This window comes from Vipera berus (genome assembly GCF_964194415.1).
Source record: "Vipera berus genome assembly, chromosome: 4".
Classification (NCBI taxonomy): Eukaryota; Metazoa; Chordata; class Lepidosauria; order Squamata; family Viperidae; genus Vipera; species Vipera berus.
The window spans coordinates 37,300,618-37,422,513 of NC_138206.1; the positions used below are offsets into that span (position 1 = coordinate 37,300,618).

Genomic DNA, 121,896 nt, shown 5'->3' on the forward strand with positions numbered 1-121,896 from the left:
GATGTGTAGATTCCAATATCCTTTCAGCTAAATTGGTTAGTAAAACCTTTTGCACTGAAAAATCCATTTTATGCCGCAATTACCCTCTTTTCTTTAATCCTCTGAAAGACAAGCACATCGTAATTGGCAGAAAGTTTTGTAACATCCTCTGATGCTAGGTTTCTCTCCACCCCCCATAAGGTATGCAAAAAGATACAAGTTACTTATACACTTATTTATCATAAAGGTATACTTTTATTGAGCTGTTTATTTTGATAGACGTACACATAGTTCATAGGTTTATTTTTAGGTTCTAATTATTTATTCACGCTGGAGTAAAATGTTATGAAGATCAAAGGAAAATAAATATAAGCCTTTGCCCAAAATGCATCAGCATGCTTCTGTCCAATGCTAATTATGACTCAAGATTTCAAAACTAGATAGCATCATCCAGAATAGTAAAGTCCTTTCAGATGAACTCATTTCTGATAACATCATGCATATACTCAGTTAGTTCCTCATAGAATAGAGACGTTTGTTTGCCAGTGACTAAAAAAAGGTAATTTTGCATTTAGCCTTTAAGAAAATAAGCCTATTCTCTTAAAATATTCTATGAATTCTCATCCAAATATAACTCAAATCTGTTTCAACTCAAGCAAGAGAGATCAGTTGGTTCCAACTGGTGAAATGCTTCTTAGCAACACTGGAATTATTTCTATATTATGTTACCAATATTTCACTCATTCTCTATTATGTGCTGGCATCCCCTTCCAATATTCCTGTTTGCTTTACACATTTTTGTGCTGAAAGCTTTCTGGTGAATTCCATTACCTTTTAAATCAATAGGGTGTGCTCTGTTGGCAAGAATATGGAAGTGGTTTGCCATTGATTTCTACAGGAATGTTTCTCTCAAGTGCCTCAATTGTTAAGTCCTGTGGCCTAGAATCTGCATTGCTATCATAGTTACCTTTGCCCCATTAATATGGAATGGAACAACTCAAATGCCTGGCAGGATTTTCTAGACAATAAGGACTTATGAAGATTGGAAGTGTTAACAAAGATGCCAAGTCTCCAAATATAATGTGATTAGGAATTTTGTACAAAGAGACTGAACTACTGGTGTATAATTTTTCATGGACATGTTTATGGAGATTCCCAGTCATCCAGGTCATGATTGTCCCAAAATTATTTTTTCAAAAGGCAACTGGACTTTGTTTTTCTTTGAGAATGTTTTGCTTTTCATCCAAAAAGCTTCTTCACTTCAGTTTTCTTGGATAGTTCCAACCATTCAACTGCCTCTGGGAACTAGACTGTAAAAATGTTAGAGCCACACGAAAATATTTTTGAAATGCTTGAGGACGTAAAAATCATAATAAATATTAATATCATTATTATTTTAACTATTTCACTTTAACTGGAAATGAACGAAGATCACTGCTCAAAGAGGAGATTCTTGTACTTTCGAGAGTGCAGCACAGAGATTGATTTTCAAAAAGGTAGACTACAAAGTTCTAATCCTGGGGTCCCAGATTTTTATAGGAAAGAGTGTGTGCATACCTGCAGAGAAGGAGTGTACTTTGTAGAAGAGGTGTGTGTGTGTTGTCTTAATCTGATAGCCATATGTTTTCACTGGAAATCCATTTTAACAGTTGTCTGAGTATGTGTGAAGCATTTGTTTGAATATGCTAGTTCTTTCCATATACATGTCTGGATATGCGCTATCAAACATTAGATTTTGTATACTTATGGGATTAAGTTTCTTTGGGGATTTCTTTTGTTAATCTGTTTCCAATTTGATTGAATTGCTTCTAGCCAGTTCTTTTAGCTATAGTGATAGTATTTGTTTTGGCTGGTTTTCACAACATTTCCCACTATTACTGGCAGGTCAAATTTGGGTTTCTAAATGAGCTTTCAATAGAGCATAATAAAAATTTAATCTGACAACTGTATTTTTTTTACAAAGACACTTACAATGAACCCTATCCTTTTATATCCAATGAATTATCAGTATATTGATATATTATGAATATGTGAGCAAATCTATTCCATTGTCTCATGCACATAATTTCTCATATATATCTAAACTCTTACGTTTCTAACTCATATTTTGAAATGTGATTGGACAATTGTTTGACCACATTGTATAAAGTCCGACAATTATTTCATTGGCTGTGTGCTTATGTAATGTGAAAAAGATCAAACACTCCACTCAAGTTCTCATGACTTGATTTAACTTTTTCAGCCATTGCTCACATCTGCAAAGTACAATTTCCATCCTGACATCTCTGGGACTATGGAAGTTGAGGCCTGCAGCTTTGGCAGGCAATAATGAAGGTTGTTTAAAAATCTTGGCCATCATTCTAGTTTTCGATAGAAAGGTTAAAATTATCTATGAATTTTTGGGTGGGTACCACTGGCATTCTTAGAGCCTGAGGATGTTTGCCAGACTTCCTCTATCAAACTCAATATGCCCACACATTGAGATGCTGTGAGACAATGCCTGACTTCAGATCTGGAATGTTGATACATACCATACAACCCACTTCTACTCTGTTTGTTTGGAGAACACTCATGTAGATTAAAGAGCCATTCCTTCTCTCTGGTAAGCATGCAGGCTAATAGTTTCTATCTAAAATATTTATGGGATGGAATTTTACCTTTCCTTTCAAATCTGACCTACGATGAGAGAAACAAAAGAGTGAATTGTTGGGAAGTGGAATACTACTGCATGCCTGTGCATATCCCAAAGGATATTACAGAGGACCAGTTTAGTGTTCCTTTATAATAACAGTGAAGAGACTTTGAAATATTTATTAACTAAATACTGGATCTGGTGTGCAAAAGACCTGACATGAATACCTTTATTTACCTCTCTCTGATATCTTGCTGAGTGGAGATTCAACACTTTTAGACTGCAGTTCTTTATTTAGAGGAGTCAGAAAGCAAAAGTCTTATGTCTTTTTTTCCCTTTGTTAAAAGAGTGATAATTTTAGACCTGTTTAGTGGAGGTTATAACTGATATCTTAGTGTTAGTCAAGGGATGGTAGTAGCAGGCAAAGATTTGACCTTATTTGACAGGCTTTCCACTGAAAATCCAGGAACTAAAACACATGTGTGGTAAAAACAATATAGTAAATAACTGGCATAATGGCCAATTTCATTTTCTATTTGAATATTGTGAAGAAATGTCCACGAACCAATTTAAAATGATCGTGGAGCCATCACTGAGTGACAGACCACAAGCCCTACATGCCCAATGACTTCGATTACAGATAATCCTCAATTTATGACCACAATTGAACTCAAAATTTATGTTGCTATGTGAGAAATTTGTTAAGTGAGCTTTGCCCCACTTTACAACTTTTCTTGCCACATTTTTAACTGAATCATTGCAGTTGTTAAACTAGTAACATGACTGTTAAGTAAATCTGGTTTTCCCATTGACTTTGCTTGTCAGAAGGGCTGCAAAAGGCTATCACATGACCCCAGAACACTGCAACCGTCATAAATGTAAGTCAGTTGTCAAGCATCTGAATATAAACCATGTGACCATGGGGATTCTGCAGTGGTCATATGTGTGAAAAATGCTCATAAGTCACTTTTTTCGGTGCCGTTGTAACTTTGAATGGTCACTAAATTCACTGTTGTAAGTTGAGGACTATCTGAACTGGCATCTCAATCTGAGGCTAAGAAAAACAAACCCTTGCATACATGCAAAAGGGCATAAATGTGTAATCTAATTAAAAGCTTCTGTGCCTAAATTACTTATAACGAACGCTGCCTATGCATCTGTTGAAGGAAAAATCTTCACCAGAGTCCAGTCCAAGCTGGGAATAATTAAAATGGAGACTGCTTTAGAAAGAAGGATGGAGTTTATTGAAGAGGAGAGCCAGACAGAAATATGGCTCTGGGAAAAGCTGACCACATAGAGCAGAAAGGTGGGCTTTTATACCTTCTGGGGCTCTTGAGGTTGTTTCCTGTTCCTGTTTGAGGCTTTGTATTTCCTGTGTCATGTACTTTGACCTGAGTCTGAGTGTGCCTTTTTGGTATTGGTGGGTTAATCCTATTATGTCTCCTGTTATGTCAGTAGCTTTTGTGCAAAGAAGGTTCCTTTGAAGCGGGAAGCCGGGGTGCAATCATTGGCTAACGTTGTAACGGCGGATAGCCCGGGGTTTGGATTGGATACAGTTCAAACGGCTCGAGTATATAAGCCGGAGTTATTTTGACAGTAGTCAGTTGACCTTTGTGTATTATTAAACCCTTTTTGCTGTTAAACCTCACTGAGTCATTCGTCTGTCTGAACCTAACAAGTGGCGACGAAGGTGGGATAGACGGCAGACTAGTGAAGGATCGGCGACAACCAGCTGAGCGTAAGGCGGTAAATTTAAAATACACAGTCAATCGCAAGCGGCCGCGGCGGAATCAACAAACCTCCGAATGGCGCAACTCGGCTCTTTAAAAGAATTTGATCCAAACTACCCTGAGGATTGGGAAGAATATGTTGGTCAGGTCGAAGGTTTTTTGCTCGTGAACGGCATAACTGACGACCGTAAGAAGGCGGCTGCCTTATTAACTATCAGTGGCACACCTGTGTACCGGGTTGCCATTGGACTCTGTCAACCGTTGCCGGTATCAAGCGTTCCGTACGCTGACTTACTGGCCAAATTAAAAGTACATTTTACGCCGAAAAGATCAGAACTCTTCTGGCGGCGCATTTTTGAAAAACGCAATCAGAGACCGGGTGAGTCAATCACAAAATTCGTTGCTGCGGTCAGAGAAGCAGCGTTACGATGTAAATATGACAATCTAGAAATAAGGATTCGTGATAGAGTGGTGCTGGGCTTGCGAGACGAACAGCTACAAAATCGTATCATCGCTAAGCCCACCGGCGATTTGCAAGAAGTCCTTGACGAACTTTTGACGTATGAATCCACTGGAAACCGCGAACCCCCCCCCGCAATAGCATGGCTACTTCATCTGAAATAAATTTAGAAAGCCGTGTGGACAGTGGGGAGGTGGATCAACAATGGGAAGCCGACATAGCCGAAGTCACCAGAAGGTTTGGAAAAATGGCGGCAAAACCATTCCGCAGCGAAGGACCAGAACCGAGTCGCCGATTCCAAACAACAGCACCGCAACGTCAACCGAGAGACAATCCAACAAGACCGCGCGACAGCGACATCAGATGTGGAAGCTGCGGGGGCAACCACCCCAGAGCAACATGCAGATTCCGCTCTGCTAAGTGCAGATTGTGCGGAAAGACCGGCCACATTCAAGCCATTTGCCGGGGTCGTCCACGCAACAATCTTCTACACGAAATCGACGTTTGGGCAGAAGGTAAGGTAACCCCTTACTATAGTGGCAATGAGACCCCTAAACCTTTGGCACAGGACCCCAACCGCGGGGAGGTGGCGCGAGTCAACCACATAGGAAAGCCTAAAATAAATCACATTCTAAGACCAAAATTAAAAATCTTAGTCCAATTGCAAGGAATTCCTTGCAAAATGGAAGTTGATTCCGGGGCCTCGGTATCAATAATTTCCAACGAGACCCTTAAAATTATCGAACGTAAGAGTGGCCAAAGAATTCCACTCAGTCCAACAAAAATTCAATTAGCTGACTTCCAAAAAACCCCAATAAATATTAAAGGGAAGGTCAGTTTAAAAGTTAAGTATAAAGGGTTTAATGGCTTCTTAGACTTATTAGTCACTGAAGGCCATAGAACCAGTTTAATTGGACTTAATTGGTTCCCAGCTCTGGGAATTTGGGTTGGGGGAATAAATACTATTAATAATAAAAAGACCCTCAAATCTGTCTGCGATGAATTCGCAGACGTATTTGATGGATCTTTAGGGAAATATAAGGGGCCCCCAATTAACTTTAACCTAGACCCGTCAGTTAAGCCCATCAGGCTTAAGGCCCGTCGGGTGCCTTTTGCCCTGAAGCAAAAAATCGAGGCCGAGCTCGATAAGCTTGTAGGCCAAGGCGTATTAGAACCGGTCGAGGGTGGCTTGTGGGAAACACCAATCGTCACACCCCTTAAACCTAATGGGGATGTGAGGATTTGTGCTGATTACAAAGCCACCCTGAACCTCGGAATGAAAAAGCATGCTTACCCGGTCCCGACGGTGAAACAGGTCCTCGCCACGATCCAGGACGGCGCCATATTTGCCAAGCTCGACTTGGCGCAGGCGTATTTGCAACTTACTGTTTCCAGGGAAGCTGCTGATGCTCAAACTATTGTCACCCACAAGGGGGCGTTCCGAGTCCACAGACTGCAATTTGGTATTGCAGCAGCTCCAGGCATCTTCCAGGAGGTGATGGAGAGGACTTTAAAGGGCATACCTGGTGTATGCCCTTACTTTGATGATGTCCTAATAGCTGGAAGAAATGAAGAAATTTTAGCTGAGCGTCTGTAACAGGTACTGGGAAGATTCAGGGAGGCTGGACTTAAATTAAAAAGGGAAAAATGCTGTATTGGAGTTAAATCCACTGAATTTTTAGGATTTAGAATAGATGAAAAAGGAATCCACCCTACAGCTGAAAAAATTAAAGCAATTAAATTGGCTCCTGAACCAAAAAATAAGGCTGAATTACAAGCCTTTTTAGGACTAGTCAATTTCTATCACACATTCTTGCCACATAAAGCTGCCATCGCGGAACCATTACACAGACTATTAGATAGAAAAACCCCATGGCAGTGGCAAGAAAAACATAGAGTCAGCTTTCAAACCCTAAAGGATATTCTATCTAGCCAGTCCACAGTTACTCATTTTATTGAGAACAAACCGATCTATTTAGCTTGTGATGCTTCGCCTTATGGTGTGGGGGCTGTCATCAGCCACATGGATTGTCAGGGCATTCAAAAGCCAATTGCATACTATTCCAGGACGCTTACCAAAGCTGAACGGAATTATGCACAAATTGATAGAGAAGCATTAGCTATTGTGGCAGGAGTAAAAAAGTTCCATGATTACCTTTATGGTAGGAACTTTACCATACTCACTGACCACAAACCGTTACTGGGACTGTTTACCACAGATAAACAAACACCCCAAATAATGTCTCCCAGGATGCTGAGGTGGTCAATTTTCCTCTCAGCATATTCATTTTCGTTGCAACATAGACCTGGTAAGGAAATGGGCCATGCGGATGCCCTTAGCAGACTGCCACTAACTAACACCGAGGAAGACCCTGCCCCGGTAGGACAAATTATGTCACTACATGAAATTCCTGAATGCCCCTTAACAGCTAGAGAAATAGCTGTGGCCACTAAAAAAGACCATATTCTCAATAGGATTATGACCTGAGTACTAGGGGGTTGGCCAAGTAGTAACACTGACTCCAAGTATACTCCATATTTTAGGAGAAAAGATGAACTATCAGCCCATTTGGGGTGTATATTGTGGGGTAACCGTGTTGTTATTCCTGAACTTCACAGGAATACAATTCTAACGGAACTACATGAAGGTCACCCAGGGATTGTCCGAATGAAGGCATTAGCCAGAAGTCATTTGTGGTGGCCGGGGTTAGACAAGTCTATAGAAGAATGTGTTTCAGGGTGTTATCTGTGTCAGCGATCTAGGCCTGAACAGGCACACGCACACATGCATAAGTGGGAATTGGCCAGGAATCCTTGGTCTAGGATTCACATTGATTTTGCAGGGCCATTTCAAGGCCTAACTTTCCTAGTTGTGGTGGACAGCTTCTCTCGGTGGCTGGAGGTTGTGCCTGTTACTTCAATGTCATCTGGTAGAACAATACAGGTTTTAAGGGGCCTCTTTGCCACTCACGGGTTACCTGATGTGATAGTATCTGATAATGGGCCCCAATTCACCTCTGCTGAATTTCAGGGTTTCCTCAAGGCCAACTCGATTAGACATGCAACATCAGCACCCTTCCACCCGTCCACCAATGGCTTGGCTGAACGCAACGTGAGAACCACCAAAGACGCCTTGAAGCGAATCATCCGTGGCGACTGGCACCAAAGACTTGCAGACTTTTTGCTGACTCAACACACAACCCCTTGCACGGCTACCGGGAAAAGCCCTGCTGAAATGAGGTGGGGCAGACGGCTAACCACTAAACTGGACCGGTTACACCCTGACAGACTACCCTCCAATGCTGAACCGGACATTCCTAACAGGTCCTTCAAGATTGGAGACTTAGTTTGGGCCAGGAACTATGGACCGGGGGACAAATGGGTTCCTGCGGTAGTCACTGACATAATGGGGCCGTTGTCTTACACCATTGAGGGGGAAGGGAATAGAGTAAGTAAAAGACATATTGATCAACTAAGGAAGAGGGTTCCCGAAAGTGCGTCAGTCAATGGGGGTCAAATTGAACACAGGGGTAATACTGCATCTTGGCATAATCAGAATGACCTTCCAGATAGTGGTAGAGAAGTGGAAACTCAACCCTATAAAACTGTTGCAACCCCACAGCATTGTCAAATTGATTGGGAGCTGTTTCCTTTGGACAGGTCAGCCGTACCTGAACAACAACAACAACAACAGCCACAACAGCAATTACAATCAGTTAGTAGGGAAGCTTCAGAGCCAGTAACCCAAAATTCCAGACCCATAACAATCAGCCAGTCAGTTAACAATGACGTAAGTGGCAAGTCCAATAGATACCCATCTAGGGTCCATAAGCCACCCAAATACTTGAGAGATTACGTCGACAAATAACATCAACTGGGGGGGAAGGGGTGTTATGTCAGTAGCTTTTGTGCAAAGAAGGTTCCTTTGAAGCGGGAAGCCGGGGTGCAATCATTGGCTAACGTTGTAACGGCGGGATAGCCCGGGGTTTGGATTGGATACAGTTCAAACGGCTCGAGTATATAAGCCGGAGTTATTTTGACAGTAGTCAGTTGACCTTTGTGTATTAATAAACCCTTTTTGCTGTTAAACCTCACTGAGTCATTCGTCTGTCTGAACCTAACATCTCCTGTCTTTATAATTTGAGTGGGGTATGTAGATTTTTCTTCCTAATCTCTTCAACTTCTAACTGGAAGGCTCCAACCTTCCTGAATGGATTATTACATCTGCATTTCTAAAAGCTGGTTTCTGCTGAGTTGTCTGGCTGGGGGAGAGGGAGAAGTTTCTGTTTTTTAAAAGATCTTCTCCATTATTCCTTTGGGGAAATATATTCTGCTTTTTTAATATTCCCCAAAATATTTCTTTCTCTGGATTCTTCCCACACATCTTGTTTAATGGATCATTCTTACTTACTATTCCAAATCTCTATTTTCTTTGGCCCTGCGCACAACTGAAAAATTTTGAAGTGTTTTTGACCTTGCACAAAGAAGCACAGTTCTTTTATTAACATGGTCTCTTGTGCTGAGACTTCTTCATGACCATGAGAATGTGGGGCAGCTACTTTAAGAGTTGTATTAATTTAAAACAGTTGGATTCTTTTTTTAAAAGAAAAATCTCATCTATCTATCTATCTATCTATCTATCTATCTATCTATCTATCTATCTATCTATCTATATTGCAGGCCATAAAATGCTTTTACTCAAAAACAATTTTCAATCTATTCTCACTCTGGCTTACTATTTTTAAATCCATTTATTTTATCTACTGTAAATAAATCAAAATATTTTTTGAAAAAAAGTTAAACCATTAAAATAGCAGTTTAAAAATACAAATTTCCTTGTCACAAGAGCCTTCTGAAGCCAAGTTAAACAATTCAGAAGAAACAGTGTTAAAATCACTCTCAATATAGTTTAGACTTTTAACACACAATGAGGCCTCCAGCCAGAAGCCGTTCTCAGCTCCTTGAATAAATCATTATGCAATTTAAACATCATCTATATCTTTCACTTAAAAACAGGTAAAACAAAGAAGTTTTCAAGACAGTTGTAAAAAACAAACCGGCCAAGCCACTTATACTGTGAAAGAATTCTGCATGAAAAATGGAGTCAATCCCTATTGATACAAAGAAATTTATAATCTAATTTATCTACATATTTGGGTCTTGGACTAGGGAATCCAAGGTTTGAATCTTTCAGCCATGAAAAAACTAACTGGTACTCCAGTTCCCATTTCTCAGTACAATGTATTTCATAGAGCTGTTGTGGATAAAAGAGTAAATGTGAAACACATGAATTTTACTTTAACATCCTGGAGAAGGGTTGGGATAAAAATCTAATGAACACATAAGCAGGCAAGTTTAACACTATATATTTAACACTGCAAACCTAAACAAGACAGAAGAGAAAAAATTCCAATACCTTTTGTTAAAATGTACAATATAAAAAACACAGGGAGAAGATAAAAATCCTAACATAGACTGAACATTAATCAGTACATTTGAACACATTCAGTACACTGCTAGTAATAAACCCCAGAATGGAAGGTTACCTTTGTGCCTGAAATGTTGCAAGCTTTAGGATTCTTCCGATGTACTGATTATTTGGACCCATTGTCTGTTCAATCACTTCAAATTTTTTTTCAGCTTTCCTAAGGTTGAGGTTTCCAATAGCAAAACTAACCAAACTTGGAAGTTGTGGTAAAAACAGAATAGAAAATTCTGCATTCCAGAGTCATAGATGTGCAATGATCTATCAAATATCTACTGTATCAATCTAATCAATATCTGATTCTTATTTTTTAAAAACTGCCTACTTTCTTGCAAAAAGATAGACCGCTTGATATTGCGGTTAACCCACACTTTTCTTTAATTTAGTTTTTTTTAAAAAAAATAGCAAATTTTGAATGTTTTTTTCTACAATTAATAGTTATGATAATTAATTTAGCTGTAGCCTTGAAATCAGAAATGTAATGTTAAGTACAGTATATCATTTGAAATTTATGTTGGTCTTTGCGTTCTTTTAAGTTCCAAACTCACATATGCATGACTGGAACTAAATGCTTTGGCCTTTAAGATGGAAAAAAACGACAACCATGCTTAGCAATTTAATACTGAAGAACTTGTTGCCTTAAAAAGCACCAGGGAAAACATTTGAATAGCACAGTGTCTATAATTCCCATCCATTCCTAAACATGGAATACAAACAGCAAGTATTGGGGATTGGGGATTTCTCCACTGAGCCAAAGGATTAGGTTGCTGCAGTTATTTCTTGGTAGATGCTGTAGTCTACAGAAATCCTGGAACCATAATAACTGTTTTGGAACAGACTGATAGACTGAATTAAACTTCTCAGACTTGAGAAAAGGCATATTGTTCAGGAGAGCCGTGTGTAATCTCAATTTGCGTACCAAATGTTAATTTCAGTGCCATTCTTCAGTTATCTAAATGCCTTGCATGGTTCACATGCATAATTTTTTTTCCTCAAGGGAAAGATGCACTGTGAACTCTGATATGAATAGAAACATTTCTGGAGACAGAATTTTTTATTCCTTTTGAAAAGATATAACAGGAAGACCTTTTTTCAAGAAGCCAAAAAAAATTGATAACTTCTCAGTTATATTCCTTTGTTGGTAAGGCTAAAAAAAGATAACTTTGAGTTGGTATACATGTAAAACACATAAGAATGCACCATATTCAATTGTTAATATATTTCATTTCCTAAGCAAAACATCAAGGGATTTAAACCTCACATCTAGCTTCTATTCATGTTTTCTTTTTCTTTTTTTTTCTTCCAGACCTGGGCTCTGATTCAAGAAAAGCATACCATTCATATCTCCTTTTCTTTTCTTTTTTTTATAAGCAGAAAATAATAATAATAAAGCTCTACAGACATAGCCTGCATACTGCTTTTGAAACTGCACTAAGTACTTTCAACAGCAGCAAGCAAAGCAAGGTATTTCCAATCTGGTAATCCTCAATCCTTCAAAAGTAGTTTGAAGATAATGTGCAATATTTTTACTACTTACTATTTTAGAATACTAATGAAATGAAATGAAATGAAATGAAAAGCAGCAAAGAATACCATTCAGTAAGTGAGTGCCTCATGAATCTAGATCAGGGGTGTAAAACTCAATTTCATTGAGGGCCGCATCAGCATTGTGGTTGTCCTCAAGGGGCCAGGTGGGTATGGCCAGGGTGGGCGTGGCCTACTGCATGGGCGGGGCTAGAGTGCAAATGGCCTACTGGGTGGGCATGGCCAGCTCTACATCGTTCGCATCAAGGGTGCCTATGGGGGCCTGGGCAGGAGTGGGACAGATCTGAGGGTCTCTGGCAGAAGGAGGGTCTCTGGGCCAGGGCCAAGGCAGTGGGGGCCGTTCCCTCACTGATTCCAGGATGGCTTCGCGAGCCACATGAAACCACTTTGCGGGCCGGATCCGGCCCCCGGGTCTTGTGTTTGACATGTCTGATCTAGATTTATAAAAATCCCATGTCCCAGGCCTTTCCTTTGTTGTTGTTTTTTGTTTTCCTTATATGGCACATACCCTAAGCATGCAACTTTATCCCATTTTGGAACACTGGGTTAAACAGGATTCATAGGCTTTCATAACTGCTATTGGTAATTAACTTCTGAGTAATGCCATGTGAGATAATGAATACAATTTCTCCCCATTCATCCCCCCCAATCTATTCAATCTATTTTATATATTGGCATAATTAGTCAAAACTAGTCACTACTTTTATTATTCAACTATAGGGCATGAAAACTGTGAGAACCAGCTGGGCGAACAGAATTTCAATTGGTGTCAGAAGAGACAGACCAGTCCAGATGTAGAAGCTGTGGGAAGGAAATGTTTCAAAGAGATTCCACCTTAATTGGTTGCTCCAAGCCTGTCTGGAAATTTACCCTTACCGATTTTGTTTTTTCTTTGACTAGGATTAAAGATGCTTTTCTGAAACTTTTGTGGTTCCTGCTTTTGAGGTTTTGCCAATTATATGGGCTTGACACATGGTGTTAAGAAACTGGACTCAGACATTAGATAGTTTTCTGATCTGTTGACATCAGAGACGGAACATTTTGCCTTAGTAGGAAAAGCAATGGTTAGTCTCAAAACAACAACAACAACAACCCTGGCTTTCCTTATAATTCCATATTCTATCAACTGAAAATAATGTACAGAGAAGGATAAAGAAAAAAAATGTTCCAAACAGGTGCTCTCTGTCTAACTTTCCACTTGCCCAATAAGCACTATAAATTTTGAAGCCCAAGGTCTGGTTCAAAACAGGAAATACAGAATTAAGTTAGGACAAGTTCATTAATTTCAGCTGAAATTCTGGGTGATTTCTTTCTTTGCCTTGTGTTTCCAATCTCCTAATAAATTATTTTGTGTATCTAGGAATTTAGTTTCATTGGTTTTTAAAAGGGAATTTTCCATAATTTGGAAAAATAGATTTGAAATGGAGACACTTTCCCATGAGAAAGATGGCATACTTCACATTTACTATTTGTGATTTCAGAATAGTCACAATATTTTTTAAAAAGAAGTTCTTCGGTTTTTTTATCTTGAGCAGGAAGATTTAAAACATTGTTCTACTTCGTTTTAAGCAGAACTGAAGAAAGATATCTTTGGAAAAGCTAGGACTACTGAGAGGAGAATGTATGTGAAACTCTTTGGGCTCCAAGACAAACCTCCTAAATAGGGCAAAAAAATTAGAGATCTGTGTATCTCTTGGTTCCCATCTAAGAATTATCCAGATTTTTTTCACCCCAGCTATGAAATGTCTCTTCTCATTCCTCCAATTTCTTCACATGCAGAAAAGAGGAAAAGAGTAAGAAAAGAGCATCCAGCAACCATTATAGAGAAAGCTGTTAGGAGCAACAAGGGCTTTATTTCCACTGTATGTGGTTGCTAGTGAGAAATAGCTGACCCAGGAGAAGCAAGACACAAGACAGACTAGGAACAGCCATGCCAGGTCTTCTTCCCTACTATAGCACTCTTCCATTAGGTCTCCTAATGGAGCTCTGTGCTTGGGCTAAAAAAAAACCCAGATGACTACAGACCCAACAGTCCACATATGGTAGCCCTACCATGTCTGACCAGATTTGTGGGAACCTCGGGGCAAGGAGAAGCCAGCCAGGGAGGGTTCTAATAACAGTTGTCCTACTGCCTTTACTATATTTCTCTACCATTGAGCATTTTCTGGTCATATGCAAAGCCAAACGAAACCAAACCAGTAGTTCCTCTGTAGAGGCAGAGGGTGCAAAGGTGTCAAGAAACCTTTCCTTCTGAAAGACCTTGTGGGATAGCCAACATCCAGGAGCTCAAAGCAGGGTAAGACAAAAGTCCCTGCAGATAGGGCAATATGGAGAAAATGCGTTCTCCACAAAGCCACGGTGCTGATTTTAAATTATAGTTGCCTCAGTAATATTCTTACCCCTTGAGATGACATCTGCTCCCACCTTTTGACTTTCTAAAGGCCTTGAAAACATGGTTATGCCCAGTGCTTTTTTTGTAAAAGAAAAAGGTGCCGGAACTCACACATGTCATACAACCCGCCTTGCCTACCCTACAAGGTTCCATCCAAAAAAGGTGCCGGAACTCCGTTCTGAGCATTCTATGAGAAAAAAAGCCCTGGTTATGCCAAACTAGCCTTGGGCCTCAATGGTAGTGTGGCACTTTGGAGGTGGCTAATAAAGTACATAGCACCCCACCTTTCTCTGTGCGTACTTTGCTCTGTCCCTCTCCAACTTGCTTAGTTTTATTTTAATCAAGTTTTTTAATTTAAGATCCTTATTGTTTTAATGTTTTATAGTGCATTTTATTCAATGTCTGTAAGCTGCCTTTGGTTGGATGGGCAGCATGCAAATATAATAAATAAATAAAATATATTATCTCAATTGACAAATATAGAAGATAACAAATTTCACAAATGTAAAACAGATTCCGGAGCAATAGAAAGATTTTCTGTTAAATATTGGTCTACGTTAGAGTTAGAAGAACCACTTTCAAGAGGAACACATCAAAAGTTGCACTGTATGAACTTAAAACTTTCTGTGCACATTCCAGAGAAAATCGTATAAACACAAGTTAAGCTGGAAGTGGGCTGCCCAGGGTTTTAGCAACCTATAATTTCTTTTCTTTCTTTCTTTCTTTTTTTCTTTTTCTTTTTTTTTTTGCATCTACCTCAAAAATTACTTCAACCATACCACATTATTTTGGTGACACAGCTGCCAGAAATCAAAAACATAGTTCTCAGCCATTTGTAGGAATGCATGAAAACAACAGTGTTTGAGCCCTTGAAATAGGATTAACAGATTTCACTTAAAAGTGACCTCCAATTGTCCTTGCCTCAATGCTGCTGCTTAGCATCTTTGCCTGACCTTAATGCATTTTCACCTGACAAAACTATTATACAGCTTTTGGCCAGTGTACGTTTTTCCATCTTCTGAACAGTCTCATGTGTGATTTTATACAAAGACATAGATAATTCTTTTGTTCTTTAAGTGAACATTTTTGTAATGTATTTCAGGATATCTTTTTCAGGAGGTGGGAAAGGAAAGACACATGGTAAATAATTTCCCATGCTCCATTTCTCCTTTAGGTGCTTCCTTTTCACCTTTATGGGCCCCATATTTCAGGATCACATGAGTCAGCTCTTTCAAAAAGAAACTCTGAGAAGATATAGCAGATATGCTCTGATGAAGTACGGTGCCTTCAACAACAAAGATACTCCAATGGCAATGGAACAGCAAGATATGTCATATATCTTTTGCTTTTGAAGTGGGTTCATGTGGCCCGTGAAGCCATCCTGGAAACAGTGAGGGAATGGCCCCCACTGCCTTGGCCCAGAGACCCTCCTTCTGCCAGAGACCCTCAGATCTGTCCCACTCCTGTCCAGGCCCCTATAGGCACCCTTGATGCGAACGATGTAGAGCTGGCCATGCCCACCCAGTAGGCCATACGCACTCTAGCCACGCCCACCCAATAGGCCACGCCCACCCTGGCCATACCCACCCGGCCCCTTGAGGGCAACCGCAATGCTGATGCGGCCCTCAATGAAATTGAGTTTGACACCCCTGCTCTAGATCATTGTTTCTCAACTTAGCAACTGAAAGATGTTCAACTTCAACTTTGAGAATTCCCCAGCCAGTGTGCTAAATTTGCTAAAGTTGAAAAAACATGGGTCTAGAAGCTCAGGATGCAGGTATTTGAAAGCAGGCTAAAAAACCTGGCATTTAGGTAAGAGGTCTAGAACCTTATTCACCAGCAGCTCTGAAAAATCTTGGGTCCTAGAAGCTACAAGAAACAGGTGTGAGAATGCAAAGCCAAGTTCAAATGATATTAAAAGCAAGAATTTTCAGTACTGATTGTGGCTGCCTGAAGATGCTACAGCATTTCCTAGGCACTTAAGTGACTCTACAGCTCCTCTTTCTAAGCAGATTAGGAATTAATGTAAAAAAAACTATAGGTATAGACTGTAGCCTAAATTATTAACAGTAGAAATGAAAGAATAGTGTAGGGCTAAGAATAAGAAATAATATAATACATAGACCAAGTGGCATATGTCACATGATCAAATAGGTTTAAGATATGAGTACTCCTTCATTACAACCATAACTGACCCCAGAATTACGGTTGTAAGTCACTGTGTTTGTTTTGGGCCATCATGTGACTGAACCCAATTTTTAGAGTGGTGGTTAGGTGAATACCATGATGGTTAAGCAAATGTGGCGGTGTTTTAAGCAAATCCATTTTTCCTGGGACTTTTTCATCTTTTTAATGGTATCTGATATTTCAAAAGTAGTTATAGGTCACAGGGGTAGGCAACCTTGGCTCTTTTATGACTCTTGGACTTCAACTCCTAGAATTCCTGAGCCAGCATAGCTGACACAGGAATTCTGGGAGTTGAAATCCACGAGTCATAAAAGAGCCAAGGTTGCCTACCTTGTTATAGGATATAGCTGCTGTAACTTCTAAATCCCCCTTCATGGATTACTGCTTTGTCGTGGCGAAGGGGCTTGCATAATTCAATGAAGCTATGAGCTATGCTGTGCAGGGCCACCCAAGACAGACAGGTCATAGCAGAGAGTTCAGCTGTGGATGTATCTGGTGGTGAAAGGAAAGTCCAATACTGTAAAGATTTTTTCTTCATAGGAACCTGGAATGTAAGATCTATGAATCAAGGAAAGCTGGACATGGTCAAACAAGAGATGACAAGACTGAACATCGACATCTTAGGAATCAGCGAACTAAAATGGACAGGAATGGGTGAATTTAATTCATATGACCATCAGGTATACCACTGTGGGCAAGAATCCCTCAGAAGAAATGGAGTAGCCTTCATAGTCAATAAAAGAGTAGGTAAAGCAATACTGGGATACAATCCCCAAAATGACAGAATGATCTCAATTCGAATCGAAGGCAAACCATTCAATATCACAGTAGTCCAAGTCTATGGCCCAACCACCGGTGCTAAAGAGGATGAAATTGACTGGTTCTATGAAGCCCTACAGCACCTGATAGAACTAACACCAAAAAATGATGTCCTTATCATCATGGGGGATTGGAATGTTAAAGTAGGAAGCCAAAAGATAACCGGAATAACAGGCAAGTTTGGCCTTGGAGTACAAAATGAAGCAGGGCACAGGCTGACAGAATTTTGTGTAGACAATACGATGGTCATCGCAAGCACTCTTTTTCAACAACCCAAGAGACGGCTCTACACATGGACATCACCAGATGGACAACACAGAAATCAGATTGACTATGTACTCTGCAGCCAAAGATGGAGAAGCTCTACACAGTCAGTAAAAACAAGAGCAGGAACTGACTGTGGCTCAGATCATGAGCTTCTTGTTGCAAAATGTAGGCTTAAATTGAAGAAAGTAGGGAAAAGCACTAGGCCACTCAGATATGAACTAAATTATATCCCTGATAAATACACAGTAGAGGTGACAAATAGATTTAAGGAATTAGATCTGATAGACAGAGTGCCTGAAGAACTGTGGATGGAGGTTCACAACATTGTACAAGAGGTAGCAACTAAAGCCATCCCAAAGAAAAAGAAATGCAAGAAAGCAAAATGGCTGTCTGGGGAAGCTTTGCAAATAGCTAAGGAAATGAGGGAAGCAAAAGGCAAGAGAAAAAAAGAAAGATACACCCAACTGAATGCAGAATTCCAGAGAATAGCTAGAAGAGATAAGAATGCCTTCTTAAATGAACAGTGCAAAGAAATAGAAGAAAACAATAGAATAGGGAGGACCAGAGATCTCTTCAAGAAAATTGGAGAGATGAAGGGAACATTTCATGCAAAAATGGGCATGATAAAAAACCAAAATGGCAGGGACCTAACAGAGGCAGAAGAGATTAAGAAGGGGTGGCAAAATTACACAAAACTATACAAGAATGAACTTAATGTCCCTGATAACCACGATAAGGTGGTCACTGACCTCGAGCCAGACATCCTAGAATGTGAAGTGAAGTAGGCCTTAGGAAAGCTGAGCAAGAACAAAGCTAGTGGGGGTGACAGTATTCCAGCTGAGCTATTCAAAATCTTAAAAGACGATGCAATAAAAGTGCTACACTCAATTTGCCAGCAAATTTGGAAAACTCAACAGTGGCCACAGGATTGGAAAAGATCAGTTTACATTCCAATTCGGAGGCTCCAGCTGGTGCAGAATGCAGCCGCGCAAGTGGTGGTGGGGGCTTCCCGATACTCCCATGTAACACCTCTACTCCGTGAGCTGCATTGGCTTCCGGTTGTCCTCCGGGTAAGATTCAAGGTGCTGGTTACGACCTATAAAGCCCTAAATGGCATGGGTCCGGGTTACTTACGGTAGCATCTGCTGCCGGCATCAACTTCCCTTCGTCCAGTGCGCTCCCACAGAGAGGGCCTCCTTAGGGTGCCGTCGGTCAAAGAGTGTCGACTGGCGGCCCCCAGGGGGAGGGCATTCTCTGTGGGCACGCCAGACCTTTGGAACCGTTTACCGGTGGAGCTCCGGATGGCTCCCGACCTTCGCTCCTTCCGACGTGACCTAAAAACATATTTATTTGAACACGCCGGCCTGGTCTGATGGGTTTAGGGGTATTTTAACATTTTGTATTAATCTATTTAATTGGGCTACTGTGTTTAGTATTTCTTTTAATTTTTATATATTGTATTTTATTGTATTGCCCTGTACACCGCCCTGAGTCCTTCGGGAGAAGGGCGGTATAAAAATTAAATTATTATTATTATTATTAATTCCAAAGAAAGACAGTGCCAAAGTATGTTCAAACTATCACAACATTACACTCATTTCACGTGCTAGTAGTTATGCTTAAAATCCTACAAGCTAAATGCCAGCAGTATGTGGATCGAGAACTACCAGAAGTATAGGCAGGATTTCGAAGAGGCAGAGGAACTAGAGATCAAATTGCCAACATATGCTGGATCATGGAGAAAGCTAGGGAGTTCCAGAAAAACATCTACTTCTGCTTCATTGACTATGCTAAAGCATTTGATTGTATGGATCACAACAAACTGTGGCAAGTTCTTAAAGAGATGGGAGTACCAGACCATCTTATTTGTCTTTTGAGAAACCTATATGCAGGTCAAGAAGCAACAGTAAGAACTGGACACGGAACCACTGATTGGTTCAAAATTGGGAAAGGAGTCCGGCAAGGCTGTATACTGTCGCCCTGCCTGTTTAACTTATATGCAGAGCATATCATGAGAAAGGCAGGGTTAGATGAATCAAAAGTTGGAATTAAGATTGCCAGGAGAAATATCAACAACCTAAGATATGCACATGATACCACTCTAATGGCAGAAAGTGAAGAGGAACTAAAGAGCCTCTTGTTGCGGGTGAAGAAGGAGAGTGCAAAAGTTGGCTTGAAACTTAACATTAAGAAAACCAATATCATGGCATCTGGCCCTCTCAATTCCTGGCAAATAGATGGGGAAGAAATGGAGGTAGTGACAAATTTTATTTTTCTGGGCTCCAAGATCACTGCAGATGGGGACTGAGCCAAGAAATTAAAAGACGCTTGCTCCTGGGGAGGAAAGCCATGGCAAATCTAGACAGCACACTAAAAAGCAGAGACATCACCCTGCCAACAAAAGTGCATATAGTCAAGGCTATGGTCTTCCCAGTTGCAATGTATGGCTGTGAAAGTTGGACCATAAGAAAGGCTGAGCATCAAAGAATTGAGGCCTTTGAACTATGGTGCTGGAGAAGACTCCTGCAAGTCCCTTGGACTGCAAGGTGATCAAATCTGTCAGTTCTAGAGGAGATCAACCCTGAGTGCTCTTTAGAAGGCCAGATCCTGAAGTTGAAACTCAAATACTTTGGCCACCTAATGAGAAGGACGCACTGGAGAAGAGCCTCATGCTGGGAAAGATTGAGGGCAAGAGAAGAAGGGGAGGACAGAGAATGAGGTGGCTGGATGGAGTCACTGAAACAGTAGGCGTGAGCTTAAATGGACTCCAGAAGATGGTAGAGGACAGGAAGGCCTGGAGGAACGTTGTCCATAGGGTCGCGATGGGTCGGACACGACTTCGCAACTAAAAACAACAACAACAAACTTCTAAATCAGTTTGTAACTTTGGGGGGGGGGGAGGTCCAGTGTAATTAGACTGGTCGCTAAGTGGCTGCTCATAAGCCCAGGACTACTTGTACAATCTTTGTATGTAGGAGATAGCTTGTTCTATCCTTGGTATTTCAGGTGGGGCTGGAATTCAGATTTGAACTCTTTAAAGAACTGCTTTTAGTCAGTGTCAACAATGTATGGGATTAAACATCAGAGTCATATATTCACAGACAGCTTCCTGTATTCTTACAGTATATCAAACAAACCTGGAAGCCTACATATCTCTGATTTTGTGTCAATAAATATTTCATGGCAAAAACATTTTGACTCTTATCATTTGCAATGCAACATTTCAGTGCAGCAGAACTGATCCAGGCAATGAGCAGTTTTATGTCAGCTGTATCAGGTGAATTGGTTTTTTACAGAGAAGAAAATCCAAAGACCTTTCATGTCATCATGCTGGTTAATTCTGAAATAGAATTTCCATGTGATAAGTGAACAAGTATTTCACCGAAATGTTGGCCAGTCATATTTCCCTTGGCTAACATTCCCACTCAGAATATCACACCTGTCATCCAAGGAATCAACTGTTGAACCAGAGATGGGCATGCCCATGTCATCATTTGAAATGTCCCTGACTGCTGGGAGAAAATCACAGTGATGAAAAAAGAAATAATGTCTGCCAGTAAAGACTTAATAAATTACTTTTTAAGTTCCATTCCAAATTCAGCTCTTGACTAAGATGGCGAAAATAATATCTACCTCTGTTACTTTCCCTAGTAGTCAGAAGCCTACTAGATGTAGAGATACAATCTCCAATACCACATTCTCATTCATTCTTATATTATATCTACATACGGTCAACTTAATTTTTCTATACAACAATATGTGATATTAGTTCATATTTTGATATGTTTTTAGCATTTTCATCATAATTAATTATTAATTAATTATATATTTGTATTCATCCTCTCCATTCATCTTAAGTCATTCCACTCATCTTTTACTTAAGACAGAAAAACCCACTCACTTAATAAAGTATATGTCAGAAAACAAGAATTGCACTGAAATAGCAGGCTTTGGTGGCATATGCAGCAAGATGTGATGATTTAAATAGCAATACATATGCAGCAAGCATCACAGAAATCTTGCCTTGATATACTTGCATGCTGAGATGTGAAACTGGTACATATTGTGACACATATTTCTTCATGCTTCATAGAACCATATGGTAGGCATGGTGATGCTTCAGTATTTTCTATTTAATTTCTAGGAAAGGTGATTGTAGAATTGTGATAAATGTATTAGGCTAGGCTATCATCGGACACTGTGTTCTAATGTGTTCACAGTTTGTGTGACAACATGCCCTTTTGAGAAATGAAGACAGACTTTTTTGTTCCTTTTATAATGCTAAATAGTATAGTTCATGAATTCACCTATGCTAATCTTCTGTCTCCAATAGCAACTAATGCTTTGTATGAAACAGGAAGGCCCATCCCACTGTATTGTTCATACAGAGTAAGCAAATCAATTTTTGTTCCAGAATTTCGGTGATCTACTTATACCATGAAGCAGAAAATACAATTACTCTTATTCAAGACTAGAACTAAAGGGGATGGGTCATTAGGATCATAATTTAGACTAGAATATAAGTGAAATCCTAGGAAAGAAGAGACAGGAAACAGATGTCATAATTTCAATGAGCCATCACAAAACCTCCCTAGTATTCTTACATTCCTACTGGCCTTTCCCAGAACCTAATGATTCTCATTTTTATTTTGCTTACTGCTTGCTGTTTCCACAGTTGCTTACTCTGCTTTTCTTCCTCCTTGTAGATGGAGATCTGCCCCAATTAAATAGTTCACATTAAGTAGTGAGTTCACATTAATTTCACAACATTCCATATTATCATGAAACACTTAGCTACATCTTTCCTTTCTGATGCCTTGGGGAAACAGTGGAAGTGGAAGTTCAGGACAAGCCATTCAAGAGTTCAGCTGTAGAGTCCTTGGTGCTCTCTGAGCTTGGCTCTTTACCAAGATTATCCAGCTTGGTACAATGATTAGAGCAAGAGCTTACAATCTTCTTGAAGCTATTTTGCAGATTTCTGACTATAGTTTCTAAAACTTTTAATTTTGAAATTAGATAAGAAAATTGCTTTAGCCCAGTTTTTGACTACATTTGCTAATTAGCTCTTTCTATTATTCCTCTCTTTGAATATCTACGACACTCATAGATTTGGAGACATTCAGACTAAACCGTGAAAATAGCATGTCTTTCTGAAGAATAAGAAGACAGAACCAAATGCAATGCAATTAATTTTATAAATTGGCAAAAGCTAACTTGACACTTAATACTGGATTTATTATTCACAGTAAACATTAGTAATCAATTGCCCAAAGAACTGAACAAAGCAAACAGAAATAGCTGAATAGAAAATATAATATAAAAATTACAAACACTTAATATAATTTAATATAATGATTATATGCAATGAAAGACTGCAACTGCAATTGCTTTGACCACTCAAATACCACAGATTTAAGTAATAAAGAAAAGGCTGTAATACATGAATTGCATACAAATAATTCCAGATTTAATTCCTGGTCCCTGCAATTAATAAGATGAGACAGCAGGTGATGGAAACAGACTGGAAAAAAAACCACTGCTGGTCAAAATAGACAAAACAAAAAGCCCTGCTCTTTTAAGACAGATGGCAGGCTGAAAGTTTCATTCTTAATACAATTTTAACATCTGTGCCAATCTTTCTCATACTATGGGTTCAGTACCTCTTTTGAGTCTGTGAGACAGAGACAAAGAGAAAGAAAGCAATGTAAATGGGTTAGTCACATTTGAAAAAAAAGAGTTGATCAAGTTTGTACAGGAAATTAGAGCATTATCGAAATTAGTTCAAAAGATTAGGGTTTTTTTCTACATAAGCTTGAAAGGGCAGTTGCTGTATTGCAGTTAGGGAACTTCTGCAATTTATAAATTAATATTTAATTACTGAATGTGCTATATTTAGTTCTTGCCCAACCCTAACATTAATGAAATAACTTGTTTGATTCATGGGGAATCGACCACTTACTTGCCATTTTAGGAAGTTGAAGTACTGCTAAGTTTAAAAATCACTGATTTATGCTTCATTTAAATATGTCATGAGAAAATACCACCCAATATTTCTGTAGATACAAAAGTGGATTTCTTTGGCTATTTCCTTGAATATATGAAAGGACATTTCTCCTTTCAAATTAGAGGTTTACTTAATAAATCTACCTGTGATAGATTGTAGATTATCTACTTTTGGAGACATAACATCACTATCTGTTTAGGTCTCTTCGTACAACATATGACTAAAATATATATGTAATAGGCCAGGGGCCCTAGACTACTAGCCACATGCTCAACAAATCATCTGCATGGCAAACCAATTTACAGAGCTGAACAGAATCAAGTTTATTTGGATAACTGATGTCATGTATCAGGTTTGGTGAGTTCCAAACTAAAATGTTACAATATAATTTGTTGGCTTTATTTAAAAAAAACACAACCCTGAAGCTTCAGAACTTTTATCAAAGTCCACAAAATTCCTTTGCAGTGAGACAAAACATGGTTTTAAGCACATATTGTTGGCCCTAAAACCTAGATACCATACCATGCATTTTTAGCACTAAGCCCACTGAACTAATGAAAATGTAACTATATGCAGTGGTGGGATTCAAATACATGAACAACTGTTTGATTCTCTGTGTGGATGCTGCTTTGGGAAGTCCATTCTGGGCCTGGGCAACAAAAAATTAGCTACCGGTTCTGCCGAATTGGTGTGAACTGGCTGAATCCCACCACTCAGTATAGGCAACACTTTTGGATATTACTTTGGAACAAGAATTACAAAGATTGAGTAACTGAATCAGAAAGTTTCTGTTGTAGTTACAAACTGACAGATTAGTGATCTAGGGCAGAGGTCCTCAACCTTTTGGGCACCAGGGACTGGTTCCATGGAAAGAAATTTTTCCACAGACCAGAGAGTACATGGTTTTGTGTGCTGCCTGCATCCTGTGGATGGGGCTTTGCTTGTTTGTGCGGACCGGTTGCTGGCATGCTGCAGCCCAGTACTGGGGGTTGGGGACCCCTGATCAGCCACAGTAGTGGCAAGAACACATTAACAATATTATATTTAGTCAAATAAATCTTTTGGGGTTTAATGTTTGTAAGGACTGTATGTGTATGTCCTTCCAATACCTTCAGTGAAAAATCTCTCATTTAGGCATTATACTAGTTTTACTGGTAACAACAAGCCTGTTTATCTTTTAGTTGCAAATCTGTTTCTGTATGACTTCAGATAATAGATTTGTTTGAACGGGAAGAGGGGGAAAAAGTTCCTTTAGACCAACTGATTATTAACTTCAACCATCCTAGAAGGTTTAATCATACACTGTGTACAAAAGGACAGCTGTGGTTTGAACAGGAACAGCTAACAGGGAAAATAGCTTTCTGTGTTTGCATATTAACCAAAATCTCCTAAACAGCATTTGTGGACTTTTGAGTCACTAGATTTCAGTCAATAAATTTTGTCATGAAACAAGCTGCTTTTAAAGAGATAATATTCAATACTGATATTACTTGATATACATATCCCATGTGCTTTGTAATATTATATATATATATATATATATATGTTTTCGTAGATTCTCGCGGGTGTCTGTATGTGTAGATCTAGAGTCTCGGGTTTCTTCCCGCGTTCCTTTCATCTTCAGAAAGTTGTGGCGACGTTTCGACGAAATCCCATCCGTCATCATCAGGCCGGAGTGTTCCTCCTGCTGCTTCCAGGAGCAATGCGTGGTCTGGCTGTTCCTTTCCTTCCAACTGCCGGTGGGGCTGTGTTCTGACTGGGTGGAGGCGTGGCTGCTTTCTGATTGGGTGGGGGTGTCCTCCGATTGGGTGGAGGCGTGGTTGTCTTCTGATTGAGTGGAGGCGTGGCTGTCTTCTGATTGGGTGGATGCGTGGTTGTGGAAGACTATCAAATTACTGAGCGCACTAATATAGCAAACAAGGTGCTCATTAAGTCTACTGTAATTTATGGCACCAGTTATCACACAATGAATTTTGAGCGGAACTGCAGAACCTGACAATGTTATATGTTGTAGAAGAGTTGGTATCTGAAATAAGCATCCCTGATAGAATTGTCCTGGTTCTTCTGGGCATCTATGCCAGGGGTAGGCAACCTTGGCTCTTTTATGACTCGTGGACCTTCCATCCTTCCGAGGTAGGTAAAATGAGGACCCAGATTGTTGGGGGCAATTAAGCTGACTTCCCAGAATTCCTGAGCCAGCTGTCATAAAAGAGCCAAGGTTGCCTACCCCTGATCTATGCAGTAATGGTGAGATGAAGGTAATATGAGAAGCAAAAATAAACTGCCACATATGAATCAGAAAATATTGTTACATGTTTAATTAAATTGGAAGTTAGTTTCTAAAAGAAAGTGGGTTTAAATTGTCTGTGAACTTCATTGCAAAAAACTTCCACAAACATAGGGCTGCAGAAGAGGACTAAAAGTCTGGAAACACAGATTACAGTAATCAGTGTTAAATATCTAAGTCTTCTTGAATTCTTTTATCTTGGATTAGCCCATTCCACATTCCAAAAGATCCATTTGTTTGCTTTAAACCTTCTCTCCTCTTCTGTTATATAAACATATATATTTACTAGGAAATAATTAAATGGTTTCCATTCTTTGTGGCAGATGACTCATCCTCTCCAGCTGAGTTTGGGGGAAGTATCACTTCCAATGATAGTATGTGGGTTCAGTTTTGAATTCTTAAATTTCTCCTCTTATAAGCGTATCAACAAGGCATTGTCTGTATATATCGTGATCCACAATGTCTTAAGGCTACAAATCAGAAATTATGTTCATGCCATAGTTTTAATACTTCCTGAGAAGATAAATCTGTGTATTGTGTGTACTGTTTCTGATTATGGGGATTTGTATGAATTATAAGGAGAACTAAGGAATCCTCAGTCCATGCATTTTAAGATAAAAAGGAAACCTGGCTGATATTGTTATATTTAAAGCTTCTTTGCTTTTGATGGAAGCAATCAACTGATGAAACGTATTTTCTTTTAGGACAGAAATACCTTCCCATTGGGGAAAAACATCCTCTCTTGTAGCAAAAGAGAGCAATAACCCTTTTATTTTCTTCTTTATGGGTAGACTGTATAACTGTTGAGGCATGCCATATATTCCTTCCTTAAACTGTTTAGTACAGTCTAAGCAGGATTTTGCACCCAACACCAAGGCTTTAAAGGTGGTTGCAGAGGCATAGGCGCTGGCACAGTGGAATCAAATGATGAAATGTGCATGTATTAGTTGTAAGACATAATAACAAACAGGTTTGTTTTAGATCACACGACACACATTTTATCACTTGAGTATTATTGTTAGAAAGAAACGCTTATAAGTTGAAGCCTACTACCCTGTGTGTTGCCACACACCACAATCTGCTGTGCTAACAAAGCTATCCCTTGCTAAGGGACAGGAAGCTTTCTTTCCTCCCATCTCACACTGCAGGTAACTTTCTGCAGGTTAACTCACTGTCCCCAACAGAGACTGTCAGTTTGCCATATTCAGCCATGAACTTTGCAGTTTTGATTGGCATTTTTTTAAGAAATTCTTGTATTTTATTCAAAGCAGCATTGGCACACAACTATTCAAAACAGAGTGATGTTTCTATGTAGCAACTGCATTTAATATGCATTTTGGGCAGGAACAATGCTGCTGCATTTGTGGGAGCAGTGGGTGGAATCAGCAAAGAGAAGCTTGTTTAATAAAGAAGCAATTCTTCATTGCAACATTTATAATGTCACATTCAGCTTCAGGCTGAGGAATTAAACAAGGCTTTATTCTGATCAAGTTAGCAAACCAGAATTTTCCAAGTAATTTTTTTTCTGGTAAAATTGTCAGCTGCATCAATTAGTGAACAAACCAGAATCCAAATGGATCTCTCTAATGTAACTACTTTGAACATCTAAACATCCACCTTCTCCTATCTCTGTAACCAGATGCATTGGAATTATAACTCAGATAATTCCCAGATGGCAAGAAATAGTGGGAGTTATAATCCCAACAAACTTGAAAAGTGAAGTTAAGTGAAGGTAAGTCAATCTGTAGAATTTCACACAGAGGTCATGCATTCTTCTTTCCAGACATACCAGAAAGGTGTCTGTGACTTTCATGAAACTGCCTTCAAAGCTTATTGAGGAGTGAGTTTATTATCTCTGCCCACATGTAGTTTCTGTTGTTCCTTAAACAGATGCCTAGCTATCCAAGTAAAAAGGATAACGGAACTGCTAAAACCAATAACCATGCAGTTGCATAAGAGCTATACTGTTATAGAGCAGGGCTTTTCAACTGCGAGCACCTGGCTGGTGGTACACGGTGTCACCTTCCTTCCCCCCACCCACTCTGCTCCTTCCCAGGTCACTTGCTTGCGGGGAAGTCGGCGACAATGTTTGTGTTGAGCCCCATGGGCCCGACACACAAAGGAGGCGGGAACCCCAGCGCTGGGCTGCCACCTCCCTCCCAGTCTCCTCACTGGCTGGGGCCACCATTGGGAAGCTGTTGACCTGCCGGGAGGTCTCTGTGGACTGGAGCCCATCGGCAGAGGTTGGGGCCAGCTGTACGGAGTCACGAGCTGATCAGCAACCCTAGATGCAGCCTCCTGGGTGCATGGGGTCGATGCAGCAAGGACGGTGCATGGATACAACTTTATTTCCTCCCAGAGGACACTCCCCAGGGCCAAAGGAGCGACCAGGGTGAGGTGGGACCGCTGCATCTTCCCAGAGGGAGGGGAGGGGAGGGGGGATGTGGGGGAAGTATGTATGCCGCCGGACGGCAGGGCCCCAGCGAGAGTGGGCTTCGCCCGGGACGGTGTGCATACCCACCCCTGGTGTGCCACATTCAGGAAAGCAGGGGCGTGAGACACAGGTCCATGTGGCTGGGGTCCTGGGAAGGCTGCAGCAGGTTGGACCACCCAACCAGCCCACCTGTCAGCCAGGAAGGCGAGATGCTGGTGGTGGCTCTCGGTGCAAGCCAGTTTCGGCTCTGCCTGCCTCAAGCTGATCTTTACATCAACCTTCTTCCCACCCCTGCCCCACTTCGGTCTCCTTGTCACAGGCATGCCGCTTCCCTTCATCTCGGGGGGGAGAGCATCAGGGGCCTACCCCCCTTTCCATCAGTGGAGTTCCGTGTTCACCTGGGATGCCTGGAATGTGTGGAGAGGCTTTGGCACCGACCTTGCTGCATCAACCCCATGTGCCCGGGAGGCTACATCCAGTAGAGCACAGGCATCTTTGCCTCTCTGCTTTGTTCTGCTGGAGAAATCCCTGTCTTTCAAGGGAGGCAGAAGTGATTGCCTTTTTGCAAGCGGGGCAAACCAGGGAGAGTGTGTGTGTGGGGGGGGGGGAGAAATCCCTGGCTGCAATTCCTGTGCAAGATTTCCTGCTTGCAAAAGGGCAATCACTTCTGCCTCTCTTGTAAAGATGGATTTCTCCGTCGGAAGATGCCAGCAATTCTCTCTGCTTTGTTCCACTGGAAAAATTCCTGTATTTCAAGAGAGGTAGAAGTGATTGCCCTTTTGCAAGCAGGAAATCTTGCGGGTCTCCACACAAAGAAGGAAAACCCAGATGCGGAGGCAAGCCAGGGAGAGTGTGTCTGTGGTGGGGTGAGGAGAAATCCCCAGCTGCAATTCCCATGCAAGATTTCCTGCTTGCCAAAGGAAGGGACAAAGAGGGAGGGAAGGAAGGAAGGAAGGAAGGAAGGAAGGAAGGAAGGAAGGAAGGAAGGAAGGAAGAAAGGTAGGGACAATGGGAGGGAAGGAGAGAAGGGAGAAAGAGGGAAGGAAGGAAGGAAAGGGAGGGAGGGACGAAGGAAGGGACAAAGAGGGAAGGAAGGAAGAAAGGAAGGAAAGAAGAAATGTAGGGACAATGGGAGAGAGGGAGGGAAGGAAGGCACCCACCCCAGTCCCACCACCCTCCACCAGAGACCCATGGATTTCCCCCACATACACAGGCACCCTGCAACCTGAGTGATGAGCTGGCCACGTCCACCCCCCCTCCAGCCATTGACTTTGCTTGTCAAAAAGATGCAAAAGATGATCACATGACCCTGGGACACAGAACATCATAAGTATGAATCAGTTGCCAAGCATCCAAATGTAAATCACATGACCTTGGGGATGCTGCAACAGTCATAAGTGTGAAAAATGATCATAAGTCACTTTTTTCAGTGCAGTATATAAGAATTATGGTTCTCTTTATTCCCAATCATCCTGATTCCTAAACACATCAGCCAAGAGACACTGAGTCTTTTATGATCTTCATTCAAACACCTATAAACACTTTTGTTTGGTGAAAGACTGCATTAAAATTTTATCAGATTTTTGTAAAAACGAATCTAGTATAGAAAAAAAGAGAAGAAAGAAAGAAGATAAAGTGCACAAAAAGGAGAGTAACAACTAAAGATGACATTTTGGCCTTCTTTTCAACAGATATTAACAAACCCATCATCTTACCTTACTCTCAATTATTCCACAAATACCCTCCGACCCTTATTTTATTCTTGTTTTTCAATCATTAAATTTTAGTCATGTTTCATCACTCTTTGGAATAAAAATTTTTAATGGACTGAAAATGGGATAGTTATCCCTAACTAGCTAATTATAGATATTTTAACATTTCAAAACTTTTAAAGATTTCAAGAAAAATAAAGTTTGCTGCAAACAACTGAATTGCAATACAATCAGAAAATGTATTTGAGATATATTTGGCCAATTGTTTTATTGACATTTTAAAAATTTGAAGAAAATATAGAATATGAAACAGAAAATTAGAATTTGTGTTGCTTAAAAGTCAATTCTCTCAAGTTTAAAGAACAGTTAAGTATGTTCCTTTTATTTTAGTTTATCAAAACATGCTTTTTGGTCTATTGGATACCTCAGGAAATATTTTAAAGGATTAGTTGTTGATTTTATGTTGTGGATGCGATAAATGAAAATACATAAATGTACATTGTTGTCCCTTAGTTACTTATTGGTTGAACATTGTTACTATGGTACACTAGGTTCTTTGAAAGAAATGTTTGTATGTGTGTGTATTGTTAGGTTTGTTGTTGTTGTTGTTAGTTGCGAAGTTGTGTCCGACCCATCGCGACCCTATGGACAACGTTCCTCCAGGCCTTCCTGTCCTCTACCATCTTCTGGAGTCCATTTAAGCTATAATCCCCTAAAAATGTAATACTTTCTTCATGAAAAGCTTTATATTTGTCATGCTAAAATGGTTGCCAAAAGGGGAATTATATATTCCTGGAAATACACTTGATGTCAAATACCAATGATTGATTTGATGAGATGTATCAACTCTAGCCTTTGAATTAAATCTTCATTTCTATAAAATAAATACTGAACAGTATGATTCTATGTAGTTAAGGGTAAATTTATAATTTAAAAATGATTCTTTTATAGATGTAATTGTTATTCTGTTTGTATTTTTGTATTTTATTTATATTTCTCTTGTTTTATCAATTTTGCATGTCTTGTTTTTATTTATTGTATATTCACACACTTTAACTAAACTATAAGAGGGGGGGAAATAAGCTAAAGGAACACATAAATAAAATGTATGGAATTCATTTCAAAGATAATTTATTTATTTCCCCTAAACACCATAAAATCATGTTCTGATGCTTGCTTTCCATTTCAGGACCAGAAGGGTCTTTTTTCATTCTATATCAAAGATTGATATCTTGATAAAGCACTTTCTGAATCAAAGATTAATATTATAAAATATATGGCTCAGTCTTTTTTCTGAATGTCCACAGAAGTTTGCAATGTTGTTACTTGTGATTTTGATGGTCAAGCAGGGAACCTAGGATTTGTAGATTAGTAGTATTTAATCTCTTCAGTCAACTGTAATTATCTATTCACCCTTATTTCTATTTTTAAATGAAAATGTGGTAGATGAAAATTTCTAAATAAAGTTTTTTTAACCTTTCCATTTATGCTTCAGTACTAATATCTTTGGAAAATGTCTTGGTTCCTTCTGGATGAAACAACACTGGATCGTGTCTAATAGAAGCTTCAGGTATTTTTAAACTTCTTTAAATTTGAATCTAAAAATAAAGACTATAGAGGGCTTTGTGTGTTTGTAGATATATAGAGAGAATAGAGAGGCAGTCATTAACAATCAGAAGAGAAGCTTTTTGCATATTTTAGGGTGTTTTTTTTAAAGTGTTAAAATAAAAGCACTTTTGCTCTGTTTATTTTCTTACTTTTCTGAGTCCTTCATTTTTATAACACTCCAGCTTCCCTTGATCCTCACAGCAGCCCCATCAGGAAAACCTGACATAAAAGCTATGGTATGGTTCAAAATGTCAACCTTTTACCTGAGAGATGAGTTATCAGTACTTTGCAGTACACAGTACCACAATGTTGTGAAATTAAGGGCATTTTTTAAAAGTTTATAAAGCACCAGGGCTATCATGATACTTAATGGAGAGAAACACATTTACATGCAGGAATTACTATGGAAACCAGCCAAACAGTGTTAGTTCATTTTAACTAATAGCTGAGTGTGGATGATTGCCAGCTGGTCAATGCTCAGTTGCTGGTCAACAACAGTCTCCGATATCAAGAGAAGAGGCTGTTAAATTAACAAGTTAATGATCATGACGTAGGCCAAAGAAAGACATCTGTAATCCAATCTAATTGCTTCAATTGTTTTGTCTGGTTTTGCTATGTGACTATCCCTCAGTTAAATTATTTCCTTTCTTTTTGTAACATTTCTCTTTTATTTGCTTTAACCCCTCAATTTCATATAAAATGGATTACAGCCAGGAATGCGTTCAACCTCTTCAATAAACTTAAAAGTTCATGGTTAAAAAACTCAGTTATGATTAAATAGGCCTAGCATGAAATAACTTTAAAAGAAGAAGAAACAAAAGAGGGGAAAGTTCATTATGAACAATGAAAAACAAAAAAGCTTATAATATTGCGTGAATATATTTTCCAGTGAATATATGGTTCTTGGGTCAAAACCCCTCTCTCTTTTAAAATCATTCTCACACATTATAGCATTTTATAGGATCTTTGTTCTGCTTTATATCTCTTCATTTGGGTCTAATAGTTTCAAATATGTTAGAAATGCTTATTTTATGTGCTTAAGGAAGGGGATATGTCCATAGATAATTTATTATTTGAAGTGATTCTGTCCTGCCCTGCAGTAAGAAAAAAAGTCAGGAAAATGCTCTTGAACTAATAGTACAATAAGAGATATTTTGTAGCCTGTTGTGCTTTTGTAGTTCTTGTCCTGGTTATTTAAAACTGCAAGACATCTGAACAGTTTATTGCTGTGTTTTGGCCTTTTCTAACAAATGCTGATACTGGATAATACTGGAAGGAGAGCAATCTGATTTAAATAGGTATAAAAGAAATAAGTAGTATCCATTAGCTATTCTAGGTAATTACAAAAACACAGTATACTAAAGGTGCTTATTGAGGAAAGGTCTGTTGATTTATTAGCCTTTATTAATTTAAAGTGAAGAATTAAAAGATTTATGATACCAATGTAATATTTAAACTTTATTAATAATCTTGAAATGGGAATATAGTTGTTATATGTATGTCTCATTGTTGTTAATTATTCATTTTATGGACTATTCCCTATTTAGATTGCAATATGAGAGATGTCAGCTGATCTAAGATTTAGATTTAGATTTAGCTTATCTAAGATTCAGTCCTATGTGCTTTTTTTCTAGATACGAGGACACATATCTATTGATTGTATATCAGCTGTAAGATAAACAAGCTGTGCCTTTTAAATAATTCTATGATTTTAGCTCTTTTTCTAAATTTACATAATTGTTGTCCAATTTGCTGAATATCCTTGAAAGACTGGCAATCCTTTTCATCTGAAGTTGATCCAAGAAAAATAAGTATAGGGTCATTAAATTTAAAAAAAATGAAACTGTCATTTCCAAATTGATTTGCTTACAAACATAAATATTCTGTATTCTTTTTCTAAACAGGATTTAGCAATAAGCAATAAGGGATCTGGGACTTGATGGGATTTAGTTAGCAGGGAGAAATGTTAAAGGATCCAGTGTAGTACAGAATATAGGCCAAAAAAAAACATGAAACCAACTTTAATAAATTTAAAAACAATAAATATGTTAAAGTGACATCCTGTTGAAGATAGTAACCTACAACATGCAATTTTCATTCCTTAGTTCCACAAAAGCAACCTGGACCTGATTTCTTTCTTTGTCCCACCCACCCCTCTCCAAAAATATCAGTCACTTCTGCTAATCTTGAAATACTAAGAAGGGGAAGAGGGAAAGACATAACTATAATCCAGTCAGTTTCCCCTCCAGGAATGCAAAAATCGCATCCCAATCAGTTTTCCACCCTCTAACAGCACTTCACCCTTTAAACTCACATAGACAATGAAATAAATTGCTATCACCCTGCCATATTCTCAGGACAGGTTCTGTTTATTTGTCAGCTATATGTACATACCAGTGGAATCCACCCAGTTGCTAAAGCACCTTTCCTTTTATTTCTATTTAAAGCCCACAGAAATCTGTGGAAGGATGGAAGCCAATATTTTTGTAACCACATGTTGTTTTCATCTGTAAAGTTTGGTTTGACTTTGGGTCAGGAGGCATGGTAAAGAAGAGTTCCTACCAATGGGAAATTCCTTCACTCAGAAGCTTAACATTTTAAAGAATTCCAAACAAAGTGTCATTTCACTGCTATTTCAAACATACCACAACTGAGGTGTAAATAAATCAATTAGTTTCCAAGCATTAATGAGTTCATGCGATCATAAAAGGCCCAGGACTACTTTCACACTGATTCTGAATCCTTCTCTGGAGATGGCTATTATCATCACATTTACCTACTATTAAAATAACACCTACATTATTGAATAAAAAGAAATCAGACACATGGAAAAATGCAAAGATATGAACTAAATTGTAGAATATTTATAGTACACGAGATAATTTCTGCATGTATATATACAGTTTATAAAATTAGGGTTTTGCTTTCTAGAGGAAGTCAAAGACCATAGCTTTTATTGATATTTGAAACAGAAGAAAAATGGGTTAAAAATGTATGATAAAATTAGCAAAGAATATAATATTGTAACAATATACAGGTGGATTGATGGGAAAATATATAGCTGAAAGGGCTGAAATTCACATTATGTTAAAATTTAAAAGACAATTTTCACAAAACAATATACTGTTGGTACATGAAACCAGAAAAAAACATTCTAGAATGTGTAAATTATGTTTCAAATGTGGAAAACATTAAGAAAATTTTTATCATGCTTGGTAGATTTATAAAAAGGCTAGAAAATTTTGGATCAAAAACTCACAATGATGCCAAGAATTTTATAGATTAATATTCATCTGAAGCTATTTTTTCTGCTGAAACTAATAGACAGATAATTAGAAAAGAATTATGGATGATTGTTTTGTATGTTTTGGAAATATCTACAATGAAGGAATGATTGATAAAGATAATAGAAGTTGCAGAGATGGCAAAATTGACTTACTTGATTTGGGAGAAGGCAATAACTACATTTGTTAGTGAGTGGAAACCCTTTATGGATTTTTGGTGAAAATGGAAAAAACGAACGTGGTTTTTGGATTTCATTAGTAGAAAAAAAGAGAATATGGAAAGACGGGAAGCTTGATATAATTTTACAAAGAGGATAAAATATGAATGCATTTATAACTGCTGTAAGGAAGATTGGAAGACTTTCTTTCTTTCTTTCTTTCTTTCTTTCTTTCTTTCTTTCTTTCTTTCTTTCTTTCTTTTTCTTTCTTTCTTCTTTTCTTTCTTTCTCATCACTTTTCATTACTCTTTTTCCTCTAAATTTGTATTGTTTTTACTGTTAAAAATCATCTTTAATTAAAAAAATATGTAAACAGAAATCTCCATTTTTGTGGGCTCTCAGTTTAAGGCTGTAACACAAATTCAATTATACAGGGCAGGGGGGCGCAAATTTTCAAGTAGGTGCATTCACAGTAAGCCATTAAGCATATCCAAAGTTCTTAACTATCCCTGTTCTTTGAACTTGTCAGTCTGAGTAGCAAAGTTTCAAAGGAATCCTATCCATGTTTTCTTGAATACAGCAAAGTTTCTGATCTTATAGAGATGCCCCTTCAAACAACTGAATGGAAATTTTCTTCAGACTGTGATACTGTCATTCAGAGTATGGAAGTAAAGAAACCTGTGTTGCCTTATGTGTAATTCATGTGTAATTCCCCTGTTCCTGACTTCCTTGTGGTGTTCCAGATGATCATCAAACTTTCTAGCAGATTGTTGAAAGATGGGAGAGAAACTCCCAGGAATTTAAGGCTCAAAATGTTTTGTGTTAAAATGATTTTAATTTATTTTAAAATATTTTAATTTGAATAAATAAAAAGAGGTAGGGTCATTTAAAAAACCCAAATCTAGAAAAATTCTTAACATTTGCTGAAAATGCACCCAAGAATTGACCATGCTTGAATACTGAAATCCATACAGTGTAGGAGTTTGCTTTCTCATAGTCCTCTTGAGTATGTACACCTCGTGGGTGTTAAAATAACAGTTATAACTGCACATAAGAACACACAACAATTATTTAATGTCTCATTTTCTTCATCTGTATCTAGGAAATAGCTGACAGTTGGAGGCAGGAAAATAACCTTAAATAACCTAGTAGTTGTCTATTTTCCCATGCTTTTAAGTGATTCTGGATTAAAATGTGCTTCCTGAAGATGCACCAAACCTCCAAATGTGGGGTATGTTAATCATAGATGCTCTGACCTCATGCCTCAGTGAAACTTTTCTTTACTACATGAGGCAGATTTCCTTTCTTATTGCACATACTTTATAAATAGCACTTTACCAAAGGAATGACTCCTATTAATAAAGCAGAGAGACTACTGAACTAAAAATATATAAAAAAACATGGAACCCTACCTGGCAACCGGAATCAAACTTTGCAACTCAAGAGTTATCTCTCTCTAATTATTGAAAGTTGCAATTAGAACTCTTCCTTTCACGTATTCTGCTTCCTGTATATCGTTTCCCGTTGAGAGAGTCCCAAACAGCTCTTCAGCAGTTTGCTTAACTGAACAATTGCATGCATTAAGAATATTACAAGGCTTTTGCAGTTGTGAAATCTGGATTGCATGTATATATTTATTGATTTTATTTTAAATTTCCATTTTTGTTTCCAAAGAATCTCCAAAGAAACTTAAACATATTGTAATTCAATATTATAACTCTGAGGCCACTTCTACATTGTCCATTCTCCAATTCCCTCAAGCTAATCTGAAGCAACTTTTTTACACTAGGATTATTTGTTTGTTTGTTACATTTGCATGCCTCCCAACTCACTCTACAAAGCAACTCTGGGTACCTTACAATTAAAATCTTAAGTATGAAATATTTACAAGATTAGAGTCAAAACTAGGCAACCAAAAGCAAGAGGGTACATTGCAATGTAGAACTGTGTTGTTTCCAAATCCCATTGGTAAAGAGAAACATTATTTTTAATGCCCAAGGTAAACAGGTACAAAGCTTTCTATTGCAAGGTATGTTTATAGGTCTGCTTTTATTCACTATAAAATGCAAGCCAAATGGAAACACTGCACCAGCATGGTAATAAGGAAGACCGTGGAGAAAATTTTGCTGCTGCTGCTGCTGCTGTAATTATCCAGTTGTGAATTATTTGTTTTTTCTAGCAATCAGAGGAAGTGGAAGAGAACGCTTGTTTCTCTACCTTTAGAAAAAAACTGAGACCTGTTTTCAACCAACATTTTGACATTGTTTTTAATTATGTTTTTCCTTGTTTCATTTTATTTCTGTTTCCTGTCTTTATCATCCTGTGGGACAAAAATAAGTAGAAAAGCAGGCTGGATGGCATGAAGTTCCATTATGTCCAATATCCCATTGTAAGGCCCAGAGAGAGAGCAGAAACACATTTCTCAGGAATTAATGGGAGTACATACAATAAATAATGTAAATTGCTATTGTATGACAGAGACAGCAGCTAGAATGAAGGGAAGGAGAAAGAGATTAAGATTTCCTTTAAAATTCAGCAAGGCTCAATTATATCTATTTCAAGCATTGGATGGAAAAATAAATCAAGAACAAAAGGATGAGAATCTGAGACAGGTCACATATCTGCCTTCTTCGCTTTATGAAGCTGAGAGATTAAAACTGTCTCCTTTTTTATTATCAGTCTAGCTCTTATTACAGTTGAGAAGCAGTATTGGAATTTTGATCTCTACATATCATATCACCATATTATTGAGGTTTTCAGCCAGGTTGTTGGGCAGTGCATAACAAATATGTACTGTATATCAAAAGAGCATTTTAACAGCAAGGTCCTCCGTTGATTCTAGAGGCTTTCTTCCCTCAATGGACAGACTAAAACTATTGTCAAGTATTTGTTTTCTCAAAGTAATCAAGCAACAAAGGTAGCCAAATGCTGAAAACTCAAGTCATAGATTGCATTTCCTTTGGGGGTGTTTCATAGCTCTTTGCATTAATAACCACTTTAATCTTGGCTAGTAGATAGGACGACAGAGGATGAGGTGGCTGGATGGAGTCACTGAAGCAGTAGGCGTGAGCTTAAATGGACTCCAGAAGATGGTAGAGTACAGGAAGGCCTGGAGGAACGTTGTCCATAGGGTCGTGATGAGTCGGACACGACTTCGCAGCTAACAACAACAGTATATAGAAGCATTGGTTGGTTGGCTCAGTCATCCAGCTGTCTTTCATCCTGAGGGAGGATTAGAACTCTGGGTTTCTAATCTAACATCTTAACCATTACTCCTAACTAGCTCTGAAATTATATTTAGCTGGAAGTAATATCCTCTATCAATAAGAAACAGGTATTGTCACTGACATGTTCTTGCATTACTTAAAAAAATAGTTTAGTGCTTTAACTGGACATTCATAGAACAAACTTCTTCCTTTCCACATGCATTCTTTTATTAACTAAGTATTATCCACATTTGCAGGTGACACCAAGCTGGCAGGAATAGCCAATACCCCATAAGATAGACTCAAGATCTAGAAGGACCTCAACCTACTTGAACACTGTGCCTTCTCTAACTAAATAAAAAACATTGGTGAGAAAAGTAAGGTTTTACACCTAGGCAAGACAAACAAAATGTTCAAGTACAGAATTGGTGGAACCTGGCTCAATAGCAGCAACTGCGAGAAGGATCTAGGAATCCTAATAGACAGCCACTTAAATATGATCCATCTGTGTGCTGCAGTATGTGTAAGGAATATGTGTAAGGAGTGTAATAGCCACTATGTAGGACTAACAGGCAGAAGTTTAGCAGAGTGCACCATGAACTAGCAATCAGAAGACATAATGAAAACTCCTTAATTTCACAACACATAGATAGACTAAACCATAGTTTTAACTGGAAAACTGTGAACATCCTAGTCCAATCCAAATCCAAAAATTCTAGAGAATTCCTGAATGCATGGCATGTGGACAAATCAACCATCAGTAGAAACATAAATTTCATTTACACACCATTCAAAAAAGACAATAAAAAAACTAAGAAACAAAAAGACCCAGACCATATCCTCTCAAGCAGCCAACACTCAGATAAGCAGAGATTAACACTAGACAAACAATCAAGGGCAAAACAATAACCTAATCAAGGAACTACCAAGGAGAAAACCAAACCACCACCACCAATGGCAGGAGAAGCTACTATATATAAACAGTCACTAGCACGGAGATGTTACCTAATGGGTAAAGAAATGTCTGCAACCAAACAATCAAGCTCAGAGAGAGCTCTGAGCACCAAGGACTCCATGTCTATCTTAATAATTAACTATTCTTACTTATCTTTTGTATTTTTTGTATTATGTTTATTTTGTGTTATCTTCTATAGAATGCAATGAAGTGAAGGGGAAAGATGAAAAAATATTAGTTTATCAAAGACAAGTATTTACTGTAAACAAACTTGTAAATGTTAAGGAGCAAACTTAAGAGTAGATGCATTTAATAAAGCCAAGAGCTTCTTTAGCTTAGCATTCCATGCTGTGGGTGGGCCAAAAAGATATTATGGAAGCCAACAAGCAGTACATCAGCATATTCATGCTCTCCTACTTAAAATGCATTTCACTGAATTCAATCAAGGGCATTTCCTGGTAAGTGGAGATAGTCTCAGTTTTGTTTTCCAGAGAAATACTGTATACCATGATAAGTGGCTTCTCAATGTGAAAAAATGTATTGGCCACAGTATCTCAAGAAATTTCAGCCTTATTTTGAATAAAAAAACCCTTCCTATGCATTCCAATTATACTTTGCCAAATAAAGTTCAATTCAGTTCAATTCAATTTCAAAAGTCCAACAAGTTGTTAGGCCAGCCAACTCATTGAAAGGCTACTTAAATTGTGATGTTGAATTGTATCAAGCCCATTTTTTATTGCTGTTGCTTGAAGAACTATAGGACAGTCAACAATTTTATATGTTCATCCATATGTTGACCAACCCTATAAAAATAAATGTTTATCGGTTTGGAAAAATTATACACACACATTCAACAAATACATAATACATATATATGCCAACAGACATTTTTCTTTTCTTAAATAAAATCTGCAGGAGAAGTCACTGCAATTGTTTTGCATTTTATTGATATTCGTCCTAAGAATAAACAACCAATTCACATAAACTAAGTTGGTTGTTGTTGTAACACAATTGGGTTCAAAGTACGCTACGGGTTAAAAGAATTATTTATCTTCATATCCATTTTTCTAAACATAGGTATAGTGACAATGTTCAGATCCATTTTATTATACACATTCCCTTTAATTTATCTGAAGCATGCCTACCCCACTATATATATTGCAGTTTAAATATTGGGGGTGTACAAAATAATCAGTTGAATTTGCACTGCTCATTGCTCTGCATTCATTCTATTTAGTGTCCCCAAATTAATACAAAAATAGTAACAGTAATACTTAGAAATCAAACAAGATTGTAAGATAAAATAGGCTGTAAATTCTGGGAATTTCTCATTTGTGACTTCATTTGGCACCCGTTAATGGCCAAATACCATGGCAAACCCAACCAGTGATATCAGCCACAGTAACCATTAATTATTTCCTCTACTCCAACTCTCTCAGCAGCTTCAAGCAGTGGGAATGAAATGCTAGTTTAATTTCTGACAATTTCTATAAATCAGCATCACTGTGAAGTACTGCAAGAAATTTGACAATAGATGGAGTCATTTGTCCAGTGCCAGTTAGAAAATTATCCCATAACAAAGTTAACTTACTAGTTTTGCCCATTAAAAATAAGGACCTAGAAGAGGACACATCCAAGCTATCTACATCTACTCAAATAAATGATTCAGATAGTTAATTATAAAAAAACCACAAAATGAAAGAATGAAATATACAGCAAATAACATTCAGAACACAGACAATTTTAATTGTTGGTCTGCTTTACTTAGAAAGACCCTAAGATGCTTTTTCAGCACAAAGAGAACTGCAAAATGGAAGAGCCACAGATACTGTTTCTTCTAGATGCAAAGGCCTTTTTGCCAATTTAGATCAAACTGTCAATATATCTTTTGTAAGATCATTTGACCATTGATCATTTTTTGATGGGTGAAGACTTACAAAGAAAAAAACATTAACTACTATTAGACTACTGGAAAAATCAGACTATTAGAAAAATAAGGAAACAGAGCTAAATTATTAAAAGCACCATAGAAAGCAATGTAGACTATAGGAATAGGCCAAGGCTATTTCTCTTATACGTAATTCTTATTTAGTGACCACAATTAGAACTAGTAACTTGATTGTTAAGCAAAGCTAATCACTAAGTGGAAATGGAACAGTGCTTATGATCTTATGTCAGCTTTTCTTTGTTTACAGAGCTATGAAGATGGTAAATGCAAGGATTGGTCGCAAAGTTGCTTTTTCATTACCATCATAACTACGAATGGCTTATCTGAGGTAGTGGCTAAATGAGGGCTAACGTACTTTATTTTGAACTGCATTTTATCTCAAAAGTTGTGTTGTCTTCAAGTCTGTTAACTCTTAACAGTGGTATAAAGTGACTGTTTCAAAAATGTATTTCACTAAACGCTGTGAAGGTACCCAAATGAAACTGAGGAAGGCTAGTGCCCTCTGCCATCCCTGCTCTTTTCTATGTAATTTTACATATTTTGCCCTTCACCCTTTACAGTTTATGGACCTTTTTCCCCAGCTCCTAGTTTGAAGCAACCCAAGATGAATCTGATTACATCAATTTTCACATTACAAACTCAAATCAAATTGGGCCCTTTGCTCATCAAATCTCCAATTTGAATGTAATCAGGACTGATTTTCCCAGGAATTGTTTATAATTATGCAAAAATCTCCTTCATTTTAGTGAGTTTTAGTATGTTATAACCAACATTCTTAGCCCATTTCATCATACAATTCAGTGAGACTTTAATATTCATATCTATTCATGGGATTATAACTAATGCTTGCAGCAGCATTATTTTAATGTATCTGCTGCTGACAATGTTTCCTTTCATAACAAGGCTAGATGCCAAAGCACATTGTTTCATTTTTTTGGATTCCTTCACGCCCTGACACAAATAGAAGTAATTTCCTGAAAGTTAGAAACAAAAACCATCAATTTCATTTCTTCTCACAGATCCATCTTCTTTCTTACAATATAATGGCCTTACATTACTATACTTGGTGATTATATCCTCTACTATTATATTCAAAAATTGGGACAGGGGGAGTCTATATCTGTAGAAGGGGCAATGCAGAACTACAGATGGTATGCAGATAATAAGCCTTATTAAGCACAATAAATCAAGAAATGACCATTTTAAAACAGGCACACTTAGGCAAGCATATATATGCACAACAGAAGAATGAAGAAAAAGGTTTCTCACTTGATGGATAGAATCAACAATATGTCACATGCAAACGCAAAGCATCAACTTTAACACACAAAAGTCACCCTGGAGTGTTGAGATTTTGAGATAAGAAATTGGGAACAACTTTTCTACTGTCTGCCAGCATTAAATCCTATATGCTACCTTTCCCCAGGCTTCTAAGTACTTATCTCAAATGGTTATAAAAAGTAAATAATAAAAATAGGGTGGGGAAACAAACTGGAATAAGAAAAATTCTACTGAGGCAGGACATATTCAGGTTGTGCTATAAAAAGTCAGCTTGAATTTTCATGGTATTGGTAGAGCTAAGGCAGTGGTGGGATTCAAATATGTGAACAACCAGTTCTCTTCCAGACTTCTGGAAGTCTGTTCTGGGCCTGGGCAACAAAAAATTAGCTACTGGTTCTGCCAAGCTGGTGCAAGCTGGCTGAATCCCACCACTGAGCTAAGGAGAAAAATGGAAGTTAAATATTCTGTTTAAATAAAGCACTTTGTATGATCCCTAATTCCTACCTTGATCAGGTAATCCTTGACTTACAACATTTAGTAACTCTTTGAAGTTACAATGGCACTGAAAAAAATGATTTATGAGCGTTTTTTACATCTGTTACAGCATCCCCATGGTCATGTGATCAATATACCGATGCTTAGCAAGTGACTCATATTCATGACGGTTGCAGTGCCCAGGGCCACATGATGACCTTTTCCTACCTTCTGACAAAGTCAATGGGGAAGCCAGGTTCACTTAACAACTATATTACTAACTTCACAACTGCAACCATTCACTTAACAACTGTGGCAAAAAAATGGGGCAAAATTCACTTAACTGTCTCGCCCAGCAACATAAATTTTGGGCTTCATTGTGGTCATAAGTCAAGGACCATCTGTATTCCTGGACTTTGATTAGTAAAATCCAAAGCATTTTCCTCTCTCTTTGCTTATAGATGGCTGAAGAACAGTGGAAAGGCTAACTAAGAATGCCTTGGGTTGTCAAAAATGTGCCCAGAGGTTCAACCTGATTACTAGTAGCAATATTTATAAGTATCTTTTACTGGTAACCCTTGGAAGAAGTAATTTGCCAGGGAAGTTTAAATTACCATCTAGCAATGGGTTACTCTTAGAGCCAGTTTGGCTAAGTCACCAAGCTAGAAACCCTGAGACTTTAAGACTCTAGATCACGGGTGTTAAACTCACGACGTCACGTGACATCTCGCGACATATTGCAACTTCCCATTGCCTGCTGGCAATGGGGAGGGCACAGTTTTGGCGTGACGCATCCGGCCCGTGGGTCGGCAGTTTGACACCCCTGTCCTAGATATATTTAAAATTACAAACATGAGGGTCCCAATATAGCTGACTTACTTTATCATATATGCAAGAGTAACTCAATCTTTAAAATGTTTAATGTTACAGAATGAGCAATTTCGACTATGATGAACATTAAACTACAAAGCTTAAAAAGTTGACTGGCAACCAATCTTTGAAAATAAATCTTAGCTTAATTCCAGAGAAAAGGTAAGCGCAAGTGCTAACCATATTTAACAGAAATGAAGTCTCATCAAAGTTAGTATGATTTTATTCTGACTAAACAGGTTAGGACTAGTCAGTCAATTATTTGAATTAATCAGGCGTCTGTCTGAAGACTGTGCAGATTGTATTTTCAGGAAGCTGTGAAATGCAAGGAACAAAAAAAGGGCTGTAGCCAGTGTGGAATTCAGCTGGTTCGCACCACTTTGGCAGAACCGGTAGCTACTTTTTTTGTTGCCCAGGCCTAGAATGAACTTCCGGAAGTGGCATCCACACAGAGAACCGTTTGTTCTCATATTTGAATCCTACCACTGGCTGTGGCAGAGTAAAGCTGGTCTGCTGGGGCTACAATGCTGTTTTGTAAAGCTGCAACACAATCAGTTTAGGTTAATGGTTAAATTAAATGTATGCAAAATCCAGGAGCAACAATTTACAGAATTTAATCTGATAAATTTCTTCTATAACAGAGTATTTCTCAGTTCTCTTACTATCAACTCAAAATGTGTTTCCCCCCCCCCGTATAATGTTTAAATGTATCATTTAGACCTATTATCATGAATAGAGAATGAATCCTGGCCTCATCCAATGGCTTTTTTGTGATCTTCCATTGCTGCTTCAGTTAATGCTAATGTTGACCTTGGCTGATCCTAAAAAAGTATACCTTGTCAGAGAATATGAGGCTAATAATGTAGCACCCTTCTATATTCTTATAAACTGGAAGATCACAGGGGGAAAATATGGCAGCAAAGTGTTTCAGCAAATTATTTGGAAATAGAATGACTCGTCTCCTTGTGCCCTAGGCTCCAAACTAACGATGGCTGTTTTAGTGACAAGTCATATTTTTTAAAAGTGCCCAAACATGTACTGGAAACAACTCAGTGTGAGGGTGGAATATAAATTAGCTGAAATTAAAGTATCATTTGAGCTTATCTTGAGTGCTAGTGACTTCATGGATGTGTCTGTGTAATTTTATTGACAACAGTATGGAAGCCTTTCACCATTGCCTTCATTTGGGAGATGTGTAAGGTGTACCTTAAACCAAGCCCCTCATTTATTATTTATATAATAAATTGTCTGTAGGTCCTGGCTTTTGGTATACCACACATATGAGTACACTTTCTACTGTAGTGAACATCCCTGGCAGTTTTCCATGCAGGACTGCATTATGTTTCAGACTTAGACTGAAATTAAACATGTTCAGCTAATTGCTTCATTTGTTATCATGTAACAACAAATGTTTTTCCACAAATTTTGCTTTGGGATGAAGTAAAACTTAAAGGAAAAATTTAATGTTCTGTTCTTGAATTCTGAGCAGCTGCCTGAAGAGTACAAGAATCTGAGACTTCTGTTTTCTCCCTGAGTCCATCCTCCCCCCCAAAAAAAAATGTCAAGGAGGAACAATGTGCCATTTTTTCACAGGTAACAATGCGATATTACCCTGTATTAAGTATAGGAATACTGGAACATGAAAAGTGAATAGGAAGCACTAAATTATTATTTACTAAATTTATGCAGAATGCCACCAACTCTCAGTGACTTTAGGCTGTTTACAAATGATCTAAAACATAAAAATAAGAGAATAAAAACAGCAAGAAACAAAATAATTGTAGAGACTGCCGAATCACAAACAAAAGAAAACCACTCGCATTAAATGGAAGCTTCAGTCATTTCCACCAAAGGCCTAGGTGAAGAGCCAGGTCTTCAGTCCCCTTAGAAATACCAGCAGAATGGGAACATCCTTCAACATCCTAAATGCCAAGAGCAACTCATTCTCTGAATGAGTATCCTTATATTGTCAAAATGCACAAGAAGGAGGACAAAAAAAAAGATTTGGATAAATTGCAGCATTTGCAGAAGTAGGCAACATCTATGATTTGAGATGCCCATTCTGAAGATGAAAGGGTAGAGGAGGGCTACACGGATGATCGTTGGACTGGCCATCCCACCCAGTGTTAATTAAAGAATAGACACTTCTGAATGACATGTTGTATAAATCAATCATCAATGTAAATATATTATGGCCATGTGCTATGTGGCAAACTGCCTGCTGGTCTTCATCAGCTCTCTTTCATTGGCTGTGTTAGAAATGGTGGTACTGGCTGCCTTAATCAAAGGGCTATCATCCCCAGGCCCCCAGACACAATACTTAAAAGATAGGCAGCATAGAAACTGACTAACTTTCTCATGGGGACAAATGAATGCAGTATCCTTCGCTTATTCCAGCTGCCTGCCTGGATTCCTAGTAAGAGCACTCAGTATTGCAATTATTTTGCTGCAGTTCCAGCTGTATTAGATTGATATCAGTAATGTTTATGACTTAGTTTTTTTTATTATAGAACCCAGGGTGCATGCATAGAATTCCCGTATAATTTTCAACATAGGCAGCACAGATAAAGCACAAGTATATTGGCTTCATCAGAATTGTTGTCATTTGCCATATGATAACCTGACATCCAAAGTAATTACCCTTAGCATGCATATGGATTTCATTGCATCAAACTAATGACCAGCTTTTTAAAAGCTAGTTCTGCCGGAACACTGTTTCCTGTTTAAGGGAATTTATAATATATATGCTACTGTAAATATAGCATTTGTGCAAAGGAAAACTGGATAATGCATTCTTAAGAAATCCAAGCAAATTTGTTTTTTCCTCTGTAGACAGAATTTGTAAGAGCTATGCTACAGAGTTCTCACTGTTAACAGAATCAACTGATCATATACAATATATGCACATACACAACAAAACATTTCTTACAATCGAAAACATAACTAGCTCATCAAACCTTATGAAAAACAGCCATCTAAAAAAGAATGATCATGATAATGTTTTTTCTTGGCTTGATGTGGAATTACTAAGATATTAGTAGTAGACAAGATATTATTATATCACTAAATATTATGAGGTTGTAGTTCTTTTGCCTTTGAAGCAATCTGGACATCAGGAATTATATGAATTACATCAGGCATGTCAAACTCGTGACGTCACGTGACGTTGCGCGATGTATCGTGACTTTTTCCCTATTGCCGGCAATGGGGTGGGCGCGGTTTCAGTATGATGCATCCGGCCCGCAGACTGGCAGTTTGACATGTCTGAATTACATAAATAGGTTTAGATATTAATGTTGTATTATACTGTATATTGCTCCTATCCAAATTAAATATTGGTTTAGTTTCAGTTCACTTACAAATTAGATATATATTACAAGACACTGACTTAAACATAAAATCATATTTTCAAGAAATGTCTAAATAGACTTTTACATTAACTTTACAATGAGTGTAGCATGGCATGGTTGTGATAGAAACTGTTATGTTGAGATATTTGCACCGCTGAATAAAAATTAAAAACTTCAGACATCAAGTTGAAGATAATATATCAAAACATGTTGTAGTATAAAACTATAGGAACTGAGAGGCAGGGGCAGAATCTGATAGTCTAAGAAAAAAATAAGAATTCGTGGCAAGTTCTGGCATGTCTTCACCAAGTAATATACATTTCTTGATAAATCCACCCAAGGACAAGCAGTAACTGGAAGCAACCTTGTTTCTAGAGCAATGGGAATTATATTCACCAGTGAAGGGACAGACTGAACAGACTGTTATATTTCTCTTAAATAATTTTGCACAGCATATTAATTTGTATAAAAAGAAACAACTAGAATAAATTAAAGGTACCAGTGTAAGCCATCAGAACAAAACTGAATTACTGTAATACTTTTGTTAAACGAACTTGCTTAGCAGTTGTAACATTTATCTGAATGTCCAGAGAACAAACTACTGTATGACATTTTAAAATCGTAACTTTATACAGCCTCTGCCCTACAGGTAGTCTTCAATTTACAACAGTTCATTTAGTGACCATTCAAAGTTACAAGGGCACTGAAAAAATGACTTATGACCGTTTTTCAGTTACGACTTTTGAAGCATCCCCATGATCATGTGATCAAAATTCAAATGCTTGGCAAATGGTTCGTACCAGTTTTGAGATTCATTGTGGTCGTAAGTCAAGGATTACCTATATTTTTCTACAATTCAGTTCGAAGTGATAGTTTTGACCTTTAAAATCCTTCATGGCATGGGGCCGGGTTATCTGAGGGACTGCTTATCCTTGATTATATGAGCCTGTTTCATTAGATCTAGCAGAAAAAGCATGTTATGGGTCCTCTCTGGAAATGCCCTATACTTGGCAGATCCCAGGATATAGCTCTTCTGTCCTGGTGATCACTTTCTGTGGAGATGCCTGCCTCTCTCCCAGTGAGGTTGGCTCCATCCTTCTTGATATTTTTTTGAAGTCTCCCAAAACCTGGCTTGGGGGTGGTGAGGATTTGTGAGATCTTGAGGTGGCTCCATTATTGTTATTAATATCTACCGTTTCTTAGTCTTGTTATTTATTTATTTTTTTTAAAAAAAATAATGGTTTTTAAACATTTACTGTCTTATTATTTTGTTATACATCACCCAGAGTTGCTTTCTGTCAACTGGGGTGGTCATATACGTTTTATAAACAAATATTTTCATCTTTTCCTTCTTGCGTTGTGAATAGCTTGGCCGATCTTGCATGTTTATCTTAAAATGTCAAGTCGTAGCTGTAAAAGACAGAAGTGTGTTGTACTGTATAAAACTCTGCATCTTGATTTGGCAAGGTATTCAAATGGCAAAATTAATTTTGTGGGATTCATGATGCATTTGACTGCATTTGTCTGGAACAGAATTTTCCAGGTGCCCAACAAAATAATTTTAGGAGCTTTGACCAAGGGGAGCCCAACGAGAGTAGTAAAGTTAACCTAGTCTCTGTCTGCATTCTTGCAGCCTCTTGTGAAGACGGCCGGAAAAAAAAACCCCACAGCTGGATTCAAGTGGGAGTGGGGCTCCAGCAGACATCCTTTTCCTGTCAGTCTGAGCGTCGTCCAACTTCTGGACGGGAGGAGAACGAGGAGGGAGTGAAAAAGCCAAGAGTTTTCTCTCTCCTTCCACCCCCCCCCCACCCCGCTTCTGTCTCGCCTTTCTTAAAACCCAGGTCTATTTTTCTGCTGATGTCGGAGAGATAAGAAGCTGACTCAGGGTGAAGAACTGTTTGCTGTTTTCCTAGCCTTCGCTTGGCAGAAAATCTGTCCAAAGTTTGTCAGTCTGAAAGCAGCACCCTTCACCCCGCTCCGGGTGCATTTTTCGAGAGATTTATTTGCATGATGTCACCGGAGAGTAATTCTAGTGGGGAATTTTTTTTTTTAAGTCACCAGCCAGGAATTGTGCCTGTACAGTAAGTGGACTCTCTATTTGCAATGCGCCCTCCAGCGATCGGGTAAACAGAAGGTGCCAGTGGTGGCTGATAGGAAGCATGTGTCATAGGAGGTACTGCACCTTTAAAGTCACTTCCAGGAGGTCTTGAAGGAAAACTGTTCACCGGACCAAACGATCATTCCCATTACAGAGCCGAACACAAAGACAATGGTCTTTCTTCCCCACTTAGAAAAACTTTAGCCAAACTTCAACTACCGGGTATAAAAGCGCAGTTGTATTTTCTGGAGCGCTTTGTAGTGTGTGCATGGATGTAATTTGAAGTTAGTGTAGAACCGAGATATTCTCTCTCTCCTGATACTCCGAAGTCACTATTCGGGACCTATAAAACGTTTGCAGAGCGATCTGGTCAAAAAAGGCTTTTTCAAACGCCTCTTACATCTACGAGAATACGAGCAGGAAATTACAGTTTCTTTCTCTCCCCCCCCCCTTTTTTTTTCAATCGCCTCTTCGGTCCTGCCTTCTAACTCTTTTTCCCCGAAGGGAACGAACCATTCTAAGGGCGGGAGGGGGTGCCTGGCTTGCTTCTTCTGTTGGAAAAGGGAGGTGGGGGTACCCTAATGGGCGGGACTGATTGTTGCTTCGGTTCAGCTTGGAGGAGGAGAAGGAGGGGGCTGGATCCTGTCCGGCTCGGAAGGACAGACTCCGCTTTAAGCAAGTGACGGGAAACGAGTTTCTGGAGTGGCTGGAGAGAGAAGGATGCATAACAGGCTCGAGGACGAAGAGGTGAGTGTGGATCGACGCTGGGATCTGGGCAGCTTTTGTCTTGCGCGCGAGCGGAGGATCTGACTAAGGCAGCTTCGCCAGGAAAGGGAGTCGCTTGAGAAAGGATTTCTCTCGCTTGAGTCCGCGGAGTCCGGAAATCGAGCAAGCAGTGCCGGAGGAAACGTTTAACACTGGTCCCTTGTTTCTCCCCCTCCCCCTCCATCTGCCCTCTAGTATTACTATTTTAAAGCTCGGACTATATATATATATATAATATATAACAGCTTTTATTTTCAGGAGGCAGCCTGTTTTGTCTGAAGTGGGGTGAACGTTTAGCTGGGCGGTGCTTTCCATGGATTAAAAAGAAAAAGGATCTTTCCGTCCGTTTCTTTTAAGCAATCCGGGATGCTTTTATTTTATTTTTTCTTCCCTCCTTCCCGGTTCCGCTGCCGGTTTGCTTAGATTGGGTTTCCAAGCTTTCGGATTAAAATGGGACAGCCAGGGTTTGAAAACCGAAGTACTGCTGACTTGGTGTAACTGTTCCCAGCCGCTGGGAATAATGTGCTAAAGCAAAAGATTTGGCTGGGTCCCCCGGAACTGAGAAGATTAGCGCTTGCCTTGTGAGAGATTTTATGAAAACACGATCGAGCAATTTTATTTCACCCAGGTAGTGTTTGATTTTTAAAGTACTTCTTCCTCTTGGGATTCCTTACTTGCTATGTATTCCTCTGTTAGTTGGGCTTGGGGAAAAAAAACCAAAGCATTTTTACACTTTATTGCCTCTCCCTCTGGGAATTTTTAATACAGCAACAGTAGGTTTTCCAATAGTGACTTTAAAATAGAGCAGGCGGTATTGCTCTACAAGAAACCAGCAAATGAAGATGCATATTTACTGTTTGTAGGCAAACGTGTGCACTGGTTTGTTTGTCAGATTTAGATTTATACCGCCACCCCATCTCACTCAAAGTGACTCTGGATGGTGTACAATAAAGCCAACAATCAAAACATTCTACAAAACCACTTACAAACAATGTATGAAAGATACCAAAGAGGAGATAGAGGCACATCTTTCTATTGCCTAAGAGCTAAAAGGGTAGCAGTTTCAGACTCAGCCCATTCTAAGCCCCCACAGAAGGGCTGAAGCTAGTGAGGTTAAAAGGAAGCTTTTTGACTTTCTCCAGTGATATCCTTCTGGAAGTCCATCATAGTTTCTCAACTTTGCCAAGTGGTTCTTTGGCACAGTAGGAGAAGGATAATTTGGGGAAACAGAAAGACCGTTCCCATCTTTGTGGTGCTTTATGAATTGGAAACTTTTGGTCCATTGGCCTAATGTAGTCTTACCATGCTGACTTCCTTATCCCATGGAACCTTAAAGAACGCTCCCTAAGTTTCTTCTGAATCCAACATGTCATTTGTTTAAAGCATGCCTGCCAGGATGATTCCAGTTACATTATAAATCTTTACAAAGTAATAAATCTGTTATTCTTTTAAGGTGCTGTAAGTGAAATTAAGTACGTGGGATAAAAATGGGGCTCTGCATCTGGTCTAATAGATAAATTCTAAGTTGGGAGGCAGATCTTTAAATCTTAAGACTGCCTAAAACTGCAGGGTGATTTCCCTAAATGAATTCATAAGAACTGTTGTTTTTTTTATGCTACGGGTTTTCTAATGCTATTGCATTTTATAAATGGGAACTTGTGTAGGAGAGATGCTGGAATAACTTGCATTTTCCTATGGAAGAAGTACAGAAAGAAGTGCGAGACATTTCAAACTATTGATGTTACTATTGATGTTATCCAGTTGTTTTAGTAACATCTAAAGAACTATATGTGTAAAAATAATGGTAGAGCATCTGTACTTTGCAAAGTAGTGGACAGAATAGCAGTTGTATATGAAAGCTGTTATTATGTCACTGTTAGATTCCCTTAACTATTGTTCCAGTCTCCCAGTGTTTTATAGGTGACTGATTTGGTAATGCTGGTCACATGTACTGTGAGCAGAGCTTTGAATACACACGTAATAAGTAACTGCCTTGCAGAACTATGTGAACTGCCCTGGAAAGCAAGTTACAGAGCTTTGATGTCAGCTTGATTCTTGTCCCCACTTTGACACAACTAAATAGGAGGTTCAGAGGGTATATTTCTTGGAATAAGTTCTTGAAGGTTTCTAAATCAAAACTTTAGCAACTCTTCCTTCAAAAAGTGGGTGGGTAGAGGTAGATGGACTTAAATATTCTGAATCAAGGAAAAACTTCTCTTGAGCCTGGCCTTTAGGAGATGATAGTAAATTAACCCAAGATTGCTTGGAAAGCACATCTTGTTCTGTGGCCTGTGCCTGAGGCACTGGTAGTCTGTTTTACATACAATTGCCCTACTGATAAAGGAAATAAATGTTACAGATATTTCAGCAACATATTTAAAATGCTCTCACAGTTTCACACATTTCAAGGACCAGATATTTGCAACTAGAAATCAGCCTTCTTTTCCTGCCATCAATATATTTTTCGTCTTTATAATACATTTGTGTCTTTCATTCTTATCAACCTTTCAGATGACAATGAAACTGGAAAGTTACAACAGCACTGGAAAAGTGACTTATGACTGTTTTTCACACTTACAACCATTGCAGCTTCCATTTGGTCACATGGTCAAAATTTAGATGCTTGGCAACTGGCATATAATTATGACAGTTGCAGTGTCCTGTGATCCTGTGATCACCTTTTGCAACCTTCTGACAAAGTCAATAGGAAAACTGGATTCACTTAACAATTGTATTATTAACAGCTGCAGTGATTCACTTAACAACTGTGGCAAGAAATGTTGTAAAATGGGACAAAACTCACAACATGTGTCTTGCTTAGCAACAGAAATTTTGATATCAATTCAGCTCCTAAGTCGAGGAGTATCTGTAATTAATATGTGTCCATAACTTGCTTTGCTAAATTTATTTATTTATTTATTTTATTTTATTACATTTATATACCGCCCTTTCCCGAAGGACTCAGGGCGGTTTACAGGGTGATTAAAAACAAAAATACAAAAGTTAAAAACAAATTAAAAAAATTATATTCATCCCTGCATAAGGTAAAACCCCAGTTAAAATTAAAATTAAAACTAAAATTAAAATTCTCAGCCTGGGCCAGAGAGCTCGAAGAGCCAGGTCTTCAGGTCCCGGCGGAATGAACGGAGGTCGGGGGCAGTCCTAAGCTCCACTGGCAGCTGGTTCCAAAGGGCAGGCGCACCCACTGAGAAGGCCCTATCCCTGGGTGTCGTCCGCCGGCAATCTCTTACCGGTGGCACCCTGAGAAGACCCTCCCTGTGGGAGCACACTGGACGAAGGGAGCTTGATGCCGGCATATATGGTTAAGAGCTAATGGACTGTAAAGAATTACTGGTGATTAGAAAATCCTGTGACTCACTGAGTTATCCTTTGAGACAAAGGTATGTAGTCCAGTCTGAAATGATCAGAATGAACATTAACGGTTAAGTCAACCAGAGGGAGCAAGAGTGATCTCCAATTTCCTAACAGCTTCCCTATTCACTTTGCTTATGGAAAGATAGAAAAATCATATTAATGTGACCAAGAAATGCTGCAATGGCCCTAACTTTGTGAATTAAACTGTCTTGAACATCATGGAAATTTCAATTCCATAGGAGAAATGAAGGCCCCATTTTTTGTGTATTATTTAATTTAGCAGCCTGGATTCAAAACCTGGTTTAATGCACCATTTGGGATAACCTAAGGGGACAAACAGACAAACAGGTAAACATAGTTTTAGTGGAGATAGACAGGCAGTCAGGCAGGTAGTAAGTCCTACTTTGCAGTAAGTTCTACTGATCTCAAAGGGACTTTTGCTGTATTTCTATAATGTTATTCAAACCTGCCTTCGTAGAAATGCATAAGATAGGAAGAAAGTTAAGCCATTACAGCCCTCTAGAACTGTCTATACTGTACAGGTAATCCTTCTACTTACAACAGTCCTTTTAGTCACCATTCAAAGTTATAACACCACTGAAAAAAGTGACTCACGACTGGTTTTCACAGTTATGACCTTTCTAACATCCCTGTGATCATGTGATCAAAACTCAGATGCTTGGCAACTGCTTCATACTTATGACCATTGCAGTGTCCCGGGGTCATGTAATCACCTTTTGTAACCTTCTGACAAGCAACTTCAATGGGGGAAGCCAGATTCACTTAATTAACTGTATTACTACTTTGTCAACTGCAGTGATTCACTTAACAACTATGCAAGAAAAGTCATAAAATGCGGCAAAGTTCACTTAACAAATGTCTCACTTAACAACAGAAAAATTGGGCTCAATTGCGATCATAAATCAAGGACTACCTACAGTACATAAACTGGTTGGAATATTTTGACTAATATTTAATATCAATATTGAATTAAACATAACTTGCTGTGTCATCTCAATCCCACTAAACTGATTAAATTCAATTCTGGATAATGGAAGCACTAGCAAACCAACCGGCAATAGTCGATGAAACTGCCTAACTATAGTTAAAATTAATCGCAATTTAGAATTCAGATGAAACACTTAGCAATCTTGCTGTTTTCTGGAAAGGAAACGTTAGGTTTAGACCTATATGAGAAATTATATAGATTTGGGTTGTTTTCTTTTTTTTCTTTTCTTTTTCTTCATTGCAGCGTACAAAAGAGAAAACTCTTGCAACCCACATGGTTCCCCTCTCGTATTTGCTGCATTCCATCCTCTGAAAATGTGCAGTTACTAACTAAACAGATAGCAACTTTTTCTCAGTCTTAAAAGGAGAAAAAGGAGCCTTGGTGGAGCAGTGGGCTAATGCCTCCTTAAGTAACACCAGCTGCCTGCAATTAGTGCAGGTTCGCATCCCACCAGGCTCAAGGTTGACTCAGCCTTCCATCCTTCCGAGGTAGGTAAAATGAGGACCCAGATTGTTGGGGGCAATTAAGCTGACTTTGTAATAATGCCGCTTGGGGGGGTGTATGAAAGCCCTAATAAGCAGGCATATACATAGAATGAAGGCTACTGCTAAGCTTGTAAGCCGCCCTGAGTCTTCGGAGAAGGGCGGGATATAAATGGAATTAAAATAAAATAAATAAATAAATAAAAAGTCTGAAAAGAGTATTGGCTGTGACTAGAAGGTTGTTATAAGACTCATTGCCAAATGGGAGAGTAGTTTGCAAGTGGGGCTGGGGTGGTCACTGTACGGGGGGAAAAAAATGGTTCACCTTCCACTTCAAAGTGTTCCGCCTGTTCCTTGAATAATCACTTCAGGCTTTGAAATAATTTTAGCTATTGTGAATGAAAAGAATGTTTCTGTGCATGAAAGTGAATATGGTATGAGTTGGAGAAGATTTGCAGGGCCTATTTGCATACTTGAGTCCCTTTATTGGTGGCATCTCACCTCTGTAGCATGGTTCCTCTTTCTAGCTGAAACAATTTTATCATTTATAAATATGTGTACAATCCCTATTGAGTGTATGTCACTTTTTTCGCTTGTGCTTGATTGTATTATTTACATATTGGTAGAAGTTATTTTTTTTCTCCCTTTAAGGCAATAAAACAGTATGCTTGGTTTAAAAGATCTTATTCCTTTGAATTTTATTTTCTTTAGAAAGTTCAAATGCAAATGATTATCTTAGAATTTTTCAGAGAAACTTGACTGATAGAATTGTTTTGATAAATATCAAGCAATGGGAGTAAACTGTCTTGTTTTCTACTATTCTACTAATATGTAGGATCAGAAATAGGTTTAGACTAACTGCTGTATGAACTCATGAACCTATTTAAGGCGGAACATGAATAGACCTTTTATTTTATTTTTTATTTTTTTATTTTAATTCCATTTACGGTATATCCCGCCCTTCTCCGAAGACTCAGGGCGGCTTACAAGCTTAGCAGTAGCCTTCATTCTATGTACCGTATATACTTGAGTATAAGCCGACTCGAGTATAAGCCGAGACCCCCAATTTCACCCCCCAAAACTGGAAAAAGTTATTGACTCGAGTATAAGCCGATCCGCCGTTCTGCAAGCCTGAATACACAGGAATACCCTGTGTGGCCGCGGCTCGTCGGCAGGTCTCCGTTCCTCCTGCCGACCTTTGGGGAGGTTTGGGCGCCTCCCCAAACCTCCCCAAACGTCGGCAGGTCTCCGTTCCTCCTGCCGACCTTTGGGGAGGTTTGGGCGCCTCCCCAAACCTCCCCAAACCTCGGCAGGTCTCCGTTCCTCCTGCCGACCTTTGGGGAGGTTTGGGCGCCTCCCCAAACCTCCCCAAACCTCGGCAAGTCTCCGTTCCTCCTGCCGACCTTTGGGGAGGTTTGGGCGCCTCCCCAAACCTCGGCAGGTCTCCGTTCCTCCGCGCAGACCTGCCGACCTTTGGGGAGGTTTGGGCGCCTCCCCAAACGTCCCCAAACCTCGGCAGGTCTCCGTTCCTGTTTGGGGAGGTTTGGGCGCCTCCCCAAACCTCCCCAAACCTCGGCAGGTCTCCGTTCCTCCGCGCAGACCTGCCGACGTTTGGGGAGGTTTGGGCGCCTCCCCAAACCTCCCCAAACCTCGGCAGGTCTCCGTTCCTGTTTGGGGAGGTTTGGGCGCCTCCCCAAACCTCCCCAAACCTCGGCAGGTCTCCGTTCCTCCGCGCAGACCTGCCGACCTTTGGGGAGGTTTGGGCGCCTCCCCAAACGTCCCCAAACCTCGGCAGGTCTCCGTTCCTGTTTGGGGAGGTTTGGGCGCCTCCCCAAACCTCCCCAAACCTCGGCAGGTCTCCGTTCCTCCGCGCAGACCTGCCGACCTTTGGGGAGGTTTGGGCGCCTCCCCAAACGTCCCCAAACCTCGGCAGGTCTCCGTTCCTGTTTGGGGAGGTTTGGGCACCTCCCCAAACCTCCCCAAACCTCGGCAGGTCTCCGTTCCTCCGCGCAGACCTGCCGACCTTTGGGGAGGTTTGGGCGCCTCCCCAAACGTCCCCAAACCTCGGCAGGTCTCCGTTCCTGTTTGGGGAGGTTTGGGCGCCTCCCCAAACCTCCCCAAACCTCGGCAGGTCTCCGTTCCTCCGCGCAGACCTGCCGACCTTTGGGGAGGTTTGGGCGCCTCCCCAAACGTCCCCAAACCTCGGCAGGTCTCCGTTCCTGTTTGGGGAGGTTTGGGCGCCTCCCCAAACCTCCCCAAACCTCGGCAGGTCTCCGTTCCTCCGCGCAGACCTGCCGACCTTTGGGGAGGTTTGGGCGCCTCCCCAAACGTCCCCAAACCTCGGCAGGTCTCCGTTCCTGTTTGGGGAGGTTTGGGCGCCTCCCCAAACCTCCCCAAACCTCGGCAGGTCTCCGTTCCTCCGCGCAGACCTGCCGACCTTTGGGGAGGTTTGGGCGCCTCCCCAAACCTCCCCAAACCTCGGCAGGTCTCCGTTCCTGTTTGGGGAGGTTTGGGCGCCTCCCCAAACCTCCCCAAACCTCGGCAGGTCTCCGTTCCTCCGCGCAGACCTGCCGACCTTTGGGGAGGTTTGGGCGCCTCCCCAAACCTCCCCAAACCTCGGCAGGTCTCCGTTCCTGTTTGGGGAGGTTTGGGCGCCTCCCCAAACCTCCCCAAACCTCGGCAGGTCTCCGTTCCTCCGCGCAGACCTGCCGACGTTTGGGGAGGTTTGGGGAGGCGCCCAAACCTCCCCAAAGGTCGGCAGGAAGAACGGAGACCTGCCGAGGTTTGGGGAGGTTTGGGGAGGCGCCCAAACCTCCCCAAAGGTCAGCAGGTCTGCGCGGAGGAACGGAGACCTGCCGAGGTTTGGGGAGGTTTGGGGAGGCGCCCAAACCTCCCCAAACAGGAACGGAGACCTGCCGAGGTTTGGGGACGTTTGGGGAGGCGCCCAAACCTCCCCAAAGGTCGGCAGGTCTGCGCGGAGGAACGGAGACCTGCCGAGGTTTGGGGAGGCGCCCAAACCTCCCCAAACAGGAACGGAGACCTGCCGAGGTTTGGGGAGGCGCCCAAACCTCCCCAAAGGTCGGCAGGTCTGCGCGGAGGAACGGAGACCTGCCGAGGTTTGGGGAGGTTTGGGGAGGCGCCCAAACCTCCCCAAACAGGAACGGAGACCTGCCGAGGTTTGGGGACGTTTGGGGAGGCGCCCAAACCTCCCCAAAGGTCGGCAGGTCTGCGCGGAGGAACGGAGACCTGCCGAGGTTTGGGGAGGTTTGGGGAGGCGCCCAAACCTCCCCAAACAGGAACGGAGACCTGCCGAGGTTTGGGGAGGCGCCCAAACCTCCCCAAAGGTCGGCAGGAGGAACGGAGACCTGCCGAGGTTTGGGGAGGCGCCCAAACCTCCCCAAAGGTCGGCAGGAGGAACGGAGACCTGGGGAGGTTTGGGGAGGCGCCCAAACCTCCCCAAAGGTCGGCAGGAGGAACGGAGACCTGCCGAGGTTTGGGGAGGCGCCCAAACCTCCCCAAAGGTCGGCAGGAGGAACGGAGACCTGCCGAGGTTTGGGGAGGCGCCCAAACCTCCCCAAAGGTCGGCAGGAGGAACGGAGACCTGCCGACGTTTGGGGAGGTTTGGGGAGGCGCCCAAACCTCCCCAAACGTCGGCAGGTCTGCGCGGAGGAACGGAGACCTGCCGAGGTTTGGGGAGGCGCCCAAACCTCCCCAAACGTCGGCAAGTCTCCGTTCCTCCGCGCCCTGCCTGCCTGCTTCTTTCCGCTGCGGAAAGAAGCAGGCAGGCAAGGCGCGGAGTTTGGGGAGGTGCGCGCGCACCTCCCCAAACCTCCCCAAACTTCGGCAGGTCTCGGACGGCGGTGGCTTGGGAGAGGTGCGGGCGATCCCGGAAGCACCAAAGCCTCGGCCGCGCACAAGTCCTCGGTAAGTTTTTTTTGTTGACTGGAGTATAAGCCGAAGTGGAATTTTTCAGCCCAAAAAGTGGGCTGAAAAATTCGGCTTATACTCAAGTATATACGGTATATGCCTGCTTATTAGGGCTTTCACACACCCCCCCAAGCGGCATTACAAAGTCAGCTTAATTGCCCCCAACAATCTGGGTCCTCATTTTACCTACCTCGGAAGGATGGAAGGCTGAGTCAATTATTTTTCTCTGTTTTAGATCACTCATCTATGACATATATTTTCAATGCAGCAGACAAAAAGGGGAGTCATTTAATAATCTTTGGTGAGAGCACACTTCAACACTGCATAATAACATGAAAAAGATGGAAGTGTAGACATGTGCAGGTCTTCTCTCAAAGAGGCCACACAGAATTCATTTGGCTTTGGTCCTAATTAAATGAATATAAGGTTATAACCACATGTTAATAATGTGTTCCTGTGATCTTCACTGTGGTCCTTTCAAATGATTCAGTAGGCATTTTTTTTCAGAGTCACTGAACATGTTGCAGATGCAACAGGTTTGCTTGTGTGTGTATATATGTATGTATGCATGCATGTATGCATGCATACCATACATCTGATACTGCAACTTTGGTCTGCTTCCAATAATATAAAAATTTAAAAAGAGTTAAAAACAATTAAAATTAGAAAAATTGAATACAGAAGTTAAAAGTTAAAAACCACGATGGTGGGCATTCTGGTGGTGAGAATCTTCTTTAGTTCATCAGCCAACCCCAATGTAACAGGTTCCTATTTGGGGCCTCAGGCCAAACAGCACAGCCACAGCTCTTCCAGAAGGCCAGGAACGTGAAGGCGAACTTCACCTCTAATGGCAGAATATTCCAGAGGGTGGGAGCCACAGCAGAAAAGGCTCTTGTGGATCCTGCCAGTCAAAATTCTTTGGTTGACAGGATCTGAAGTACGCCTTTTCCACTGGAAAGAGTAAGAAGTGTTAATCCCATTGGGGTGAGACAGTTCCTCAGAGTCCCTAGACTCACGCTACAGAGAGCTTTAAAAGTAATGAACGTCTTGAATTAAACCCAGAAGCAAACTGACAACCAATGCAACTTGCATAGTGGTGGTGTCACATGTGCCACCCAAGGGCCTACAAAACAGTGCACACTGCGCCACTACATTCTGTACCAATTGAAGCTTTCGAACACTCTTCAAGGATAGCCCTGTGTAGAGCATGTTGTAGTAATCCAATTGGGAGATGACCGGGGCATGACTGTATGCAGGGCCTCATGATCCAGGAAAGGGCACAGCTGGCTTACAACATGAAGTTGCACAAAGGCTCTCCTAGACATGACTACCACCTACTCTTTGAGCAGGGATTACGAATATAAAAGCCCCAGATTTTGCACTGGGTGTTTCAGGGATAGTGCAATCCCATCCAGAACTAAGAATGATAAATCTCAGGTCTTGCAGCCCCTTGAACCCTTCAGCTGAATCCTGTTGCCCCCCCCCCCATTGGTTTGTGCTTAAATTGTAAGCCGCCCTGAGTCTTCGGAGAAGGGCGGGATATAAATGGGATTAAAAATAAATAAATAAATTCCATTATAACTAGAGTCCATCAAATTTGAAGGCTTCTGTAATCCCCTGTTGTTTAATTGAAGGAAGAGTTGTTCTGTTAATAAACAGAACCAAGAGAAAATGCAAAGAAATAGCCAGGCAGATTTGACATTTATTAAATTGAGATGATTGCATATACACAAATAGATAGCATTTTAAATTGCCTTTTAGATTTCACTACTATGCTGTAAGAACACTGAAAGTATATTTACTCTGTCATGCATCTCTCCTGTCTTCCTCATGTTCTCTGCTTACATTGTTGGCTATTTCCAGTCTCATTTACTGTTTGTTTCATTTGTTTGCTTTGGGTCCCCCCGCTTTTTAACTACTTTTGGATTGTAAACATATTGTACATGAACTGTAGAACTTTTTAGTTTAGAAAGCAAATTGTAATATTTTAATCTATACTTAGTTTTTAAAGATTTATTATCAGCTTACTGTTCTTGGGTTGTTTACAGGTGCCAGAATTTATCTGTTTTCATCTAATTTGGCTGTAATAATCCCTCTTTTGGCGAACAGCAACATGATGTCAAATAGAAATAATCTTGTTTACCACAGTCTTGGAACAGGTATGTAATTCATTACTTATGGTAATGCTTCTTTAGCATTTAATGACCTAGAACTATTGACTAATTATGATACAGTCCAAGTTAGACTAGGCTGTTCATGATCATTAATGATCAAAATAACTTATTCACGGGTAAAATGTTCGGGATTGTTATAGCTACAGGAGTCATTGTTTGTATGTATTCTACACAAGATAAACTTTGGTTTCCTATCCTCCTAAGTAATGTTGCATCTCTAGTTTTATGCCTGTTTAAGAAACTAAGAGGATAGCAAATATATTGTTTCAGTATAACTTTAATTAGCAAATACTTGTTTACTAACATATGAAATAGCTACTGTGCAGTGAAAGTTAATCAATTTCAACTCCAGTTGACCTACAGCTTGGAAGGATCTTCTTTCCAAAACAAGCTGTTTGTATTAACCTGGAAGTGCTAATTAAGCCATAACAGAAAACATATTTAGCAAGAACATCATAAATAAGACAACATAATTTTTAAAAATAACGTGGCTGAGTAAAATTAGCAGTATTCATATTTTGCTTCTATGCTTGCTATGTTACTGAGCCAGTTGTTAGCTTCCATTTTTCTCTTGTATTTTGGTTATGATGATGTACTATGGATTTTTTTTTACTTACTAAGGATAGCTATATATTTTTATTGGACTGCTGTAAATTACTGTGAGTCTTTATTGATTCATCGTTATACAAATGGTACAAATAAATATTTTTCCCTATTCCTTTATTTCCATTGAAGTCAGTAGACTAAAGCATTGCATACAAATACAAAATACTGAAAGTAACTTTTGGAATTACATTTGAAACACATGCAAATGTTTCAATCTCTGGAATTTCCCAGATGATTTAGAGAGCTGCTGCTAATCAAAATAGACAATAGTGAGCAGGATTATTGCTTCCTCCTCTAAATCTCTTTAAGATTCCATATATTTAATCAGAACCAGATTTGCAGATGCTCAAAATCTGCTTTCAACAGCTTAATTTAAGTTTGGAATGAATAAAGGAACAATAATGAGCAATTTAGAGTGTTGTATGTGTTAGCACTTTAATAAAATTATTCTTGTATGTGCTGGGTGGAGTAATGCAAAGTTCTTGCTAATGCAGAATATTTTCCATGCTTTGTTCCTTCCCTGTTGCATATATTCTTTTTTTTAAAATACCACTAATAATTTGAAATGCAATTCAGGGAAATAATGCTGTGGTTTTTGTTAAAAACCTGCAAAGTCGGGAGATTTTCTCCAATATTGTAGGTCTTCTGCAAAAGATAAAAATGATCAAAAGTAAAGACAGGATTTAAAGGCTAACATATTTCAACCTGAAATTACAACCTGACTCTTCTAGCTTAATTAAATTATTTCTGTAGTGAAAAGTTGATTGCAGGAGTAAAAACAGAGTCTTGATATTGTGAATTGACCATGCAATAAACCTTAAGACTACAGTCCTCAGTTCACTTACATAAGAATTAACTAGTTGGACCCAATGGGAAATACTTCTAAAAACCCATGTATAAGATTGCAAAATTAACATCTTTACACCTTTATTTTTATGGATGCTGTCATAAGTTTCATCCAGATCCTAAGAAGTTCTCAGTTGAGTTTTACTGATTTTAATTGGTGGTGGGGATTAAAGGAAATGGGCCTAGGGGATCTTATATAACTCTGTTGTCTGGAGTGTTGGTCATCAGAGAACTATTAAATTTTATTATTCTTAAATCAGCTTCTGACATCCTCAATAAAGAATTTATGCTGGACCATGTGTTAGAAATAATGTTTATCAATCTGGTAACTATGATGAGAATGATCCAGTTGAATAATGCCCCTTTGTAACAATAAAACCCCTTTTCATGTAATGTATTGTTTCTACTTGCTAGCTAAGTTCCCCAATGAATCCAGAGATATTTGGAACAGAGAGAGATTGGAAAGCAATACAGGTAGTCCTCGTTTAGTGAATGTTCAAAGTTACAGCGGCACGGAAAAAAGTGACTTATGGCCATTTTTCACAGTTACGACCATTGCAGCATCCCCATGATCATGTGATCAAAATTCAGATGCTTGGCAACTGGTTCATATTTATGATGGTTACTGTATCCCAAGGTCATGTGATCCCCTTTTGCATCCTTCTGACAAGCAAAGTCAATGGGGAAGCCAGATTCACTTAACATCTGGGTTATTAACTTATCAACTGCAGTGATTCTCTTAAACAACTATTGCAAGAAAGGTTGCAAAATCGGGCAAACTCACTTAACAAATCTCTCACTTAACAATAGAAATGTTGGGCTCAACTGTGGTCATAAGTCGACTACCTGTACTCAGTCTATTGAGGAATTCTCTCCTTCTAGTTGAATAAATGACATTGCACACTGAGACCTCTCCCCCCTTCCCTTCAATTTATAATCCTTTATAAATTGGAGTGTAAAATTATTTGTCAGTGTTAACATCTACAGTGTTGAACTTCTATTTTTCAGGTTTTGTATAACAAGAATGTGGGTTGTTGTTGAAAAGGCTCAAATATATATAAAATAGAACACGGTTTTCCCGTAAAAGGGAAGTGTTTGTGACAATAACAATAATAACAACAACAGCGTTGGAAGGGACCTTGGAGGTCTTCTAGTCCAACCCCCTGTTCAGGCAGGAAACCCTATACCTGTGGTGGCGAACCTATGGTACGCATGCCATAGGTGGCACGCAGAGCCCTTTCTGTGGGCACGCGCGCCGTCACCCCAGTCCTAGGCCTTCAGCTGAGTTTTATAAAATCTTTTCGCTTTAGGCCTACGCCGTCGTGTGCAAAAAAAAAAAAGGTTTAATCAATCAATTTCAACTTCTCACGGGAAAAAAAAAGATCTCGCAAAGTTGGAATTTATTGAATTTTTAGTCCCACCCAGTCTGCCGTTACCACCGCAGCCATGCCCACCCAATGGGCCACGCCCACCAAATGGGCCACATCCAACCAATGGGCCACGCCCACTTAGCACCTGACAATACATAAGTGGGTTTGGGGTTGCAGTTTGGGCACTTGGTCTCTAAAAGGTTCACCATCTCTATACCATTTCAGACAAATGGTTGTCTAGTCTCTTCTTTAAAAATTCCAGTGTTGGAGCATTCACAACTTCTGGAGACAGGTTGTTCCACTGATTACGTAATTGTTTTAACTGTCAGGAAATTTCTCCTTAGTTCTAGGTTGCTTCTCTCTTTGGTTGGTTTCCATCCGTTGCTTCTTGTCCTGCCTTCAGATGCTTTGGAGAATAGCTTGACTCCCTCTTCTTTGTGGCAACCCCTGACTGTGGCAACTGTATGACTCTGAATATTATAATGCCACTAATTTAATGTCCACCCGTTGCTTGTTGGGAGGAAAAATGAGGGAGACTGTTATAAAACAAATTTAAGTGGCAAGGATTCACTTAATTTAATGCATAAATAAAATTACTGAAACTAAGACAGCTATATCAGGCTGTTTCTGCCTTTTATTCAGTATAATCTATTACCTATTTGTAAGTAAGAATCTTGACCCTTCCCCCCTCCACTCATTTTTTTTCTTTCTTTGCAGGCAGCTAAGATAAATAGCTTATGCAGGAAATTTGTTTCTGGTACCACTAACATCACTGATTTGGTGGCGTCTCATCTTGCACAGGTCTATCTTGATTCTTTTTTGTATAATAGGACTGTTTAAAACTAATACTTTTTTCATCAAGTGATTTGAAAATAGTTTCTAAAATTATTCATCTTTATGTTCACTTCTACAAATTTGTTGTTGAATTCAAGTTGCATGGAGTATGAATTTAAAAGTACTGGAAGATAGGAAAAAAGAATAATTCACTTGTTAAAACTCTTTCCTGTTCTTCTCTTTTTTTTTCTTTTTACAGATTCCAACAAGATGTTGGAAGAATATGGCCATATGCAAAACCAGGTGGAATTACAAAATGCCAGTTTGGGAAAAGAGGTAGTTACGAATTCTCTTGAAACTGATCTTCAGCATATAATGGACAAACTCAGCCAAAAAAAATACTCATCCAGTCTAAAATTAAAAACAAACGAAGACTATTCTGGTTCTTATTTAACTCTCTCCCAGCCTCTGGCACCTAAACTGAGCCCTGCATCCAGTGTTAAAAGTATGCCATCTGTTTCTAAAATTCAGGGAATCAAACCTTTGGCTTGTGAGAACTCTTATCTTTCAGACAAAAATGCTTCTCTAAAGCATATGGGCCCCATTTCAGGCACATTCTCATCGTTAAGTGGGTGCAGCCTTGGAAAGAAAGACTTTGATATTTATGCTACCAGGGAAAATGAAAAACAGTTTGGACTTCTGAGTAGATTTCCCTATTCAAAGTTCAGTCAGAAGAATAAATCTCATGATAGTGTCTATTTCCCAGGAGCACTGGACGGGTGGAAAAACTCTGGATCTCTTCTTACAATGTGGAATGGGAATTCAGGAAATGATATCATTATTTCACCATTCGGCAGCTCTGGAGCTGCCAGTATGCCCTCTAGTCCAAAACAAAGCAGGAAAATGAATATACATGACATTATGTCGGTTCAGGCTAGGTCAGCTAAACAAAAGGATTCAGCAATGGAAGCTCTGGGGCCCAGAACCAGAAAACATCCGGGTGGTTCATTGAGCCACATGGGAGTTTATAGTCGGTCATTGCCCAGGCTTCATAAATCAGCAGAAAGCCAACTCACACCACTGAGTTTACCACCAAGAAACTCTTTTGGGAATTCCAAAAGAAAGAAGACTATTGAAAAAGATTTTCTACCTCAGAATATACTGGATGCCGACAATTACCTTCATTTTTCTTCTTGCACTTCAGGAATATTGCCATACTCAAACTTTGCACCTGAAGTGAATTCCTATGTAAATTCAACTCTCAGTGTTTCTGCAAGCCCCCGGATAGCTAGGAAAATGCTTCTGGCATCCACTTCCTCATGTGCATCTGATGACTTTGATAAAGTTGGATTGTCAGGAACAAGCCCTAGTAATTCATTTATTCCCTTTGATGCTGAGAGAGGGTTTCCTGCAAGAAGAAGAATTTCCAATGGCTCCATGGAGTTTGATGAAACAGATTTGGAAAGCCATAGGCAGACTCCTTCCATTCGAGAGAGAAAGAGCAGCATTAGTTCTGTTTCTGGAAGAGAAGACCTAATGGACTACCACAGGAGGCAAAGAGAAGAAAGGCTGAAAGAACAGGAAATGGAGAGACTGGTAATACATTTTTTCCCAGTTAATTTCTAACAATGTTTGCTATTACCATATCAAATATTACCCTTAAAGTTACTTATTATATATGCAGCTGTTTTAGTTTACAATTCAGGTGTTTGGTTTTTCATGTGCACCAGTGTTGGCCAAGGCACGAAAATTGGTCAAATCACATCCTGTTTTAAAAATCTAAGCAGTGCAAGGAAGCCATCTATATGGGGTAGGAACTTGAAAGAACTTGATGGTGCTTCGACTTGTGTGTTCTGAAAAAATGATCAGGCACTTACGAACCACAAATTATATCCTGCAGGGACCCAGTATTTCAGGGGAAAAAAATGTTGACACTGTTGTTTTGCAGTGGTAGGATATGTAAAACATGTTTCCCACCTGAGTTCTATAAATTATAGTCATAGGCATTACTTCAACAGAGAATATTTCTGTTTTGGATCAATCAAAATTGGTATATATTAAACCTAGGCAGCTCTAAACAGTTCAGCTTGCTTTTAAATTATCTAAAATTAATATTCTTAATATTGTTAAATATAAGAATTTTTATTTTTTTATGTTTAAGGTGACGTGATACTCATTATTTTTTTTTAAAAAAAACTCTATTAATTTAAGCACATTGAATAGTTCCGATATCTTAGAGAAAAACCTTAAGTCATCTGTGATTGTTTTTCAACTCTGTGAAACATTTTATGGTAGGAAAACATAATTGTCAAGAATATGTCAGAAATGAATATATATCTTAGAAATGAAATTTTGATAAATGGAAATTCACGATATATTTCATTTTATGGGTGTAATGCGCAAATACTTGCCCAAATACATTTGTCTTCACTTATTCCCACTTAATTGAGTGACCCTTGCAGACAAGGACTCCTTTGCTTGGAATTGTTCCCATTGTCTTTTGTTTGTGGCAAAAAATGGCAGTCATTTAAACAAAAGTTGAGTACATGTGCCAAATATAGTAGCAGTTTATTTGTTCTGAGGAAATTGTCCTTTCAACCTCATCTAATTAAACAGATAAAGTGCACACTGCATTGAAGAATAACTAATTAGTGTCAGAAGAAAGGAAAGAGCAAATTGGAGAAAGAAAACCACACTGTTAATCATAGGCACAATCTAGTTCAGTCTTCTGCTGCAGTTAGCTTGGAACTTCTAGGTCTGATAAAGCTGATAAAATAAGTCTCTGTCTACAGAATGTCTGCATTTAATATTTAAAAAGTGAATTGACATAGTCCAGAATAAAGGCACTGGTACAGTATGGGGGAAAAAACCTGAATTCCTAGGTTCCAGTCCCGCCCTCCCCGCTTAATGTATGTACAGTTTACAGTTTTCCTTTTTAAAAATAACTTTGTTTTTTGTATGTGCTTGAATTAGAAAAACCTCTATGATGAAACTACTATGGACACCTTAGGGATGGGCAGAAAACCATAGATGGGTATAAAACTGATATAGAATTGTCTCATAGCTAGACACTAATTCTGGGTCGCCAAAGATCACTCTGTATTGGTTTTGATAGAAAGAGGGAGAATATTCTGTACAGTATTTACTGCCTCCATCTAGTAATTGTCTGGATTTTTGTATCCAAGAACTTTTCCTAGCTAACTATTGAAAAAAAATAGTCATTAAAGAGTACTGAAAATGGTTTTAATTTTGCAATTCTCATTTAAGTCAGTAGAGGCTGATCTATGTAGCCTGGGAAGCAGTATAAACCCAAGATATTTTGTTTCCTAAGATGGTAGAATCAATGGTTTACCTTCTTTAGTCAATTTACATATTACCCAAAACTGATAATGTTACTTTATGTCCCCTCAAAGAAGGCGCATAGAAGTGACAGAAGGACTTATTTCACACTATATAATAACATTTTTTTTTAAAAAAGAACAGTAAATTAAGAATCTGCTGTTCTTTCATTACATTTTTATTATATGCTTGATGGGTTTGCCTCAAACAGTGACAGATAGTCTTTTTAGGATAAAGATCATATGTTTTGGTCATATAATACGCTGGGGATTGAGTGATACAATGTAGAACAGTCTTTAAATTAAAAATAGTTTTAAAAATTGAATTCCCTCCAAAAAATGTGTCTTAACATCTTATGAAATTGCATAAAAGTTTGATATGTTTGCATGATTTCTTAAGCAAGATTGTTGAAATATCTGGCAATTGTATGAGATTCTGTTTTATTATAAAATATTTTTATTTTAATTTACAGTTCGGGTTCCAGGGCTTGATGTCCATTGATGAAAATGGAAAAATGCATGTCTTTTGAATGGCATATAACCATTGTTGTGCAACAATTAATGTGATACTCACTAACCTACCTCACAGGATTGTTGTTATGGGAAAAATAGGTGAAGTTTTTTTTATTTTTTTTAATTCCATTTATATCCCGCCCTTCTCCGAAGACTCAGGGCGGCTTACAAGCTTAGCAGTAGCCTTCATTCTATGTATATGCCTGCTTATTAGGGCAGTTGGATATATTTGTTCCCTTGAGATATTTATAAAAAATAAAATAAAAATAAATAAATAAATAAATAAATAAATTAAATAAATAAATAAAAAATAAAAAAAATAAAAAATAATAAAAAATAATAATAAAGGTGGGATACAAATAAATGCTTGAAAACTCGGAAAAGCAGGGGAATATGCTTCAGAAGCAAAATATAGCTTCTGCGACAGATGTCCTAAAATCCTAAAAGTAATCAGAAATATTCCTACATTGTGAAAGCTCTTGATATTGGTGTAACAATTAATGAAAAAAATATATAATGAATTATTTTGAGGATTTTTTCAATTATACCTTTATAAAGGCTGAACGAAATCATTTTCTGTTTAGAGACAGGATAAAGGTTTTTTTTCCCCCAAATTTATTTGACAGCTGTTTCCTTTGCACAGTTTTGTTTTTCTGAACAGGATGTACCAAGTCCACTTGCTTTGAAACATATTAAAATTTAAAGTGAGTGCATGTTTATGTATAAAGGAATTTCCTTTCACTTAATTGGTTTTCTGTTTTTAGCATCCTGGTAAGGGTAATTGTTGTGAAAGATCCTAGATTGGAATATACATTCAAACATTGTGGAGGCGTTCACAAGTAGGATAATGCATCCATTTGATAAATGTTTTGAAGGTCAACTCACTTGAAGTTCTAGTTCAGTTGTCCTTTTGAGAAGCTTCTTGAGGTTAAAACCTTTGGTTGCACTGCTACAACCACTTTTTGATTCAGCTGCACTTGGAGGGGGGGAAATCAGAACAAAGAGAAACCCAAATTCCATTGAAATTAAGTGAATTTGACATTTTATTCCTTTGAAAAAGAATATAGGTTCTATATTCAGAATTCTGATTTTAAAATTCTAAATTTAAAGTTAACAATGGCAAACATCCAGATAGGCAAGCAGTTGAATGGAAAGAATTTATTGTTAGAGAAAAAAATGAGCACCTTAAAAAAATTGAGAGATAAGAAAGATACTAAGCTTTGTCTGTGAATATACCTCATTAAACTCATTGTGATCTGAAGATGCATTTGAAGCAAATAGACAGGCAGAGACTGGGGCTATCATATGCTCTAAAAATCCAGACCGCTGGAAAGAATAAGAATTTTTAAGAGTTTTCTGCATCTGACATTTAATGTTTCCCCAGATTTTTACCATTTAGATCTGGTAATCCTAGAACTGTCTCAATTTACAATACCCTAGAGGCAGGCAATATAAAATATATATTTTAAATGTTTGAAATATGTGAAAATTCTGAATCAAATTTTGTCAGGCTGAGAATGAAAAAGAAAGAGAGAATACTGACATGAAAGCAAACACTTGAGTTATTTTTCTTGTTCTGTTTATTCTGAACTAAACTACAAAGGCCATTTCTAGCAAGGCAGGTAAATACCTAGTTATATGTCAAAGGTGAGTCAGTATCTATACTTAGAAACTGTGAACAAACAATATATTTTTCTGTAAAACAATAACATTTTTTTCAATTTGTTACCAGATAACCACTTATTAGTAAATGCATTTCAAATATGGTTTTCACATTTACTGCTGAAGGGTTGGTTTTGGTTACTGGAGAAAGAGAAGGGACTATAATAACAAGAGAGTTTGATAACTTTGCCTCTAGTGCCTAAACTGAGAATTTCAGTTTTTTAAAGAAATTCACACTTTTACCTCTAGATGGCAGTCTTAAATTAAAAATAATTGATTTATATAGTCACATAATTTGGTTTCAGTTGTTTCATATCTCAGCAATGAATAAACTGCAGATGGGTCAATATGCTTACATTCTAATCCAGCAATCCTTTTAATATTCTCTGGACATGTGTATGTATATATATGTGGGGGGGTATGTATCTATACATATTAATTCCATATTCTTTAGGATGCTTCTTTTAAAAGGAAAAAAAAACCAATTTCTTTTCCTTAGTAAAGTTATGCATTTATTACATAGAAATATGATGCTCTTTTGTATATTTCTCAGAATAGCACTTAGTAATAGCACTTATGCTTATATACCACTTCACAGTACTTTACAGCCCTCTCTAAGCGGTTTCACAGAGTGAATGAATGAACCTTTATTGTCAAAGTACAACCATGTATACATTGAGATTGGCTGAGCCTCCCTTCGTGCCTCCACCCCCCAGCTTACAGTGACACAAACCCTCCACCTTATTACACCATGTGAACTAATTGCACAACACACCGGCCTCGCAAGTCAATTATGCATAAAGTTTATAAAAATTATTTCCCATTCAAAAGCCTTAACAGCCCATGGATAAAAGCTGTTTTTCAGCCTGTTGGTGCGGCTGGCTATACTCCTATATCTCCTACCCGATGGTAGGAGAGTAAAGAGATACCGTCCAGAGCGTGAGTCGTCCCTGAGAATTTTCCTCACTCTTCCAAGTCAGCGAGCCCTGGCGATGTCATCAAATGGTGTCAGGGGCAGCCCACAATGTCTTGTGCTGTGCTCACCACCCTCTGTAATGCATATTGCCCCCAATAATCTGCGTCCTCATCCTTGGAAGGATGAAAGGCTGAGTCAACCTTGACCAGGTGAGACTCGAACTGCCAAACTGCTGGCAGCCAGCAATCAGCAGAAGTAGCTTGCAGTACTGCATTCTAACCACTGTGCCACCATGGCTCATGAATGGTGACTATTAAACAATTTTTAACGAAATGTTATTGCACAGTGGCTTTAACTGTATATGTATACAGAGCTTATGGATGTATGATTATTACCTAGTTTTTTTAACTGCCTAGAACCATGGTGGCAAACATGGCATGCAGAGCCCTCTCTATGGGCACTCGCGCCATCGCCCCAGTCCTAGGCCTTCAGCTGGGTTTTATAAAATCTTTTCGCTGTAGGCCTCTGCTGCCGTTTACAAAAAAAAAATGTTCAATCAATCAATTTCAACTTCTTGTGGGGAAAAAAATGTTCTCACAAAGTTGGAATTGATTGATTGAACTTTTTAATCCCACCCAGTCTGCTGTAACCACTGCAGCCATGCCCACCCAATGGCCCACGCCCACCCAAAGGGCCATGCCCACCAGGCACCCGATGATACATAAGTGGATTTTGGGTTGCAGTTTGGGCACTCGGTCTCTAAAAGGTTCACCATCACTGGCCTAGAACCTTAAAAGCAAAGAAACCAATGATATTTGTTCGTATATAATCAGAGGTTGAAGTCAGTTATCTGGATAGGTTTAGGTAGGACATTAGCTACCATGTGATAGCCATGTAATTTTATTGTGAATTACATTATTGTGAATTACATTGATGTAATAATCCACACTGCACCTGCACTACTGTGTTCACTTCTGGACAACACACTTTAGGAATAATGATTTTATCAGACTGGATCATGTCAGAGGACAGCAGCCAGGATGGTAAGTGGCATGCAATAATAATAATAAAATAATGACAGCAGGTTTGTAGTTTACTTTGGCTGGCAAATAAGACACCGAAGAGATGATAGCTCTTTTCATTATAAGAAACTGCAGAATTATTAAGATCTGTTCCATAAGACAAAAAAAAGAGAAAAATAATTTATTAATAACAAGAATAATACATAAAATAGGCTTTCTTTGAACATTGGGAAAAATCATCAGTAAAAGTTATTTAACAATGAAAAATTATCTTGGGAGATGGTGAACCCTTTTTCATGGAGCTGTTTAAATAGAGAGGATGATAATTTAGCAGAAGGTTGTAGGAGTAAATTTCATTGAAAGATGATCGAACTAGATTAGGGGTGTCAAACTGCTGGCCCTCAGGCCAGATGCATCATGCAGAAGCCGCACCCACCCTATTGCTGGCAATGGCAAAACCGTCCCGATACGTTGTGCAACGTCACATGACGTCCCGAGTTTGACATGTTTGAACTAGATGATCCAAGGCCCCTTCCAATATTTTATGATTCTAGTAATAAAAAAGAAAAAGGCCTTAAAATTCTTTTGGAGTACATCTCTCATATTTGACTCTATAATTTGAAAGTTATTTTCCTACCACTTCCATTGAAAACCAGAGATTTGGTGACCAATCACTCAGATCAGCTATCTATAATTTAAAATACAATATTCTACATAAAGATGAATTTTGGCTATGTATTTACATACTGTATACATATTTGAATTGGCTTGAAAAACACAGTTCACTGTAAATTTGTAGAATGAAAGTACAGTGAAATAAGGAATAGTTGGAGACCTGTGATGAAAATAGATACCACAAAATAGCAGCCCAAAGAATTTCCTGCACATAAGTTCTCTGATATCATGTTGTGCCCTTTGAAATAGAAATGATGTAATGTAACATGTTTCCCAATTACCACTGTTGTAGTGATTAAAACCAAGGGAAGTATATTTCTTGCTTAAAAGGAGAAGCATTTTTACAAAAACGGGGTAAGCAGCAAGAATTTGTCATTTCTTACTATTTTCAGCTTGTGTGTGTGTGTGTGTGTGTGTGTGTGTGTGTGTGTATACACAAGTGCAAGAGAGGGAAACTTCATTTTTACCAATTTGTGTTTTTAACTGGTGGGGTAGATATTTTTTAGCAAAGAATAGAAATCTGTATAGTGCCAAGATAGCATTCAGTCCAAAAGTAAGAGTTTGGTACATATCGTTAAAGTACACCTCAGCTGCATTCATTTGGAACTGGGCAGAGGAAAATACGTGTGTGTGGGCTACTATCTGATACATCCTGCATTCTGAAGGTTGAGTGAGGAAAAAGATACCAAAACGAACATATCCTGTTGGTATATGTGGGGGTGGGCTCAGTGAACAAGCATTGTTTATTTCAGTTCTTAATAACTGCTGTGAAGGTAGCATTAAAGTCAACAAATAATGGCTGAATGTTGGTGTTCCTGGCCAGCAGTCAGACGAAGCTTTCAGAAATGGGTTGGGTACTCAAAGGATTCAGCTTTAAGAGGAAGAGAAAAAACACTGTTTAAGCCAAAGAAGAGAGAGCTGAAGGCTTACGGTGAAAATGCTTGGAGGGAAGAAAGGAGTTTTAAGGTGCAAGGATTTCATTGTCATTTTGTCTTTCTAATTTAGTGTTTTGTTTGAAAAGAGGGAGGAAGGGAATATAAATTAAGGGATAATTTAAACATTTAATTTTAATACCACATTTGAGCTTTTCTGTATACATAGGTTAGGCAGATTTAAAAATCAACTGCAAGTTGAATAGTTAGAGATTTTTTTTTCTTTTAATAAAGAAGTTTCTGCATTAATTTCATGGATATGCAAACATTTGATTATTCAGTTTGACACCTCACCCAATTCCTGCTAAAATAAAGGGTTAAGCAGACTTCAGTACTTATGTGCATTTATTTAGGATTATATCCTTTTAACTTAACAAGCTTTTCTAAGTAATTAGGCAAAGACTTCGATTACATCTAATGTCTTTACCTTTGCTTTCTCTTATCTTTGCTTTTAAGGAAAAGAGGAATTTGAATTCATTGTTTCGGGTTATCTTGGGAAATGAGCACCTCTTTTGAAATACAGGTAGTGCTCAACTTACGACCACTATTGAACCCCAAATTTATGTTGCTAAGTGAGAAATTTGTTAAATGAGTTTTGCCCCATTTTACAACTTTTCTTGTCACGTTTGTTAGCTGAATCACTGCAGTTGTTAAATTAGTAACACAGTTGTTAAGTGAATCTGGTTTCCCCGTCGACTTTGTCAGAAAGTCGTAAAAGCCAATCACATGATCTCGGGACACTGCAACTGTCATAAACATGAACCAATTGTTAAGCATTTGAATTTTAATCACATGACCATGGGGATGCTGCAGTGGTCATAAGTGTGAAAAATGGTCATAAGTCACTTTTTTCAGTGCCGTTGTAACTTTGAATGGTCACTAAATGAACTGTTTCAAGTTGAGGATTACCTGAACTATGAAGAATATGTATCTTGAGATGAAGCTTCTCAGTATATGTTCGTTGTTACTGCTTTTTAATGCAGAGTAGATTTCTATGGTACCTTAGTTCGCAGATTGAAAAATACATTCTCTTAAAATTGTAACATATTACACTTAAAGATAGAAAGCTCTTGAGCTAGCAATAGATTTTGTAAGATTGTCATGTTGTAAAATGACTGGACTTTCTCAATACATGTGATTCAGCAACCCAGTTAGATGTTACTAAAGTGAAATTATTCGTACAATTTTCTGCTCATGCCTCCTTATGCTAATATAATTTTTACCATCAAATCACTTGCTTTCAGACCAATTATGGAAACATAAGAAGAAATTCCAAGGGGGCAGAGTATAAGGACATTGATTTTTTAAAAGAAAAATAAAATTATCTATACTTTTTCTTTTAAAAATGTCTTACATGCAGAAGACTTATGAAAGACATAATCTTTGATGGGTTCTTTATTAGTAGGTAGCCACCTTTAGATATGTAGAACAAAATTTGTTGCAGACCTGAAATACAAAAGTGTAACTGTCTAAGAGAGTGTTATCTAATGGGAAATTCCCATATTAAAGCCATAAAGCTAAAGCTATAAATATTTATTTACCGTATTTTAAACAAATTTATAGGCCACCCAATTCACAATGTTGACTCTGGGTGATTTACAGCATTAAAATATAGCAGGTAAAAAACCATAAACTTTACACACTCACCCCAGCCACTTATTGACTCCATATCAATGAAGAGTCCTCAGATATGCTGACAAAACCATGTATTCAAGGTCTTTTAGAAAAATAACAAGGTTTTACTTTGTTAAGTAATTCAGTCTCTGGGAGAATGATAGTCCAAAGAGAGGGAGGCACCGTAGAGAAGGCCGTTTCCTTGGTCCTACAAGGGGTGGGTGCCTCTATAATAGAGGGACCTACAACATACCTTTTCCTTCCTGTTCTGGTGGGCTGGGGAGATGTGGTAGTTCATAGGACTTCAGTGAAAAAAAAAGGAATATGAGGAAAGCAAGAGAAGACAAAAACCACACAAAATTCAAAGCAAAATCAATAGCAGAGTACTTGAATAGTCTTACCTTTTAGTTAATGCTAAAAATTTATTGCGGACTTAAAATAGATAGGTTTTTATTTCCTTGGATGCCATAAGATAGCCTTCGTTCTTTCTTTTATACTTTTTTATGTTGTGAAATATTTTCACTTTTATAGAATGTGGAAGAAATTACTTTTACTTTTATTGTCATTTTGCACAATTGAATATTTATCTATCAATTAATCAAATTTATTTGCTGGCCATCTCACGGTTCATGATGACTCTGAGCGCCTTGAACCACAAACTATATTCAGCCTCTGATTTTATGAGTTCATTAATAAATTCTAAATAAATGAAGGTGGGTGGGGTGAAACTGTCTTTCTTAGGGCCATGTGATTGAATTTGAAGGTGCTAGCTAATTTTCACTGGTGGTGCCATTCTGATTATTCATTGGATTCTGATTATCCATGAATACTGAAGTTCTCCTTTAATCTGTGTATTCAATATAAATATTATTCATAATTTAGAATAAAGTTTGGTTGACATTGGTAGTTTCTGTATGCCTGAAAAAAAGTTATGAAGCCCACAAAATATGTGAAACTGTGGTATATATCTTACCGTACTTTTAATTATTTGTTTCAATATTAGGAGCGTCAGAGACTAGAGACCATTCTTAATCTGTGTGCAGAATATTCCAAGCCTGACAATGAACCTGCCACAATCACTACTGTAGCTGATGTTCAGAAAATTAATAAAGAACTTGAAAAACTCCAGTTGTCTGATGAAGATTCTGTCTTTGAAGATTCTCAGATAATAGCAGACTCAAGATTCAGAGATCATTTGCAGCTTCCAGCTGAAGATTCTGATTTCTCTGAATTCAGTGATCTTGGACAAAATTCTATGGATTTCTTTTCCTCAAGAGGAATCAGAACGAATAAGCATTTAAATGGCAACAGGACGAGTTCACCTTTATCTTCTGCTTTCCTGAAGGATGTCACTGAATCTCCCTATCTAAGCATTATGTCAAAGGTAAATAGAATACTTTTCTGGTAGAAGGATCAGTAGATATCTCCTGTAAATTTTAACTGTTAGTTGTTGTTGTTGTTGTTAGTTGCGAAGTCGTGTCCGACCCATCGCGACCCTATGGACAATGTTCCTCCAGGCCTTCCTGTCCTCTACTATCTTCTGGAGTCCATTTAAGCTCACGCCTACTGCTTCAGTGACTCCATCCAGCCACCTCATTCTCTGTCGTCCCCTTCTTCTAGTGCCCTCAATCTTTCCCAGCATTAGGCTCTTCTCCAGTGAGTCCTTCCTTCTCATTAGGTGGCCAAAGTATTTGAGTTTTAGCTTCAGGATCTGGCCTTCTAAAGAGCAGTCAGGGTTGATCTCCTCTAGGACTGACCGGTTTGATCGCCTTGCAGTCCAAGGGACTCGCAGGAGTCTTCTCCAGCACCATAGTTCAAAGGCTTCAATTCTTTGGCGCTCAGCCTTTCTTATGGTCCAGCTTTCACTGCCATACATTGCAACTGGGAAGACCATAGCCTTGACTATACGCACTTTTGTTGACAGGGTGATGTCTCTGTTAGTATATTTTGCCAAATGCAATTCCAGACATACTTAGTTTTTTTTCTTTTTAGGACTGTTCCAAAGACTTTTTTTGAGGGTGGGTGGGAGAGGGAAAGAAAGTTCTGGAGGCACACACAGATTTCAGTGTAGTGTGTGATTGACTATCATTATCAATATACAAAAGGAAGCTGTGTAATTTTCAGATGCCACTTCTGTTCAGCAAAAGCTACTTTCCAGAAAAATGTATCTTCCTTTGATATGGCAGGAAGAAATCATAAGCATCATCACACAGATTGCAGTTGTATCACTAAAGAGGGCAGCGTTTTCATTTTATATGTTTTATTTTATATATCTGGCTCAAATAGATTATCTTCAAAATGTCTAGAGTAAATGATCAAGAGATACTTTTAATAAGGGAAAAAACCGTATCCCTTCTCTTCTTTTTTTCCTGTTCAAGTCAATGTTGAGTCTTGGTGACTGTCTGGGCCAGTCCAGGTTTGTAGGGGTTTTTTTGGCAAGATTTTTGGAAGTAGTTTGCTATTGCCTGAGAGAATGTGACTGTGCAATCAAGGTTGCACAAATGCCTAAAGTAGCGCTAGAACTCACTCCCTCCCACTTTCAAGGCTGATTCCTTTTACCACAGCGTTGTAGGAAACGCTCTAAATAGGATTTCTAGAATTACATTTTTAAGTATTTTTGTACCAAGCTTTGAAATGATTTAACAATTATTATGCTTTGTGCATGCTTTTGTGTTTGTGCTTAATTTGTTTATAGAAAAAATATGAAAATGAATGAATATTCTGGAACTACTGTAACCAAACTAGATTATTTAACATGTATATTAGGTTATTATTATTAAATTTTAGGTTGGTTGTTTTTAGGAAAAGAAAGAAAAATGATAATTGCATGCTTATCCTTTAAAAACTCTTTTTAAAAAAATGCAATTACTGATTTGTTAACAGTCACCAGAATGCATAAGCAATGAACAAGTAACATCAGAACTTAATCAAATGGAAGAACAGCGCATTATAATACTAAATAACCTGGAAGAACTTGAACAAAAGATCAAAGACTTAAATGATCAGATGGATGAATCCTCCAGAGAGGTATAAGATCTCTTTTGTTTATTTCAGATCTTTAAATCTGCTATAAATTCTTGTTATAGAATCCATACTTATACAGATAATTAAAATGGCATTTCTCATAAAGAATATTTCATGACCACAAATAAAGTGAATATTCAAAGAAATATATCTGTTAACTTCACCCACAATATTGACTATTTCCTTTAGCACTTTCCTACATGGAATTAGCCCTAGATATTATTATATGTCAGATACAAAACTAAGATAGGTTAGGATAATTAGATTTAGCAGTTATAATCTAGACTGTAAATTGGATACTGGTAAATTAGGCCTTAATTTAAGCCTCTAAGTGTTATTTAGTATAGAGATGAGCAACATACACATTTAATGAATTTAATCAGTAAATAATTTGGGGCTACACTCTTGCTTTTCATACCGCCAATGAAATTATACGTATTAGTTCAGAATTAAATCCCGTATATATTAGGATTTATTCTGTACTATATCTTTAAAGAATTGTACCCTTGAAGATTTGTCTGGCAGAATATTATAGTATGTTGTACTTACATTTTGTAAATATAAAAACATTACAGATAGATAGCAGTTTGAATTAACTACTCCTGGTAATGATAGCCAATATGGCAATTGCTATGGATACTGTATGATGTTCAGTAAATTGTACTTCTGAAAGCCCAGAGAATCCAAAGGCATGAGCCATGATGACGCAGTGGTTAGAATTGGAGGCTAACTCACTCCTCGCTGCCAGGAGTTTGATCATGGAATGGAATGGAATGGAATGGAATGGAATGGAATGGAATAGAATAGAATAGAATAGAATAGAATAGAATAGAATAGAATAGAATAGAATAGAATAGAATAGAATAGAATAGAATAGAATAGAATAGAATGGACCTTGGAGGTCTTCTAGTCCAGCCCCCTGCTCAAGGTTCACTCACTGACTCAAGGTTGGTAAAGTGAGGACCCAGATTGCTGGGGGCAATATGTTGACTCTGTAAACTCCTTAGAGAGTGCTCTAAAGCACTATGGAGCGGTATATAAATCTAAGTGCTATTGGTAAAGCATCCTCTCAGTCCATTCCTACTAATCAGCCCAATTACATACATTTCCATTAATTTTATTTTCTTGAAAATCTTACTTTTGCTCCAATGTGCTAGTGCGATGATTTGTCACAAGGAAGTTCTTAAACTACAAGGCAAAAGAGCTAGGCATTCTATGAAAATAAGCTTGTTGAAGTTTGATTTAGGCATTCAATATTTTTGAGCATTTTCTGTTCATTTAGATATGTTCATCTGTTTAAAACATTATGGCTTCCTAAGAACAGTGTTTGCTGTATATCACATATAAATAAGCCTTCAAGATATACTGTATGTTGGAATTACTTTATGAAGGAGATTGAGGCGGAGAATTTTTTTTATGTTCTTAGACGGATATGGAATGTGCCCTGTTGGAAGCAGAGCAGAAATCTGAAACAGCTGAACTGCTCAAGGAGAAGGAAATAGTAGATCATTTGAACAGGAAGATAGCAGAGTTGGAGAGAAATGTCATTGGTGAAAAGGCCAAGGTAAATAAGTGGATGATATCACATTTTTTCCATAGGGTTGGAATTTTAGAGAGAAGGGATTTTTTAAAAACTAGTCTCATGATACATTGTTTAAAATTAAAGGCAGAAGAAATGTTGCAACTAATTAAAAGACAACTGCTGATTATCCAAGTTTGTGGAAAATAAAATAGAAATAGAAATTAATACATTGAGATATTTATTATATCAGGTAATTAAAAAAATAGTACATTGAATTATAAACATTCTACAATTTTATAATTATATAAGAATCAAAGAGACTCTATAAGGTAAAGGTAAAGGTTCCCCCGCACATGTGTGCTAGTCATTTCCGACTCTAGGGGCCGGTGCTTATCTCCATTTCAAAGCCGAAGAGCCAGCGCTTGTCCGAGGACGTCTCCGTGGTCATGTGGCCAGCATGACTAGACGCCAAAGGCGCACGGAATGCTGTTACCTTCTCACCGTAGTGGTCCCTATTTTTCTACTTGCATTTTTACGTGCTTTCGAACTGGTAGGTTGGCAGAAGCTGGGACGAGTAACTCTGCTACGCGGCACTCGGGATTCGACCCGCCAAACTACCGACCTTCTGATCAACAAGCTCAGTGTCCCAACCCACTGAGCCACCGCGTCCCTTTAAGAGAATCTATAATACACCTTAAATATATACATTTTATATATATATATATATATATATCTATATCTCAATTGAAACATAATCTGTCTCATAATGAAAAAATGTGAATTAAATAGTTTACTCCTACAATCTAAGTGATAAGTGAACATCAACCATAGAATTGTTTACAATTAAACATTTGTAAACTTGAAGAAGAAGAAGAAAGAGCAAAAATGTCAAAGTACTGAATATATTTCATAGGCTCATATCATATATGACCATTAATTATATTACCTACAGTATCTTGGGAAGGAAAGAAATATAGGGTATTTATTAAATTTTAATGGATTATCTAAGGGTTAAAGAGATATGCAGTTAGAATACTATTGGTATATAAAGCAGAGGTCTCCAAGCTTTCCGAGCTCGAGGAACAGAGGGAAGGAGAACAGCTTCAAAATTGGTGTGCGCATGGGGCTATACACACTGGCACGACACTAGCAGCCCCATTTGTGCATGTGGCATGTGCTGATGCTCTGCGCATGCGCAAACAGCCGTGCACCCCATGGTGGCTAGTGGCCCATTCGTGCATGGGCAAACTGGCTGTGCCAACTGCCCGGGCTAGCAGTGCATGTGCAAACAGGCTGTAAACACGCACCCCATGCTAGCATTCCTGTTCATGCTGGCGTGCATGCGCAAACAGGGCCGCAGGTGCTAGCGCGAATGGGGGGAAATGCGCACCCACATGTGTGCTCACCAGCCAGCCGTTTCCACAGCCCACTGGTCAAGAGCCCACGGTCCGGTCCCGGGCCTCAGACCATAGAGTGGGGACCCCTAATATAAAGAATATCTAAAGGGAAACCCAGAGAATTTGAGGATATGCCTTTCTCTTCCTGCTGTAGTTTTGACAGCTTGAAAACATTTTCATTTCTAAGCAAGTTCCATGGCTTCTTTTGAAAAGCAAACAAAAGCTTAGAAAAAATAATTTGGGGAGATCAGATGTCAAGGGTGGATGCCCTTCCCAAATTTTTACAAATACGATCAAGTAGTTATATACTAAATGTATAATTTAATTGCTTTCATGCACAATAAAGTTTACTCTGGTCCCAGTTCAGCTCTGGTACATGCAAATCTAGTAGTTTCTTATTTGATATATCTTATTTCATATACACAGAACTACTTCAAATGCAGGATCTTCCCCATTTCCTTTATGGAGAGAAACAATATTATTTTATAGCAGTAGTGTTGGTTCATAGATTGGATTACCTTGCACCATTCTAGAAACTCATTAGAATGTCTATGCTATTCTTATTAGAGTGACAAGATTACATTTGTAATTGTTGCTTATGTTTATGTTTCAATCTGTTCTGAAGGCTTTCAGCACGTTTTTAAAACATAGAAAAAATAACCCTGTTTCAGTTAGGCATGCTTTGTTAGTCTTCTGTTAGTGAGGCATGTGCCACTCTACACATCACATATAACTGCTGGGAGGATGTGAAGGCAGAGGGTATGCTAGTTTGAATCTCCTCACTCCCACAGCCCCTGTTACTTAATACAGCTCATGAACTGTATTCATTCATTAGTGATGAACGAATCTTGTTGGCTTCCATTTCAGTTCCAGGAACAATTTAAAGTTTTAATGTGACTAATCCTATTACTTATTCTTCTCTTTAGAAGTTAGCCAGTTTCAATATTATGCTCAGTAATTAAATTGTAAAAGTATTTTTTTTCTATATAGTACATTGTAGAAAAAGATCTCTGAGAGAACTTTGGTAATTTATTTTATATTTTTTGTATTTTTTCAAGGAATTATTAATAATTCCAAAGAATAGTACAGTCTTCCAGCGTACATTTGTTTCTTTTACATTGGAAACATCCACTTATGTCCTTGGAATAAACGCAACTGAATTCCCTGGGACTGTTTGTTAGTAAAACTATATAATTTATACTGAATATTATCCTGAAAGTGATATCATGTTCCTACCATTTCCATTTTATGGTTTTGCTTTTCATTTCTTCTTTTTTATAGTAATGTTATTAATGATTATAGCTACAACAATAAAAATAAACAGAAACTAAAAAGATAGAAGAAAAAGAAAGAGCAGTAGATGCAGAAAAGAAAGGAAAAAATAGAGAACTAGAGAAGAAAGAAAAATACCAATAGAAAAATAAAAATATACAGAGAAATGACTTCCAATTTGCATCACAAATATAAATATTGATAATTTATCACCTCTTTTTAAAATACAACAAATTGGTCCCATTCCCTTATCCATAAACAAATCCATAAAGCATCATCATTTCAGTTTTGATGTCAGTCAAAGTCCATTAAGGGTTACCAGAAATAACAAGTCACCTATTTTAACTTTGATCAGATAAACCAACTTTATCTGAGGGAACACCTGCTGCCGGCATCAAGTTCCCTTCGTCCAGTGCGCTCCCACAGGGAGGGTCTTCTCAGGGTGCCACCGGTAAGAGATTGCCGGCGGGTAACACCCAGGGATAGGGCCTTCTCTGTGGGGGCGCCTGCCCTTTGGAACCAGCTGCCAGTGGAGCTGAGGACTGCCCCCGACCTCCGTTCATTCCGCCGGGGCCTGAAGACCTGGCTCTTCGAGCTCTCTGGCCCAGGCTGAGGATTAATCTTATTTTAACTGGGGTTTTATTTATGTAGGGACAAATATAATTTTTTTTAAATTTGTTTTTAACTTTTGTATCTTGGTTTTTTAATCACCCTGTAAACCGCCCTGAGTCCTTCGGGAAAGGGCAGTATATAAATGTAATAAAATAAATAAATAAATAAAAATTTATATCACTTTCTTTTATAACAGTCTTCTAACAATCATAATATTTAGGGTTGTCAGCTATTTTTTTACAGAGCCTCTTCAATCTTCCTTTTTTTTCTCTCCAGAAAAAAATCTTCCTTTCTTAGCAGTTGTGATGATTATAACCAATTGGGTGTTCATGAAGAGTGAAATATTAGATCTTATGAAACAGTTCCATTCATTAAAATGTAGCAGTTGTATTTGTATATTTGATAGCCTTATGTTCAGGAAATGGGTTAAGAACCCCTATGAAGTCTTGATCTGGACACCTGCTTCATAGGAAATCTTATTTGAATTTGTAGGATGGTTGTAAAGCATGTGTTTCTAGGGCTTGTAAAATTCTGAAAAAGCAGTGCTATGAATAAAAATATAACCAGATTTCCATCTAATTGATCAGCAGCTGCACTGGCTTCCTCTTTCATATGACTATTATTAATGGCAGTTTCAAAGTGACTGCATTTATGACCAACTTTATCTGCAAAATGTTAAAGTCTCTATACTACAGTGTCAAGGCAAGGAAACTTTTTGCAGCTCTTAAACCTAATTAAAAAAATTTGTTTTAATTGAAATAGTCAATGCTTTTGATGTTATGACTGTTTAGACAATAGACCAGGGGTAGACAACCTTGGCTCTTTTATGACTCATGGACTTCAACTCCTAGAATTCCTGAGTCAGCAAGGTTGCCTACCCCTGCAATAGACCTAAGTATGGCTTGTCCTCTCTATCTTTATTCTGTTGCGCAGTATCTTGGCACACAACATTAATCCAGAGATAAAGTGTAATATCAAAAATCAGGAAATCAAGTTAATGTCAGGATGTTTTGTTTTGTCTTAATACTTTGGAATAATTTGGAGCACTGGTTTATCACGAGCTTGAATATTCATTGAAAAGCCATTATGTGATCAAGATTATGACCAATACATTTGCCCATTGCTTCTGAAGCTTTGCTTTACAAAGCCTTATGTGATTGTCCAAATGAGGTTTATTTGGTATATAGTTCTGGCATTCTGGTATTTTATGGAAAGTATTGAATCATTTTCTAATGGGAATTTATAATTTTTGAGGAATTTGAAATTCAGCTCATTCAGTTTTTTTCAGCTATACTGCTAGCTTAACACATTTCTTAATTTAAGCAAGTTTGAAGTCTTTTGGGAGAGGGAGGACTAGATTTTTCAAAACTGTTTTGCAGTTCAGAATGTTAATACTTGGGAAACTGCAACATTAATTTTACAGTTTGGAATTTGTTTTTTTCTTATGTAAAATATGTCCTTTTCCTTCCTAACAGAGTTTATAGCTAATTGTCAAAAAAGCTTTGATATAAGCTGAGACAAATAAAACAGGTGTTTCAAGTTTTCTCTTTCTCCAGAGAAAGAGGTTTTTTATGTTGTTTATGTGAAGCAGACAGGGTTTATAGGCTCCTGCCACAGCTGGGAATCTAAGAAGGATTTGGATTTTGTTGGTGATATTTGATACAGTCACAGCTGTCCAAGGGAAAAAGGACTTATATTCAGGATGGATGGGAACTTCTTCCTGCCTTAGGATCTCAACAGGTTTCATTTCTCTTTTGCTGTTTATCTCCTGGTCAGGATGCTCAAATCTTCCTAACAGCAAAGTTCCAGTGGAAAGGCAAATAGATAGCTACATTCAATCATGCATGTTCATCTGGGTGGAAAAAAGCCTACTGTGAAGAAGGGAAGGAAATGGAGAAGCAGGAGTTTGTTCTGGGCCAGTTCCCAGTTGAATACTTGGCTAAGCTTGTGGCTTCCTTTGAAGTATCAAAGGGTATGTAGAGAGATAGGCTGTTCCATTATACCCTCTAGATTCTGCATGTGGACACCTCTAGGATTTCCTAACTACTCGAGAAAATAACCCAGTTCCCTTCTAGCATCGCAAACTATTATTTGATTTCTGATTTTTTTTTAGTTACAGATTTTTGTGTTGCTTGTATATAGCTGCATGCATTATCTCAGTCAGTGTATTCTATAAATGAAATACAGTTTAGGGTTTGTATGTAATAATGTTTTTACAACATTATTTTAAAAACAAAGTACAAAGTGCATGAAACCATTGACATGAATAAAATGTTATATAAATATTTCTTTTTGTGAAGAATATAGCAAATATAATCAAAGCAACTGCATATGTATGGAAGGGATATACTGTACATGACTATGTTGATTCTTTTCTGATCAGAGTTATATACTGTCTAGAGGTTGTGACTAATTTTTAGAGTTAAGAGACATAGCCAGCTGCCTATTCTGTTTCTCCCTTTCATTCTGTTTTATGGGCATTCCATTTAAAATGGAAAGATGAAAAATGTATTTAATAAGCAAATTGTATAGGCACAGCATACATACATGTGTATTACAAAGTTTGTATAAAATATCAACTCTATTTTTAAAAAAAAATACTTTGAAAAATCTTTTAAAGGTATTGCTGTTTTAAACCTAAGCATCCATATGAGGACTTTTAATGTTTGTTTGTTTTTGTAAACAAAGGACAATAAAGGGTTATATTTGTTTCTAGATACATTAATACTTATTAAGTAATCCTTTAATTCCAGAAGGGTTTGCTGGAAACTATACAACTTCTGGAATTTAGTTTCATTTTACAAATGTGTCTTGTGCTCTGTAACATTTTATTCAGATAAAAATGTATCTGTCTATAACACATGACACAATAAGTGTCTTATAGGATAGTAGAATAAATCTTCAATATTCATGTTTATTTGGTGGTCACTGTTCAAGAAGGTTCCCCATTTTTTAAAAAAAAACTTTATAAATGTGTTCTGTTGTATAAAAGACATTCTGATCTAACAAAATGTACGTCTCCAGTCTTAAGAAAAAAATAGGAAATGGTGCTTCCATTTGGCATTATATTTCCTTGTCTATCCATTACATGCAGCTGTTAACCTTCCAAATTAATGACTTCCCTTGTAAGATGAGCTCAATGACATCCCTGTATTTAGTATCATTCAGCAACAGAAGATACTAACTTTTCTCTTTAGCTTCCTTGTTACCCTGGCAAATGAAAGCTTTTGAATGAGAAGCTCTAAGAATTCATAAAAGTACCAAGAGTAGTTTATAGGATTTTGTTTTTGTTTTTTAAAGACTCAGTAACATTCTGGGAGATTAAGATATTTTCAGTTTTCATGGCCAGTGGAACAGATACAAATACTTATTTTTCCTGAAACAAAAATTGACTAAACAAATTTTAAAGTTATACCCATAGAAAACTAGCTTTGGGATGGATTTTTAAAAAGGAGATCTAGGAAGATCTAAGAAGCCAGCAAGCTTAATGTCTGTTACGTGCAAACTGATAGTAATCAAAGAAAATTTAAGCATGTAGAAACACACCTTAAAATCAGCATGGACCCTGTCCAATCAACCTGCTTAAGAACATTTAGGTAGGCTAAAGGGAGCTTTGGTATGATTCAGTAGGGTTATCGATATGCTCTTTTGTTAATCAGTACTGCTACAATATAAACTGAAACTTAACAGTAGGGCATGCCCATGGAGTCCTAGGAACCTTTAAATTAAATATTGAATCAATGTTCTTTACGTTATAGAAATTTGCTTATAAATCAGAGAAAGAGAGAATGGCTTTTTTCTGCTGGATTGGAATGTTCCAGAGTATTTTTCTTTTCAGTGTACCATTAAGCTAAACAGTTCTCATAGATAGGCCAGCTGTGAAAGTGAGTAAAACCCTGGTAGACTGCTGTGAAATATTGGCTTACCTCTTCTGCTTCGGCTGCTGTTCCCAAAACCTTTTCTTGCTTTATAGGAGGAGAATATGAAGATATGCTTGTGATGCCCCTATACTTTTTTTCCTGGAACATCTGAAAGTAAAGAAAGGACCAAAGGAAGATTTAGCTATGAATGAACTAAATTCTGTGACTCCTAATCAAGTTTAGGGGCAAAAGGAGAAAACTAGGGGGAAAAAAGATAAATTAGCCCAGTGAAAAGTTAAGAAAGAGACTTCTTAGAACCCTAGCAGATTGAAATAAAAATATTTTATTCTTCCAATTAGACTTGCAGCATCAGCAAACCTATTGCAAAAATCATAGGAATATTCAGAAAAAAGAGAAACTTTTAGTACTGATTGGTCATTTTGTGCAATCATTCTATTCATTTTAACAAACATACTTGCCCGTGGAAATTAAGCCTACAAGGGTCTATTGACAATGGAATAATACAAAATGTGTGACTTATATGAGTATCTAATTGATGAAATATTATTGAAGTTTTTATGTATTTATAGTCATTTTTTTCAAAACCAAACATGTTTATGAGAAATTTGTAAAAAAAAAAGTGTAACCTTAAAATTTAGTCTGTTTTGATTTTCGGGTAAAAGAAAACTACATAACTATGGAAAAATGCAGTGCTTTTTTTGTAAAAGAAAAAGGTGCCGGAACTCACACATGTCATACAACCTGCCTTGCCTACGCTACAAGGTTCCATCCAAAAAAGGTGCCAGAATTCCGTTCTGAGTGTTCTATGAGAAAAAAAGCCCTGGAAAAATGTATTGCCATATTTGAGACAGGAGCTAATTGGCTTAGAATTTGTGTTAGCATATCAGAATAGGCTTCCTTCAGCTGAACTACTTTTTTTTCCCAGCACGTTTGATCACTGAAACAGAATTTCCTGCCCCAAACCACTTATTGCTGAATGATCTGTCTTTCTCTTCTTATACACTGCCTTAAGCACCACTTATGTCTTTGTCTGTTATCTTTATGTCATTGCAAATAATATCTGTTTTCTTCACACTGGAAAGCATGATTGTCCAACCTTTTGCCTTGCCTGGGCCACATTGGGCTGCATATAAAATATATAGTTTAAATAACAAGCTTCCTTGATTTTTTAAATATTTTTATTATCTTGTCGGACTGCATTACTAGCTATCCAAGGCCACATGGAGCCAATGGACTGTAGGTTGGACACGCCTGCTGTAAAGCTTTTGCCTTGTTTTCCTTCTATCATTAGGAAATTAACATGTTACGATTTCTGTTTCATCATAGCTATTGTGTCATTGAACTTGAAAGCATCAAAGGTAAAACTACATCTGGAACAAAAACCCCAATAGACCTGGTTCCGGGAGTATAATTACAAATCTAACTGACTTTGTTTCTGCTAATTAAGAATACATACGAAGAATGGAAATTAATAAAGTTTATGTTGGGAGCATATATGTTCTCAATTCTGAGTATGGCTTTGTTACAGATACAAGTCATTGCACAGTAATGTTTTATCTTCATTAATATAAAGATAAGTTTGAAGAATATGGAACTAATAAAATTCCCATCATAAGGTTCATCACTTATGTCGGGATTATGACTTCCACAATTTCTGTTCACTGTGCTGAAAGTTGTGACCCCCAACACGATCTATAGGGAGCTAGGTTGCTAAAGATAGCCTCATATCATATAACATATAGAATGTTTTATGGCAACTTTACTTATGTAGCATAGAATTACCATATGTTCCAAACTATAAGACAGTTTCTCTTTGATTACCGTAAAGGTCCATATCTTCTGAATATACTTAAGATTTTTTTTATTATGAGATGAATGAATCTAATTTTTTCACATATGATGTTAAATAGCAGAATATATACTGACAAGTATCTATAACAGGTTGACTAGACCATCTTTTGGATATTCCCAGGTTATTAAAATTATATTCAGAATATTGCACTAATATGCAAATTAGCTACAGCCGACCAGCATGGAAAGCATTCTTTTGAAGCATTTAGCTCATTCCTTCAGTTTCACCTCTTTGCCTTTTTCCCTTCAGAACCACTAACTACTGCTTGGGTTTGAAGGTAATTCTGTTGTTTATTTTTCTGGCTCAAACTCCAGGAAAAAATAAAGCTTGATGCTGAGAGGGAAAAACTAGAAAAGCTTCAGGAGCTTTACTCCGAGCAGAAGACTCAGCTTGATAATTGCCCAGAGTCCATGAGGGAACAATTACAGCAGCAGCTTAACAGGGTCAGTAGCATGGATGTGGTGTTTTTTTTAGTGATTGTAATCAGATCAAGTCCAAAGATGTCTAACCAACTCTTTTTCATGGCTTCAGTGCTGTTTTTCTATATTGCTGTTAAGAATGTAAGTGCATGGTGACAACTAAACAGAATGTCAAAAGCTGGATTAACAATGGATGTGCACTACATGCTTCAAACATTATTAGTCGTCTAAGGCTTAGCACTGTGTGGCATTGAACACTGAACATCTGTATGACTGAGTATGAGTGGAATTTTGATATTTAATCAGATTAGAAATCTATAAGATCTGTCTGTAGATGAGGAAAGAATTCTCAATTAGGCATGAATGATTACTTATTTAATTCTCATTGCAGCATTAGAAATCTTAACTATGCATATTCATTTTGAAAATTAAGACATGTATAAACTAGGTCCTTTCCCCAAAAGATTCTTTTCTATTAGGTTGTATTTTAATCATTCCATATAATTTTATGACTGCTTTGGTTTAATTTTACAAACATTGTGAATTAACACAATAAAAAAGAAGCATTAGGAAATAGTGGGAGATTTGGGAATAGGGAAAGGTCATTCACATTAGAACCATCAAACATTTCCAGATCAGATTATTCTAAGAGCAAAATTGACTTTTTTTCTTCCCTTAAATATGAAATTTGGTTAAAAAAAATCTGAGCCATGAACCTGAAGTCAAATAGCTTAGAACTGTTTATTCATGATTCAAGCTGCAATCATGCCCATTCTAAACTACAACAATTCTTCACATTGGCATCCCATTTAGTTTAATTTTAAGGTTGTTGTTTTTTGAAGTGCATATTTAGCACTCTAAACCCTTCTTCATAATGACTAGGCTAAAATAAAATAATGGATCTGTTGTCATTATTTTGAGGATGTGTATGATAATTTTAATTTCAGGTCTACAGGTATTTTAAAAAACATGCTTAAATAGACTTAGACATGCTTAAATAGACTTAGACCAGAATAAAACTTAAATCTCTAGGTTTATGCTTGGATTTGGATTATGCTTTATGTCACTTTCACAAGCAAAAGAATCTCTTTAAAACTGATACACTTATTTTTTTTCTTATTGAAGGATGCAGACTTGTTGGAGGTAGAAAGCAAACATTTTGAAGATTTGGAATTTCAGCAGCTTGAAAATGAAAGCAGATTAGATGAAGAAAAGGAGAATTTAACCCAACAGCTTCTGCGTGAAGTTGCTGAATATCAGCGTAGCATTGTCAGTAGAAAGGTAATTTTTTTTAAAAAAAAGATCAGATCATTATCTTTGAATAGTTTAGTTGAGTGCCAACTGATTGCAGTTGTTAATCTAAACAACAATTAGCAATTTACTAACAATTCAGTTAATTGTTAATTTTTAGATTTGCCCACTAAGGTTTAATAATTATTTAAGATAGGAAAAATAATCTAAAGTAATATATTTCCATTTCTTGGTTTCTTAACAAAAATGTTTGGTTTTTTTATACTTTTAAGAGAGATGGTACCTTTCCCAGAAACGTATTTGTGTTCCATAACTTTTCATATAGTCATAAAAAGGTAAAGGTAAAGGTTCCCCCGCACATGCATGCTAGTCGTTTCCGACTCTAGGGGCCGGTGCTCATCTCCGTTTCATAGCCGAAGAGCCAGCGTTTGTCCGAGGACGTCTCCGTGGTCATGTGGCCGGCATGACTAGACGCCAAAGGCGCACGGAACGCTGTTACCTTCCCACCGTAGTGGTCCCTATTTTTCTACTTGCATTTTTACGTGCTTTCGAACTGCTAGGTGGGCAGAAGCTGGGACGAGTAACAGGCGCTCACTCTGTTACGCGGCACTCGGGATTCGACCCGCCAAACTGCCGACCTTCTGATCGACAAGCTCAGTGTCCTAACCCACTGAGCCACCGCGTCCCTTATAGTCATATCCTCCCACAATTCTTCTCTTTTTACTTAGTCTTCTATATTGGAGTAGCAGTAGAAGTAATATTGTTAGTGCCAGCTATTAGTGCTGCTAGAATATGCAAGAATGTGAAGTCCAATCACAGGACTTCAACTAAAATAAAATAAATAAATAAATAAATTACAGTGAAATGTTGATGGTGTACAGCTTTAAGTCTTCTCTGTAAATTTGTGTAAAGTTGACTTTCAGATGGGTAGGAATTGTATGAACAATATTCTGAAGCTGATATTAAGTATGTATTAACATTATCTTTATGGTAGGAAAAGGTTTCTGCTCTCAAAAAACAAGCAAATCACATTGTACAACAAGCACAAAGAGAACAAGATCATTTTGTGAAAGAAAAAAATAATTTACTAATGATGTTGCAGAGGGTAAGCAATTCTTCCTTGTTCTTCCAAGAACTTAATTAAATTTTAAATGATAAATTTATTTATTTATATATTTTATAATTGAATTTCTATACCGCCCTTCTCCCGAAGGACTCAGGGCGGTGAATACCAATTATATTATGTTGCTCAACTTCCTCTTTAAAAAAAAATATGTAAACATGCTAGTATGATACCATGTATCATAGAGAGGTCTGTAATGTATAAAGTTCAATGAAGAAGTGAATAATGTATATAGTGAAGCCAACTGTACCTGTGTTTTCCATAACAGTGGAATGAATGTACGTGAATCTTTACATTACCATGCAGTGGATTTGATACCAGCAGATTTATCAGGAAAAGTACAAGTGTGTTTGTGTATATCTAGGGTTTGTAGAGGGAAATTTTGGTATTAAAACCAATCCAGCCAATAAATTTGGAAGGATATCTGTATTGTCTATACTAGGGGTAGGCAACCTTGGCTCTTTTGTGACTTGTGGACTTCAAATGCCCAGAATTCCTGAACCAGCCATGCTGACTCAGGAATTCTGGGAGTTGAAGTCCACAAGTCATAAAAAAGAGCCAAGGTTGCCTACCCCTGGTCTATACTGTGAAGATGGAAACAAAAATTTTGAAAATGCATTTGGAACAATTGTCAGTCGAAACATCTTAAATATTTTTGCAAATCTTAGTTTCTTTGGAAGGAAAAGAAATACAACTTAAATATTTGTATAACATCTGTCTCAAATATAACTCATTTTCTACAGGAGAAAGAAAATCTTTGCAGTCTAGAAAAGAAGTATTCCTCACTATCAGGAGGTAAAGGATTTTCTCTGAGTCCCAGCAGTCTAAAAGAGGTAATGTGAGATTTGGGAGAAAGGGTTTGAAACAATATGGTAACTGCCTCATTTTTCATATTATTGCAACCATTTTATAAAGTTCATTGAAACATGACTTGCACTTTCCTACTTCTAGAAAAGAGCTGATTGATTTTAATTGCTAATATTTTAAGGAGGAATTTTCTAATAAAACGTGAAATAGACATATGCACTAAAAGGAAATACGTAATGTTTTCAACCACAAACAAACCTTTGCATTCCAGACATTCTGCCTAAGCTTTTGGATTAAGGATGGTTGGGCAAGTTCTAGGATTTGAATGAAACAAAATCCAGAGGAATCACAGACTATTTTAACAGGGCATGTAGTATAAGACTGTAAGTGTGGTGCTGAAATAATTGGCCTTCCAAACAGTCTTCAGTTTCCTTAGATTTCATGTCCATTTTTTTCATCTTACTCCATTTGCATGCATACCTCAGTGATCATTCATTTTTTTGATGCAAACATTCAATGTTAGTAGAGTTGTACTAGAACGTGACATATTAGAAAAGAAAAATGGAAAATCAGACTCTTGGAGTGCATCCTTTCAATTCTTGCTTGTGCCTAAAACGTTTTCTGCTACTGTTGCTGCTACTCTAACCACTTACTTATTTTTACTGAGAATCGCAGCCGTTCTAATCATTGTAGGTCAAAATAAAGACTTCATTACGAGTATTCTGCAAAACATTTGATGGCAAACGTATCCCTAAATTATTAATGGTTCATGAATTTATTTTGATGGAATGGGAAAAGTGAGATTCTGTCATAGTTTTGTTTCATCTAATTACAATAGGGTAGTTTATTGATTAGGGAGCTTCATATTTTAAAAGACTTTAAAAAGTGTTTGCTTCTTTAAAAAAAAGCTTAATTCCCTTTATTGGGATCATGCTTGACAATTCAAATAGTCATATTTTCTGAGTGCTACATATTTAAAAGTTCTTCTAGAATATGCTAGTGTTTCAAGCAGTTATTATATTTAAGCAGTTATTATGTTAAAGTGAGATAGTGAAAATTGTAAATTTAAAGCATGGAGGACTCAGCATAGATGATTGAAAAAGTATGTCACAAAATGGTTTTGTAATATCACAGCACTGGCTGTATCACTCTAAACTAACTTTCACAGAGAATTTCAAAATTTAATATTCTTGCATGCCTTTTGCTTCTTTTGTATGTTTAACCTCTGAATTCCTCCTTTTAGGATTTTGTGAATGTAAATGACATTAGTGACCCGCATGGCAATTCCACGAATATCTCCCCTTCCACTCAGCCCCCCTCTGCTGCTGCTGCTGCTCCCACTGAACTCTCCACAGCTGGCCTGATAAGCCAGTCACAAAATAAAGAGGTTTGTAGGAGAGACATTTCCCATGTGTAAACATTATGCTTTCAGATTTTATTCCCTTGGTGTTCACAGGTTGTAGTAAACCTTTTTATTAATTAAAAAGCTGAATAGGGAGCTGAGTTAATTTTTCCCCTATGGGTCTCTCAGGAACAGATGTTGTATGTACGTCTTGGGTATATCTTCTGTCTTCCTTCTTATGTTCTTTTCCAGTGTTGATAAAGTAACTGGGACTTTATTACATTCTCATTGAATACCTTATGTTTACACCATTCCCATTTTGATGTCCAGGAAAAAACAGCAAAGCAAGCTCTATTTTTCCCTAGTAGGACATCACAAACCTAATGTCAAAATAATAGGTACGGTGGGAGAAAAATACCATTTGTTTATTTGTTCTTCTCTGTAAACAGTTAATAACACTTCATGCATCTGATAAAGTGAGCTCTGGCTTAAAAAGCTTTTCCCATAATAAAACTTCTTTGTAGCATTTGCATCTTGTGTGTATGTTTAAAACTTTCATACCATTTCTTTTTTTCTATGAAGCTAAGATCACCTTTCTGTTATGGATCTGTGATTCCTCACTCTCTCTCTCCTCGCCCTCTTGCACAACTCTCACCAGCTGACTGGCCTGAGGTCAGGGCTGCCAGTGTAGAGTCTTTTCCTTTACCTGATACACCACCTCCTCTGCCAGCTAAGAAACACCGAAGGGAACCCCAGGTAACATGCCAGAAGGCAGGCTGACTTGGTAATGATATGATTATCGTTGCATGCCCAAATTTGAAAGAGTGCATGGAAAGTAGCCATTAGTCAGCTTTTCAGAACCCTAAAGGTCTGAATCTATGGTCCAAGGCCCTTTCCCTTAAAACTGACTGATGGAATTCTAGCATTTATAAAGGATTTTGCACACAGAGTTCTAAGTACATTAGTTGAGAAAGTTTGTATATGCATCTTGTTAAGGACCACCCACTTAAACATTTTACGCATGCAGAATTTCTTTATGTAGACCAGTGTCTTTACTCTTTAACACAGGGGTGTCAAACTGCCGGCCGATGGGCTGGATGCGTCATCCGGAAGCCACACCTACCCCATTGCCGGCCATGGCAAAACCGTCCCGATACGTTGCACGATGTCACGTGACAACGCGAGTTTGACATGTCTGCTTTTAACAGTTTTATGTCACACTGACATATTCAGTGCTGATTACTGTTATTACAGTCCTTTTTCTGTAAGAGTTAAAGATGATTTGAACATAACTGTTAAAGTTTATCTTCATTAACATTTTGAATGACTGTTGTCTCATTCTGATATCAGCACAGTAAATAATTATGGTGTGAAACATTAAGAATGCTTCAAAAATAACTTGGAAGGCATATTTGAATTTTACAAACAAAGTACTCTGTAATCTGTTCAAATCTGAGATTATATTTCAGTGTAGAGTACACTCATGGGATTTGTAGCCCCGAGTTGTCTTCTTTGAGTAGATCCTAACTTCCATGAAAATTGCATTTTTATTTCTTAGTAAACTTTGCTGGTCTCCCTATGGGTTACCATGGAATAATAAATTTTAGACTACATTCTTTAGCTTCTTTTGGATAGAACAGCTCAGAACTCTTATTCTTTATAGTATAGGAAGGCAAATTAAGCAAATCCACAATAACTAATTAGTTTTATTTTTATTTTATTTTTTATTTTATTTATTTTAATTCCATTTATATCCCGCCCTTCTCCGAAGACTCAGGGCGGCTTACAAGCTTAGCAGTAGCCTTCATTCTATGTATATGCCTGCTTATTAGGGCTTTCACACACACCCCAAGCGGCATTATTACAAAGTCAGCTTAATTGCCCCCAACAATCTGGGTCCTCATTTTACCTACCTCGGAAGGATGGAAGGCTGAGTCAACCTTGAGCCTGGTGGGATGCGAACCTGCACTAATTGCAGGCAGCTGGTGTTACTTAAGGAGGCATTAGCTTTATATGAGAGGAATCAGGTATCACGAATTGGTACATTGATTGGGTAAGCTGTAAAATAGGTTAATAGGACTGAGATTTATCGAGTAAGAGATTATCATTTAGCATGCAGTTGGCAATAGTACATTTCATTAACACTAAACTAACTAAGAAACATTACCCCTGTGAAAGCTTCCTTTCTTATTAGTAAATGACCTATTATACTTTGCATTTAAAACACACAGAGCAAATAAAATCACAAATAAAAGACCAGTGTAAACTTTTTGTCTTTTTATTCAAATGTTGTATATCAAAGTGTATTATATGTCCCACTGTTCTTGTTCAAAAATATTTTTGGTATTTAAAATCACAGTGAAATATACTATTCTCTTCGCTTATATTCAGCTACTATTAAATGGAATAGAGGATTTATGACAAATATGATCACAAAACACAAAAGATGTACCTTATTTATCCCATTAATATACTAACGTGTTGCTGCAGTATATTTACATTAAAAATTACTTTTCTTATAGAAATCATTCATGTAGCACTAAATGATTTAAAGAGCTACCTTATTGGTATTCTAATTTTTGTGAATCTGGAGATGTTCTAGTTTTACCTGAATTCTGCCTTTGGCAATTTTCAGTTCAGTTTTAAAATTAAATTATGACTTTTCAGAAACATTAACAACATTCGTAGCATGTCATCACACTAACATTTTACACACTATTATTTATTTTAAGCATTTCCGAAATTTGGAAGAGAGAAAGAAGCAGCACAAAGAAGGCCTGTACATGAGCGACACTTTGCCCCGTAAGAAAACAGCTCCTCCCATATCACCTCAGTTCAGTAGTTCTACTCTTGGACGAAGTGTTAAGGTAGGCATTTGTACAACTCAAAGAATTTCTTTGGATTTTGAGTTAACAAAGTTACATTGATTTCAGTAGAATCTTAGTCAGCTTGAATGATGGCCTTCTCTTCACACATGCATACCCTTTTCCAATAATTTCATTTCACACTGCTGATTTACGGTGTAAATCCTTGTAAATTTAGTCAAAGTAATTCTCCCTCTACTTTTTAACACTGATCTACAAGGAGAAAACCTCAGAAATGAAAGTAGATTAATTTTACCAGAATTGGGTCACTAATAAAGGAAAATTAAGTCCTGAGTATTAATTGATTCCATTTTCCAAGATACAACTTCAGGTCAAAACTGCATCAAAATAATTCAAAATTACAAGGGAGATGTGCAATTATGCTCTGCAAAATGTGATATAGCAATGAGAATGGTGCCACATCAATCATTATACATTTATCTTTTTATTGATACCAATAACATAACTTTCCATTTATTTATTGGTTTTTGATGTAACATTTACATGTTTTTTGCATGAAAAACTGACAAGCTCTAACATCAGATTAAACGATAAGGTTCCATTGTAGCTCTGCCTTACTCTTAGGCAATTCCAAATCCCTGACCAGATCATTTAGTTCACTCTGAGAAATTAAATGTGGTTCAGGAGGAGCATAAGGTGGACTAAAGTTTGGGTCCACTGACATCAACGGGCCCAGATCAGTTCCATCCTATTTATTGTCTTTATCATCTTCTGAGTTTAGAGAGTAGGATACTGGTGGATCTAGAATTGGTAAATCCTCACCATAGGGTACAGGACGCAGTGCTGATGGAATGTTTGGATATTCCACAATCCACTTCTTTCTTGAGAATTCTTTTGCAGTTGGGGGAACCATGTGAAAAAAGCAGTCGCTACTATGATTGGTGGGTTCCCTCCACACCATTGGAACTGTAAAAGGCATGGACTTTTTTCTTCTTGTTTAGGCAATGATGCATGTGTAATGGAACAATAATGAGGGGCCCAACTCTTGTCCTGATCCCCTATTTTGCATCCAAAATATAGGTGGTATGCCTTTTTTACCACTGCCATCATATTGCACTTTTGAGATGCAAATGTAACCTCGTCACAAATGTAGCAGAAGTTATCTGCATTGTTTAGACAGTTTTGTGGCATCTTGGCTTCTGAGGGAAAATATCACGCAACTGTTCCTTGTAAATGTTAGGCAATAATACTTTCACAAGCCACCAGATGTAACTGTGTGATGCGTAGAACTGACCAAGACAAATATACCTTGCAATAAAAGAACAATAAATTACAGTTAGGTAATAATCTTTAGTCTCAAAGTGAAGATAAATTTATATACTTCCATGTGGTAACATTTTCATTGTTCTACCATACTTTGTCAAGAAGTTACGAGGCATCATGATCATTAGACACCTCCCTCCTTTGCAGGCAAATATACTCACCTGTATATAAATCTTTATTGTGAAATATCTTGAAAACTTTAGCAAACAACCTGTTATCACCTGTTTTCTAATTCATCTAATCAAAATATGTAAGAATTAACACATTTTATCTCAGATGTTGATAATTTCCCAAAATTTGTAGACCAGTGTAATCACTGTGCTTAAAATTACATTATCAATATTTACATAATACAATAATATAAAACTGTATTACTTTAATCTGCAAATGAAAGTTTTTGGTAGCAGATGTGAGGCATAATTCCCACCCGTGTTAGAAACTAGTTGATTTCACACAGCCAAGCTGTTTCATGGCTAGAGTAAATTTGACCTTAAGAGCTCCTTATTAAAGGACCAATCAGATAATCACTATGTATTGGATAATGAAATTCAAACTACTTAATATAATCACTGCAGGGTCTGATTTTGTTTGTCCATCTTCCATCAATAAGGTGGAATTAATTTTAAAAGAAATTCACTGAGTGTATGCTGAGCATAAACCATAGTTAATGCTATCAAATGCTTCCCTTGTATTTATCCTGGATTCAAGCTCCCAGGAGATACGCAAGTTGTGTTTTAAGCTGGATTGCCTTAAACTGCTTTAAATAAAAAAAAACAAATTTTCATTTATACATAAAGTTCATTTGAAGAATTTATATATAAAAAGTAGTAGCTCTAAATGGCTTTTTTTTGACAGGTTCACCTGCCACTTGGACAAAGCAGTAGCTGTGGCAACATAATTCCTCATTGTTCAGGATCTATGACCAAGGATTTGGAGTCAAGGAGAACACGTAAAGGTAAAGATATTTAGAATTATTCCATATATTTATATGTAATAATATCCTAATATAAATCCTATTCACATTAACATTCACATTTATTTATTTATTTATTTATTTATTTATTTATTTATTTATTTATTTATTTTAATTCGATTTATATCCCGCCCTTCTCCGAAGACTCAGGGCGGCTTACAAGCTTAGCAGTAGCCTTCATTCTATGTATATGCCTGCTTATTAGGGCTTTCACACACACCCCAAGCGGCATTATTACAAAGTCAGCTTAATTGCCCCCAACAATCTGGGTCCTCATTTTACCTACCTCGGAAGGATGGAAGGCTGAGTCAACCTTGAGCCTGGTGGGATGCGAACCTGCAGTAATTGCAGGCAGCTGGTGTTACTTAAGGAGGCATTAGCCCACTGCTCCACCAAGGCTCTTGTAAAACCATTAAAGCTGAATGAAGCTGAATTAATAATTGTGTGTTTATTCAAGTAAAGGAAATATGTACTTAACGTGAATGTTAGTGTGAACTTTTTCATGCAAAACTCGAAGTATCCTTATTTGTATACCTCATTGTTGCAGATAGCCTTAATAGTTTCTTAGAGTGAAATATTGTCTATGTTGAATTTATGAAATCTTGACTCATCTCAGTATGCATTCATTTTCAGATTGATCAGAAATAGAATGTCATAGTTTTTCTTGGAAGTTATGTCCTTCAATTAATTTTGATGCTTTGTTATTACTTGAATAATGCCTGAAAATTATTAATATGCTAAGTCTCATGTGCATTGTAGTTTGAAAATCAAGGGCACATTCCCACCTTTACATCTTATTTTCTGCATATAGTACATATGTATTCTATACCTTTATAGAGTAAAATACACTGGGAATATCTTTATAGATGCTTACATTCAGTTTTCTTGCACCTGGAAGTTTTAGATACTGGGCGAGAAACTAGAAGATTCCCAAGATATGCCTAATTTGTTGAGTGAGCATTTGGTATCTAGCCAAATCTGTGACTATCCTGTTGGACTAGAAGTCATATGTAGGAAGGGATGTACACTGTCATTTTAAACTATTTCTAATGTTTAAGACAAAGTAGAAAAAGCTGTAATTAATTTAAAGTATTACAGTATAACTTCTGCTTATTAATGTTCATAACAGCAACAGAAAATATATAGACAAACAAAACTGTACTCTCATCTGCCTTCTCTAATTATAAAATTAGACAGTTCAGTCCTAACATTACTTAATTAAAAGTAATATCCACTAAATTTAAAAGGATTTGTGCACTTGCGGTACCTATTTAAAATACAAGTAGTCCTCAACTTACAATAGTTCATTTAGTGACTGTTCATAGTTACAACAGCACTGAAAAAAGTGATTTATGACTGTTTGTCACACTTACAATGGTTGTAGATCCCCATGGTCACACGATCAAAATTTAGACCCTTGGCAACTAGTTCATATTTATTACGATTGCAGTGCCCCAGGTTCATGTGATCGCCTTTTGTGACTTTTTGACAAGCAAAGTCAGTGAGGAAGCCAGATTTATAGTAACAGCCCTGTTACTAACTTAACAACTGCAGTGATTAATTCAACAACTGTGGCAAGAAAGGTCATAAAATGGGACAAAACTCACTTAACAACTGTCTCACTTAGCAACATAAATTTTGGGCTCTGTTGTGGTCGTAAGTCAAGAACTACTTATAGTTGAATTTTTCTAATTTAATTTATTATGTGTACTCCCTATAGAGTCGACTTTAACTCTTAGAAAACCTATATTCAGTATCTAAAATATGTTTGTGATACGAGAAATTGTCAACCTTTTTTTCCCCGTTCCACTTCTACAGTTACAATTCTTTCTACATTTGTTTGATTTGCGCATCTCAGTAAGAATATTTGGTTTTAAAGAATTATTTAACATTTTAAAATAATTATTTTTTTTTCCTTTTCACTGTTCGTGTCATTAAAATCAGGTAAAAGCAAAAAAGGTATGAAAAACATTTTCTGTGGTGTTATATGCTTGATTTACAATTACATTACTAATGGCAGAGGGGACACTGTCAAGTTGTTCAGAATCAATATGTGTGGAAATTTTGAATTTCCTATTCCACTCAAAAATGTAAGAAAGGTATTAGGATTTAAACAATCTCATGTTTAAATCATACATACTCTTGTCATATATATTAAGAATGTCATAAGATGGAAAACAAGATTATGCCCACAGGCTTTTCCCTCAAATCTGTGGAGACAGAGAGGGTTACTGCAGTGGGGGAGACTGTAGAGATTGATGCCATCAATCCAATGACAGCATTTATTCAGTAGATTCATATTCCTGATATGTTTGAAGATAATGAATCCAGTATTGAAGCTAGATCAGTTGAAACCCCCTGCTCTTTTCTGCCTTTATTTATTAATCATTTGGGTATAATGTAAAGACAGCGTACAAGCAAACACTTCAGGTTTATGTTAATTAATCTAGTTTGGATTTGCAAATAGAACAAGCCAGGTTCACCCAATGCAGCTAGGTCTTGCAAAATATGTTGACAAATCTAAACAATTGTGGCTTAGTCACATTGTTACTGCAACTGACATCACAAAAATATTGACATCTATGTAATAACCAATATTTTTTTCATGATTAATAATCTCAATATTTGCTTAATTTTGAACACAAGATATAAATATATAATATGCACACAACTGGAAATATAGCCTGGCATAGAATAAAAGTAGCACAGATTTGTAGTGAGCTGTTTGTCCATCCATCCATCCATCCATCCATCTATCTATCTATCTATCTAATTTAGAAATTTGGTTCTCTTCCAACATTAATTTGCAGAAGACAAATTCATGTTTGGCTATCTAAATAAAAAGAAAGTTCTCCTATGAGTCCTTTTATAGCCTTGTGGAAGGAAAAATGAATTTTCTTATTACCATTATAGCACACAAAGATACTGTGGGCTTTCTCCTCATTTCATTGACTCATCTTTTTCCCATGTTTTCCTAAAAATATAAACACTCTTGAGATGTTAACGTGAAACTATTAATTGATTAAGGCAACCATACATGTAGAAAATCTAGCTGCAATGGCAACTACTGATTCTCTGGATTGGCAAAACTATTTAAAATTATTTCTCTAATCCACCATAAACATCTTGACTATGTTCTTTGGTTTGGTTTGCACTTTTTTGTGTGATTTCAACTCTGTTCTGTTGTGTTATTAATAACAATAATATAACAGGTTTCTATTTTAATATCAATATTTCTGACAACTGCTTTTTCTGCTTATTATTATGCTACTGTCAGTTAACTCAACTTACTTGTTTTTTTCTTTTTGCAAAACAATTTTGTGCAGTGCCTTGAATTATGTTGAATTGAGACATTATTTTGAGTTTTTCATTGTCATGCTAATGTTAAAGTCTTTTCTTTTAGCAAATCCATTCATATTTTTAGCAGGACATAATATATGAATATTTATCTTACCTAGGATTGCAGACTAAGTAAAAATTAAAAGTGTGAACTTCATTCAGTTTATCAAATTCTAAAATAATTTTGCTTACCCAAATATCTTCTGCCAGCAAATTTAGTACTTTTCTGAATCAGTATTAGACATGTCATTACTTCCTAAAATATATAATTTAAAGAATTGTTGTCCAAGTATACAATGGATACTATTTTCATACAATGTTTTAAAAACATCACTTAAATTCAAGGGACACAAGCCTATTTAACATTATCAAAGTTATTTAAATGAAAACTCCCTTATTAGAAGCAAAATACTTTTGAATATTGGATGTTACAGATGTCCAGTAGAATAGTGATTCACATTGTAACCTTAGAGATATATAAAAAACAATAATACTAGATCTTCTCTTTAAATGACCTGTTAGCTTTTTTTTCCCCTACAGTCCTACAGTTTTGGAGTAATAAAAGTTATAAAATTATACAGAATATTTTTTTCTCTCTGCTTCCTTGATTCAGGTATTATTTCAAAGTTGTCCACCACCACATGCTATGTAACATAAAATAAACATGTGAATGTGTGTGGATAGATAGACAGACAGATAGATAGATATACTGTAGATATAGATCAGTTTATTTTAATTTTACATAGCATGATATAATACCCTGGGCTGAATCAAGGAAGTAGAGAGAAGAAAGATTTCATTATATGTATACACATGTTGAGAATAGAGTTCTGGGTTTTGCTTATGAGAATCCTTATTAGCCAAATTTCCAGTATCTAAAATAGAAGATGTATCGGGTTTTAATGACCATTGTTTCAAATCTAGTCATAAAATTCAATTAAAATGGCTCTTAAAACAGATTGTTTAATGTTTTTGTGTTCACTATCAATGCTGTATTAATCCGTCTTATTTTATTTAGTCCTATTATAAAACATAAATCAACATTTTCCTTCTTTTTTCTAGGTTATAACCATCAGCATCTCCGTGAAGATCAAAGCCAGAAGTCTCCTGAATTCTATAGCAGAACTGCCTCAGAATCAAATGTGTATCTGAATAACTTTCATTATCCTAATTCTAACCTGAAAGACCACACCTTTGACACCCTTAGTTTAGATAGTTCAGACAGCATGGAGACAAGTATATCTGCCTGTTCCCCAGATAATATTTCCAGGTACATTCCCTTTTGATCAGTAATTCTACTGTGAAGGAAATGGATAGAAAACAATAAAAAGCCTAGAAATAAACTTTTAATGAATTGAAATGTTTTATCAAAAATTTCAGTTGTTATTGCTGGTTTTCATTACAGTGCCAGCACTGCAAATGTGGCAAGAATAGAAGAGATGGAAAGACTTTTAAAACAAGCTCATGCTGAGAAGACACGATTGCTTGAATCCAGGGTAATGATATACATAGAAATATCAAAGTTACTCCATTGTTGAAGTTGTGTGTTCATTAGATTTTGAAATTAGTATATTTTCATAGAATTTGACAGGACTTGTATAATAATTAACTGCAATATGATCAGCCAACACTGATTTAACAATATAGTTACTGAGGTTTATTTATTACAGATTAATAGTAAACATGCAACATGGTCCAGACTTATTCTGGTAAAATATGCAAATTAAGCTTTTGCTTGAGATAAATCATGTGAATGATAAAGCATGTAGCCTAAGAGAGATATACATAACCACATTGTGCATTGTAGAAAATGAATCAATTTCCTATTTGGTAGAGTGGTTGGATTACTGGATTGGAATCAGAGAGATTCAGGTTATTATGACTTTCTGTCAGTGCAACCTACCATATAAAGTTGTTTTGAGAATAAAAAAGAGACACAATACTTCTTACCTTGTCTTGAACTCTTTAGAACAGGGGTTTTGAAGCTTTTTGAATCTGTGTTAGTTTAAAAAAAAGAGATAAAGAAAATTCCTGGAATCCCTGGGAAATTCTAGTGATAGAAAATTGCTTGCATTCAAATGAAATTTAACAAAATGTTTTTGCCGTTAATCTTTCCTATAAACCCATCAATATAATTTGAAAACTTCTGCCTTATAAAAAGTAAATGTAACATAAATATAACAATTAAACAAATAAATGTTGAGTCTACTTTTCTGAACCAACACAACTGCCCCTACCTAGCAACTTGCATATATTTTAGAGAAGAAATTCAGTGCCCCCTGACAGTCAAAATATTCAGGTCACTAAATTTGGACAATGTTTTAAGAGGAATAGTAACTTCCACTATATTTGGAAGTCTTTAAATAATCTGGCTTAATACAACATTGATACTGAACATGAATATATTAAACCTAAATCTGCTTTGTTGAGTCCTTTTGTGTAATTAACCTTTCATTATAAGGAGAGTGCAAACTATGTATTATCAAAGCTCCAGAATCAAACTTTTGATGGCTATCTGTAACGCCTAATGGTAGTTGCAAATCTGAGAATTATATACTTAGGTATGTCCTTAATTGTACCATAGATCCATCCAGTCTTTATCTTTGTATTTAAACTACAACATCAGTAGCTTTTAAAAATAAACATCGCAATAGATTTTATAATCAGTATCCAATGATTCCCAAAAACGTTTGCAGAAGTAAAACTTGATGATTGGGGCAAAACCATGCCAACATTTGTGTTTCAGATGTTGGCTAATATTTTCTATATTTTTATGTGTTTTTACCGTGTTAAAGGCAAACCACGATTGCCCTCATTTTTATCAGGTCAAAATAAATGAAAATCGGTCCCTTGCCCCAAGCTGAAGCAAGAAAATCCCACTCCACACAATAAGAAAGGAGATGGGGGACATGGATACATACAGAAAGAGACAGGCAATAATCATCCAAATCTTACCACTTTCACTCATTCCCACTTACCGGAGCTCAGAAACTGGAAGGTGGATTAACAAATAGTACATTTACATTAGATCAACTTGTGTTAAAACTATGCATTTTTTTTAAAAAAGCGGAGTGTATTCATTTATGTTATGCTGCCTGTATTCCTTCAGGAACGAGAAATGGAAGCAAAAAAAAAGGCATTAGAAGAAGAAAAGCGTCGCAGAGAACAGTTAGAAAAAAGGTTACAAGAAGAAACTAGTCAGCGACAAAAACTGATTGAAAAAGAAGTTAAGATACGTGAAAAACAGAGAAGCCAGGTATGTCATATCTTGAAATAGAGAAAATACAGCTGTTTGAAGGAAGAGAAGTAGTTCGTGTACATTAATAGATCGTTTTGTTGGACCTAATTAGAAAGACCAAGTCTACACTGGAAAACATGCTAAACTTATCAAAGACCAGCATACCTATTTTTATTTTAAAAAAAATTAGAGTTAACAATGAAGGTTCTATACAAGTGATGAAAATTTAGGGCAAATAGATGAATTCTATCCTGAAAAGATGGGAAAATGGATTTTTTTAAAAAATGTGCAAATGTAGATAATAAATTAGCGAATAGTGTACTGTCTGTTGTGAGGATTGTACATTTGTTAAAAATAAGCTAAAATGGCTCTGTATAGACCAGTGGTAGGCAACCTCAGCTCTTTTATGACTCGTGGACTTCAACTCCCAGAATTCCTGAGCCAGCATAGCTGACATAGCTATGCTGGCTCAGGAATTCTGGGAGTTGAAGTCCACGAGTCATAAAAGAGCCGAGGTTGCCTACCCCTGGTATAGACCATACTTCTCTCTCTCTCTCTCTCTCTCTTTTTGGATGAAATAGGTAGAGGAGATGTCAGAAAAAACCTAAGCTAAATGCAGTTGAAATTGGGTCTTTTAAGAACACCCATCTTTTTTTCTACACTTTGCATAATTTTTCTTAGACTAAAAGGGAAGAATTTAATGCCATTCATTTATGAAATGTATGAAAAAAGTGGACTAATTGTAATAATGAAAACAGAAACTTTTAATAACATTTTTAATATTAATTGTACCTTTATTTTAGTCTCGTCCCCTGACCCGTTATTTGCCAGTCAGAAAGGAAGATTTTGATCTGCGTGGCCACATAGAGGCAGCTGGCCATAATATAGAGACTTGTTACCATGTCTCACTCACTGAGAAGACTTGCCGAGGCTTTCTTGTTAAGATGGGAGGGAAAATTAAAACATGGAAAAAACGATGGTTTGTGTTTGATAGAAACAAGAGAACATTTTCTTATTATGCAGGTGAGTTATGGTCTCAGTTTTGACATGGCATGTTTTCTGTCGCTGTATTAGGTTTATTAAATTCATAAATTCTACTATTTTTTGTAACTTAAAAATGTTTGTCTTATTACTTGCCAGTCTTCTATGTTTACATCTTGGAATTACATTAAAGATTAGAATTAGCGTATTTTCCTCATATGCTAGATCTCTAGAAGCAAAGAAATGGCCAGTATAACTGTGTGCATAGATGGAATCAAAACTGATGAACTTATATGCATAAGTTATGAATCAGTATTCTTCAAATTAAGGACCTGGTCACTTATTGTTTTCTAAGATTTTCTGTTACAAGTTATCAGTATTTGGAGTCATATGCAGGTTTTTGGCTAGAAAATTAGGACTATTTCAAGTTCAACTTGAAATATGAGAGGACTTTTTCTGCTTGCTTTCTGTAGTTGACTATCCTGCATTGTGCAGTTTACATTAGTTGATATTATAACAAACCAATAACATTGGCAAGGAGGAAACAGGAGGCTTAATAGCAAGAAATGCCAAAGCAGGTGTAACCTAAGAGAAATACAGTTTGTGTGACTGACTTTTGTTCCTATGCTATCTCTCTTAGAGCTTAATAATGGCTTTTTCCTCCTTTCAATCACTCTAACTAGTATTTTAAACTATAGCTAAATGCTTTTAGCTATGGTTTGAGATACAGAAGTTAAAAAATACAGCTTTGTACCAAATGGTCAATAATTTTTGGAACCAATTACAGTCAGACAGACTGACTGATACATTGATAGGTTGACTGAGTGATAGATCAGTCTTAGGACATAGTAAATACGTGTTCCAGGTAAGATATACTGTAACTTACTAGGAATATGCCTCATTGATCTTCTGATGTGATAATGTATTGTCAAATCAAATTGATAACCAAATAAAACATCAGTTTATTTTAAATTAAATAGAGGTCTTAATGTTAATCTGTAATCTCTATGATGTCTCATCCCACTTTATTATTTTACTCTAGACAAACATGAAACTAAATTAAAAGGAGTAATTTATTTCCAAGCCATTGAAGAAGTATATTACGATCATTTAAAGAATGCTTGCAAGGTAAGAAAAGATGTTTATCTTGCTTTTCTCAAAATATGTTTTTAATGTTTACATGAAATACTAATTATTGTATACAAGTTACAATAGAAAAGTCCACAATATAAAAAGCTGATGGTTTGAACGGTATAGGAAAATATAAGGAAAAATAGAGGGACACTAATAAATCCTTTGAAATAAAATTTACTATCCAGATGCTAAGAAACTCCTAAATTTTAAATGTCATTAATTTCTTGCCATTAATTTCAGACATCTTTCCTTTGAAAATAAAATTATTTTACAAATAAATATTATATTTGGATCACGTTCACATGATTATGCTTAGGTTGTATAGTATCCACATTTATAAGCCTTTTTACTGTAATGAAACAGGCAATATTCTGTTCAAAAAACCTAATGAGACTATAGATCTTATGCACATTCTGATTTTGGCAGTTTGTAGAGATCATGGTTTTGTGCTAGGTTTTTTTTTGCTTCCCTATCTTCATGGAGAATTTTTCAGCTACTACAATAAATGCAGTACAATAGAGAACTAATATTCCAGTACACAAATGTGCAGTGATGACAGTGTGCAGTGATGTTTGAGCTCAGCGTATCAAAAATTGAGAAAATGCACAATTTGACTCTATTGGTATATCACACACACCCCACACACACCCTGGACAAAAGAGGCATTACCCCTTTCCAGACTCTTCTCTCCTCCAGATTGTCTTCTATGGACCTTCTGAAAGTCATGCAAGGAGGCCCTATTCTCATGGGACCCCTGGAGCATCAGAAAATTGTGCAAGAATGTTTGCACAATTTTCAGATGCTTTAGACATTGTGCGAGAACGAGACCCTCTCAGAGTATTTGGAGGCCTTGTGTGTCATCAAAAATGGCATGGCGTGTCATCTGACACATATATCATAGGCTCACCATCACTGGAAAAGTATTATGTTTTCATCTGGAATCTGTTCAAGATCCTAGTTTGGAATCTAAAATGTATAAAATCTGTGCAGCCTCTATGTGTTGCAGAAGTACAACTCACAGCCAACATAAACAGTAATGTTGGGACACCTTCTCTTTTCACCCAAAATAAGAGAGTTTTGATTTTAAATCAATCCCTCACCACAAAATAACCAACAGTATATGAAAAGAAAAGCTCTACAGATAAACAATACAAATAGTGTAGGGTATGTTTATATGACACATTACATGTCACGTGTATTTGTATTTGTGTGTGTCTCTGTATGTGAGACAAGAGTGTGTTTGATGACTGCCAGTAACCACATTAAAATAATTTTTAATTTAATAAAATAAATTTTAATGCTGTTATAATTAAATAAATAATTAGTAATGAAAATGGAATATAAAATTATGCATTCAACTTATATTTCAATTCAGCTACATTGTTTACTTCACAGCTATGCAAGAAAAAGAATAAAATATGTAATATTCACGCATTAGATTTTCATCTGTTTCAGAATGTATAATATCAATAAATATATAAACTTCTACTTTCTTTCCAGAGTCCTAATCCATTGCTTACCTTCAGCGTTAAAACTCATGACAGAATATATTACATGGTGGCCCCATCACCAGAAGCTATGCGAATATGGATGGATGTTATAGTTACAGGAGCAGAAGGTTACACACACTTCATGTTGTAGTTAAATGTAGTGCAAAGTTTCAACAATAGGGCATAATGCAATAATAGCTGTGTTCGTGAGGGTGGAAAGCCATATATGGTCATATTTGACAAGTCACAAATATCAGTAGACCTAATCTTATATTTCAAAAGCAAATACATCATATGTAAGAGAGCATGAAATTCTCGTGGACTGACTTTATTTTTTAGATTCATTTGTTTTTGACATAATAAACCCCTCTACTTAAAAGATACATAAACCTCCAAAAATGAATAACTGGATAGCCATAAGCCAATTTCTGTGGCATATTCTTACAAATTCTACCATGCAGAACTTTCCTTATGGAAATAAATGTCATTGCGTTAACAGTGTTGCTATAGTATTTTGTATTAAGAACTGAAAGCAAAAGATATGATGCTTCTTTATTTAATGTACAGGGTATATGAACAATTTTATGTTATTTTCCTTACAAGTATTTTATAGCAAATTTTAAACTACTGTTTGCAGTGTTTTTATCTTAAAACACAACCAAAGATTCATACAGTGTGTTGAGATTTAATTTTATGTAATAGAACAGTTTTTAAATTCTTTTATACATGCTAGTGTTTTAAAATCTTTCTATCTGTATCCTCGAAATGCTGGATGTTAGCTTGAATGTTAACAAAAATGATATCTTTAGGTATTTTAGCTTTCTTTTTAGAAGATAGAATTAGATAAAAAAACTATAGTGAGCAATCATGTCTGCGTTTCTACTGAGGCTGCTGCTTATTTTCTTAGCAAATTACAACCTCTTCACAAGAGTTCACCAGTTACAGCTTAGTAGAATTAAGAACCATACTTAAAAAAATCATAACCTTGTAAGGACTTCCCCAAATAACATGATTTTTGTGCATAAAATTACAAATCTTTGGAAATTACATTCACAACCTTTCCATATAAAATAAATATTTTAATGTAGTTGAATATTTTCCCAGCCTATGTTGGCTTATAAATTATAATGTGAAGAATTTCTTAGAACATAGTGTACTTAAGATCAGCCATGAAGAAAAGTCTTCATTTTTTTCTGAATTATATTTCCATTGATGATGAAGCATTTCTTTTTGGCACAGAGACATATTTTGCAGCTAGTTTGATAGATGTCTGAATAGAAGCCATGAAAACTTATTTTGCATCATAAACAAAATAGCAACAATTCCATTACACATTCATTTTAGTGCTATGCTTCAGATTTCATACTCTATCTAGATCACTCTTTATGGTGTTAACATAGAAAAATTGTTTCACAAATGTACTGAGGAAACTATTACAGCATTTCACTTGCAGTGAGTCCTTCTTTCTGTTCCTTACGGGGTCTGAAGAAATGATATGGGGACCATAATTCAATAACAGAGTATATGCATTATGCAGATACTTCCAGGATCAAGCTCAGGCACCTGTGATCAAAAAATTATTTAGTACCGATTATAAGAAAGATAATCGATAAGATCTCTTTGAGTTCTTACCAAACTACTTTCAGAGGGGATAATACTAAATCGCTAAGACTTTGTGATTTCAGACTCAATGGGTCAATTAATTGATGGTCTGGAGCATATATCTAACACTTGTCATACTAAGTTTAAAAAAAATTATGCATTCAAGGGATCACCATGTTATGTTCTTAAGATTATATATTCCTTAAAGATCATTTTCATTTAAAATAATTTCATGTTCTTTAAATACTGTATTCAGATGAAGTTTGGATTTTGAATTATGTTTGTATTTGATGTTGCCTTTTAATATTTTGATCTTATTCATGCCATATTTTCAGTGCACTAAACTAAAAATCTTAAACCTCCTTAAGGAAATTATAAATAAGCCACTTTCAGAAATAGTTATTGAAATATACTGAATTTATTATAGTGTGTGATGCCAAGTAGCATGATTATAGTAGTTCAGAGGTGCCACATTTTTTCAGATGCATTTACATGTAAAATCACATAGAAATGAGCATTTAAATTGTTGAATCAGGGCTTAAAGTTGTTTTTCTTTTAATTCAATGCAAATAAATAAAGAAGTATTAAACTTTAATTGTATATACACTGTGTAAAAATATGTTATTTAACTTACTGGTATTTACTTATGTTTTTGTTCTCCAGAGAAAAAGGCATTAAGTTTAATTCTGATTTAGTCATATTAAAGGAAGCCAATGGAAATCCATCAAAATTAATTTTGTATCAATAGCAAGGTGAATTGCTTCCAGAATTTTGTTGTACTTACAATTCATCTAGATCTGAAAAAACAAAAGAAAAAGAAAAACAATTTATTTTGTGTCTTCTGAAGGAAAAGGAGCTTGAAAATTTTGTTTCAACAATGTTAAAAGATAAATTCCAGAAATTAATGCCAGTGGTTTCACTGTTTCTATTGAATATTTTAATTTTACTTCTATATAAATTTTACAGGTTTTCTATTTTTTTGTATCTTGCATGTTGTAATGGCAACATTTAAATAAATGTTAAAAACATTTTCAAATTCTGTGTCTGAGTTCTCAATAATTTTCTGGAAACGTAATTGGTATAAAATGCTAGCGCTCTTGAGATTTCACTCTAGCTGTTAATGCAGTTACATAATGAGCAGCTCGGTCCTAAATATCTGTGATAATAGAAGCAGTTGAACCACTTTAGGTTAGTTGAAGATGCACTACCATCTGATCTCATTTCAAGGTTGGCTTTTATTAAATAATTTATTGTACATAGTAATAACTTATTAAATTTATATGCAGCCCAACTCTCACTGTTTCACATTTCTTTAAAAAACAACAAAAAGGACAAAACCAATACAAAACGATGGCAGAACAGTTCATAATGGGGACAAAGGAAAAGAAGAAAGGGGTGGGGAAAGAGCCTTCAGGGCAATTCCAAATACCAGTAAAATACCAGTAAAGTGGGGGTTGTTTGTATCTTGGAGGAAGCTCATTCCAGATGGCAGGTATTGTTACAGAGAAGGCACACTGAATAGTGAAAAAAACTAAATATAATGAAAATCCACATGGTAAATTTAAAAATGTGTACAAAATTAATTCATTTATTAATTTTATTATTAAATCTGAACTAGTTAGCAATAGAACATGTCATCTCATATATACTTTTTGGAGTACCAAAACCTGGAGATCTCTGAAAACTAATGAGCTGTATATCTAAATTGTAGAGGTCTGGGATTAATTCATGCTAGGATAGAGCCCCATAGAATAACATCTGGCTGCCTGTGACTGGAAAGTCTCAGTAAAGGAAGATATGACTTGTGTGTTGCCTCCTAGTGGTGAACATCACATTGGATTATTACCGGTATTTTTTCTTCCTTCACTCATGTCCAAATCTCGGAGACTGCGCTAGACAAGTCCTTGCAGTTTTCTCGGCAAGGTTTTCCAGAAGTGGTTTGCAATTGCTTCCTTACCAGGGCTGAAAGTGACTAGGGCTCAAGTCACCCAACTGGGACCTGAGACCTACAACTTTCTTCCGGTTTCTTTGCTGCTACTTTAACCACTACACCAAACTGACTCTCACATAGGATATGCACTGAGTAAAAATAGAGAATTTCTTCTGTCAACAGGTGGTGTGGTGGTAAACATCAGGCAAAATTCTTTATAAATAGGGGCATGACATAAGGTAACATCTGTATCTCTGCTCTGACAATTTAAGAAGGGCTATATAAATTATTTGTATAAATAACCATGCAACGTAAGTCAGCACTTTTTCTAACAAATTTTATTAAATGTGTGAAATTGCAGTTCATTAAATGCATTGAGTGCATTTGATATAAATAGGAGATAAGGGAGAGAAAAAAGGTGAAGATAGGGTAGCTATGCAGATTTACAAGTGAGATACAGTACAGCTACCTTATCGATAATTACAGTGTTTTTGTAATCTACTGTGTTTGTTGAAACTTTCTGAACTAGCATGAATAGATGCATATGAATTCAACAACATCTCATTCAAGGAAAGGTTTAAGTCACTTGACTCTTCAGAAACAGTCACTGATAGGAATGTCCTGGACTACTGAAATGCTCTAACAATCTGCTAGTTGAAAAAGGTGCTAGCAGACTTCTTTTGATTTCCCCCCCCCCTCTATACACTTAACACAGCAAAATAATAATGTATGTATTAGTAACACATTTCGCATCATGTTCTGTTTTATTTAACGTTTTCAAAGCATCAGTCTATCGCAACATAGCTCACTGTCTTCAGACTAATTTTTAAATCTAGTTCTCAAAGCACGCTTCAGTTTTACTAAAAAAACAAGAAAGAAAAATCGAAAGTAAACAACCAATCCACCAGTAAAATTTGCAAAGAACGGACTTGTCAATCTCAATGTATAAATCTTTCACTTGGAAGATCTATGATAGAGAAACCTGGCTTGGGGCTCATAGAGATACGCCTTACAGAGAGAAAAGCGGTTTTCGCTGTTCTACAGCAAGAGCGTTATCCAGTTGGCGCATGCGCATAGCTAATTGACGCTGCCTCGCCCTCCTTCTGGGCATGCTCTCTCCCTGGCCAAGCAGCCGAAGGAAAAGGCGTGTGCCAGTTCCGCCGTCGGGCAGGAGGGACATGGCAGTAGTGGGCGTTACGAGACTATTTTCGCGGGAGAAGCAGAAATGGGGTGCATCTCTCGCCCATAAGACAGGCTTAGGCTTCCCTCATTTGCTGGGTAAGTGCGGAGTGGGTGAGGCGACTGGCCTGTCCTTGAGATCCTGCTTCGTCCCGCCGGCCGTATAGAGGAAAAGGGCAGCCATCGAAGAGACGCCTCCACTTAACGCCAAGTTGTAATTAAGATCAGGATACGATTGATACCTGATTAGCACCTGAACGAAAATGCACGTGTCTGTTACACATCAATGGCAAAGAATATATGCTATATTCCTTCTCTCGTAGTAGCTTCCCCCAAAAAAAATCACGAACAGCCTTTTTCCCAAGCTTGGTTTAGTAACTTTGTTTAATCGAATCTACATATCCTTTTAATCTCCTTTAATCGCGCGGAACCTCCAATATTGAAAATGTTAAAGAGGGCTGTTTTTGTGTGTGCATAAAGTATTATATAGACATGCTGCCTAGATACATGAATAATGCTGAATTACGTTGTGCAGTTACTGTAAGTCTGAGTCTTACCTGCGCTATCTAGGCTATTTCATTGTTAACAGTAAAAATCAGTAATGCATACACTTTTGAGTGCTGTAAACCTGTTTATTGAATAAAGGGCTTTCAGATGTATTTGACTGCAATATTTAGAATAGCCAGTTAGTGTGGTCACATATGCTGAAGGTGATCAGATAATTATATTTCCAGAAGGGAAGGTAAAAAGATTGAAGTTGGAAAGAGCTATCTATCATAAGTCACCACCATATCCCTTCCCCTGTAAAACCCTGCAACCTGGGAAAACAGTTTACAAATACATTGTAAAACTATTACAAATCACTGTTTTTATTTTCTCATCTGAAATTATAGTTCTATCCTTTGCATGTTAAGTGTTAAAAATTTAAATCATGGTTTCATAAAAAATAATTTTTTTATTCCTGTTTTTGCCTCAACCATTGAAATAAATAAACTTTTAAGTATGTGAATTGTTTTTATGTAGACTAGTAAATCTGTAACCCCAGTTCACTTACTAAGAAGATATACTTCTTTATTGTGAATTGGTTAGCTTTTAGTTTGTGGCAAAAGATTATTGGACATTCACTGATCTTCTACTACATAGTGTTATTGGTAGATTCCACACTTGATTAATTTTGTGACTTGTTAGGATGTGTACCAAAGCAGCTGTGACCTTTTTCTTTATGTGATGATCAAGAGGGTGCTGGTTAAGTAGTTTTTAACTCCCTCTAAACATTTTGATTTTTTAAAAAATATATATTTATAAACACATATACATAGTTTCAAGCAAGCATTAGCACAGAATTTCCTCCCATAAATGCACTATGTGAAGATTTGTGAAAGAGCGAAATAGGTAGAAATTTTAAAACTTGGAATTGGACATCATATAAAATTGATAAATTGTTATAAATCAGAATCGTTTTCTCAAATTTCCTAGATTCAACCATGTCATTTCAAAGTGTTTGGGATCCCAAAATATGTACCAAACTTTGTGTAGTGACTCCGTATCTAAAGGTTGTGAATCTCACCTTAATATGTGAATTTAATCAGTGTCAGTTTCTTTTTTTACTTGCATAAAAATTATTTTAGTACTGTCACTAAAACATGAATGGTTTGCAATTTTTTTTCTTTAGGTTGTAAACAGAAATCATCACACAGTTTGCTTAACCGGTCTGATCAACCCAAACTAGCTTATAATAAGCTGAAAGGCAAGAATCCAGGGGTTGTCTTCTTGCCAGGTATTTTTTCAAATATGAATGGTGTAAAGGCACTTGCATTAGAAGATTTCTGCAAATCTGTTGGTCATGCTTTTGTAAGGTATGTTTTTTTTTAAAAAAACTACTGTTGATTGATGATATGTAATTAATTTATATATGATGTTCTAAATTGTTGCCTTGTTAAATTTATAAATCTCATTTGCTACTTGTCTGGTAACTTTATGTTATATATAAATTAATACTGCTAAGAAACACAAGCATGAAAATCCACTCGTTATATTGGCAAGAAACTAGTGTAGAATATTATGACCCCTCTAAAGTGGAACGGGTAACTTATTTTCTGCTATGTGGATTTCTTTATCCAAACCTATCCTCAGTGGAAAGTGTGGCATATAATAGGTCTCTAGCAATGATAACAGTGAAGTATAAAAGTAGGATCAACAAGGACCTGGATATCTAAAGGACTATCTCTCATTGTTTCTGCTCACTTGATATATTCAGACAGAGCGAGCAAACTCTGAGCAAGTCCTTTCTCTGTTGCCATTTTGTGGAACCTAGAAAGCTTGCCTTCTTTGTTATTGGCCCTCCCTTTGGAATAGTAGTCTCCCAGATGTACAGATAGCATCCACTCTTCTGAGGTTCTGAAAAGACCTTAAAACCTGGCTGTGGGGTCAGTGTTTTCGATAGCAGGGAAGGCTGTCACACTGTATTTTAATGGCTGTTTTTAATCTAAGCTATTTTGTTTTGTCTGCTTTCATTTTTTAAACTTGGTTTTAGATTTTATGAGATACCCAGTGTCTATTGGAGTGAGCAACTATAATTAATGAGATTAATAATAGTAAAATTGTGGAATATAATAAAAAATATCAAAGGAAACAATATTAAATATTATTTTGATATTTTTATTAGACCCTGCATTTTATGCTATCTTTAGTTTTTAAAGTCCTATCAGGGACTGCATAACATAAAACACATAGCCAACCAAATAAGAAATTATAAAGGCATGAATTACTGTAATAATCATTTCCCAAAAGATAGATATACAACATAAGCATTCCTGGCCACTGATGAAGTGTAATCTTCTAGGAGCAGTACTGGATCTATAAGTGTCAGAAACACTACTCCAGAGCAAGTTGTTGTACTTCTTTCTTGTAAAATTTTTCAGAACTATTTCTGTTTTGACAGAATTGAACTTCCATTTATTTACCTGCATTTAATCCTTCACCTATATTTAGTCTTTAAGTGGTTTAGAATTTCATATCTTCTTTAACATTAGTTAAAAGAGGGAGTGCAAAGTTTAGATGTCATTAGCATATTACAACAAGCCAGAATTTACATGTCAAATTATCTCCACTATACACTACATAAATTAGATGCAAACTAGGGCCCTGACAAAACCAGCCAAGAGGTCAAGCTGTACATTACCACTGTAAGAAAACATTCAGCCAGTTAGGACTGGGACTTGCATAATAACGGATTTCACATATCAATTGTATGTTCCAAGAGATAATATGGTTGATAGTACTAAGAAAGGTGGTGACAGAATAATCAGATATGCACTTCAGTTGTAAGCATGGACCAAGCATCAGAATGGTCAAGAATATTTCTGTTACAAATCTTGTAGGAACAGAAATTACAACACTTTTATTTTGATAACTATTTGGTAGCCCCATTGAGGGCTGCTTGTAAAATCCTAACTTTATTTGGACTCTTTTTTAAAATTAATTTCACAGGTTTGATTACAGAGGCTGTGGAAGTTCAGAAGGCAGTGTGAAAGAGTGTACTTTAGGAAAGTGGCGGAAAGATGTGCTTTCAGTACTGGATGAACTTACAGAGGGACCACAGGTTGACTAGCTTTATTTTTAAACAAAGCATAACGTTTCTCAACTTTTACTGTATTTTTATTTTTATTTTTGGAAAATAGATGAATACATTCATAGCTGCTGTTTTAGAGACGCTGGTATAAAGACTGTTCAACTGTCCGTGCTTCAAAGAGAAAAGGCGTTCAGAACTTGCCTAAGCTTACTCATAGCATTTCTTAGCATTCCTTTAAATCAAACTGCTTCTACGTAAGCCTAGGAAGTGAGACATTAAGGAATATGAGAGTGGAATACAATCCAGATCACTTTATTTCTTTTGAACCTGGATAACTGTAATCCTACAAAATATAGTTTTGATTTGTAAAATACTTTGATAAAATTAACTTTTGATTGATGGTTATTGTTGCTTATAATACATCTCTACAAAATTGACTTTTAAATCAAACTGCTTTGAGAACACAGAAAAATTTAAAACTATGCTAAATAATAAGAGCCTTAGAACTGCAAGCTCAGGTTTAACTACTCTGCTATTGTTTATCTCCAAATGAGCCAAGCATAGATGAATGAATGTCATGGTACTATGCAATTTTTGCTTACATGAAGAACAAATAATAGAGTCTTGAGTTAATTTTATTTTTTTCATTATATTTCTTTTGTGTGTCACTAGGAGTCAAAAATTATTTGATAACACATAATCAAAATCTCCTTAAAATAATTCAACATCAAAATAAGCAAGGTTATTAAACTATAGTTTTAAATTATAGGGCATTGTGAACAGGCATACTGTATATTGACTTACTAAAAATAAGGGATATGTAAAATACCGTGAATAAATATGGTTCCATGTTCAATGACATTTATATTCAACAGGCAGTTTTATCTTATTAATTTGCTTTATTATTATACTGATGTATATGTCTGTGAGCTATTTCTGTAACAAAAGTCCTATTAATGTGCTATTAAGATTTTAGTTGGTTCCAGTTTGGGTGGATGGTTGATGCTTCATGCTGCAATTGCACGTCCAGAAAAAATAGCTGCACTAGTTGGAATAGCTGTAGCTGCAGACCATATTGTATCCACTTTTCAACAACTTCCTTTAGAGGTAAGAACCAATACAGATTTGGTATTCAAGTGCAAATACCCTCATGTTTCTTGAATATACAATGCTAGTTAAGGACCTGTGATAGATGGTGATGTCAGTTGGAGAAATGAGTACTACTTGAGAATTAGGAAGAATAATAATCTTTTATTACGTAAAGTATATGTGGTAATGTTTTAAAAATCCCCCTTTAAGAATACTTAGTAATTTAGGGTTATCACAACAAACCAAGTTGAGAATAGCTAGCTAGGCCAAGAATTGTTGTTTCACATTGCTTCAGAGTTCACTAAATTTCATCTCATTTCAACTAATCAGAATTAATTTTTACTACAATCATTCTTGGCTTTCCATTATATAGATTCAGGTGAGGACCCAAAGGATTGAATTGGTGTAATGTCAATGAAGAATCTAACCCAGTAAATAAAAGATAAAATATGATGATTTAAAGGTTGAGCAGGAAAAAAAATGTGACCAGTTTATGAAACTTGTTTGTGATAAAGCTCTTAGATTCAATGTAAACTTGCTCTTCATGGACAGAATTTCATATAGTTCCTGGAGCAACATCCTGCAATATTATCTGCTTATTTTTTCAACCAGTGGACTCTAATGAAACAAAAAGGCTTCTCTCTTATATAAGTTTCATTACTTGGGAGGTTTATCAATGCCCCTTTTGGCTGTCTTGACAAACTAGAGCAAAAGTTGGTTCCATGTAATAGAACACTTCATTGGAAGAAGGGATGTTTTTGTGAGCCACTCATGTCATTAGGATGGAGCCTAATGTTCCTAACATCTTGATTTAATGCAAATCTGTGAAAGGGGACCACACATTTTTGCAATTTTTTCAGTGTCAGTCACCATATTATATACAATGTGTCCTCTCTAGATTAGATTGACACCCTCATTGTTAGCTTTCCAGAAAATATTTTTTTAAAAAACAGCTGTTCTGTGGGCCTTTGGGAAATAATTGATTGCTGGTATATTTCCTGCTTTTATGGTTTGCATGTGTTTCATTGGCTTATATTTTTATTGGGTTTTTCTTGCTGTAAACATTGAGGAATAAATAAGCAGCCAAATATATAAATAGTTGTTGGGAGGTGATATTCAGTATAGATAGCTTTGTGATAGGTGTAATAGGTCTCCTAGAGTTTATAATAATAATAATAATAATTTTATTTGTATACCACCCTTCTCCCGAAGGACTCAGGGCGGTGAACAGGGCAATACATGTTAAAAGACAAGAATACAAAAATTAAAAGAGATTAAACAAGATGCCCAAAAACTATAACAATAAGTTAAAATACCGGTACATAAAAAGCAATAAAACCCAAACCCATCACCCATCAGGCCAGGCCGGCTTGTTCAAACAGGTATTGAAATAATACCTTATATGAACCAGAACCCTCTTTCAGAAAGAGAAATTGATCAGTTATTCATGCTAAGAAATATTCAAATTAAAAGATTTTCATGCAGTGTGCATAGGTATGTTTTGAATATTGTTTGGAACTTCAGTGGGTACTATGAATAACGCATTTCGTAAAAGGGATGTACATAAATTTTCACCCAAGATATGATAAATTTGAGAACATTTTGTGGTACTTTTGTAAAATGTTTGTTTGGGGATTGGCTTCTAAGGCTCAAAGCACTAATTTACAAAATGCTGCCATCTATCCTTTATAGCATGCCACTCCTGCACTTTTGCCTTTCTTTCCAATATATCAACCTTACACATGTTTAATATCTTAGGCAAAAAAAGAAATAGAAGAAAAGGGTGTATGGAAACTCCCAACCAAATACAGTGAAGAAGGATTTTACTCTGTGCCATATGAACTCATTCAGGAAGCAGAAAATCACTGTGTGTTGAGCAGTCCACTACCTATTAAGTGTCCTGTAAGACTTATTCATGGCTTAAAGGATGAAGATATCCCATGGCAGATTTCTATGAAACTTGCAGAGAATATTGTCAGTGGAGATGTGGATGTTATTCTCCGCAAATCTGGCCAACATCGGATGAAAGAGAAAGATGATATCAAAGTTATTGTGTATACTGTGGAAGACTTAATTGAGCAGCTAAGTACTTAAAATGAATTGTGTTGTACATAAGTTTACATATGGTTCTAGAAGAGAAAATTCAAAAGGAAGATAGCTCAACTAGAACTAGCTGGAGCTTTAAAATTATTTTTTAATTTATTTTTTTCTGTAAATAGTTATTTCTTCAATGCTGCGTTTGCACAAGTAATAAAATGTGAAGAAATGCTAGTTAACCACATTTTACTACACACAGAATCACTATCTTTATGCAATATGCATTTCTAATATTTTGTACTCTGGTATATTAATGCCAATAAATAATATGCTTTCTATCTTTGGGTGCAGTATGACTTATTTTCCTTTTTATACCTTAAATAAATGCAAACTATACTGTTCTTATATTTGTAAAATATAAGTTGCGTATATTAGAGTTTTCGCTAAAATTATTTCTTATGAGTGTATATGTGCATACACATGCAATTGGATATTTTTTTAGCATTGGGAAATCTTAAAAATATTAAAAACTGGGGTAAGTATTGAATTAATTGAAATAATTTATTAATTTTTATTTATATGTTCCTACTTTTTACCTTTACTCAAGACAGATTGCTTTGAAATACTGGTTCTTTTCAGGAAATAGAAATTTATGAAACATTTTGGTTACAATTTGCATCGAAGAAGTAACTTTCAACAACACATTTATTTGATAATCTTACAACCTAAGCAGAACTATTTCTATAGATTTTAGTGATGCTTTCTTCTAAATATATTGTCTGCATAGTGTTGGAAATTTTGCACGAAATCAGTTGCAAAAACATCAAATTGTTGCTTATCAAAAACAAGCAAAAGAGAAAAGGATCACACTGATGACTTTATTAGTATTTGCTGATTATTTATTATTATTTAAGGTTACAGAAGATTTTAAGATTTATTTTCCTGTCTGATGTGGTCCCAATTTAGACTGGAATGCCCTCGCTGGGTGAGACTACCTGATCATTGCCAACAATGCATTTCTTGTAAGAAGTGAAATTCTGAGTCATATAGAGCAGGTGTCCCCAACCCCCATTACCCAGCTGTGTCCTATTCAGAACAGGGCACATGCTTGTGCACTCTGGCCCGCATCTCGCATGACTCAAGCTGCATGCTCACACGGTACGGTTCCCCTTTCCCTCCTGAGCAGGGCCGCCAAGACGCAAAGGTTGGGGACTACTGGAATAGAGAGTAAAACTAAAGTTTAAGAATGCCTTACTTATAAATGGTCAAACTCTGTTCTGGATTATTGCTACTGGTAGTTTTAAAGTTTGTAATACAAATTTTTAGGTATTTCATAAATTGAGCTACCATTCTATTTGTAAGAACGATCCTTAGGCTTTCCAATAAACAGTCATTCTATCAGAATAAAGTTAATTTGTATAAAATGTTTTGACCTACATAATGTTTTAACCTTCCCTGATCATTCCTAGGAAACATTGTTCAACATGATGTAATGCTATTCAAAGTTTTATTTCTTAT

At 37.1% G+C, this 121,896-nt stretch overlaps 2 protein-coding genes across 2 annotated transcripts; both read left to right on the top strand.

The window, feature by feature from the left end:
* The first annotated feature begins 59,018 nt into the window (after positions 1 to 59,018).
* PHLDB2 (pleckstrin homology like domain family B member 2) lies at positions 59,019 to 111,602 on the top strand. Its single transcript, XM_081327612.1, has 20 exons — positions 59,019 to 59,024; positions 60,772 to 60,882; positions 64,753 to 66,089; positions 76,169 to 76,549; positions 78,049 to 78,192; positions 79,616 to 79,753; positions 89,040 to 89,168; positions 90,270 to 90,425; positions 91,390 to 91,500; positions 92,262 to 92,351; positions 93,569 to 93,712; positions 96,400 to 96,534; positions 98,671 to 98,770; positions 100,733 to 100,747; positions 103,190 to 103,397; positions 103,533 to 103,623; positions 105,237 to 105,383; positions 106,169 to 106,388; positions 107,389 to 107,474; positions 108,981 to 111,602. Exons 2-20 carry the CDS (start codon positions 60,837 to 60,839, stop codon positions 109,119 to 109,121), a joined length of 3,819 nt encoding a protein of 1,272 aa, XP_081183738.1. The 5' UTR covers positions 59,019 to 59,024; positions 60,772 to 60,836; the 3' UTR covers positions 109,122 to 111,602.
* Positions 111,603 to 113,645: 2,043 nt separating this feature from the next.
* ABHD10 (abhydrolase domain containing 10, depalmitoylase) lies at positions 113,646 to 120,716 on the top strand. Its single transcript, XM_081326619.1, has 5 exons — positions 113,646 to 113,780; positions 115,354 to 115,537; positions 117,171 to 117,282; positions 118,222 to 118,359; positions 120,100 to 120,716. The coding sequence occupies exons 1-5, from the start codon at positions 113,681 to 113,683 to the stop codon at positions 120,433 to 120,435; spliced, it is 870 nt and encodes a 289-aa protein (XP_081182745.1). The 5' UTR covers positions 113,646 to 113,680; the 3' UTR covers positions 120,436 to 120,716.
* Positions 120,717 to 121,896: the final 1,180 nt, after the last annotated feature.

What these genes read in the sequence shown, in the direction of transcription:
- ABHD10 (XM_081326619.1), top strand. Translation starts at nt 113,681, where the DNA reads ATGGCAGTAGTGGGCGTTACGAGACTATTTTCGCGGGAGAAGCAGAAA. An exon ending in AGGCTTCCCTCATTTGCTGG is followed by an intron (nt 113,781 to 115,353) that starts GTAAGTGCGGAG and finishes TTTTTTCTTTAG; the next exon opens with GTTGTAAACAGAAATCATCA. An exon ending in GTTGGTCATGCTTTTGTAAG is followed by an intron (nt 115,538 to 117,170) that starts GTATGTTTTTTT and finishes TTAATTTCACAG; the next exon opens with GTTTGATTACAGAGGCTGTG.
- PHLDB2 (XM_081327612.1), top strand. Translation starts at nt 60,837, where the DNA reads ATGATGTCAAATAGAAATAATCTTGTTTACCACAGTCTTGGAACAG. An exon ending in ATCTAAGCATTATGTCAAAG is followed by an intron (nt 76,550 to 78,048) that starts GTAAATAGAATA and finishes ATTTGTTAACAG; the next exon opens with TCACCAGAATGCATAAGCAA. An exon ending in CACGATTGCTTGAATCCAGG is followed by an intron (nt 103,624 to 105,236) that starts GTAATGATATAC and finishes GTATTCCTTCAG; the next exon opens with GAACGAGAAATGGAAGCAAA.